This window comes from Diadema antillarum, unplaced genomic scaffold (genome assembly GCF_040938485.1).
Source record: "Diadema antillarum isolate AM-2024a unplaced genomic scaffold, OU_Dant_1.0 seq00002044_RagTag, whole genome shotgun sequence".
Classification (NCBI taxonomy): domain Eukaryota; kingdom Metazoa; phylum Echinodermata; class Echinoidea; order Diadematoida; family Diadematidae; genus Diadema; species Diadema antillarum.
This window is the reverse complement of record NW_027272695.1, coordinates 1-125,786: the sequence shown is the minus strand read 5'-3', so window position 1 is coordinate 125,786 and position 125,786 is coordinate 1. Positions and strand designations below refer to the sequence as shown.

Sequence of the window (125,786 nt, the reverse complement as noted above, 5' to 3'; positions counted from 1 at the left end):
GGAATGGGTTAAACCATGTTTGGGCTTTGAAGGGCAACAGTCCAAGTGTCACAAACTTGAAGGTTCTAACATAAAAACAACTTGATATGCCAGTGGTTCCGAAGTTACTTTGTTGAAAAATTGTCAGCGCTTACTTGCCTAAAGAGGGTTTCTGCCCCTCGACTGGGAATTGGTTATGATAAGTGGGCTTCAAAATGAAGTTTGGCAAGTCTAGGGCCATTACAGGAATCCCTGGTGAAAATTGGATATGACTTGTTTGCTCTTCAAAAGGATAGCCGCCTCCTTCCCCCTCTTTTTTCCTCCTCCATTTTAGGGCTGGAGCATTCTAAATATATCCAGCACAAAATCACACTCTGCAAAGTTGACACAAATAATGTCCCGGGCAAGGCTAAAGTCCCCCATTTGCTCTTTCCGAAAGATATGGGTCAACACTTTATCTACAGTACACTGCTATGTACAATCTGCACATGCTGTGGCATTTCCCTCTTTTCCAGCCCCCCCCCCCCCCAACCACCTCAGATCTTCTACACCCACATTCAGATATCTTGAATGTTTGTTCACAACTTTAATACTACTTTATTCTTGTCCACGACTTCTAACTGCTTTATAAAACACTTTCCATTGGTGATGCACTGGCAGCAGCTCCATGAGGTAATATCCCATATCCTGTTTCCCATGGCAACTCTATTATGACTATGATGTTTGATAGTAATACCACCCAAAGTTTCTGAAGGTAATCCTAAAAGAATAGAATACTTTCCTGATAAATATGCTGAAATTTAGTTGGACAGATACAAACTTGGTGACACACCCTCTACAAAACATGGTAATACCTCAAGAAAGAGAGAAAAGGAATCAATAAAAATGGCATTTAAACTTGTCCTGTTGCCGAAATCACACAATGAAAGACAGCCGTGTCACGCACAGCTCCCTAAATTTAGAGGAACTCTGGGATTTTCGTTCGGCTCAAGTCCAATCTCTGAGACAAGCTTGTAAAAAGTAGGCGTTCCGCTGATTCCCCGCAACGATAAGGCGGCACGCTCGTGTCACGCAGCATCCTGTCGCTGCAACTCATCCCTTGGCTTGGTTACAAGTTTATCATTACGTCAATTCGCTGTCGCTGCCGAATTCATTAAGCCTTCTTCGTACGTAACCAATTAACGCGGGTTGTCAACCACACTAATTGGTCGAAGCCGTTTCTCAATGACAGGCTAAAAAGATCCCAGTGTTACAAATGCTGCATTAATGTTTTCAATTCGGCCTTATAATCAAAATTCTTTATGTGAAACAAAATGATTTTGGACACAAGATTTACATGGGGCCACTTCTACTTCAGAGCTTGCCTAAGAATTCTTGGTACTATTTGCAGTACACTGCAATTATCATATTTGTAGAGACAATCAATGAAGTGATTTGAACATTTTTCAATAATTTGTCAAATGCCTCTTAAACTTGGCTCATCTGAAAGAAAGCAAATTTTGGATAGGCGCCATGAGCTTGAAGGACGACTTCTATCAGAGGTTTGTGAATCCCTCACTGCACACAAAAACATTGCAGATAAAGTAGCTATTAAAGCATAGTGAAAAAAAAATGCACTGAAACCCTATTATGATGTCAGGGAATCAGCTTAAAATCATGAGGAAACACTTCACAGGTGCTTTTATTCTTCTATCGCACATTTGCCTATAACTCATCACCTCAACAAAAAACAAGAGACCCGCGGGTCTAGCGCTCACCTGAGTATCGCAAGTTCACCTTTCACGCAGTCACTAATCTAAATTATTCACAGCTCTACCAAAATTTGACCAGGCATTCTGAAGTAGAAGATGAAAATGTACAATAAGGGCCCAAATTGTTAAAGATTCCTTAATTTGGGGAATTGGGGGCCCCCTGGGGCCCTCTGGGTGGGGCATGGTGCCCATTTTGATAAATTGAGATCCTGACCCCCTAAGGATGCTACCTGCCAAGTTTGACGAAAATCTATCATGAGGTTTTCAGGAAGAAGATGACAAAGTACGATTCAGGCCCCCATTTGGACCTTCCTAACCAACCCCCCCCCCCCCCCTGCCCCCAAGAGGGGCACCCCTGGATCTCCTATGAACAAACTCGAAACTACAGTCATTAATGTACTCACTCATAGTATTATCTTAGCTGTATAACTTCTGATTCTAGAGAAAATTTTTAACGATTCCTTCATTTGGGGGGTTTGGGCCCCCCTGGGGGCCCCCTGGGTGGGACATGGTGCCCATTTTAACAAATTGAGATCCTAACCCCTTAGGGATGCTACCTGCCAAGTTTGGTGAAAATGGGTCATGGGGTTCTAAAAAAGAAGATAAAAATGTACAATTTAGGCCCCATTAGGACCCCTCCTCACCTCCCTCCCCTGGGTCCCAAGGGGGGCACCCCTGATTCTGCCATGAACAAACTTGAAACTGCAGTCATCAATGTACTAACTCATAGTATTAACTTAGCTCCATCACTTCTGGTTCTAGAGAAGAAGATTTTTAAAGATTCCTTAATTTGGGGGGATTTGGGCCCCCTGGGGGTCCCCTGGGGGCCCCCTGGGTGGGGCATGGTGCCCATTTTAACAAATTGAGTTCCTAACCCCCTAGGGATGCTACCTGCCAAGTTTGGTGAAAATGGGTCATGGGGTTCTCAAGAAGAAGATGAAAATGTACAATTTAGGCCCCATTAGAACCCCTCCCCACCCCCCTCCCCTGGGTCCCAAGGGGGGCATCCCTGATTCTGCCATGAACAAACTTGAAACTACAGTCATCAATGAACTAACTCATAGTATTAACTTAGCTCTATCACTTCTGGTTCTAGAGAAGAAGATTTTTAAAGATTCCTTAATTTTGGGGGGTTTGGGCCCCCCTGGGGGCCCCCTGGGTGGGTCATGGTGCCCATTTTAACAAATTGAGTTCCTAACCCCCTAGGGATGCTACCTGCCAAGTTTGATGAAAATCGGTCTTGGGGTTTTCAAGAAGAAGATGAAAATGTAAAAAGTTTACGCACGACGCACGACGGACGACGGACGACGGACGACGGACGACGGACGACGGACGACGGACGACGGACGACGCACGACGCACGACGCACGACGCACGACGCACGACGCACGACGGACGCCGGACGAAGGGCGATCGCAATAGCTCACTTGAGCCTTTGGCTCAGGTGAGCTAAAAAAAAAGGGAAAAGAGAAAGAAAGTACCTGCTAATCACAGGAAAGTAATTAATAGAAGTTGACCCAATCTACTGGCTAAAATTAAAAGGGGATTGCGAAGCCACTTTTCTCATGTGAGTGTATTCGGGCCTCGGGGAAACTTGTATCAAACTTTTTTACATTGTGAGAAGCTAAAAGCTGGATCTGTATGATCCTATCATACAAATTGAAGAAGTTTTGTAGTGCTTGTCTTCTTTTCTATACTCACTCTTGAAGTAAAGTTTAATTTATTAACTCATTCTTCGGTGGTAACTGGCTTGGGCTACTGAGCAAGAGCTTACAGGGATTCTTGAGTTATCTGCAGCATATTAGTGGATCACATTACTATCATCTTGTAAATCGTGTGTCTTATTGGTTCAATAGTTGAACCCCCTTTGAGCCACTGCCTCAAATATGCCCTGGCAACATACATGATCATTATTGCCTTTGGCAGCAACGGGGTTACTTTATTAAAGAGTGCACAGAGGTCCCCCCCCCCCTCTTTTTTTTTCAGGCTCTGGGAGGCAGGAGTAGAGACCAGGGGGGCATTTCATGAAGCATTTTGTGCGACAAAGTTGTCGGACAAATTTGCTCTTAGCCAATCAGATGCAACGATCTTAGTAGCTTGTAACAGTTTGTCAGAAAGATATCCGACCAAAACGCTTCATGAAATGCCCCCTGGTGACCAATCACAGAGGAGTAAGGGGGGGGGGGAGGGGGAAACAATGAGGCACACGGGCCCCCTTCCCTGCGTCCCTGGCCACTTGAAGCTGATTGCCAATTTCCCAGCATCCTTGCAGTCTTCATCATGTGATAGCAGCTTCCTACTGAATAGCATTGTGCAATGAGGTGGGGGGGGGGGGGGGGGGGGGGGGGGGGGTCATCGCACAAGACTTGCGCAAAACTAAATATCAAAATCAAGTCTTGAAGCAAGAGCGTTCTCTATATTGGAAGGGGTCCAGTTTTTTGGTGAGCCTAAAAAACACATGGATATTTTTATAGAGATGTGCTACACCCTTCAAGCCTACATGTACCTTGGGGCTATTGTGCGACTGGCAGTTATAGTACCGTGTCTGTTTAAACACGAACAAGTCTTCAATCATTGGCAATTTTAAGCCCGGCCGCGAATCCCCCAGACATGCAAAAATGTGGACAAACGCCACGCTCGGGGACACACGGGGGTCCCCAAGTGAGGAATTTGAACCCACGCAATGTCTGTTGCCTGTCGGGCGAGCAAACCAACTCAATTCAGTCAAATGAACAACTTTTTTGATACACTTGTGTTACACACGAACATTGGTTTGACAACAATTGGTATCATCTTTGGAAAATTGGTTACAGAGGAAAGTACAACTACAAAGATAATTCCTCAATTTCACTCTTGCTGGTATTGGTACTGGTATTTGCTCCTGTGTCTGCAAAGGAGGAGAAGAAGGAGAATGGAGGAGGAGGAGGAGGAGGAGGAGGAGGAGGAGGAGGAGGAGGAGGAGGAAGAAGGGTTGAGGAAAGGGGTATGTCCTCTTACCTTGAGGTCTAAATGGGCAATGTTCTGCTTGTGAAGGTAGTGTACGCCCTCTATGATCTGGTGCAGCAGTCTGACGACATCACGCTCGCAGAATCCATCTTCCTTATCGGCCACGCAATACTGATGAAGTTCTCCTCCGCTGGCACTAGAGTTAACACGAGGGGAAAATATGCAATTTAGATGTGTGTAAAATGAGATCATCAATAATTTAATGGTTATAGCATTTTGCTACATTTGGACAAATAATGTGCCATCTCACCAAGGGTATTCATGGAATAGACCATACCTGTCATGTATTAAAATTCATAGATGTTTCTTTCCCCTCAGCCTTGCAAAGAACCATTTTATTCACCTACTTGCTCAAATCAAGTTTCTTAGGCAGGAATTCCACTTAGCATCTGTCATTTGTTGCTAGGTCGGGCAAGCCTATGGCAAGGTTTGTGGGTACTATGGCAATATTTAGTGCACAGAATTTGAATATATTAAACAAATGGGTGATTGAGACATAGCTCTGAATGAGGAAATGAAGCAGTTTGCTGGGGGTTATTTTTTTTTGGGGGGGGGTGGGGAGGAAGAGAGGGGTTTAATGAGGTGGTAGAATGAAAAAATAATATAGTATTCAAGATTTGGATCCATATCTTGAGACATTTTTCACAGGTGGTGCGCTTGCATGGCAGCTTAGTAGGCACTACCGCTACTAAAAATACAACTTCACCTAATATGAGCAGCAGAAGTTAAAAAGAAAGTTACAACAACACACAATAATAGCAATGATGACAGCAGTACTTGAGATACATATAGAAATGAAACTACAAGTGTACTTATGACAACATCGTCTCCATTTCTTGAAAACGACTGATACTTTCTCATACTGTGGCTTATACAATGCACAGGCCACATAAAATGGTGGAGCTAATGTTGAAGCTCCATGGTGTAATGAAAAGAAGGGTCTGAATTCTTTAGCTGCCCTTCACTTTTATACATTGCTTCGTGTCTGGACGATAAGCCAGCTTCGCCAGGCATCATTCAAACGTGAACTGCCAGATACGGCACGAGCTTAAGTCAGCATATCCCGACTCGCATCAAAATCAACAAAGCTCGCATTCCATTTTACTGTTGAATGATCTTCATTTGTGATGATACTTCCTCAAACGGTCGACCCCTTTGACAATCGAACAGTGACACACACATGATCCCTTGCTCTGCACAGAGACAAAAACTAACAGAGCAGAACATTCCATCATTCCGCCATGCATGCACCGCCTCCTTTTCATCGCGGGAGTCTGCCATATCACTGCCAAAGTCTTGCAACATATCTCTCGGCAAGAATGACTAACATATTTTGGGGGATTTTTCTTCTTTTTTTTTTCTGCGCTGAGATTACATGGAGAGGAGAGCAGAGCGTATCACTGCAGATGCAGGATTAGGCGACTTGCCTGACGCAAGAATCCAACTGGCATTTTCGTTGCTCCTTGCCACTACTAAATATAGTCAGGCCTTTACCATCTTGGCAGCGCAAGAACTTGAGTGAATGTGAAACAGCAGAGCTTGCAGATTTGGGATCCCATGACACTATATGCTGTTCTTTGCAAATGGCCCCCTCCCCCCCCCCCCCCCCCCCCAAAAAAAAATACACACATAGGACCTATACAAACAAAACACTCATGCTCGGGAACTCTAAGCAAGTACTTGAAATCAAGGTAAATAAATGAAAAAGGTACTTGCAAACATGAAAACGAAAACACCAAAACTAAACTGGTGCACTGAAATCAACACAAAAATCCCTTTGAAAAAAAGTTAGATGATAAAATGAAATATTGCAGGAAAGCATCTGGAACCGGCAGACTAGCCTTAACTGCCATGGCAACAAAAACCTTTCCTTGCATGTCCATGAGAGAAATTCGACTCTGGGGGTCTAAAGTTGCAAGCGCAAGCGTCACCAGGCAATGCTTCTGGCATGCCGAAAGCGGGTGATATCATATCAGCCTCATGTGCTCCACAACCAGAAAAGTTTCACATAGCTCAGATATGATTCACTACATTCATATCCAGGGCAGGGAAAGGTGGAAGAGGAGGGGGGGGGGGGATAGATGAAAAAGATTGGTCTTCAAGAAAATTTACATCCTGTTTGATTAAATTGAAATCAATTATTGTGTGTGTAGTTATTGATCTAGCCATGGATATGATTGCATAAGGTAAATGTGCTTACATTGTATGTATGAAGACACACTAATAAGAAAGAACTTGTCAAAAGTATACAGAATGATTGCATGGTCAGAGTACCTATGATCTATGATATTTCTTGCTTGGAAATACAGTGATAGCGATTTATGCCTCAGGGAGTTTCTGAAGATAGCAATCTCACTGCTAGAATCAGGCATCTAGATTGAAATATTAAAGTAATCCTCTTTCTTTCTTCTTTTTTTTTTCTTTTGCAAATATATGAAATGACATCAACTAGTAGCTACTTAAACTCTACTAACTCCACCAGTACTGTGCATCTGAACTTGACAATTACAGATTACATTGGCCATCTCAAGCTATAATCAACAGGGATGGCATTGATAAGGAGGTGTAGACATCCCTCGTGGCTTCTTGGGAGGTGGCAATATAGGGCTGTGGGTACCAAAACTCATTCCCTTGTTCAAGCCGAACATTTCTGCAGGATTTCAGTTTTGTAATTGCCACGACAAAACTCTTCCTGAATCCCCTCAAACCACTTCTGAAATGCCAACTGTCAGGTGAGGGCGGGGAGCCAGAAGGCGATATTTCCCAAACAAACGTGTCGAATGACCAGGTAAGATCTCTTGCTGCGTTAATTGCTGGTGCCCTGGCCACACCGCCAAATTCACACCTGGGCCTCCCTTCTCTGCGTGGCCACATTCCTGAGCAATTGTGCAATTTTTTCTTTGCTGTTGCTGTTGTCAAGCTCACATAGATGCTTTAGAGTCAACAATATGGTGTCAAATATAATATAGAATGCAGTTCACGGCAGCTCTGAACTTCAGTGGAATGTGAGAATGTGGGCAGCTGGGCAGGGAAAAACGAAACAATCTACTGCGGTAGCTTGCAAAACCATGCATGACGACTGGAGCTCTGGCTTCTGGTTTTCAGAGACTAGATCATTCCCGAAAATCCCTAGAGAGATAGATGAACCATGCCTGAAATAATCCTGAATCTGTTGTTGTTATGAGCAAAATTCTTCAATCAATTTCTTTTCTTCTTCTATTCTAACTTCATTTCTAATTTCTAAGGCAACTTAGTAAAAAAGATAAAAATGATGGGCTCTCAAAAGTCTCCTGTACAACATCATATGCCAACATTATCTGAACAATGACTCTACAGTGTACATAATGTGTACCTACAAACTTTACTTCAATTGCAAAACAACACTCATTAGCCAGTGTCCTATTAACTGTAACCTTGGCAGGCACTTCATCTTGCATTTGGATTTTAAGTCTGAAGCATCTTCAAACGACAACAAGCGTATTATCACCTCCTACCGGGCGATTACACATGGCTGGAGGCTAAGAGGAACCTTGACCTCGGGCTCTCAAGGTAAAAATCCCAAAGATTGTTTTATGCCACCAAGGCAGGTGTCAATTACTCCTATCATATATATTTACATTGATGAGATTGATATCAGGCAAAATACTGATTTCTCTGGATATTCTTACCCCCCCCCCCCCCTTCAAGGTTATAAAAAGGGGGTCAATTTGCTCGACATGGCCACAGTTTTCAAATCAAACTGAACACCACGGAAGACCAGCTAGTGCAGCTGAATATGTGTTATCAAGCCATCTTCTCAAGATGGAAACTGAAACAAACAAAATCCTCTTTTTTTTAACTTGAATTGTCCTCTGCTTCTTCTTCTTACTTATGGCATAATGTGCCTGGTTGATACTATCTTTGCAAACTGTTGCTGGTCACCTGGGGTGAACCACGAGGGGTTGGCATCATTCAATCGATTTTCTAGACTGGGTAGTCCACCGTAGCGGGTTATCACCCTGCGCTTTGCGATGAATAAATGAAGTGGCATCTTTTACCTGCGTGAGCCTTGGCTAACTCACACACGGATCCTCCATTTCACGTCCTATCAAAGGGACAGTGTGTTTTTGCCTCTTACCCTACCAGGGACGGACGGTATGATTACCACCACACAACATTGCTCAGTTACACTCACTGGGAATTGAACCTGAGTCATTTGGATTGCAAGGCAGATGTGCTACCCACTGAACCACCTCACCATCCTGTGATCTAAGTAGAAGGTATTACATACACAATGGACTGTGACCACATAGGAAGTCCCACCTAGCATTGCTCACAATGGCTTGTTCTATTACTCCTACGCAGTGCACATACCTGTGTCTACGAGCTCTGATACGGTTTGTAATGTGTGATTAACACGGCCCCATTTCATTAAACTTGTTATCAGTAACAAGTTACAATAGTTGTTACAAGCTACTGAAATCCATGCATCTGATTGGCTGAGAGCAAATTTGTCATAGAAATGTGACAGTTGTTACTGATAACAAGTTTTATGAAATGGGACCCACATCCTACTCTAGTACACATGACATCATCCACACATACAAAATGTATAGAGCAGCCACACATGATGAAAAAAAGGTACAATTGTATGGCAAATTAAATCAAAATAAAAGAAAAAATGATATGGGATCATCAGGTCAGATCAAACTCTCCTTCAAATGCCTCAGATGATATGAAAAAACAAAAACAAAGCAGCGACACACGAGACCTCTTCTCCTGGAATTGAATACTTCCTTCCCATGCCGTCATCAATTCATTTCATAACTTTATCTCCTTTTAGGTGAATAGAAAGAAGGGGGAGGAAGGGAGCATTGGGGTTAGTGACGTCATTTCTGGTTACCATCCCAGGTCAGTCGCCGTGGTGATGGTGCGTAATGGCTGGTGAAGGTCCTTGCAATCAGCTGACAGAAAGAGACCGCAAAGCCAGCGGCATCTGTTTCTGAGGCAGCCCACAAGGATTTTTTTCCTCTCTTTGATTATTGTCGTCGTTATTGTTCTTTGTAACTTTGACACTTAACCCACTCATACCTGTACTTCTCTTCCACGTGTCTACAGACAATGGGGAAGAGGTGTCAGGTCGGATGCCAATGGTTAAGAGGTTACGACACGGGGTCCCATCTATCAATGTTTTACTTTGTATGAATGGTATGCCACACGAAGATGAGTCATTGATACATGTATGAACATCAGTCATTCAACTCGTAAGCTTTTCTTGCAATGACTTGTGAATTCTACACAGAGTATGAAGTGTTCTGTAGTACGGCATGAATATCTGCTATTGTAAAATTCGTTCACATAGACTGCTTTGTTTCCTAACAGAAAAGGGGTATGCATGACAGCTTTGCCGCTGAAAGGCCTGTGAAAGGTTAAGGTGAAAAGCACACAGGTCTTGAACTCACTTTCACTTGAAACATTTAAGCATCTGACTGATTGATAATTGAGCAAACGGATGGAAATCGAGTAACAAAGCGATTGATTTGAATGTTGATGAGTTTTCGCAAAATCCAGCACAAACATTTAAAGAGCTATTAAAACATATGATGTACCTTATGCCTGTTACATGCATGTGACAATTACTATATTGCTATAAAGAGCAAAACTGCTCAAGAGTGTACGCATTAGACACTTTTTTTTTTCAAGAACAATTTCTCCAGATTTCTGCCAAATGTATATGTATCAACAAGTATTTGTTCTCATTGCCCACGACAAAGAAAGTCTGTCTCCATGTTTTACTTTTATCACGTAAATCAGTCTTCTGTTTGTTTGTGGGAACAAAGCAAAACTAGAAGAGTACTGCATGCAAGAAGTGCACTCTTTACATGTGACTATGACACACTCATAGACTTCTCACAACCTGCCCTTCTGGAGGATTCAATGACATTTAAACATTCTTAACATATTTAGCATTTGTAAGATTTCACCTCAATTTCATTTGACCTTTGGGTCCTTTTGTTAGTTTTTGTTTATGTTTTTGAGGCCCCCATGACAACTTCTTCTTTGGGGAGTGAATTTTATTCTGACCATTTTGGGTCCACTTTCTCAAAATAATCATTGCTTCTGCATGTAACAGTCTTGCATTATGACATCATACGGATTAATGGAGACTGAGCATTTGCCAGCCAACTATAGCACACCCTTGTGATCTACTTGTTGATGAGCCCGCTTACAAAGTCATGATACCCTTCTTTGATGTTTGGTTCATGTGTGTTTGTGTGTGTGTGTGTGTGTGTGTACTGTACATGTGTAAGTGTGTCTTCTAAGCCATTTTTGTCCATTTACGGTGAAAACGAGAACATTTATCTACACATCTTGACAAGAAAGATAATTCTGAATACAGCACCAAAAACAAGAGGAAAGGGAGAATCACCAAAAAAATTTGAATGAAATACTGTCATTGTGTGTGTGTGTGTGCATGGTCATTGGAAGAATCTAAGGATGAAACCTTTGAAAACTAATGCTTTTTACGATTTTTTTTCTATTCTTTATTTCCAGATTTGTTTGTTTGTTTGTTTTTAAGAGCAAAAAAACGGTAATGGATACAGCCCCCTCCCAAGTTCCACACCCCTGACTTGTTCTGAAGATAAAATGTGTCTGTCTCTCTCTATTACTACATGTATCTATCACAGAAATAAAAATCCTACATGCCCCTTCTCAAGATAGATTCAAGGATATAATATCCTTCCTTCTCATGCATTCATCAAGGAAGGGGGCATCAATTCCTCGGCACAAATTAAATAAAAAATCACTCTCTCGTTCTGAGGTGAACAAGTCATGATAAACGACAAACGACGTCGATGAAGACATGGTCACATGACCAAGAAAGATATTCTGAGGCACATACAGGAAGTCACCTAAGATTATTCATTTCCATATGTCCATGATTCAAATGGCCATAATTTCCCTCAATGTCTACTTTTCATATTTATAAAAGAAATCAAGAAGATTTATCAACGTGTATTAAATCGAGAGCAGAGCAGAAAAAAAACCCCTCTCTATCGCACTAGTATGATACATGAAATCAGAATAGTTCTTTGATTTATGCCATGACCCAATTTTTCATTACATTTAATCATCTAAATCATGTGATGATAATTGCAGGCTATTTCATTTCTTGAACTTGACAGGTTTGTGTTTAAAAAATAAGAATTTCTGCATTATCAGAGGCTGCACTGATTACTTTGAGTTGGACATCATTTAATACCAACTGATATTTCCTCACATTTAAACAGAATATGTGGGCCATGCATTTGTTCCATCAAGTCAGTTGTATTGCTAATCTGAAGTGCGTTTCCTTTACCTTCAGTACACATCACTTTTTCTAGTTGTGCTTTTGTGATACAGCCAATGACTGTGTCTCCTTCTGAGAACAAGAATATTAAAGATATCATAAAGGCCACTGTTGTTGAGTCTTTTGAAGAGGGAGAGGGGCAATTTCAAACTGGAGTACCTGTCTACATCTGGACTGACAAGTAGCACCTCCTGATTAGACTAACTGCAAAGGGGTATGACTTCGTCAGCTTCTTGTTAGGCCTATTTGTTTGTTTTCGCCAAGTGTATAGTATATAATATAAATGGACTTTTTTTTGTGCAGATATTACAAATCAAAGACAAAAGATGAATATCTGTTAGATTCTCTGTATATTGAGCTTTGTCTGAATCAACTCTACCATACGAGATTCCATGACCTGGGGGGCGTTTCATCAACGAGTTCGTCGGAGTTTTCACCGACAAATTTGCTATCAGCCAATCAGACCAAGGATTTCATTAGCTTTTAACAGTTGTCAGTGTAAATCCTTGCGTCTGATTGGCTGATAGCAAATTCGTCGGTGAAAGCCTCCGACGAACTCGTTGATGAAACGCCCCCCTGATGAGGAGCTCCGTGAAATCGGATAGTGCTACTTGAGATCCACCTGATGTGTGGGTACCAACCAATGGCTACAACGATGCTGTGACGCTAATTGCTCGGTGATAAATATCTCCTTTCACTGGTATATGGTCTAAGTTTTCAGCCTGTTTCTAGGTCAGCATGAATTTTGTACCATACCAATTTAGAGAATACTTGTATTTGGGGTTTGGGTGGAAACTTACCATCCCATAATAACCTCTCAAGAGGTTCTGCAATGAGTTTGGGAGAAGAAATGCCTAGCCTCTTCCCATGGTTTTGAAGTCGAATGTATAAATGGAAATACAGAGAGAAGCATGAAGTGGGCTCTACATAATTACAGAATCACAGCCGACAGCCTTGAAGTAAGGTTAGCATCGCTTTCATGCGCAATGAGGTAACCCAGCAGTTGCTGGCAGTAACGCACCCTGAATCAAATGGTGATCATCTGGGTTGCTGAAGTATCACTTACTCTGTTAAAAAGATAAGCACTCACAAAAAACAAAAACAAAAACAGAGACAAGATCAGCATGGATTCTTCTCGAACTGGGCACGTGTTACATCGGGTGATACCCAGCTTACAGAGCCCAGTTCATTCACAGACACCAGCTCGAGCACGCTCTTCACTGGAGTGGTGGTGATAAAGTGATTTCCTTTTTCTTCTTGTTGCTGTACCTATACCACCAGCACACTGCTATCATCGTGGTAGTTCCAGTTATCGTCTTTCCCAGTGCCAAAACCTCGGCAGAATTTTTGAACGCACCAGGCACGTGTTGGTGCACATTGAATCACAGTTATTTCCTTAGTTCATTTTTGTTTTTTCTTCCAGACCTAAGGTAGTCACGTTTTTCCCCTCCACAGACACGCAAAAAAGAAACACAAACAAAGCAGATGATACAGATCTTGCTTCATGTTGTTGTCTCTTAATCATCACTAGTTGCTTTTTGCAATTTTGCAATTACAAGAAAAAGAGGACCAAAATCTCCTACAAATTTGTGCACAATTCCCCTCTCAACTGAAAGCACTACCGTCACCCATCCTCCTATCACTTGACACGTGACACAGTGATTTACAGAAATTTATTCAGTAAATAAAGGTCACTTAATGAACAGATAAAAAAAGAACACATAATATCAATTTTCCCCTTTATTCAAACTGGGAAAGAGAATGAATATCTGAGTTATGGCATTTTTTAAAAAGTTCCATTTTATCCCATCTTGAAACAGTTAGTCCCAATGAGTGAGAATGCATTTTTAGAAGTGCAAACATTTCTACATCACTAATTTTGAAATACACATTATCTTTATAACTACAGGATCTCTCAGGTATTTGAAGTATGCATAGGTGTGCTGATGTCAAAACAAGGGCGACTTTGTATGACTGTCTAATAAAACTACCTACAGGGCTCTTGGAAAAGAGGATCAATGGAAGTGCTTGTGAGTAGTCGCGTCACGTGATTTGGAAGAATTGATGCAACTGTCACAGGGCCAGATGCCCTCTTTTGCTCAAAAATCCTGACCCTGTACTCTGTTGCCATAATCATCATAAAATCATTTATAGTGTCTCTTGGTGGCATGCATAATCCCCTTGTCATTTTTTTCCTACCGCAGAAAAGGTGGCAGAGGGCTGAAATCAACCTGTACCACAAGCTCCAACCACATAGAAGAGTATGGCACTGTCAGGCCTAATCTTCACCATCTGCCTGGAAACAAAGGATTCAAAGATAAAAATGGTGACAATACCAGGAATCCAGGTATATGACTCAGCACCGCCCCTCCACTGACCCCCCCCCCCCCCCACACACACACACTCCTACGCTTCCATCTGCCTGAAATGGACAGACCAGACCACGCGATTCCAAATTGGGACAACGGCTGGTCTCAGCCGGCTTGCCCCAATGGACACGTCACTTCACAGAGTGGGTTCTTCCTGGTTTTGCCATCGGATCGCGTCCACGCGAGAAGCGATCCGCAAGGGTTTGCTTCCTCTACTGACAAATAGGGCTTTCCTTTATCAAAACACTGCAAAAAAAATGACAAAACACGGACATCATGAACCCCCCCCCTCATTACCCATCTATCCACTAGTGCCTTTTCAACCTCTGAATAACTAAATGGGAATATTTCATAAAAGAGATGTAGTTACCTCAGACCAACAACGGAGATCCCAATGCAACTGATGATTTTAGCCATGCAGACAATACATTGAGAATCATAAAGTAATTTAGTTCTTTGTTCCATCCATGTGATATTTAACAGAACTTCTAGACCAAATTCAAGAAAATATGGACCAGTCAAATTCCTACTCAGGTACACATGTAAGACAAAGAATGAAGACTGTGGGATTTTCATGTTCCACATGTCCTCACAAGACGCTGATATTGTTACATTGATGAAAAGAGGTGATTGTCGACATGAGAATCTATTATGGCTTACCTGAAGACACTATACTGGTACTTGTTTTATGAGACAGAAATTCTATAGCAAAGGCAACTAAAGGCAGAAGATTCCAAAAGAACACCGTTCAAATCAAAGGGATGACATTTCATATTTCTGTAACTTCTTTCTCTCTTTCTCCTTCCTCTCTTTATTGATTGTCCATTTTCAGGCAGAAGGTCGCAAGTCCAATACACAGCAATGGTCTTTCCCCTGCTCACAGCTGAATGAAAGCACTTTTTTCATAGTCTCGAAGAAGACAAGACAAGACAATCTTACTCAACCGTCACACAGAATAAAACAGCTAGCCAAATTTTTATTTGTGGTGATCGTTTCTTTCGTTTCCTCTTTTGTTTTTTTGTTTTTGTTTTTAAATTTTCCACGACCTCTTCCTTTCACAGCAGGACGTACTTGGTGGCTCATTAAACTCTCCCCATTTCCTGATATCTGACTCGGCCAAAGTTTCGCCATACATAAACACCTGCTCTCAACCAACTCTTGTTTCTCTGCAAGTCTGTCGGAGGAAGACGGGGTACTCCGCCTTCACAAATGTCCCTTTCCCAGCCTTTAATACCTTATGGCTGGCAAGCAACTAGTCAAAATAGCAACTCAGAAGGAAAATTTATGTTGAACTCATTTAGTCCTACTGCGTTCTATTGAATACATGGCCTTTTGCCATATATGTGTTCACCCTTGAAAGGCTCTGGAATAGTTATGGGCCATTCATCAAATGTTTCTCTTTTAAAATGAAAATTTGACTTTCCTCTCCCTATACTGTATATGAAGATGTACATACATAGGGCCTATAGGCCTACTAACTATTCCTAGGTAAACTCTACATCTGTGTTGGTACTCTAAAGCATTCGCTTCATGGTGGTAAGGCAGCATATTGTGACTTCACCCCACTTTTTCTAGCCGGTTCGATTGCCAGTGTCAAAATGTAATCATTCATGTAGAATAGAAATTCAGCCAGTTTCTCATCACACTCAGTGTTGAAGCGCTTTAAAATAATCCTTTACAAACAAAAGCACCAAGCATGCCATACGGAAAGATGTCACACAAACGGCAATTGATTTTGAGAGCAGAGTTCTGTTGCTTGAAGGTTTGCAGGGTGAAGTAAATGAGGGAGAAAGGTTTGCGGTAGCGCCAGCAGAGTTCTACCATGAAATATACATGATTGTATCATGCATGCAAAAAGGTACCATGAAATGCTCCAATATACAATATCAATTGCAGAAACAGTAGTGTACACTGCATGCATAATACAATTTATATGCAGCATACGCATATCGAGTATGTGTGGTTTATGTGTTTGTATTTGGAACTACATGTAGATTTTTGAGGAAACTTCTGTTATCAAAGCAAAACTTTATTTTCCCTTCTGGACTCAAAAGCGTTGAGGGTGATGCGGATCTATGAATTAACATCCCAGACATAAAACTTCAACCATCCAAACATTCCCCACAAACAAATTCCGCAGCCGTTTGAGAGGGTTCACTGAAGTTCAGAGTTTCAACTGACCCCTTCCAAGAAGCAAACATGGAGGAATAATTTCCCCTTACAAGACAAAGTGGAAGGAAAGTGGCCAGAACTTGTAAATTCACAGCCTGTATTCAACATTACTGTCTTCTTTCATCCTCAGACAATCTGTCTGTCTAAACAAGCACACAGGCCATCCATGGTGCAAAATGAGGAAATCCGCAGTCTCGGAAACATGTTAAGACTCCCCGGCATGAGCAAAGGGATATACAATGTATGTATTTCCTTCTTCCTGCGATAGTTCTAGTGAGTCTTTGCAGGCATAATCTCACATAAATCCTGAGCCAGACAACATCACAACTGCATTCTAGAATCAGTGCTTGAATCTGAGCAGAGAGAGGGTAAGCTCTCAGCATTGAAATCGTCAACATGTAGGCCTAAATATACATATGTCATCATGTGATAGTCCCACACCAGGGGTATTCAAACAAAAGTCGGGAAGAGCAATGCAAACATCTGAAAACTGCAACCAAAAATAGATGCTAGCACATCCATAAATGCCTGACAAAGGCTAAGTAATATCTTACAAAAACATCATTGTATATCTAAATGTTTGATTTGTTGAAGATTTGTAATGGTCTGATTTTATGGCAGTATTATTTGGGGCTAATTTTTTGATGGGTCCCATTTTTCCTCTCTTTCTTCTTTTCTTTTCTTTTAATAAAACAAGAACAAGACATCATTGGAACAAGCACCCGTTGCCATAGAAGTATAATTGTCTGTTTGTTTTTTCATTATTTTTACCCTGATACTGTAATAAAAACAAAAATCAGTAATTCATTCTTAACAAGTATGGGTATCATGAATATAGTGGATTATGCGAGTTCATCCACAGGTCAATGTTTACTTGTGCAGGCAGCAATAAAGAAAAATGGTTATTGTCTTTTTAATGTGCTTTAAGAAATTAATGCACTTGCTTTTTCTATGCAAACAGTGGTAAATAAATGAAGTGATATAAAAGAGAAAAGTGTCTGAATGGACACAAAAAACACCAACAAAAAATTACCGTCGGTTGACCAAACAAAACCAACTTTTAAAAAAAAAGTTAACACCACACTTGTAATTCCATGCAGTGCATCATGTAAAATTACATCACATGGCCACTATGGCAAAATGGCTTTCATATCAAATATGGCAGTGTTTTAATAGATTTTACTACGCATCAATTATTCATTTCAGGACACAATTTGTGAGAATCTTGGCGTTCATATTCATTCTTTATTTTCATTAAACTAGAATAAAATATAGAATATTTTGCCATCATATAACTATGATGTCATAGTTACACTTGTATGAGAGCAACAAATAGAATATGGAATGTATTGATTTGAAGCGCTGTACTCTACCACCAATTTGTGCTGGCCTCACAATGAAACAACGTTTACCACCTCCACGACATTCTCACAGTAGAAGGAAATGAGGTCGGATGTCAAGTTTGCGGGCGAGACGAAAATCTGGCGATACGGGGAGATTTTCTGAAATGTGAGCCCCCGCGTCGGCCTAAGATGGAGGCTCACCGTGAAAGAATGCCAGGAGCTCTTGTCAGAATGAACCCTGAACTTGCTGGGTATCAAGAGAGAGGACTAAAAAATCAAGGTTGCTCCGTTGCCTCGAATTTGAATACTATGGCATAAAGGTAAATTGACTCCCCCCCCCCCCCCCCCACCCTCACTGGGAAAAAAAAAGGAAAAGGTAAGGGGGGAAAATATACAGATGTGTCCCAGTTTGGCACTTCTGGTGCAAGAAAATATGGGAACTTTTACTGCGTAACATAGTAACACGAACCACATTTCGATCGAAAGTCAGGCAGTGGGATCAACGGATGTGTTTGGTAGTGAAATTGTAGCCAGTCAATTACCGAATGAATACAGCAAACAGAAGGCAGTTCCATTTTCTTCCCTCTTTTTTTTTTGGGGGGGGGGGGGAGGGAAGGCTTTTGTGACAAATTCAAACAGATTGCATTGCCTGTACAGATCGTACAGCTAAAGAAAATGATTGCTAGCAGGTGTTTAGGAGGAGATGTTGGAAATTTTGAGATGGGATCGCATTGCATCGCTAAAGTAGAGCATCTCTGCAGGAAAGGAATCCAGAGAAGGGAAAAACTTACTATTCTAGGACCAAGATGACTTCCGTGGACGTTTCGTAGACTTCGTGCAGCCCGATGAGGCGCGGATTTAGCGTGGAGCTCTCCAGAATGCGGATCTCTTTCAAGATGTCCTCGCGGCAGTCGCGTCCCATCTTGCGCTTCCGGACAAACTTGGCGGCGAAGTGGCGGCTGGTCTCCTTGTGCTTGCATTTCCGCACGACCGCAAAGCGACCCCTGGCGAGGCAGAATCGGAAAATGAGATAAAAGTTGTCAGCCGAGTAAGACTGTAGATTTCAATTTACTTTTGTCAAAGCAGGAACATTAATATATTGTAAGAGCATGGAGACAGATGCAATGGCTAAAATACAGACAGACTAGTTGTTACGATTCGATTTTAACCCGTTGAGGACGAGTCCCAAGTATACTCAGGCAAGTGTCTACGGGAAATGCGTGTTGTAGCAAAATCAGCCCATCCTCAAGCGATAAATCACAGATATGAATCTCCCAGAGAAATACTCAAAGATGAGTCCTATCTGATTCATGAGAATGACACAATACAAGTTACAACTATCTGTTTGCATTTTTCTAAAGCAAAATGTGATATGATGAAAAATAGCATGTGATATGGGGGGGGGGGGGGGCTCAAGAGGATACTCGTGTAGCAGACACAAGGCAAGAGATATTTGGAATTGTCAACAATGCACTTTTGTATCAACCTGCAACACAGTAATCTCATGAGGATAGCATTGCATTCATACTCCACTTCAGAAGAAATCTTACAAAATCAAGAAAACTGGAGAATCACCATCCAATCAGCAGCCCCCTTGGTACACACACAATGTTGTCATCGTGGTCTGTCACGAGTTGAAGGGGGGGGGGAGGGTGCAGGGGTAGATGCTACACAAATAATTATGTTTTCATACTAATGATTTATGCTGTGATCCTGGGAGGTGGGGTATAATTCATGGAGATGATACACCCCTCTTTCCCTGGCCCCCTGAACACTCTGGTAGGGAACATCTCACCCCCATTTTGAGGCTCAACTGCACCTGACTAATCCTGCTGATTAACCCACAAAATCCCACTTCTACATTCATAAAGGAGGACTTTCATGGTGAAATCTGGATGCTAATCCTCTTGACCTCCCTTAGGTCACACTGAAGCTGGTGACTATGACAAGACCAGTCCAAGCATTATCTTAATGAATCACGCTGACCAGTACAAAGGAGCTAAAGAGGGTCATGGGGGGGGGGGGGAGAGGGGCAAGTAGTAAGGCAGTTCAGTGCTGTCATCACACAATATGCTGCCTTGTATGGTAGTACAACACAATGTAGATCATTCAAGAAAATACAATTAATCAGATTATCTAACATTCATAGGTGGGCTCTTTATTTGTTCATTTCCGTCCTGGCAAGTCATAAAATCAAAATACAAAGCAAGGACAGACATTGCTGTTATATTCATAACATATTTGTTTACAGAAAGGTTTCTCACTGAAGGACTCTTCATCACAAATTGAAGCCTGAAATTTGAACAGCAAATTAATCACGTCGACGCTCTTCTCTAGTCATAAGTCACGTAGCATATTGAAAGGTTTCATCGGGTTCCTTGACATTTGCTCCTGGGACAATTGCTCCCATGAAATATCTGCACGCTAAGCCAAACATGATTTCTACCCACAAACACAACCCCAACCCTAATCTTCATCCTCACCATCAAACTAAACCTAAAACCCTATCACAACCCTATAACCTTAAACCTAAGTCCTTGGAGAAAATAAGACTGGAGCAATTACTGCAGGACCAAATGTCATGTCACTGCTTCAACAACATGATTGACTCATGACCAAATTAAAAGGAAAGCAGTGGTATGATCTCAAATATAACTTTGCTATATTTGAGATCATATGACTGCGATTAAGGTTAGCGTCAGGGGAAGGGTCGGGAGGGGGGGGGGGGGGGGGTAATTGTCCAGGGGGTATTGCCCTAGACCCGTGCATTCATGATATTCTTGCTATCCCTGGACTGGTTTAAGTGTGTCTTCTGTCTACCCACATGGCAAATGATTGAAGACCTGGGACCATTCGTCTCTTGAATCATCACAAAAATTGACGCAGTACAAAGAGTACGACATTGGTAATCATAATGCCTCAGTATCTGGCTGGATTTCTGGAAAGGAGCAACCTTCTCAATATCACAGCAGAGCTGCACAAGTGTGAGACTTCTTCACTACATAACATAATGTAATAAATATCTCTATGATGTGCACTGTAGCTATCATCTTTCTTTTTTTTGGGGGGGGGGGGGGGTTTGTGGGGTAACTGATGAATCACGTACACCCTTGGAAAAAGATTAGGAATTACAGTCTTATAAGCCTGAGCAAAACTCGAGGGCACTTGGGATTTGAAAACATTGATACCTAGCGGTTTCTTATGATATTCAAGCACTGATGCTTTCCTGTCATTCAAACTTTCACCGGCAGAAGATGTACTAGATGATATTTCACATATCAACAAAAAGTAATGAGGAAACAAGTTTGTGGTTTGTGTACAAATTGTAGTCAATGAAGATGGGGTTCATTACAATAATCTGACATCTGGCTACCATATTTTGACCTTTCAAAGTATTTTAAAGGAGAAGTGTATTTAGATTTTTGTTACACTTTTTTTAGTCTTTCTCAGGAAACTGTTTAAATTTTAATTTACCTTACCAAAAGTCATCAGGGTCTATCAATGACTTACATTACCAATGACATGATTCATAACATTTTGTATCAATCTCATTTTCTTGCTTTTCAGGCATACCTTCTTCAACTGCCCTATCAATGTTTCCTTCTTTTTTTCCCCTCTTTTTATCATTATTATTTTTTTTTTTGTGACATCCAGAAAATTGCCACAGGCTGGCATAACATAGAAACGACTGATAAACATACCATCTGGGTTTCAAGTTTCTGAAATGTATTCAGTGTGAACTGGCGAGTTGAAAATACATTCTTTTTCACTCGTCCCCACAGGAAAATATCCTCTTTAATTTGAATTTAAATACACAAGTGAATTAGCCCATCATACATATTGATATTGATCATAACCTGCAGGCTCACCTTGTGTCAGAGGAATTGGCAACTGCGTTATATAAACCTCTGCTATTAAAGAAAAGGGCCCTGTCTCAGCCATGAGAAGTGATTATTTTGCTTTAATTTCCTTGATGGTTCTCCATAAGCTCAAGGCTTTTTCCTGTTAACATGTAATGACAATTTACCGTAGATTTTGGCCTGCAAATACTGAATGACGCTACAAGCACTGACTGATAATGCACACGCTCAATCAATTAAGTTTTTTTTTCCTATTTCTCTGCCTCAGCGAGCCACCAACTTTGTGCATGAACCAATACAATGCTATGAAAAAAAAAATAATGCTACCTTGTTGACCAGTCAATAGTATTTACTTCTTTGGACCTCACTGAATAACTAAGTGGAGGTCAGTAAACAAACTATAGCACTGTAATATCTCACTTGCTACAGTTGGCTAAAGACCAATACTGGACGGGTATACAAAACCGCATTACGACACCTGTCTAAGAACTACAAATGGCACGTTCACACCAGTACTTTATCATCCGTAAGTCACTTTGATGACAGCGAGATCACTCCACTTTACAGCTCATCAACACATAGCTTATCAATGATGGTGCGACTCAGAGTCAGGACTATCAACAAGCACTACTGGATGTAAGTGAGAGTGAAGTGTACGGGATGTGATGCCCCAAGTTCCATGCAACACAAGCGTTCATAAGTGATCCTTGCAAAGTGGACAGTGTAGTAACTACTGATAATGATAATGATTCACAGCGTGTTTATGGCACCATATCATGTATAGCTGCTTATAAAGACAGGCAAAGGCACAGACTCTTCCAAGAGATTTAGTAATTGCCAGCACAAATCATAGAAAGTTGTAGCAGGGCTGTGGCCCGGTGGCCCAGGGCCACATAAAATTGATATCAGGGGGGCGTTTCATCAACGAGTTCGTCGGGGGTTTTCACCGACGAATTTGCTATCAGCCAATCAGACGCAAGGATTTACACTGACAACTGTTAAAAGCTAATGAAATTCTTGGTCTGATTGGCTGATAGCAAATTCGTCGGTGAAAACTCCGACGAACTCGTTGATGAAACGCCCCCCAGGCCACCAAAATTTCAATGAGGATCTTTTGGTGGCCCGACTAGGCAGCTAAGATTAAAAATGAATTTTTATATTTCCTATTACCGGTATTTCGGGCCACTACATTTCTTTTTCAAACTTGCCCCCCCCCCCCCCCCCCCCCCTTAATAGTGGTGGGGGAGGGGATCATTTTTTCATCCCAGGAAAGGTTTAAAGTAGCAGACAATGATACAATGATAAACAATGTTTTCATTGATACAAATCTTCTTCCACAACATTGTTTAAAACAACCTGATTTCACATGAATCTATAAAGACGGCATAACAAATCATGTCTAATAGTTTTCCATGTCTCCGGCGTCCTTCAGAGTCATAGTGCTGGGCAGCATGAAAAGAATTGTTTTCCTCTAGACATTCTAATCCCCGCCACCGTAGAAACATAAAAGGCCTACAATCTTCAGATTTTCTTCTTTTCAGGGCTTTTTTTTTTTTTTGCTGATTTCTGCAAACATTTGTTTGTCATTTGTTACAGGTTGTGGGTTCCGAGGACAAAATGGACAAAAGAATGAATGGTAAACAACATGACAAACTTTCACTAACAAACTGCTCATTTTTACACCTGCAACACATCTGATCAAGAGGGCGAGACATACTTTTTTTCTTTTTCTTCTCTTTTTTTTTTTGCTCGGCATAAAATTTAAAGAATTCATATCTACAGTCAGTGAATTGGTTTTGTTGAAGTCTGTTTGATTTCTTTATGTTGATTGGTGTTGTCACAGGCTAATGCTTCTTATTATCTCCATTAAAAAAAAAAACAAACAAACTTAAACTCACTAAAAGCCAGTTAGGGGTGGGGGGGGGGCAGCAGAAAGACACCAGTTTTCCTTAACTTTTACTTACTTCACAAAGTAAAACCTTCTACTGATAAGCAAAATTTATTTCTATCAATCTTAATAATATCTGATTGCATCCACGGAAAGAATGCAACGACACACTAACCTTCAGAACTATTTTTGGGGAACTAACGCCTGGTCTGGTTGTATTCAAGATATGTTTTTTTCATGTACTTGAACATTATCCAAGTTAACTCAGACAGTACAATAAGACAATCTTTTTAAACTGAGCCACCATGTTGTTAGGAGAAAAAAAAAAATGTCTGTAATTATTACCAACACCATGACTGACCCCAAAAAGCACAGATATTGGGCGAAGGTCTGAAAACACAAAAAAAGTCACCATGGCACCAAGGCCCTAAAATGTCCGCAGAGAGAAAGTAGGACCTTGCCTGTCTAGTGTTATCTGTCCTGTATTCGGAATCTTTTTAACTTGCCGCTGACCTCCACGGTGGCCTTCTCTCTGGCTACCGTCCTCATTCTACGCAACAGTTGTCACTCGAGGTTGGCTCAAATCATGCAGAATTATTCGATATAGGCGCTCATTCACAAGAGAAGCAACTGGTAGTTTTGATAATAATGTTCAGCCGACCACATGCAAGTCAGATCACATAGGATTGACACGTGGTGTTTTCATAAGATGTAGAAAAACAAAGAAGAAAGGAAAAAATTCCTCTCCTTCTAATTAATCTATGGCAAAAGCAGACTATGACAAACAGTCTAAACGCACAATGTGGAAACTGAGCGGAACCGCTGCATAATCAAAACATGTAGGCATCCTGAATATCCCAAAATCGCAGTCATGTCGAGAAAATGGTGTGCGCGACCGACGACCGAACCCACCTAGTCTCACCCCACTGTACAATGTAGGAGGCTTCCTGCGATGGTGGTATCCTGTAAATGATTTCAACCCCCTGTAATAACACGGTCATTTGTCATCACTTTTGTATTTTGTCTCCATAAAGTTACATCTGTGTATAGACAATCACAGCATCTTGAAGTCATAATAGTCCCACGTGATGGCATTGTATGTCTGGTGTCCATGACACACTTTGTAGGAGTCACAATAACTATGTCATCTGCTCTGTGAAGGATACGATGTCCTATTGATGACAAAATGCTGCACAATAGTTGCAGAGTATTGTATTTAGAAAATCATACAAGATGTGTTGAAATGAGAGTTTCTTTAATTTAAGTTTAACCTATTGAAAGCAAAATAAAGCAGGACTCCAAGAGAGCACTACAGCCATAATAAAATTGTAACGTGAGATCACGTATTATGACCAAACTTCTCTCGGACATCTCACTAATTCTTTTTCAATAATTAGCTCTAGATAAAGGCAACACACCTTCAGGTTTCCCAACATTTTTCCTTCTCTCATGTTGCAAGTATTGTCGCAGGTGATTATAAACGAATGATCGTAAAGAGTTTCCCAAACATACTTGGGGCTTTGCATTGGGCTGCACGATATAAGCACCCACCCTGTAACACTGCAATGAACAATTTGGAATGATTGGTATGCAGCTTTCCACAAAGGAGCTTACAAAGAAATTATTGAGCAGCAGGTTTTCCATAGTTTGCGACAAAGTATGGCCACTTTGACCCCTTTGTCCTCCCTTGAAAGCCATTAGACAAAGGAAGAGAATGGTCAGTATTGATGGTCTGGGCTGGACAATTATAGGGGACCCAGGGATGGAACTAATTAGGTTCCACACAGGATGACTGGACATACACATGTATTGATTGGCAAAGTAATCAATGACTTTAAACAATGTACGGCATCGTAATCAAATGTCCATTGCCTGTGGGACTTGCATCGTATGCCCTGCTGGGTACCATATCGCGCGGTGGATTACATGCTCGTTGCATTCCTCACGCTGCACGCATGAATGCTGGCAAGGAATACGGATTGATTTCCACGGCAGACGCGATATGTTTCGGTGCCACCCAAATTGAGGACGACTTGATAATGTGCAGGAATAATGAGTGTATGTAAGTGGTGGGATGATGAAGAATAGAATTGGACCCCGTTTCTACAGGATCAAAAACTATTACTACACACTGGTAACACAACAGGCTGGCTATAGCTTTAAATCAGCTGGGGGTATCTCAGTTACCGGTATTGCTATGACAAATAGAAATTGCTACCCCTCTATCTACTCTCTATTTGGGGAGGGGTCTAGACGAGATCTGTGAACAAAGAATGTCAAATAAATCATCAAAACTGGACCAAGTCAATACATTTATGCTCATGTTGAAGTACCAAACATGTCATTATCAAATTGTAAAGTTGTTTGATTTGAAGAAATTACCAGGATGGCATTTGTTGATGTGAAGAACCTATAGGCTGCCTGCACTTGGTCAAGTTGTAACTTTATTGGTGTCTCAAGCAGTATATGCAAACTATCAGATACACACAGTGTTACATTACATTGTAGTTTGCCCATGGTTGCACACGTGTATACCTAGGTTGCTCTGTGCCATATAAAGTTACGGCTTGCTCAAGTTTCATTCACGGGGGTCCCCTTCACAAAGATTAGCCTATCAGAAAGTTTGGCTACCAAAACATCAAGTTTCATCAATTTGAAGACTGTCTCGTCAACAGTAGCATTGATTGCAGTTATTATCTTAGATGTAGCTGTAGTTTGAAACAGAAATGAAGCAATCATGTTTCATGGATTGACCTCCAAATTGATATTCTGTGGCCGAGCTTTCGGTGACCTTTCAACCACTTCCTCAGAAAAACCATGCTTCTCAAATGCTCACACTACAGTCAGAGAATGCGCAACTTGCCATTCAAGAGTGATTGATAGGAACTAAGAAAGAAGCCAAACCTCCTCTCCTGGCTCTGAAATTCAAATCCCAAAAAATCAGCAAAGCCTTTCATGGTCATGTATACGGAAAATAATTCTAATTGTAATTGTGACATAATTGTACTTCAGCATTGCCATTACATTTCTTGACCTATATGTGAAAATGGCCATGGACTGGTTCACATCTTATCAGGACAGTGGACTGATGATATAATGAAATCCAACACCCTAACAAGTAGACCAATATCTCTTTCTTTCTTTGTTTCTTCATGGTTTTTTTTCTTAGTTCCATTTGTATCATGTTACAAGGAAACATAACATTGTGGTAATAGAACAAAACCTGATATCACTCACTCCCTCCCTATGCAAGCTGCATGGTACCAGCAAAAGTAAGCAATGCTACAGGGGGGGGGGGGAGACTTCTCAACACTGCCACATTAAAATGGCAGCAAGATTTTTTTAATTATTGTTATTATTATTCATGGTAGGGTCTACTTCATGCTCCTGTCTGAGTCCATAAACTGTGTTTGTGCTCAAAAAGTCTGACCGTTGTTGAACTGGCACGGAAGAAGAATAAAAACACTATTTGTTTTAGGCAGACATCAAGCAATGAAAAATTGTATGGCACTGCCTCATACATACTTCCATTCTCCAGCTGCCCCCCCCCCCCCCATAAATCCATGTGTGCAGAACAATGTGAAATTTATGCAAAGGAATGCAAAGTTATTGCTCAATATCTACATGTACCCTTCCTTTGGTAATGGTGTATTATGAAGTCAATTGTAGTTCCCCCGACAGACATTTTTTTCCCCTTCCACCATTATGAGCAGTCCTCATGCGACTATCTTTATGGAGGCAGTATCAAATTATATTCACTCATCTCTTTTATCCTTTCCTGCTTCTGAGAAAACACACACACAGTCCTTAAAGTAATGCCTCTAACCATCTTCTGGCTTTCAAGGTGAAATTCAAGGTAAATTCGCAAGTGAAAGAGAAGAAGGTACATGTAGGGGGAGAGATGTTTCAAAGCTAGACTTGAGCCTAATCTTCTCAAGTCTTGATCTCCCCCTGAACAAGTGGAAAGCTCCCCAAAGAAAAGAAACCACAACAACTAGACCCTAACCTCATGATAAATTACTTCCTATCACTGGAAGAAGCAGATGAAGAAGAAGAAGAAAAAAATCTAATTTACAAAAGCATGGGGGGAAGCGTGCTTCTTCCCCACAGCGGTGTTTTCGCATCCGCCGCTCGAGCGGGGAAAATAAATGGGGAGTAAAACTAATGGATCGAATCTGAAGAGCGAGACATTGTTGCGGTGCGTGTTTGTTTGCGACCGCCTCTCTGCTCACATTGTTCACTAGTTTGGGAGGGAGGGGACGGCCACGGAGGATATTATAGTAAGCTGCACAGAGAACAAGAAGGATGTTTGGCTCATTGGGTATATTGGATTAAAACACAGGACATCCCCACAAGTCACTGCCATGGTCTCAGCAAATCCCATAGTGTTCTTCAGGGGGGAAAAAAAGCTCACCCTTCCAAAACACCACCACCACCACTACCACACTCGCATGGACGGGATTGAACCCTCCACGTGGTCGGTCATATTGCACATCGTGAATGGTGAAGGTTTATCAACATGGTTGTTGCCACGATACTGCGATGGTAGCAGATTTGACTTTTGTGGGGATGAATCACTACTACCAGCAACCATGAGGCAGTTGTTCCATGACTATGATGTCAGCACGACTCAATATCTATTACACAGGTGCACTGTGCAAACCATGTGGTGGAACTCAACACCATGCTGTTTGGAAATATATGTTAATTCCCCCCCCCCCCCAATTATTCCATGCATACCACACAAAAACATAACATTTCATGTGAATGCAACATAATTGCAAGAGTTTTCAGGAAACTTTCAGCCCTTTGATGAACCCATAAGCACTTTCCCCAACCACAAGAAACTTTTTGAGGGCTTTTCGAATGACCCCCTCTCCCAATGCACTCAGTGTCATGCTAATTTCTGTCACCTCCTATTCGACACAGATGCAATCGTCAAATGCGCATTGAAAGTGTGCTATTATCATAAACTCCACTGAGACCACTAGGGACCCTACTGCACATTATATCAATGATATTGTCCTGACAAGGTTAATAGGCCTACTATAGTCTTTAACCTACATATGATTGAACTGCTCAAGAGACAAGAGGGCCCATCATGCAATGATGCTGTTTACTTTGATAATTCTTATCTGCTATATTCCTGGTCATCACAGCTAAAAGAAAAATAAAAATAAAAGTGGAGACGCAATGAATGAGGGAGGGGGGGATAGCATCGGCAATGTACAGAGTAACCTTTATTCAGATAAAATGCGATGCCAAGGTAAACAGATGGTATCATGTCATTGAGTGTACGATTACAAGATATGATCGGATATGATCGAAGCAATATAAACACAGGGGATCGTACAGTGAAGCATTAAAAGCTCTGCTCATTATGAATCCAACACACTTGTCAATTCCAAGTTGTTTTGAGCTGGGATAATTCAACTGAAAAGAAATGAAACATAACCAGCAATGATTCCCTGTTTTCCCATAAGGACAAACTACCAGATACCTCCAAGTAAATTAGGTATAAGGTTTCAAACCAGGTTTGCCATGGTTTCTATAGACAGTTGTATATAAAGTATCATAATGATTTTTGAAAAACTTATCATTGCAACAATGCTTAGTATTCAATGCATGTTTGCACAAACTGACCTTTCATGCGAGAAAATGGGTCACTGGGGAAAATTATTAGTTAAGATTAGATTACCAACTTCGGGGGGGGGGGGGAAGTATATTATATAAGAGCTACAAGGAGAACACGATGCTTCTCAACATCTTACGGAACCATCAGAATTCATTCCTGCAAAATAATTGTGGCTTTTGAGTACCGGTACTCATGAAACATTTACTATTTTCACTGTCTCAATGTGCATGTATGATATATCCATCACACAAGACTGCGATCTACAACTTCCCTAAATGTGTATGTGTGGGGTGCGGGGTGTGGGGGGGGGGGGGGAGGGGCCTACAGCATTTGGTCACTGAAATGTCTGCGTGAGCAAGAGGATGAATCGATTTCCGTCTCACGACATTGATGTCAAACCATCGATAGGACTTGTGGACTTCCCACTATGTCTAATGCCCAGGAGAGCTGGTGGGGATGGAATTTTCATTCCACTCATCCACCACACCTCCTCAGGCGTGTAAAACAAACGATCAGCTATATATATGAAGTGTAAATAGCTTTTGCTTTTGTAGATTGTTGCATTCGTGGTCAAATACCATGAACACAGCATGACATCACACGTGATTTGGGCTGAAGTATCTCTTCACCTTCACTAAAAAAGGCCAATTAGTCATCTACACTATACAAACACTACGTACTGGTAGTCAACGCAACACAGTAGCACTGAAAGCACGTCACTATGGTTCCAACGATTACAAATCCAAACTTTCCCCTTTGTTGTAATTTCTCCTCCATTTTTCTATCATTTCCGTAAATTCTAACATCCTTCTGATTTTACACTGAACAGCAACTGAAAGAAATGATTTCTCACTATGTAATTGGGATTAGTTCATTTCTGTATCTATACATACCTCTGAATTTTAGTTTAACCCCTTTATACAATGTAGCTACATAGGCAAGAGCATCGTGTGTACAATAGATGTAGGCATATGACTTTTAGATAACATTTTTCCAAGAGTCAAGAATGTTGATTCATTTCTGTTTTAGTCAGAGAAGGCAGCTGACAGAGTCACTACCAAACTTAAGAATACATTTCCAGACTGACAATGATATTTCTGGTCTATTTCCAAGAGTACAGCATACCCCATGCCATGTTCTCAAGCCAACCTTTGTAATTGTTTGAAAGAAAAAGAAAAAACAAAGATGATAAATGTAGCGACAGCAGGTGCCGGGAGGTGCCTGCTACATGATCATTGCCATGGTAACAGGAGCCAGAAGTCCCCAAGAGTCTTTTCAGCCCGGGAGCTATAAATAGACTAGACTTTGATTCAGAGCTGCATCTCCTTTTGTGTATGAAACATTACCAACCCTCCACTCAATCAAGGCAATTTAACTGCATCGAAATATGTAATTTATCGACTGCTGTATGCCAGAAAGTTTACTTAGATACAAATCATTTGTTTCGAAGTCATCTTATACCACACCTCCTTTATAAACTTATTAAGGTTCAACTGGTATGAAGTGAGTCTGCCAATTGGATACCCTACATGACTTCTCACTTCATCGTAACAACACACTGGAGTGAACATTGTTGACATTGCAGCCATTTGAAGAGAACTCGACGAAAGCACAACGGAGAGAAAAGCGGTCTTCACAGCACAGACTGCACAAATCATGGTTCACTTCTACTCAAGCCCCAATCACCTACATTGTATGTATACTGTATACCTGCCATACATTTTTAGCATGCCAAACCAGCCTCTGATCCCCTAAGGCTAGAAAAACATGTCACTGGAGTACAATGAAGGTGGTTGGCCTAAACTGTTTTGGATACATTGCGTAATTGGCCACAACATGGACTTGTTTACTAAAATGATAATAAGGAACGAAAAGGAAGAAGTAAGAACTGCAGGCTACAAAGAAGAGCGAACAGCTACTATTTTATAATGAAATCGGCGTGGTGCCTTTGCCGGGCCTTTTGTGGCATTGGTGATACATTCCACACTTTCATTCCTCAGCCTTGTGGGGGATGCTCTATTTTTTTATTTTGATCAACACCATTCTGTGGCAGGGTCCTCTGAAAAACAGGATGCCTTAGGGTGGGGCAAACAAACTTTTCTGAGCAAGCTTATTGGTGGTCAGTGGTGGTCAGTGGTGGTCAAGCAAATATCAGCCCACGGGAGAGAGAGGGAGAGAATTCAAAGACTAGTATCCTTCGCCATACTGGGTGCCAGGCAACCAGCAAAGCTCGGTCAGAGTGCCATAAAGCAGCAACTACAACACACGATAACTACAGTTTTTCAGTAAGCAACTGGGCATCAGCCAAACAACTGTGACTAATTCAGTTGTTTCCATGGTAACTACAATCATTACATAACCCTGCGATAATTGCAAACTTCTTCACATGTACACAGCTCTGATCTCTTTGTTTGTTTGTTTGTTTGTTTGTTTTGTTTTTTTTTTGGGGGGGGGGCAGGAATGAAAAATGAATGCAACCATCAATGATGATATAGGCCTATGTACAATCAGGCCAAACAGTGAGGGAATTGACCAGCTGGAAGACACAGAAACTCCTCAACGGGATTTCAGTCCGTGAGCTGTCAGGTGAAATGTAGTGACTACATAGGGGAATTATAAATTCACAACTACAAAACCATGAAAATGTTTTTTGGTCTTTTGAGGGTGCACAGCAACTGACAGGCCCCTGAGATGTTTTAGTGTGTATGTATGTGCAATTTTATAAATCTCTTTTATTTATTTATTTATTTTTTTTTTTTTTTTTTTGGGGGGGGGGGACACTTATGATAAGGATCTCTCCAAATTGAAAAAAAAAATTTATAAAGGAAAAAGTGCCAAGGATCACCACTCATTCCGCAGCATTGAACCTTGAAATTGAAGCAAAAGGTGGAATGAGGCAGCCAAATGTCTCGCCTCACGCGACCATGCACCCATTAAGCTCCCCCGAAACACGTCACATCTCCACAGCTCCCCTGGCGAAGCCCAGCAGGGTAGGTAGCCAGCCTCCATGCTGCTCTCACTCGCTCGCTCGCTCCGTCAGAGATGTACGTCAGGCAGAAAGATTTGGCGCCTGCCATCCCTTACTACGGTTTCAGAGCTGCGATGAGTCACAGAATTTGAAGATGGGGTGGGGGAATGAAAATTCAATCATCACCCAAGGGGAGGCAGGTTTTACACTCAATCCTCGTGAAAAGCGACAATAATCCCAAAACACCTGCCTCCAAACGTGGGATTAATTTAAAAAATGCTTTTAAAAATCTTCCCCAGAAATAATCTAAAATAAACAAGATCTAACCTGTCATTCATTTGGGATATCTTTCTGACTGTTCTGTTCAACCCGTCGTTTCATTGCATACAATGTACTCCCAAGATTATCAAAGATTTGAGGCCCACCTGCATAGATGACACATTAATGCATTTTTCTTGGGGGGGGGGGGCAGCACAATATGCTTGGAGTAAAATACAAACTGAGTGATCTAATATAAGTCACCAGATTTAAAGGGAAGGCCATCAATTGGCTGGTCAAAATCATGGATTACCAAAATCATGGTCAAGGAAAAACCTAACTCTAATCAAACAAGCCAATAATACCATGGCCAGGCCTGACAGTGACAGATTTCTCCTTTTTTCACTCTTGCTGGACTCAGTTTGTGGCCCCACACATGGGTGAAATAATTTGCAGCCATGTTACTCAAGCTAAAAAGCCTCTTTCATGGACCAAAGAGCTGTAATGATACTTAGTAACAAATCAAATGGGCTTGAGGTTTTCATTTACAGAAAGGAAATAAATTTGCTTTCATATTCCATTCTCTCCTCGACCAAGATGAGACATTTTGGAAAACTCTGTTACTTCTCTTCAAAAGCTCAACTGTGGCTAACTGTGTGTGTTGGGTGACGCCTTCAATGCAAGGCAGCAAAACTCTGTATCTAAAAGTTGTGCCAATATTTGAACATACCATTGTTTCATCTATACAATACTCAACAATACTGACATGTCCACTGATATGTACTCTTCACATCCCCCCCCCCTCTCGAGATCTTGTTTGTCAACAAAGTTGCTATCATGTGATTGGTTGCCTTAATCTTTGAACAATTACACACACAATCGCTATTTTGACAGTCTACTGACCACGCAAAACTAATTGACCATCCAAGAGGAATTTGGGAGAGGCCGGAGCTAAAAGTCACTGACCGCACTGACAATTCTATGGCACCCTCTGTCCGCCCTTTCTGCGTAACTGCAAACCCTTCACCTGGGCCAGAAATTCCTTTGGAAAACAGTGGGATGAAGAAGGGCCCTTGATGCTTTTATAAAGCGCATCACTCATCCTCTCATTACTGCAAAAACAAAATGTTTGAAAGCCTTTTCTTTCTTCCTCAAGCAACAAACCAGTCGTATAAAGTCACTGACCGTAGATGACCGGTCGGGTACTAATGCATGGGGAACAGTTCTGGGATTTTGGCAAAGGATGTTACAAACACACGCATGGTACTGGAATGGCCGGGAACGGGCCCCCTTGTTTTGGTCCTTCACATTCCGCAGAACAACGAACAACCAGACCTTATCAAATTTGATGACTGGTTTTGTCCATCATGGTAAGAATGCTAAAGAGGATTACGAGCAGGATTTGAAGAGGCCCGTTACAAGGAAATACCTATCGATACGACAGAATGTTAGCAGGTGGGACAAAACTTACACGTAACCAGGACTATCTCAAACCTTATACAATCATTACGATAAGATAGGTTTGGGATCATTTCTTGTTTGTCTTTTCTTTGGGGATTTTCTCTATTCAGTTTCTCTTTATTTTCACTGTTTATTTTTGGTCCCGTCAGTCTAAAGTCTATTTTGAGCAATTTTCATGGTTGCAAATCTTCATGGCCCCAGTAGGCAGTACTGATCGCAAGATTATGTAATAGGTAATCGATGTAAACAAGACTTCACTGTTATTTCCTTTAGACATTACATCCATCTACAGAGATTCATTGGAAAATCAATGTGTTTTGTCTCAGGGATGTCAATTTGGCTGCTAATTATGTTTACGTATTGCCACGATACAATCATGTTCACATGTAACCTTTTAGTTAACCCAATTTCCCCAATATGCTTGTTACCAGATCTTTCCTTTTCATTGCCTTTTTAAAGTGCAAGGGGTCTGAAAACGAACAGATACCACAAAGCCTATCTTTAAAAGCCCAAGCAGATACACCGTATCTTTTCCAACCCTACAGTGCTGCTGCACTGTAAAGTTTGATAATCAGCACATATCTCTGTAGCGAGTTGGCTTTATTCTTCATCAATCTGTACTGCACATTACACCCCCTGTCAGTCAATGCATGTTATGGTTTGTGAAGAGAATACTTCCGCGCCTCTGATTCCACACCCACACACACTTAACACACACACAACATGATAAAAAATTTACTTTTATTTTCATTTGCTTCACTGTATAACGGTATGCCTGGGAACCAAATTGCTTCTTTTTTCCATTCTTTTTTTTTTTTTTAAAGTGTATTGGCTTGCCAATCTGTGGGAGTCACAGTTACTAAAAAGACAGAAAAAAATGGTTGCCATGGCTACCAAGCGATGCAGGAACACTTGCTCAAAGGAGGTTGGGAGGAGAGACTGTTTTCTTTGCTCGAACTTCACACCTTTCCTGCACACCTCAGACTTTTATATTCCTTTTTTCTCCAACTCCTGACTTCTCTTCTCTCTTCTACACACACACACACACACACACACACACACACACACACACATATACATTGTAACACACATACACACACACTGTAACACACATACATGCACATATACATGTAACACACAAACATACTCATACAAATGTATGCATACACACAAACACACACACACAAGCCTACATACACACAGACTGTAAGTTTCTTTCTTTTTTTCCCCACACACTGGTGTATTCCAGCTGGTTGCCTAGCCACCAAGCTTCAGGACCCTTGAACAGCTGGACTACCCCCTTGAAAGATCTTCTAGTGCCCTTCCCACTTGACAATGAAATTCCCCCATTCCATTGTGTGTGTGTGTCTGAGTCTGTGGTTTACAGGCAGCCCAGATTATAGAAACCCTGGCTTCTGTTATCAATGATCGCCCACGGGGAATGCAAGGAATTTCAAGCCCCACTTGTCCCCATTCATTGCTGATTCACTTCCCGTGTCTATTTGCTCCCATAAATCCAATTTCATTTAAAAAAAAAATACAAATAAAAAAAATGAATATGTCACAGTACCATTCTCTTTCAATTTGGAGTCACCGTCTATCACACAGATTTCTATGCTAATCTATCATTCAAATACTTCACTGCTTCACATTTCCTCTCCTAATAACGTATGTTCAACCATGCAATGAAATGGCTTTAAGTTTGTAAACACAAACACATCAAAATGGTATAACCACGCAAACATGATCACAGCACAGTATGATGTATATTGTGGATTTTTTGTTGGTGGGGGGGGGGGGGGGGTGGGGGAAAGAAGGGTGGGAGGGTTTGATAAACTCTGCTTTATGGCACATTGCTCAATAACACATCTACACGTACGTATGGGTCACTAAGGTAAAAATGAGACAAATCCGCCATGGAATTAAAAAAAAAAGATCTTGCTCTCAATGCCTTCCTCAGAACTATTAAACAACAGATGGTGCAACCCACCATTGTTCTGACACGAAGCTATGAAATAAGATCAGAAGTGTGAGACCAGTTTCTACATACAACATACATGGTTGTACATACCAAGATCTAGTATAAACAACACAGAATGTGGTGTGACAGGCCTATCTAGCTGTGAATGCTGGCACGTCATTTTGCATTCCTCAATTGTGTAAAATCTACATTTATTCGAGGAAATAACAGTGAGGTGCTCAGTGATTCTGTCCAATCACAAGTTATCGGCTTCTTGCGAGGCTTTCTTTGGCAAGACGCCCATCAAAACAGCTAGCAGAAACAAAGAGGTGTTTCGCAGCTTCGCACCGACAGCGTTTTCTCGAAAAAAGTTGGTACTTGCATGGCTACTTAGAATCACCTTCCTGGTTCCATTGTTTCTATTCTCCGTCGTTTCCTCTGCCTTCGGTCGGTCAGGATGGTCGAAGCCTCCCACCAAGACAGCGCGACGGGACGGCCGAAGGTGTCGGGACAATTGTCGATACACTGGAGCGCACTCTGGCGCTCCAAAGTGGCGACAAAAACCTCCAAATCCACAAACAAGATTCGGGATTATGGATCTCATCTGCTAGGGTCTACTGCATGCATGACAGTAACTTCCTATGTTACGATTCTGTGACTCATCGCTATTTGCAACTGCTTATGGATGAAGCATGCAGGTTTTGTTTTTTTCTCCTAAAAAAGTGTATCATGACTACTGGGATGAAAACGGACAAACAAATGAATAACAACAGCTCATCCCAAATTTTGCAGGAATTACACAAATTCATAAAACACTGTGACTGCACTGACTTTACTGAGTTTATGTATTAGTAACATCGCATCCCACGCACATCTTAAAATAGCTCCCACAAAGGCATAAACACACATGTCCAATGTGAGGTCCTCCTCATTTGTTCTGCATAATATTACAAACAGCAATTTCTCATAAAAGCAAAACATTTTTGATGAGTTTTCCTCCAAGAATAAACATGTCATTAAATGCATCATCTGGTACAAAGGAAGTTAAAGCAAATAGGGCAGACTCAAATAGAATACAGTCATTTCCTTGCTAGCAGTGGTTTAACAAACACCAGCAGTTAATTTTCTACTTCAGTGATTCAATGAACACATCTCGTATGATCCATAGTCCAGTAATATCAAACACAATGGACAAGTAGGCCTACATGTACATGCACAGCCACATGTCAGACGCAAATCTGATTGAACAATGTATTTGTTCCATAATCATACTGTGATGACCAAGGAATTTAATATAGTACTGTACGCCTATGTGTAGGTCTGCACACGTGTTTCTTGCATGCTGCAAGACAGACCACATTTGGAATGGACTTGGGGGGGGGGATGGTGGAAATAATTGATACTACTATACTTTGTATGAGAGTTGAAAGAAGTGATTGGATCAATTGGGGCAGAGAGTCATCTCACAACATGTTTGTTTCAATTCTCTCTACTCACACGACAAATTGGGGATGGGGGGCAGGAGAACAAACATAGTGCGGCTCCATTGAGACCTGTCCATACAACTGTCTTGGCTATGATGCAAAAGAGTGCACAGACAACAATAAGTGGGACTGAGAAGTTCCTGGAAAGACACAAACATGTCAAAAAAGGGGGATAGACAAAGCCTGATCAACACACTGCCTTTATTTGTGTCCTGGCATCATGGGTGTACAAACTGGGGTAAAGTGGGAGGACATCCCACTGGGCTGGCCAAAATGGGGAGGGGGGATGCAGATTCTGGGTGAAAAAAACAGACAGCGGGGTCTGTGAACTATATCGAAGCAGTTCTTCGAACTCAAACCTTATACAGCCTGACCAAAGAGCGGACCAAATACTGTCTGTATTCCACTCTAGCAACCATGTAGGCCTATACCCATTCAGACCCCTGATGAAACCGTTTATAGCAAATGGCAAACAGTCCACTAAGTGTCCACCTTGGGGGGTCAAGCCATACAAGAGCTTTAGCATGGCATAACAGGAGACAACAACTCTGAATGGTTGAATCACGTTGTCTGTGTATGGAGAAATATGCCGACTGAATCAACTCCATCTGGTATCTTCACTAAAGCAGATAATGTCAATAAGTATTTTAAGACAGCATCCCTGATGCACGTAGGAGTTAACAGCTGTATCCATAGAAACAGCGATTGCTAGGCAACAGAGAATGTGTGCGTAGCTACAAAGTAGAGGAAACTGCTTGTGATAAACAAACACACTCAGGGTGTGTTTTGACACTAAACTCAATCAGGACTTGGTATGAATAAATTTTTTTTAGAGCCTCCTTCTTTATGCAAGAATTACACTAAGCAGCTACAATTGTAGTTATTAATATTATAATGTCAGCAGCTTTACAGCAAATAACCGATAAGCTCCTTGCCATTTCAGTTTTACCTGAATCCACTGTGGAAGGACAATCATGCCCCCGTTTTTCTCAATTCTGAGACGAGGCTCCAATCCTCATTTTGGTATGAAGTGTTTGACAGAGGTAGAGGATGTGACTGCTTTTAAAAAATGAAAGAACTGTGTAGAACTTTTGTCAAATCTTCTTGCCCAAGAAAGCAACATTCCGCTTCTTCATGTGAAGAAAAGTACAAGTTGCCGATGAAACATGAATTGAATCTACCCTTGTATAGTGGTTACACAGGGACATGTGACCATAAAAAATCAACTTGCGTGCAATGTTGGAGGATTGGGAAACCCAGAGCAATTCTGGCAAATTAAAAGGCAATTATCGATGTATCTTGGGACAAATAAAGAGGTACATTCACTGATAATGAAAGAACAGATGAATATTTTCACATGTATTACACGTGAATCTCACAGTTATTCAATATTGAGAACAGGCCCATGTGACAAATTCAGCCTGTTCCACACTATCTCCTACCAACACACGTACACAAACAAACAAACAAACACACACACAACTCACACATTACACTCTCTAACTAATAAGCTCTGTATCTTGGTGAATAAGTGAAACCTAAAAAAAACGGTCTGTGGAACCCTGTCCCCAAGACTCAAATACAGCTGATGATCATTACCGACTGATAAAAGCTCAAAATCCCTCCCTCATCTTTTTAGCGCCCTCGCTCACTGAACCCACATACAGTACACTGGGCAACCAATTCCCGCATCCCTTTGTTGAAGCTGTCACCATAGTTTGGAGGCGGATAATGAGGCTGAGAAGAATGCCAACTAGTTAGAGGAGAACGTTTCAACAATAGATGCAGATTACACCATTCAGCTCTACAACTCTTTCGCACACACACTCTCTCTATCTCTCTGATCCATCCCATCTATATTTCTTTGTCTAGCTGTTTACTTCTATCTACTTCACTGCAGTATTGTATGTTCAGCTCTGTTTATCCCTCTTCCAATCCCCACGTAACCATCTATCCATCAATCCATTCACCTAATCATCTCTCTATCTGTCTATCTATGTGTCTGTTTTATGTTTCTATTCTGTATTCATCTATCTATCTTCTTACTTACCGTACCTATTTCTCTCTATATTATACTCTATCATTCTTCTCCTCCTCGATCATGTCAGGCCACCTCAGCTTTCGCACTTGTTGTGCACATTATACCTGCACCAGGTCGCATTTAAGTAGATTGGCAACATAAAGGATGTCTTTGGGGGATAAGTTAGCCTGAAGTGGGAGTTTAATGCTCGAGTACATTAGTATGGGAGTGCTTCACACAGGGGCGATCGAAGAGGAACGGTTTGTAAGAGGGATAAAGGTATCATGGCCCAGAAAAGCTCTCCCATTAGCGTACAGGTGGTGACTGGGACCAACACCCTGGTCTTAACTCTTATTGAATGCAATGCCAGTCCACACTTAAGACTATTTCATCACTGGCTGCATCTTTCCCATGTTTGAAACAAGCTTCAATACCCACTATCAAAATGCGTTTGCAAAGGCCTTTCAGATCACGTTTCTTGAGATATTTAAATATGTTAAACTATCTTGATCTCTAATGTGTGTTGAGAGGGAAAGCCTTGTCACTGCGCAGCTCCATTGTGTAGTACGACCTGAGAAGCAGAGATGTGTACAGTGTACTTGACAGTGGTTGGCGTGGGTACATAGGTATGAGCTATAAAATGCATTTCACAACAAGTTTGCATTTATCATCTCCACAGCAACGCGTTTCTGTCTCAAATGCATTTGCGATCAAACTTTTTTTGGCATTTCAGAAAGGCATTTCTAGCCCAAAAATTAAACAGCTTTGCATTTATCAACTGCCCAAATCTCCCTGAAAGTGTTTTTTAAATTATTATTTTTTAAACCTTTAATAATTCTACGCCAGAAGAGAGCTGATAAACACACCCACACAGTTTTACAAAAAGTGATACAGGTCGTAACCATAGTTACGAATGACATGAGGTACTGATGTCATCACTTAATGGCGGATCATCAGAAATGCGGAACTTTTGATGCTTGCATCAAGGCTACACAAATAAAAGAATACAAAAGGGGTACCGCTATTTTTAGACAAAGACTGTACCATGTCCAAGCTCCTTGTTATGTTCCATCCACTGGTTTCCCTTTCCAAGAGCTACACGGATGCACAATCGTTTTCGCAAGTGTCTTACAAAAGAATGAAAACTACCATGCCAAGAGGGAAAAGCCGTCACGTAAATTTCCTCATCTGGTTTTCATAGAAAATGTAACACGTATGTACACACATTCGAGAGTTGCACTTCTGGCAGGGACCAGTGAATCAATGTCTGTGAAGTGTTCCTCTCTAGATTAAAAACATGCTATACAAAAGAAATACTGCAACATCAAATGACAGTTCCCATATCTTCCTACATACAATGTATACAGTGTATCCCTGTACGTTGTATTGAGTATGATGGCCGAGTTGTAAATCGAGGCATGTCACTCAATTACTGACACGAAAACAGTACATTGACTTGACAATGTGCAGTCCATCTACACTGTTATGCTAGTTTACTTTCAAGGTGCATGTCCTACTACTACACAATAGTGTCACGCTCCCATGCTTTTAAACGTATTTTATTCCATATCTAGGTGATTTTTGGATATGATACACAATTCTGTTGTTATAATATCAAAAGGATACAGCACAGAATAATACAACAAAATAGCAAAAGATAGAGTGTGAAGTAAAGAGGCTCATCTTCTTTTGTCTTTTGGTTTGTTTTTCTGTTTTTTTCATTTGACTTTCTAGTGGGAAGCAAAGACGCTTAACTAATAAGACAGGAAAGTGCGCGCTAATCCTGTACAAAACTAATGGACAGCACGCGGTCCTCAAGCGTATTACGCACATCAACTGAGACGCGCTGCCTTGATACTTGATAAACAGCAGCAGTGGCTTCAGGGACAGCGCGTCTCAGGTGATGGGTGTCTTTGGCTGAGACGTGCTGTCTTTGAAGATGTTGTTGTTGTTTATCAAGTGTCTTTGATTGTGAGATCATGTTGTTGCCAAAGTTTTACCTCCACGAAATAATCCTTATTACTCTAAAATCTCTTTCTTCAAAATAATCCCCTTAATCGATAAAGCTACGACTATAGTGTTGTAGGGAGGCCATTAATAATCAACATGTTCATTACAAGCCCAATGAAACGTTAGCGTGCAGACATGTGCACTCTCAATTTCCACGCCAAGACTAGCCTTGGAGAGAGAACACACGCAACAATGCCAGGAGAATGCCTGGTATAGTTTCGGTTTCGCATTGTTGAATCCACAACACTTGCATGATTGCTAGAATAAATTCTCAGAAAAGTGATTTGCAATTATCCACATTTACCTCCCACACATGACTAAGAACAGTTTGTGTACACTCCGATGCATAAAGCTACTAGCACTTGGCATCATAATCATGAACAACTGCAATGGATTCTAATAACTTCTATACTATTCTTAATACATCTGTACACACAAAGTTGTATCAACAGCTTTACACCACTTTCAGCAACCTCAACAATACAACTTTACAGCCCTACAACATTGTATGCTGCAAGTGCCATAGAATTATCAGGATGTTTGATTTGAAGGTGATATTGTGATGTTACAATGTACATAATGTAATACACCTGTACATGCATCTTGATATACCGAGGTTTCGCCAGATGTGATGACCAAATATTATATACACTGTATCAAAATTATCAAAAGATAACATCTTGATAACTAAGGCAGCAATCCAAGCCAGTCCTGCAATGATACATTACATGTATATTGTAGGCCTACAATACTACATCAAGATCTATTTTTGGTAAGATGTACAATAAAGCATACCGTCATTTCCAAAATTACTTGCAGAGCTTCACGTAGGCTCACATTCTTTCCTCATGATAAGAACTGAACTTTGGTTGCACACTTTAATATTAACTCTGATTGCCAACCATACCAAAATAGCAAGAGAAGCTGAACTGTTGTTGTTGTTTTGTTGTTGGGTTTTTTGTTTTGTTTTTTGTTTTGTTTTTTGTTGTTTTTTTTTTGGAGGGGGGACTTTGCTTGTTATGATAAGCACCTAAAATTGCAACAGACAACTGATATCAATATATAAATCTGGAGTTCCTGCCAGCAGATATTTTGCCTTGTCCTGGTGCATTGGAGAAGTTGAAAGTTGAAGTACATGTACATGTAGCAGTTGGTCTGTCTCTAGGTCTACATGTACAAATCGATTGAGGTGGGCAAAGTACAATGTAGGCCCTACATGTACAATGAATGAACTCATTGTATAATCATTGTCAATCTCAATATCACAAATTCTTCTTTATTCTTTTTTTTTTTTTTTTTGGGGGGGGGGGAGGGGGTTACATTACACAATACTCTTGACTCTACTTGGTCCAAAGATTAAAGATATAATGCACATACATTGTAGGTTTACCCACAGGTACACATGTTTGTAAGTACGGACTAGGTCAGGTGCACCACTATCCTGATGCAAAGTCCGTGTTTGCTGCATAGCTTCCCTTGACAGGCTTTCTCATTTATACCAAGTGATAAACTGCAAATTAAGCTGAAAATGATATTGACAAAGTTGAAGACACAGGTTTAATTGTGAGACAAAAATATCCTGAAAGGTTGTCCCACGATGAAACGATGTACATTGTACTGTACATTGTACGCTCATGTAAAGCACCTGGCTACGAGGGTTTGCTAATTTCAGTGAGTATCTATTTCAATGAAATCAAAGCAGAAACACATTGACAGTAGTACAGTATTTGAGGCAGAGCAAAAGTTGAGTACTTCTAGTGACTTTTAACCCGTCGAGGACGGGCTGATTTTGCTACAACACACATTTCCCATCTACACTTGCTCAAGTACTATACTCGGGACTCGTCCTCAACAGGTTAAGTTGAGCTCTAAAATACTGTTCCACCACCCTACAAATTGTAGATGTCACCTTCCAGTATAATTGAAATGGCAATAGACAGATACACAAATCATCTCAGTACTAGGCTACATACATGTAGTACTTTGCTAATGGCATTGTGACTATATCAGAAGCATACATGTAGAATACTCTCTTTGGCTCAACAGGTCAACAATACTAAGAGAGGTACAATACAGGGGCTCCAAATTTCACAGAAGAAGACTATTGGATTTCTTTGCAGGGATCTTTCTTCTTCCTTCTGATCCTTCCCATTCAGTGGGCCATCTCTTCGCTGTGTTTTTCGCTTTCGTTCTTTCTTCTTTGGATTGGGGGCTGGACGTACCATACACAGAATTAACAGGCATGAGTGCCAATCTTCTGTACCAATTCTAGATTCATTGATTTTTTTCCCCCTACAAACTGAATATCTGCCTCTTTTCTGCAGTAATCTCCCCTGTTACTGTGAATATACACTTGTACAGTATATTGGGTTTACAGGCAATGCACACTGAATGCAGGCAAGTTACTGTGCATCATATATCACATCGTGAAAAGATGGGAGGTCAACTCAGCACACTAGCGCCTCCCACTTCTTTTGTAGTTGGGGGAAAAAAAACAACGTTAAAACTGTTTTCCATTCATTCATTCCAGCAACAGTACTGCACGATTGTTGCTGGTATGATATAATGCAGAGAGGACAAATAGAATGGCTGCCTGAGTAAATATTAAAAAAATAAAACAAAAGTAAGCACAAAAATTATATGGCAACAGGTAGCACTGAGTATGAGTGTTATCTATATGTACAGAGAACTTCTTGCAGACATTACAGGTACACATCTACAAGGGACTAATACATGCGTACTTTGAAGTACACTATTGTGTAACTTTTCATTTCTAATAAAAACATATTGAAGTTCTCGCTTTCAATAAATTACAGCTCTTTAAAGTCACCTACAAAGTAAGTAGGTGAAGTTGGGAAGTTACAATGTATGTCAAACTGTTTTTTCACTATGCCGAACATAATTTCTTGTCACTACACCAATTTACCACAATTTTAGTGTATTTCTCAGCCATTGGCAACCATACAATCATGCCCACTCATGTTCTTCTCTTCTCTTCTGTATTTCCAGAGCTCAAATCTCCATTCTCCGGATACCACTCAACTCCCCCCAGATGGTGTTTGCTAAAGGGCGGTGATGGGGGGAATCTTGTTTGGGAGCTACCACAGAGCACAATCTGGTTCGCAAAATATTTTTGTGCCTTTTTTTGTGCCTTTCTTTTTTCTTCTTTTTTCAAATTTGAAAGGAAACAAAGTTCACGCCAGCACTTGTAAACGGTGGAGCTGAATGTGTGTATCTTGCGATGACTCACTCACACAGAGGGCATCGCTAGGGGAAAGGAAGGCATGTGATTGGCCTGTTTGATAGCAACCATCAGCAATGGGTCCAGGGTACACACTATAGTCTGCTGTCTAGCCCTCACTGGCGGTATTCTGAAACAACCTTAAACGTGTATCTGCTTTTGATTTGATACAGTCATGTTACTCTTCAACCTTCATGTGTTTTCATCTTTGTTTGCAAAGCTACCAGTACCTGCAAGTTTGATCCTGTGTAACCGCTGCTTGCATATCATTATAACATTTATATCTGAAACAGAAACTAAGTCAATCAGTAAATGCTCAACTCCCTGTATTCAGACCACAGACTGTACATGTTTTGATTGTATGTACATTGTAAAGATCTCGACTCAACTATGCCTGTCGGTTACAAGAGCAAATAATAGGTGTTGTTATTTTTTCTTTCTTTCTTTTTTGAATGCACTCCTACAATACAGGAAGAAATTCTTTGTGTGAATAGATGCTAAATCACATGTATGTATACTGTAAAACAGATTCAAAATAGTTGTACCATGTCATCAATTCCTATATTCCTGTTTGTAACAATTCAATCTTCACCGCAATAAAATCAGGATAAAATGCTTTATGTTGTTCTCAGTTGTTTGACATGAAACACATTTATTAATGCGAAAATGATTCATTTCCAGTGGTACACTGCTCTTCATTGCTATGTACTGTAAGTGTATACGTACATTTTGTAGGCCATTCTTTAAACGGAAACAGTAATTGCTGGGGATTAGTTACACACAGCATACATGTCACTTTACAAAACACTGTGTATAGTTGACATTAGGCATAGTTTGTCGACAAATCATGAATATGATGTATCAAAGCAGTAGTAAGAAAATGCAGAGGGGCAAATACACGATGTGCATTGTAAGTTCTGTATAACTTTACGCCCAACTTCAAGGTAGGATGATCAAGGTATGACAGCTCCCATTCCCATTAAAAACGATACAAGTCACAACTATCCCACTGACAAACATGCAATGAAATCAATACAATAGTACCATTGCATGTTTTTTCAATAAAAAGCTCTAAAAATGTTGCACATACATTGTACTGTACACGTGTGTATTTACACGTGACTTACATTTTATTGCTAGCCTATACATTTCCCAGTCAAAGTTGACTGGCAGTAAAATACCTTTTGAGTTTCTCCTTGCTATTCGGAAGCAGAATAAACATTCTTGAGAACCAGCCAAGTACCGGTACCAACGAATTGTAATAGGAGTCTGAATTAAAACCTCACCTTGGAGATTGTGGGGTAGCATGTATTAAAGGGTTTAAAAGTAGAAGGTAACTTTCTCCACATTGCAATTATTATGTATAAAGATACATGCAGGATGCCAGTGAGACCGTGAGACTTGTCTCAGAGGAAGAATGGTTATGTTGCAGATGTGTTCACGGCCGTCTGTTAAAATGTTTCATGGCTTGTGGTGTAAAAATATTTGCAACACCCCCCCCCCCCCCAAAAAAAAAAAAAAAAAAAAAAAACACCAGCAGGAAAATAATTACATCCAAATATTTGGGGAACAAACTGTTCATACACTTTGCTCTTGCAGTTCAAATATCCGCAAAGCCCACTGAAAAGTAGCCTTGCAAAAAAAAGGGGGGGGGGAATGACAAGAATGAAAGAGTTTCCAGTTTGCAATAGCTACTATAGTACCTATATTAATCTGTAAATATTACATTGTCTATTGACCTACAAAAAAAAAATTAGTATGTAGCAAAAGGTCAAAGTCACACATGGTACAGCCCATTCAAAGTTTGACACCCGCATACATGTGCAATGTTAGGTTAGCATACAAACTGCAATAGCCATACAAAATGAAAGCCCATTATTGTATGCTCCACATGTACATGCCTCGCACATGTCACGAGCCAGCTGCTGAAGTCATTTGACTGAACATTGTTGTGGTACAACTGAATCTCTACACAGACTGTCATTCTTCACCTCCCTGATCTGTTGCACAAACTACTGTTGTAAAAATATTGTAGAGGAGAAAGCCATCCTGTTCTCTCTTTTTTTTTTCCCCAGGGTGGGGGGGGGGGGTGAACACAACAAGAAATTAAGGATCATATATGCTCAGGACAGCTCCTGTATAAACTGTCATACTCTCTAGCTATTGTACAGGAGTGCCTCAATTTTTTTAGTCAAAAAAGGCAGAACTCAAATGGTTGGAAAGTGATAGGAAGAAAGTTTCGAATGCAAATGGACAAGAGGACAACAGCCAAAGTCTGTTCCTAGTGGTCGATATGGTACACCAGCACCAAACTGCATGATCATAGAGAGTTGTACTGTATACACAACCTTTCTTTGTCCAAGACTTGCCATCAATGAACCCATTCATCAATAGGAAGGGTGACTTTGGGACTGTCAGAAGGGCATGGATTACAGTACTCTACAGCCTCTCCCCTCTTTTTCTTGTCTTTCTTTCTTCTCTGCCTTAATTTCTTACTTTAGGCCTCCTGACTCAGACACTGTGCTGCTGGGGATTTAAAGACAGCACAGCTGTGGAAAAAAAAAGTGGAGGCATGTTTCTTCTTGTCAACCGAGTGAGCCACCTCGAATGTACTGTATGTGGTATCGTGCGTGTGTGTCATAATCATTTTGGATATCATTCATTATCAACTCGCTTCTTCCGGTTGTGGGCCAGGGCTCGCAAGGTGCACTGTAGAGTCAGTACATACCCACACCTAGCTGAAATCCTCCCGACTACAAGGTTTCTATTAATATGTGTAAAAAGTAATACATACTTTGTACTGACACTTTGTGCAGCTGTGAAAGAGTGATTCACAGTGGTACTGTATGTCTTTCATCCCGAAAGGCTAACCCACAGAATCATCAATTTTGCTCAATGTTATAATCAGATACATTTTAGTTAACATATAAATGTAAAGCACAACACCATTGTAAGTGCATTTTTAAAGTCCACAATTGATACCTCATTACACTATGTAGCAAAAAAAAAAGAAGCGAAGTTGTTCATTTTTACTTCGAGCCAATGTGTCGCTGTTTGCTCTTGAGATGAATAGAAGAAAACAGGAACCTTACAAGTATTGAAGTAAAAACGTACAGTAGAGCATGCAGTTAATTTCTTTCATCTCTTTTAAAAGGCATGATCAGGAGGAAAGTAATTTATCTGATGACATCCATAATACAAAGTCAGAGAAAAGTATTACTTTCACAGTCACAGATATTTGTTTGTAAGGGAAACGTCTTCAAAACTCAATACATTGTAGACCTCTACCTTCATATGGCCCATGGGTATTAAGGGAATTGTTTTTTAAAGATATGCTGAATGCATACAAAGTGTACATTTGTAGATCAACAGATGACACATAGTATTTGTACTGTAGTTTCTAGACACACACATACACACACACACAAACACTAAGCACATTACATTTTCAAAAAATGGGGTGAAAGTTAATGTTGATGTTATGATATTTAAACTCATCATAGCAACAAAAAACAAAGAGAGAAAAATGTCTGTCGCAAGGGAATTTTTTATCACATTTTTACTTTGTAGAGCTCTATATCAGAAGGGGATTTCTTGCAGCCAGACGTACACGGTTGTAGTCTCCACAGAACATATCCCTAATGACAAGATACAGACTGATCTTTCTTAGTCAATGAAAAACAGTACACTGACCAGTGACAGATGCCCATCACAAAAACAGGTGCAGACAGATCATGAGATGACAATATCAAAAAAAAAAAAGGAGAAAATGTCTACAGATCAATCAATGACTGGTTTGTACTCACTACAAAAATCATGGTAAAGTTAATGTTAAACATTTATCAACACTGTCTCAGATCCTCAAACCTACTCAACCTACCTTCCAAGTTCATTGAGGGTTGTATACGAATTGTGAAAGTTCCCATCTCTGTATCGCCTGGTAGTTCCCTCAGGAACTACGCGTGACCTATTCATGATTTGTACTTCTCGTAGCGGCATCAGAATATCAAATACTGGATGAATTGCAGAGCAGGCTAATTAAGTGATAGCAAGCTATACACAGTTCGGTTTTCATGAGAGATTTAACAGAGAGCACGTTATTTTCGCCTAGGGCAAGTCATGCAAGCAAGTTAACACAACTGCTGTTGTCAAGATGTTTCGATGAAGTTCACAATCACAGTTCTTTTTGTTTCAAACAAATGATCATGTCACAGCATTGTAACTCAAAATTCGGGCGCTGAACGGTAAGAACATGCAATCGTTTTCTTCTTCAAGACCGGTAGAGATCTACGAGGAAGAGAAAAAAGGTCAGTCAAGACGTCGGGATCACGTAGTCACAGAAAACTTTATCTCTCTCCCACAGTCTGGCACGCTGAGCTGACGGTGCTATCTTGCAAGCACGGCACGTCGTTATCAACACGACAGAAGGTGGCTTCCACACTGCTGCACACGCCGGTGGCTCTGGCTTGGTTTCTCGGCAGTTCCGTCGCGTCGTGATCGCACGATCCACAAAGTTTCCTTCGGCAAGAAGACAAAAGATGATCCCTAGTGAACCTAGCCGATGCCTCATCCACTGCATGCGGACACCCACTTCTCCAAAACGTTATTTTCCTCTCAATCCTGTTTTCTGCCCTATTTTCGCGAGTATAACCCTGCTCTAGCACAGGCAAAACTTTCTTCAAGAAGTCCTCCTGCGTCCCAACATTCCCGGCCGAGTCTACATGAATTTAGCGTTTGCAATTAATCGAACGAACGTGCGGTACGGACACACTGTGTGTGTGTGTGTGTGTGTGTGTGCGAGTGTGTGTACGTACCAACGTACGTACACACATTCGCCGTTGAATTTCAAAATCGATCCCATTCGCATACACAATACTGCACTTGCTTGGCGTGCGACAAAGCCAGTATTGTACGCACAAATTCGCACAATCGCTCATACTGCCCCCAACGTCATATTATTCGAGAAACTTTCCCCTGCGGCTTCTTTTCTTGTTCTTTATCATCACTAATAATTATCATCGCCATCATATATCATTCTTGTCTTTTCCTCCTCCTTGCTACTCCTTCTCCCATCTTCTGCTTTCTGCACCTTCTTCACTTTCTCAGTTTCTGATTTTCCTCCTTCTCAAATTCTCATCATCTTATCATTCCTCTCTTTTCTTCTCCTCTATCATCTCCGCCTGCTGTTTATGCTCATTTTCCCTTTTCTCAGTTTTCTTTTTCTTTCCCATACCATTCTGCTAAAATTATCATTTTTGTTCCCATCACAGAATTGCTCTTTGATTTCGTGAAATCAAATGGTACACATACACTCTGTAATTTTTCCCTTTTCCCCCTACCCTTCCCCCTCCGTCTATCCCTTATTCTATCCAGAGTAGCTAAGTATAGGGTCTCCATACCGTCAAGCCTCGGCTTATTTTTGAGACCCTTCTGTTTAAGTCCCCTAAGCTGTTTGTATTTTTTTTTTTGTCTTGTAGTAAAAACTATGTGTCGATATACTGTTTGTAATAAATGACTTGTACACAATCATATCTGATGTAACGGAATGAAGCAGAAATAAATCAAATCAAATCAAAATCAAATAATAGTCATGTGACAATTAAGTTTGTCAGTATAGCGTAATGCAGTAATGAAGCAGAACGGGAAAAGCAATATGCAAAACATTCCATTGATAAACGATGATACCAGAAATTATATGGTTTATGCGGTTAAAATTGCTACAAATGCCATCCAATATTGAGGAATGGCAGACGTTCTTGCACGTAGATCAAGAGGGACTGTATATATAACCAATGGTCTTGTTGCAGAGCACTGGTAGACTGAACTGAACACAATCATGCATTACTGCTTCGATGAAGCTATATAGCCCTCAATAATGAGGAGCTCTGAGCAAAATTTGAGGAATTTAGGGGTCCCCCCCCCGCACACACACACGCTTTATCTTGCAAATTCATTGACTGATTCATACGAAACGTGTATTTTTCACACACGAAAGACATTGAATATTATGTATATATGTGGGCTTATTTTTATACAATCATGAACACACAAACACACACAAAAAAACCCCACACATATACATATATTTTTTCCAAATTTTTTAGCCCTCCATGGATTATTCTATAGTCTCCATGTCGACATAGTATAACTCAAAATATTCAACCATAATCTCTTTTTTCTTAACATTTCTCTCGTAAACATTTACACAAACAAATGTTGGAGTGACTGCCACTTTAAACTGAACTTGTTGAGAGTACCCGATACAGAATAAATGAAGAGTTTGTTCCCAAAAACCGATAAGTCCATTTTTGAAGATTTTGAAGTACGGTCGCTGTTATAAAGTACAAAATGATACCTATTGGTCACTACATATAAAGATATATTTGTGAAGTTATGGTCAAAAGAAGCGAAAATTTCCTTATCATTCTCTTTTTTTTTCTTGACCTTTAATCGCAAATATCTCCATTTGGCTAATATGGACTTATCGGTTTTTGCGAACGAACTCTTCAAATATATATCTCTCATCTGCATAACATTCAATAATTTTTTTATTCATAGAAATAAACTTAGGGACTTTGTTTTTTACTGAACTTTTGTACAAACAGTTGTTGCTGAATCACAACACAATTTAAAGCGTCGTTTCTCTTTTCTTTAAAACCAAAAATAACATTTTCCAGACTAAATTTTATCTGTGCTCTAAAACCTTGATTTATCATATATATTATTTTATAAACATATCGTATTTTGGCACTTTTTTCTTTTCTATATGGAGACTTAATTACGGTTCCAGGCAGGACATTTGCTTCTTATTGCTCCCATCAATATCTGCACGCTATAAGCCAAACATAAATTCTAACCACAGACATAACCCTATCTCTAAACCTCACATCAAACAAACCATAAAACCCTAATCCTAAGTTCTTGGAGAAATTATAGGAGCAGATGTCTGAGGAGCAACATCAATGTTGTGTTACGTTTATTTGCACGTGCCACACCGAAAGCCGTTCATGATTGGTTAGAAGTTGGAGTATAGTAGTGACGCTCACATAGATGGCGCTATACTACATCGGCATACTCATAATGTTTACGTACGTCGAAGCCAGCATTATTGCAACATGGTAACACTGTGATAGTTTCTTGCCAATCGGCATGAGCGCTCAGTTCTGCGTACTGTTTGTTTGTATTACAATGTCTCTTTTTTCGCTTTTATCGAGAAAAGCAAATATTTTAACAAAAATGATGCTGTCTTTATGGTTGATGATCAAGCAAAAAACTGCATATCGAAGTGCTGCAACTAGCAAAGGCAGGAGCAGTATGAAAGAACCGAATGTAATTGGGACAACCAGTATCATCGGCTTATTACCAATCAAATTGATATCAATTATAATGTAATTTACTGCCTCACTCTCTCCTTCCGCACGTTCATGCATTTGCAAATTTATATACACCCAGTGATAGTTAGACAATAATGTACACAACACAAAATGATTGAATTTTGATGAGACAAGCAGCTCTACATGTACTTGCGCCGGATCGTTCTGACGATATTTTGCAACGTGTTTTTTCTTGCTAATCAAGACAAGTTAACGATGATTCTATCTTCACTACTTTATATAGTTTTCCTATTTACGCCGTTATGATGGTTTTAGATTTCCATCACACGACGGTGAGATTTTGACAACACCGTTATTTGCGCTAAACTGATTACCTTGCTAAATTTCACCTTGTATTGTGAGAGACCGCCGAAATGGTACATTATGTCCTCGCAAATGTCTTTGATTTCACCATAGTAGGGAATGTACTCGATGTTTTAGATGACTCAATATTGTAATCGTATATACACAAAAATGATTAAAAATACATGGGTAAAGTTAGGTACATCCGGGAAATAGCTAAGAGGAATTGAAACTTGAGTTTCCCATTTCATGCGCTTTCAAGAAACCAGTGAAATCAGGCTCATTCACGTATATTTCATATTCGAACTTATTATTAAGATTTACAGCTCCATTGTTTTGATCCGCACTTTCTCACCAATTCTCTCTTCTATTACCCCTTTTTAATCAATTTGAGAAGGATGATAAAGGCTTCATGCGAAATAGTTGTAGTGTTAAAGGGCTCGTAAAGTTTTGGTTGAGACCTAATTTCAGGTTTCTAACATTGTTTGGAGAGATAATGAGAAACCTCTTATAGATTTTATGAAAGAGCATGTAATTCCATGAGGAATTCAACGTTTATTTGATGAAAATTGGTTTTGAAATGGCTGAGAATATCCAAACCAGAGCGATTCTAATAAAGTGTGGGACCCACATCTTATTACGATCGCTTTGTTTTACTTTGTTTTTGGATGTTTCAGTCATTCCAAACCCGATTTTCATCAAATAAACTTTGAATTCCTCTTAAAATGGTATGCTCTGTACTATTTCATAAGTGTTTCCTTGGTATCTCGCAAAAAGTTAAAAGCCAAATTCTCATCTCCATCACCATCCCTTTAAATTGAATCAGCAACACTTATTTTTGTCATTGCTCATTTTCCATCTGAGAAGATATCATGCAGGATTAAAAGTCAGTTATTCATAACAATACACCTTCAAGGGGTAATACGTCCGGAGAGTCTTCCTGGTGGAAGCGGAGGGTGGGGCGGGTCAGCGTATACAGTTTGCACTTGACCCAACCATGAGCAATATAGGGCGCCTACCCTTGACCCCTCCCCCACACTTTAGAACAGTGGAAAGAAGACAATGTTCACAGTAAACATTTCTGCTCTACCACTACTTCGTGCATGTTCTATAGGTGACGATAACCACCTAACACTTCAGCGGGGGCATCCCATGAGACCGACACCCACGAGTCATACGGTCCATGAGACCGACAGCGATAATAGGTCCATGAGTCATACAGCCCACGAGTTATACGGCTCAGGAGTCATACAGCCCATGAGTTCGACACTACGCACAAAAGGCTCATGAGACCGACACTAAGCAAACATAGCCCACGAGACCGACACTATAAGCAATAAAGGCTCATGAGACCGACACTAAGCAAAGAAAGCCCACGAGACCGACAGTAGACAAAAAAGGCCCACGAGACCGACACTAAGCTAAAAAGGCTCACGAGACCGACACTAAGCAAAGAAAGCCCACGAGACCGACAGTAGGCAAAGAAGGCCCACGAGACCGACAGGATAAACAGCGCCATCTACATGTCAATCACCTGTACAGGGTGTTCCATGAGCGGAAAAATAACATACTGGCGGTTGTAATTTCGTCATGCTATCAATTGAAAGATGGTGACCATCTACATAATTATGAACGACATCAACCATGTATTGTATTTCTACATACTTGGGGGGGGGGGGGGGGGGGGCAAGTGTGTCATGGAGCGACATTGTTATCAAGTAGAAAAATAGAATTGTGTTCTTCATCCCCCCCCCCCAAAAAAAAATATAGAAGAATTAGTATTCTTCATCCCCCCCCCCCAAAAAAAAAAGAGACAAAAAACCCCACAAGTGAATTAAAAAGAGGGCAAGAACGATGTATGGATTAATTTTAGAGCTTTGATAATGCCATCGTGCTATTTTGGTAGGCTTTCCCAGTTTTTAGCTAGAAGATGAACAGGATATAATTTTTACCTCTTCTCTTTCCCGATTCACTAGTTACTTATTCTATTTTAGATATTCTACCCTCCTGCTTGGAAGTTTTTCAGTAAGATCTATTTGTAATTTTCTCTGTAACTATAATGTAATGCTACTGATCAAAACGTTTTATATCGCAGGGATTCACCTCAATTTGTGGCTTGTGTTATTCTCCTCCAAACAGTACATTTTTTTCGTAAAATACAATAGCTGTTTTCATGGATGCATCTAATTTTTTCCGAATCCCTTACGCTTCCTTAATAGACGATTACGTTATTTTTTATTTTTTATTAATACTAATTCAACACCCTCGCAGGTTTACTGTGGAAAGATCTGTCACACACTTTCACTGTACTTTGTTCGTTTTTTTTTTCACAAACAAACACCCATGCAAACACAATTAAAGATCCTGATCATTCACGTGGGGGGGGGGGGGGGGGGCGGGGGGCTACTGATGGGGTTACACCCTGCCGGAGATGGCAACTCTTCTTTTCCATCTCTCATATCTTCCTATGCTATTATCAGGACACCCTATACAATTTATTGGTCTATAGGTGGCGCTGTTCATCCTGTCGGTCTCGTGGGCCTTCTTTGCTTAGTGTCGGTCTCGTGAACCTCTTTTGCGTAATGTCGGTCTCGTGAGCCTTGTATGCGTAGCGTCGGTCTCGTGGACCTTTTAAGTGTAGTGTCGGTCTCGTGGGCTTTGTTTGCTTACTGTCGGTCTCATGAGCCTTTTGTGCGTAGTGTCGGTCTCATGAGCCGTATAACTCCTGGGCTTATTTTACTTGATGTCGAACTCGTGGGCTTTATTTACTTAGTGTCGAACTCGTGGGCTGTATAACTGGTGGGCTGTATGACTTGTGAGCTGTATGACTCGTGGGCTGTATGACTTGTGAGCTGTATAACTTGTGGGCTGTATGACTCGTGGGTGTCGGTCTCGTGACGTGCACACCACTTCAGCTGGGGCCAAAGAGAATGTTTTCCCCAGTGAACACAGGAGAAAAATCTCTTCGGCTGGGGCTGGGGGCTGACACCTCCAGTCATGTGGATATCCGGTACAGCGCCATCAGCGTTGACTGGTGGGGAACATCAAAACAGATACTGTAAAGTCACTGTAATATGCCTATACTCTGATATAACTCTCAGTGGACTGGTCAGGGGCGGATCCAGGAATTCCGTAAAAGGGGGCGCACGCGCCCTAATTTTCTCTTAATTTCTTTTGTTTTCACAAAAATTAAAAGGAGGGGGGGGGGGGGGAGGGAGTTGGCGCCCGGTGCGCCCCCGCCTGGATCCGCCACTACTGCGGGGGAATTGTTTGCCCAACGTATCATAGCGAATTTTGTAGGTTTCGTCAGGGTTCGTAGTAAACATAACAATTGAAATTAAATTCGCAAATAGTTTCCCTTGTCGTATACATTTTCCTTGTCACAAAGGAACTTTGAACAATTTGCCTTTGCACAGATAGTTGATTTTGAACATGTTAAAAACGTTCTTAGCGACAGGAAAAAAGCTGTTTGACGCAATGACAACTGTTTGTGAATAATATGATTGCAACACATTTTTAGATATCATGTTTTCAGTTACATGCGCTCTAAAAATAAGCAACGGTAAATCCAACGTACATCCAATATTCTAAATGTTGTCACCCTTGGAACCTTTTGTAAATGTTAAATTTGCTAAATGTTGAATTGGCATGTCATTTTTTTTCAAGTGTAGCTATTGAACGAGAAAATGCATCCTGATTGCAGCCAGAGGGCCTAAACTGTTTCTTTCCTGAAAACAATATCATTTCCAGATGTTAATGCATAATTTTTGTTAACTGGGAACACAGCTGTTTTAGGTTCTTTTCTTAATAACATGAAGAAAATACACATAATGGTTCTTCAGTTTTGTGCATATAAATCGTCAAAGAGATTTCTCTTTGGATAATCTTTTTGAAGTTTATTGACTTAAAAAGAGAAGAAGATAGTGTACATCTGTGCACTATGGTATAAAATTCTGTCCAGGAGCGAGTATGAAAATCCACTTGCGGTGATTTGATTCAATATTCACATCAAATGCGTATGGGTCATGACTAATAAAAATATGAAAAGTCCAAAGTTTAGTTTTCCCCTATATCTTCCGTACCTGCACTTTGTAAATGAATGAATGAATGAATGAATGAATGAATGAACAAAGTGCTACTGCACTGGCTTCGACGGCTCGCCTCATGCTCTCCCCTGGCCCATTTTTTATCTGATGGATTGTACTTGAAGCGGCCTAAAATTGTGCTAAATTGCCATGAAATTGTGTCACATTGTGGTGCCTCATCAGCTGACAAGAAAAAAGAAAAAAAAAAGAAAAATATTCTCACATGTTTTTTTTCGCTGCGTATCATGGAAAAAATACAAATAGAAATAAATTGTGTTGCAATCGGATTATGGTGCTCAATCGCATTGTGGTGCCAAATCGTCCTCGCATTTTTTTTCTACAAATTGTGGTACCCAATCAGCGCTCAATCGGCAAAACAACAACACCCCCCCCCCCCTATACACAAACAAACAGGGCCGGTGTCACAGGCGATCCGTTCCGGCCAGTCGATAAGTTCCGCCGGAACTTATCGGCGGACTGTGGCCGGTATATAAGATCCCCCAGATCCAATCGGCGGGATTTTTGCCTCACCGCCGATAAGATCCCCCACCGCCGATTCGTTCCGGGTCTCTACCGTACAATGTATACAAAGTGGTAATGGGGAAACACCCCTTCAGTAAAATGTACTCTTCCAGTCTCCCTCTACAGCCAATGAACTTCTCCAAATCTCTCTGACCAGCCAACCGAACAAAGTTGCCAATTTGAAACCCGGACTACAAAGCGATTCCTTTTTTCCCCTCCCTTATCTCTTTCGTCGTCATGGTGGCCATGGTACAGTCACAGAACTCTGCTCTGTAGAGTTCTGCACGATGTGACGTTGGACATGCCAACCTCTCTCTGATTTGAATCATTTTGAACAGAATAACCGAATGAGTAACTGTAATTGGGATGTTCGGCATGCTTTATGTTAACTACTGTAATACAAGGACCTTCATATTAAACATACTATGAGCTCAAATAGTCCACCTTCATTTTAATGTCTATTTTCAGGGCACAGAGTCTAATCATTTTAGTGCGATATAACGACCAATATGATCGTCAACGTCATACATGCATGTTCGTTTGGTTCATTATTTTTTCAGTTGTAACAACTAAAAATGACGCGATGAATTTTGTTTTTGTGTGTTAAGTTGTCTTTATTATATGTTGTGTCCGTGTGTATGTGCATATGAATGTGTGCGTGTGTGTTTTTCTCTCTCTCTATTGGGGAGGCGGTCTATCTATACACACAGATTACTTCAAACAGGAAAGGTATTCTAAAGAGATACAGTATAGTTTTGGTTGAGTGGGCGATTGAAAATTTAACGTTTTGCAAGACTTGTAATTAGAAAGCACATTTGAAATAGAGAGCGTACGATTCTAAGAGAAATTGAAAGTACATTATACAAAATCGGTTTGGACTGAAAAAAAGACGTGTAGTGGGCAGATAAGGTGGGTCCATCCTTTAATTAGGGTCTCTTTGTTTATACAATGCGAATAAAAAAAAAACGCAACAAGATTTGATTTCAAATTTGTGAAGATTGTGTTAACTTTACACCAAAGTGAGTAGCAACATCTTAAAACCATATATGATACTCCTCTTCAAAATGATAATTATTTATGCATACACGGTCATGGATGGCTAAGTAATCATTCTTTTTAGACAATGGGTAAATTAGACTTGGGACCAAGTTTAGACCCTGCAAGAATCAATGCACCTTATCAGAAATTAACTTAACAAATTAATGGAATAATGAAATTAATAACCACAACTTACCATTGTTTTTTTCGGATATCTCTTTTTAACATTACATCCCATGCCCCTCAACATGGCCACCATTCCTTCCCACACAGAGATTAGCTCTTTTCTACATCTCACGCACAATTCTGCGAATCATTGTGGCTTGATGGCGTTCAACATGGCCACCATTCCTTCCCACACAGAGATTAGCTCTTTTCTACATCTCACGCAAGAGCTTCAAATTCAGTGATTCTTTGTCTCAGAGTTGCAATATCAGGTTGAAGGGTAATGAACACTTTGCTCTTGAGATAACCCCAAAGGGGGAAAAATTGCAAGAAGTCAGATCCAGAGATTCTGGTGGCCAATGGCTGCACACCATGATACAGGGCAATCACCCGATTTCCAAATACCTCAGCCAATCTGTTTCTTACTGCAACTAGTCGATGGGCTGGTGCGCTATCCTGTGCCCACCATAGGCGTCTGAACACACCTCTTTGTTGCACAGGAAAATCTTCCATTAATTCAGGAATCACATGTTAATTTAAAATTTGTAAGCATCCATTTTCGTTGCGGTTGTTTTCAAAGAAGAAGGGCCCTAGGTATGTCTCACCAGTCTGAACATTAAAAAAAAGTGAATTAAAAAGGATTTATGCTGGTCTCACTAACTGAAACTCAGCCATCCGTGACCGTGTAAGAATAAATAAGATGTCATTGGAAAGAGGAGATTATATGGCTTTATGATGTTGCTACTTACTTTGGAGTAAAGTAAACACCATCTTCACAAATTCGAAATTGAATCTTGTTGCTTTTTTTGTACGCACTGTAGCTACATATATCTCAGCAATTTGAAGCTAATTTGTGTAAAATGAACTCTGAATTCCTAAAAGAATTGAATGCTGTTTAGTATTGCAGGTTTCTCATTATTTGTTTGTTCTGAACACCACCTTATAGTCAATACTGTACCATCCGTTCAATCTTGAATGTCTTCCCTTTCCATGATAGGGACTGAGGCCCCAAAAAATATCTTCTGTTAAAAGGGGATGGCTTGTAACTGATCATCGGGAATCAGTGGGAATGCTGGGGGATGATTGTTCCAATCCTTGGGGGATTCATTTAAGAGTGCATTTTTTGTTCTGTGAAAATTATTTGCTTCAGAATGGTCTCATATTCAAGCAATGTGCAGTGTAATGTTTCCGGGTTAGCATGCCTGTACAGTCACGGGGAATTAAACAACACAGTTATACTTGAATATGAGACCGTTCTGAAGCAAATAATTTTCATACAACAATAGATATATTAATGTACTCTTTAATGAATCCTACTAGAATGGGAACAATCTTCCCCGAGCATTCCCACTGATACCCATTGATCAGTTACTAGCCCTCCCCTTGAAAGAAATTAGAGTGCATGCAAAATATGGGGTCATATATCACAAACTCACGTAAATTTTCTGACTTCTAGTGATACCCTATAACTTGAATATCCAAACAGTGCACCTATGTCCGAAATCTGGTGTTCCATAAAAAAAGTTACATTTTCTCTTCGTAAACATTAAGTTTCATTTATATATGTACATACATTTTTAATGGAAACACATATTATATGCACATGTAAAAGGTGTGAAGCCAATAGTGGCGATGGGATAGACAGAAATTGAAAGAGATAAGAAAATGAAAAACAGCTATCATAAACTACATGTAACATGAATCGACAGGAAACAGACAGAAATATGGCTTAATGTACCCCAAAATGGCATCTTTTAGATAAAAAGTAAAAAGGGTAAAAGCGGTAGGCTAACAAAGAGAGAAAAAAACAACACAGAATTAAAAATAAAGAATAAAGAAGAGATTTAGAGTGCGAAGGAGAAAAATAAGGAGAAAAGTAAACAAAGGAAAATTTTATTCATCTCGAGTTATAATAGCTCTACATCAACAGCTTAAAATAAAGAAATTTTAATCCATGTATCCATAAATGAATAAATTCAATTCAATTCAATTCAATTCGTATACAGCTGTATATCAATAGTTTTTGTATACATGTAGTTGTAAATGTCGGGTTAATGTATTGTTATTATGGTGCATACGTTAATGTATGTTAATGTGAGTGAGTTTCATTTTTTACTCTATGACATGTCTGATTGTGGTGTACCTGTGATGTATTGAATGTAAATTTTGTTGCGATATCCAATGTATAAAGAATTTCCAGAGTGGACAATTTAAGTAATCAGTTGATAAATCTCCTCTTCCGTTTATCCTGTTCAGCGTGTAGGCATTCTCTCTCTCCTTCCTTTAATTTTGTTTTTGCTCTAATCCTTTCATTCGTATATTCCCCTCAGTTTAGTCATGTCACGTTGTTGTGTCTCTGTTGTTTCTTTCATTTTGTCTTATTTTTTGCATTATGCATAATTACGCACTTGTAATTATAATAAGTATTTTTGAAGATATTTTAGAGTGGTCTAAAATCTACAACCAACGCTTTTTAGTGGACCTCTTAGTTCTCATTTTTACCCTGCAAACATAACTTTGTAATACCAGTATGTGTGCATATCTTTATTAGTTTGTTAATTACCATTGAATGTCATACTTTGTAATGTATACTTGCTTATGTTTGCATTTTTGATTTACTTTGTGTTATGTTTTTTTGAAAGAAAAATGAGAATAAAATAGATAAATGAAATGAAATCCAAATGCATAGCTCCATTTTAGTCCCCTGCATACACGGCATACACATTAACAATTTGTTTGCAGACCATTAGACCAACATTCTTTTTTTTCTTTTGAAGTACAGCTGAACAATAATTTTCTTATCAGAACAAAGCTCACCGAAAAAAAAACCATGTTTATCCTTGCTGTACCCTACCAGCAAAACCTCCCTCTCTCTTCCTTCCCACTTCAAGCAGTCTCTTATAAATGTAGGACCTATAACTATAGTATTATCATGCTCTTTCGTTGAACTGTTCTTTGAAGTTTTGTCTATAAATAAAGGCTAATCGTACACTGTCTGCGCAACGGCTCCAGATGATCGACTCGTACGTATTTGTGCATGCTATTTAGCTAATACATTGTAGGCCCTACAGTAATTCATTTCTTCGCGCTACTTGTACGAGGTTATAATATGATTCATTTAAAGGGAAATTATCAGAACGTAAAAATAGGTTTGTCCTTAATATCATTTAAAAAATGAAGAAATAGCTTTCTTAGATTTTTTTGGTTTGGTATCAGCATCCACAATACACAGATATTATTTTGTTTTTAATGAGGCCTACTCGCACAACCCGGATAGGATCGGCGGTTGCGGAACGTTTCTGCGTACGGCCTATTGTGCGGTATATTCGTTCTGCGGAACTAATCGACTGGATTCGACCAGTATATCGGTTCCCCCGGAACCCGGAACGGATCGACTGTGACACCGGCGGAGCGTTTTCAAAAGTGGGGGCCCAGCACTTCCGGGTTTCAGGAGCTAACAAGCAAAAAAAAAAAAAAAAAAAAAAAAAGAAATAAAAAGGTCTTCAGCTCATTTTTCCCATTACACTTTCAGGTATCTGCACCTGACAAGAAAAACAAAACACCGGTCTTGACAAAAACAGGGCTTCACAACCTTTTAGTGACAATTTCGTCGACAAATCCATCGCCGGCGCCACGTTTTCAAAAGTGGGGGCACTTCCGGGTTTCATGAGCTAACAAGCAAAAAAAAGAAAAAAAAAAGAAAAAGCCTTTTTCTCTTCCACTTCCGGGTTTCTTCAGCTGACAAGCAAAAACAAAAAACAAAAAACAAAACAAAGATCTTCAAGGTTTCTATCTGTTTCTTACTAGTGCCACTTAGGGACTTCCGGGGTAAAAAAAAAAAAAAAAAAAGTTGGGGGGGGGGGGAGGGCCAAAGTGGTGACACCCATAGAGATGTATGGTGACACCTTATGTATTCCTTCGTATATGGTGCAAAAAAAGTGGGGGGGGGGGGCGAGTCCTCCCTCCCCCCCCCCCCCCCCCCCCCACCCCGATTCCGCCGGCACTGAAATCAGTCGACAAACTAACAAACAAACCAAAATAAGTACCGTAATTGACACCTAGAGATTTCCTTTCTGTAGCAATTATGCTGGAATCATGCCTAGCATAGTGCTAGATTCTCAAGAGTCTAAAATCAAAGCCAGGTAAAGCCTAATCATGGCAACTTGGGACTTGGATAGAGATTCCCCCCGTCCCTTGTCCCCTCAACTTTTCATTTTCAAAATCATCGCCAAAATCTTCGCACTTGCCGCGGACGGACACCTGCGATCTGAATGCGTGCGTGCGTGGTCTCAGCACTCACATCGACTCATATGCATGCGTTGCATGAGTACACGAGTAGAGAGGTCAAATGTTGGATCATTCGATCAGCTGAGAAAAGCGTGGTGGCAGCGCACAGCCCGTCCCGATCCCTCGAACTCCGCCTACGCTACGTACACGACGACGCGACGACATATGTGCACAACGTGCAGCTAGCTAGCTAGGAGGCTTGCGCTGTGATCCTGAGTGACGTGCAAACGTACGTCTTTGCTGTCCAACTAGGCTGCTAAAAACGTAATCATACCGTGAAAGGAGTAAACCTTATCGATCATCCGTCCAAATGTAAGTGTTAAATACCCCCTCTTCACAAGCAAGTATTTTATTCTACGTAGCGTGCTATGATATCGCTGGAATAGTGAGCAGTTTATTTCTCTCTTTGCTGCGGTGTGGTGGGTATTGGTCCTTCCTACTTCCCTAAGCCGCCAGCCCAGGGTTTGGGCATGGCCATGGCATGGGCACCCACTTCGGAGCTCGTGTTGTCTGCTAGCGAGCGAGTGAACTAGATCTAGGTCTTAAAGTGCACTCAACTCACTTTTGCTCACTGATCAAATCTACTAGGACCTAGACTAATCGTTTTGCTTTCATCGCATGGCGGGGACGCCCGAAAACGTTATCAGATGTCATGTCTGTCTGTCCTTTCTTTTTCTGCTGGTGTCTTTTTAATAATGTTTGTCTGCACAGACAGAGTGTTTACAATATTCTTCATTCTCTGGTGTCTTGGTTAGCCTGACCAGACCGCTGTTGGCCTTGCCTTGACTGGCAGTCAAATCAGTCCAGTAGCAATAGGCCTACATCATAGAACTGTTCTAGACAGAAACATTAATCTGTCTGGGGGAGTTTTATTTTATTTTTACGGTTCTCTTCTGGGGATTCCATGAAGTCAGACTTAGAAAGTTAGATCTGGCTAACAAAAAACAGTTAGATCTATCCCTTGCTTGCTGAGCTCTGAGGCCTTGGCGATGGCCCTGGCAATAGATAGAGTCTAACGTTACGACTGATCTTTTGGTCAATCCAGATCCAGGACAGTGAGTGATGACAGTGCAATGGTGACTTGTATCTGACCTGAGCCTCGTCGAGGCACTGTGTGTTGTTCTGTCACTTTTAAATCCAGCATAGCCAAGATGTCTATTTACATACTGTAGAAATAGAATGTTAGCTTAGGCTATGGTATACTCCTAACCAGATTGAAAAACGATAACAAAACAGCAGTTTCAATGTGGATTTAATCTTATGGGATGGGGAAGGAGAGGAGGATGTGACCAGTTAACCCAACTACATGGTGTCTGACAAGTACCCATAGGTGCTACGCTTTCATTGGAACACCCCTGACACAGCTACAAAACGGTTTAATTTTTCTACATTCTACACAAATGTTACGTTATATCCACATGGAATAGAATGCATGAACTAGAGTGTGACGTGTGGAATATTAATCCTTAGTGAGTCCTCACGCTACACTGTATGTCCATTGAGAAAATTTTGTAACCGCAAAGCCTGACCATCGCCGCACAATTCAAAATACTAACTTTGAATGATGCAAGTTTTGCTTATGTGCATGTATGACCGAAAGTGCTGCGTGGCTGTGCAGTGATTGTTTTCGTGGGCTAAAAGGATCAAGATTAGATTTAAGTAGGTCTGAGTTACTGATGTAACATACATTGTAATTAATTTGAAATCTGTGACATCGCGCTAAGTAGGCAGGTGTTTCGACTGCGAGTGGTACAGGCCACAGCCCTGTCACAACTTGCTGTACAGCGACAGGGCTGTAGTGACTAATGAGTAAATACTTAGATCTTTGATGTCATTTTGATCTCGGCTCACTTATTGTCTTCTGCCGGTAGTCTAACGTGATACTGATACTATAGTCTGATGATATGACCTGATGTCTATGCCAATGCAGTAGGATTATTGCTCGATATATAACAGAACCAGCCTCATTTTAATGAAAAGCTTAGACAAGAGTTTGAGGTCATTAGCAGGGGGTTTGTTTCTTAATTATTTTATCTTTTCCTTCCATAATTATGTAACATTGTGTACCTGCCACACGTGCGCAAGCATGCTGCAGAACAAGGCTGAGATCTCTTGTTGACATAATCCAGGATGGCTTAACTTAAACATAAGTACGTAGGATGACAAAATAGCCCAAGGTCTCTCTTTCCCTTTGGGAATTACAGAACTTATGCATTCTCTCGTGATTTAATGTTATTTTTGTGGTATGCAAACGATGTGTGATTTGTGTGTGTGTGTGTGTGTGTGTGTGTGACTTTGTGATTGATTCTACAGTTGTATGTAGGCCTTTTAACAGAAACCTGTGTCATTCAATTTTGTATAGTGTCCCCACGTGGAATTTGTGTTGTATGTGAATGTTTTGTGTCCAAAATTAATTGAATTGAATTAATTGAATTCAATTGATTATTCTTGCATATGATTAAAAAAAGATTGTTGAGCAGTATGAACACCTACAGCTGTATGTACACTTGTAATACAAGGGGTAGGGAGTTGTGGTTTTTATATTCATTCACATTTGTTATTAATGGTACTCTTGACATGGGAATATGTATGTTTTGCATCTATTGCATAGTTTTGTAAATTGAGTGAAATGTTTAATAAGTGGAATGGAAATGAGCCCCCCCCCCCCCCCCCCCCCCCCGAGAAAAAAGAAAAAAAAAAAGAAGAAAAATACCAGTACTGGAAGAAGTAACATTTGAAACAAAACAAAAACAAATTGATGATGCAATGTATACAAAGACTTGTTGACGACCGTTCAACAGGTCTGATCCTACAAATGTACATTGTAGCTTTGAAAGTTTATATGTGCCCATATCATGCCCATCACTGTTGTTTGTTGTTGTTTTTTCATTGTTGGTTAAGGGATAATTTACCATTTGCAGATAATCAAAACCCAGCATTAGTGCTTCAAAATACACATAGTTCTAAAATGTGAGTTAGGATAGAAACAACCAATGTAAACACTGAATCTGTATAATATATAATCGATGTTAAGCATTGTTAAATATAATACAAAATGTGAACAATAGTTACAATAAAAATGTTTCCCGACTAAACCGTCTACAGTTATGGTTTATTGAAAAAAAATAGTGATATCTCCCAGCAAGGCGAGGTCCTTGAATGAATGGAATCCATTGGATGTGATCTGTCAGACAGAAGGTTTGAATTCCAGCCTGTGTCATGATCCCTTTACGTGTATGTGAAAATGTGGCAGAGTATAGACCCGCACACATATCATTTAATTTTCAATTTTTTAATCATTGGAATGGAAGCCTGTCCCAACATACATTAACCCACCACATGGGCAATTACTGCGAATCTATTCAAATGTGCTGTCTTACTCTCACTTGATATTGTATTGCATGACATAATTGAATATAAGAACAACCCAAGTCCATTAGAGAAAATTTGGGAAAAATATAAATGAATACATAACTTCCCACTGCTTTTAGTGTTTTCTGTTATTGGGATGTTATTCATACAAATTTGAATATAAAACAGTCACTTGAATGATGATTATTTGTATTTGCATGAATTTTTAAATGGTTTTCAAAGACAATAGCCAAATTTGGATTTGGGTCGTTCTTATATTCAGGTAATCAATTGCATGACACATGTGGCCCAACCACTGGAGTGTACGTGTTGTACACCCACCCCCCACCCCTCCTAACATTAACCAGCTCTACAGTAAACATTAAAGGGACTGTACAGTACTGGTTGAGGTGGGATTCATGTTTATAACATTCCTAAGTGAGATAATGAGAAACTTCTTATGAAATATGAAAGAGCATGTAATTCTAAGAAGGATTCAACGTTTATTTGATGAAAATTGGTTTTCAAATGGCTGAGATATCAAAAAAAGTGATAATAATAAAAGGCGACAGGCCACGCCTTTTGTTAGGATCTCTTCGTTTCACCTTGTTTTTGGATATCTCAGCCATTTCAAAACCGATTTTCATCAAATAAACTTTTGATACCCCTTAGAATTGCATGCTCTTTGACATCTCATAGAGTGGTGTCTTAATATCTCGCAAAATGTTAAAAGCTAAATCCTCACCTCAACCAGAACTGTACACACCCTTTAAACCTTAATATTATCAGGACTTCATAAATATACTTTAAAAAAAAATCTCACTACTTTCCTCACCAATGTACATTGTACACCGTGGTTGAAAAAAAATATATGTTCAGGTTCCCTGTATGATATTCTAAATTCTAATTTTGTGTGTGTTTGTGTGTGTGTGTGTGGGGGGGGGGGGGGGGCAAGGGGTACTTACAAAAGAAACTCCTACCCTTATCTGGACTACCAGCTTAACTAAGAGTCTATATCAGCATTTGTCTTTGTATCTTCACAAGAATTTACAGATGCCAGGACATCAATCCTTTTAATACTTCCTTTGCAAACTGTGTACCCACACATACTGTATTTGTTAGGCTACTTGCCATTATAGATTATTTGTCCCCAGAAAAGGGTTTGAGGTTCTTTTCTTCTCAGAAGTTGTCTGAAATGAAAACATTTTTGTCTTGGAGGTTCATGCATTACTTGATAAGTTCTGTTCTTGCCCGGTGCTCATGAGTCATCCTTAAAATCCGTCTCCATTTTCCAGGTAAATAGACTGATCTTCAAAATTTTCTGTTTTGGAAATTTTCTAGTATTATACACAAGAGCCTTTAAAGAAGTGTTTCTTTGTAGTATACGTAATGTTTAAACTAAGATAAGTTACTTGGGAGATATTTGACCAGTATTTCAATTTGTGCAACAAACAAGAACGATTTGACATTATTGCTGTGTACAGCTTTTCTGTTGATGGTGGTACATTTTATTACATGCTATTTTTGTCAGTTCTTGCAACCTACACTGTATTTATCTTTTTCTTTTTTTTTTACATTTGTGTGTATGCTTTTGTCATTCACAGGATATTTCACGAGTTTGTGTCAGTGTCAATGAATATCAAGCTACAGTGTACCACTACCAGTAGACAAACTCTTTGTTATAAACAGGTTTCATGGTTTTCATCAAGATTTGCTCTTGTTTGTAGTCTTTGTGTAAATTGCTAAAGAGAAGTGAAACCGTAATTCATTTTGTAAATTTGTCCCATCTGTGATCCAGATGGGAGAATCTGCAGCTCAAGAGAATCGGAGTCTCTGAGCAGTTGGGTATCTAATGACAAAAATCAAGTAAATTGAATTTAATCATCCCAAAGACTGCAGTCCTTACGATGTCATAGGGAAATGTATCATGTGATACTACATGTACCTTGCCACATGGATATTTATGCAGAATCTATTAAAAACACAGGATAAACACAACTTTGTCTGCAGGGTAATGTTTCAAGTCTGCTTACCCAGGAATAATCATTTTCTGGATGGTAGCAGCTATAATGCTGAGTGTAATTCTCTTGGTAGGGATGGTGTCATAGTGTTATGATTGTCATCTTGTGTTTTTGTGTAAAACCACAAGGTACTTGAATCATTTTTTTTTTTCAAAACCAAGTATTTGTATAAGCTACAGGTACATGTACATGTATACAGAAGAGGCAATTACATTGTACCTTCCATTTAAAGACCCCCACCCCTCACACTCTGGAAATGAGAGTCAATACATGCATACATGTAAGTAGAACTACTAATGATTTAAAGAAGCCTGTGTTTTTAAATCAAACACTTTTTTCTCCATCTTGAAACTTGTTTCTTCTTATTTTCTACCATTCTTGTTGTTCTTCACCATTTTCAGCTCTTGACACAAGACACCCCCAAAGGAATAACACCCCGTCCAGGATGTCTGCCAAAGCGATCCGTGAGGCAGGAGGGAAGGCACTCCTCAGCAAGCATCTCAAGTCTTCGTCAGTGGCAGCGTTCCGTGGCGCCACGGTAACGGAAGACATCAAGTGGGACGAGCTGACGACTGCCCATCCGTGGCTTCTAACCGAGGTTTGTCGAGAAGGTTGCAAATTATTTGGTAGGATAGGACACTGACTGTTGGGTGCTATCCCACTGGCAGCATTTACATTAATGTGATGACTACATGGTAGCAAACACACTCAGAAACTGTCCTCCTGTTTGATTTGATTACAATGTATAGAGAAAATACAGCTTGAAATTTTTGCTGTTACCTACAGACTGCGATTGCATACATTTGGGCATTTTCACAGTAATGGGGTCCATTTCAAAGACACTAGGTAATCTTATGTTTCCAATGTGAATAACCCACCAAACACTTTAGCACTGTATAAAGCTCACCTAGGAGAGATAACTTTGTCCAGATTTTGCTCCAAGCAGGCTATCTATAAAAATTTATTTTAAAAAACATAAAAATAGTGAACGTATGTAACAGGTGGACAGACATTTGTGTACTAATGCATGACAGTCAAATTAAATACCTTCTATGGTAAATGAGCTTTCCTTTACTAAAACAACTGATATGGATAAGAAGATACAATATCACCCCCAAAATTTAAATTAACTGTGCACTATAGTACACTTGTAGAAAAAACGAACGTATGTAACATGTGGACAGACGTGGACGTTACATTTTTGTCCGTCCATGTTACATACGTTCAGCCTAAACTCTAGAAATGTACCTTAATGCACAGGTAATTTGATTTCTTTGGATGATGTTATCTCTTATCATCCATATCAGTTCATTTAGTAAAGAAAGGATCATTTTCCATGGAAGATACTTAATTTGACCGTCATACATTAGTACACCAATGTCTGTCCACCTGTTACATACGTTCACATGAAATTTTCATCTTCAATTTGCAGAAATAAGAAAATATATAAGTGACTCATTTAAAGATAAAAATATTATTCAGGAATCACTTAAAGCCATTGTATTTCATTTAGAATGTAAAGCACTGTGGATATGTCCGAAACACCAAATGTAACGTTGGGGGGTCCCATTACCTTGAAAATGCCCATTTCAAAATGTATGCAGAGTAGATATTAATGCATTGTACTCATCATGATGATTTTCCATCGATAGTGGTCATAAGAAGTTGGAAATCCAGCCAGCCCTTGGCCTTCCCTAGTACGTATGTGTCAAAAACTTGAAACATTGAGTTTGTCCAGTCTGTTTTCCACAGGTCATCATGTTTGCATCCTGTTGTTTTGTGTGAAATCCTGCTACTTTCTCCATCTTGTCAACTTTCACCATCTTGTCAACTTTCAAGGATACGAATGCATCAAATTGATTGTAAATGGGAAAAGTTCTGTTCAAGACTTGTATACAAGCAGGCTCCTTGTCTATTGATGCATTCAATACTTGTCAGGATTCTTGTTATTGTCATGCCGTGATTACTGGTAAAATTCTATATTAAGCTGATTTATGTCTCGTCAAATGACAGGGTGTCATTCTTGTCTGTTGAAAAGACAAACTTCTAGTCATGTTGCCTGAAAGGTTGCTGCATGGAGATAGAAAAATGAAGCAGCGGGTCCGTGCACAGTTTCAGGAAATTGCAGTTATTTGTGTACACAGCTGCAGGTGTGCACTCACTGATGTACAGGACACAATGTTTATTATTAAATGCATGGCATTAGAAGTATGGGGCATGGTGCTATGAAGACTTCACCAATCCTTGATGCAATACACTTAGATTTAAACTTATCTGCTAAGTGATCATTGCAATTGCAATCTTTTGCAGCAAGCATATGTTGTACACACATTATAAATACATTTGCACATTAGTCCTGAAACGAGAGTTCAACACAATATGAACTCTATGAGAAAATTGTCTCAACCAGTGTACATGAGCAATTAATGTCAAAGCTTTTTACAGGATCATTTAGACTTGGAAATGTAAATGCAGTTTACACAAGTTGTTATTACTTTAGTGTGCATACTGTCATGCAATAGAAATGCAAGATTTGTGTGCTGAATCCAAACAAATGGTGGAGATAAGATGCATAATCATCTTCTCTTTGTTTTACGGTCCTCCTTGAGGAGATCTATTTATAGTTTGAGAGCCAGCTAACTCCATACCAGGGCAGATGCATTCCTGTCATCCATCTCCCTGTACTTCCTGCCGAAAAAGGTGATCGTAAAAGATGCCTTCCTCCCACCTTCCCATCGCTCCTCCTAACTTGATTAAATTTGAGAGAGGTTGCTCAAAGGAGGAGAAAGAGGAAGCAGGCAGTACAGCAAGTTTGATATCCATCATCAGCTGAAATGCCAGGTGCTTAAAGGACAAGTTCACCTTCATAGACATGTGGGTTGAGTGAATGCAGCAATATTAGTAGAACACATCAGTGAGAGTTTGAGCAAAATCGGACAATCCGTAAAAAAGTTATGAATTTTTGAAGTTTCTGCTCAGTCACGGCTGGATGAAAAGACTACTATAGCTTGTGATGTCACATGAGTACAACGATATAAAGAAAGAATAAAGAAAATTCAACATATTTCCATTTTTCTCGCATAACAAAAGAACACTCGACTTCTCTCTTTCAGAAGGCAGGGGGAATAATATTACCCTTAACATACGTCAGTAGCAAGTCGAAGAAATGTGCACTTTATTCAAAAAGTAAAGTTTTGTTAAATTCTCTTTTTATTTTCCTTATATAGTTGTACGCATGTGACATCATACACTGTAGTAGTCTTCTCTTCCAGCAGTGACTGCGCAGATACTTAAAATATTCGTAACTTTTGAACGGATTGTCCAATTTTCCTCAAACTTTCACTGATGTGTTCTACTAATATTGCTGCATTCTCTCAATCCTTATGTATATGAAGGTGGACTTGTCCTTTAACTAAGATGCAACATGGTCATGAAGACATGATCATATAATTAGAACAAAGTTTGTATTCTTATAAAGCACATAATATTATCTCATCAGTCGGACAGGGTTTACATGGGAATGTTATGTGTATGTGTATGTTATTACAGTATTAAAATGATGTATACTGTACATTTACAGTAAGTACAAGGTGAATTTCACATACTGTGTTTAAGCTATTATTTTCGCAAATTTCGTGAATCACAGTTGCACTGCGATTTTAACAATATGCAAGAATGTCACTATAACCATGCGCTAGGGTAATAGTGCATTATCAATAGCCTCAGTGTCAATTTGCGAAAACAACATCTTGCGAAAATGTCTGTCACCTCCTCATTTTTGAAAATAACAGCTTAAATACAAAAGCACATATAGTGTAAATTGTAGCATGACTGATGAAATTATGATTTTGTAAAATACTATCTGAAGCAAATATTAGCATTGTAGATAAAAAAAAAAGATAAGTTTCTCAAATTTGGTTTTACGTATGATGGCAGTGTGTACACTGTATATATCGGAAGCTCATTCCGGAGTTGAGGGCCCGTGTGAAAGGAAGCGTACAATGGTTCCCTTGTCTTTATTAAAGTGTGTCTTGATTTGAGGTGGCTGTAAGGTCTGCTAGTGTGTGAGAAACGTAGATAGGATGGATGATGATGGAGAGGACCCTGTGGGACCGGGATAAATCCCAGGCGACATCGTCGTCCGACAGTCAAGGTGCGGGATTTAATTAGGGAGGATGAGCTGCCGATGCTTCAGGAGGCAACCAAGTCAGGGTGATGAGCACTCGACGCTTTCTCTGATCTCTTCTTCTCTCCGTCCATCTTGCCTTCCATTTCACTCCTCCCCTCATCTTTCTTTTCTCTCTCCTCCCCCCTTCTCTATTACCTTCTCTCTCTTCCTTTCTTCTCTTTCTTGGTTTATTTTCATTCATTCTTTTCTTTCCGTCTCCTCTCTTTCTCCCTCCCTCTATCACATTTTCTCATTCCCTTCTCTCTTTTATGTCATATTTTTCCTCTCTCTTTTTTTGCCCCTCCTTCCCTTTATCCTCTTCCCCGTCCTCGTCGCTCTCCTTTAGTTTCTCATATTTTTTTCCTACACATCTCCTTGTCACCCTTTCTTTCTTCCTTTTTACCGTTTTCTTTCTTTTTGTTTTCTATTTCCTTTTCCTCCTCTCTCATTTCCTACCCCTCTACCCACTGTCACTTTCTCTCTTACTCTTCCATTTAATTTTCTCTCTTCTCCTTTCTCCCTCTCTCGTGGGGGGGGGGGGGGGGGGGTAGGGTGTGTATGTTTGCATCTCAACCTTGTGATAAACATACTGACTTTTATACACAGCACTTGGCTTATCATGTTCACCATAAAATATGAGCTCCCCCGTCATTTACATGAAAGAAATTTGTATTTTTCTTATCTTTATAGCATTCTACAATATCTTTTGGCCACTTATGAACCAATTTTCTTCAGACAAACATCACCTGTGTTTGAAATGCATAATTTCTCATCAATATGCCTAGCTATTTTGATTCCAGGTGACAAAGTAGTTAAATATCCAAAACGCTACCTCCCCCACTTCTGTGCATCACCCGCTTTTAATGCTGTATGACACTATCATAGTTCATTGCTAATCTGTATGCACACACACCTGAGTGCATACATGTAACATGCACATAATACAGCAATGCAAGCATTCTGTCAATGTTTTCACAGGCAGCGTTGTCAACTCAATTGCAGTCATCTGAATTGAACTGAGCAGGTGTGCATAAATTGCATGTTCGATGTAAACGGTCCACTGCGACATGGCTGTATGCCATCAGAAGTCCGTTTAATAGTGGATCACTCGCGTGTTTGGAGAACATCATATTGCCATGGAAGAGCAAATTTTGTCGAGCTGTACCTTTCTTCCGTCTCATCCTTACAAAATGCAAATACTGCCCTGGATATTCCCACTGGATGCAGCACTATTTGCCAACAGTGTTTGTTCCGGCGGATAGTGTTTCACATGCTGCTCTCTAAACCATTCTTGCCTCAGGATGTAAATTTATAGTCTCCTGTGTAGAAGTTAGTTCTATTAAACTCAGTATCCAAGACTTGAATACTGATAAGGGTGCATGCTTGTGCAGTTTGCTTGTTATATATTCAAATGCCAAAGTTTATCCTGAGGCAGCACAGTTTTTACTGGTGGGGAGATGGGAAGCGGAATTTGTCTAATGTTATATTAAGTCTGGTATCTTGTAAGAACAGACAGAGTGAATGTGATCATGCTTCAAAATTCTAACAAAGAGATGCCAGGGCCCTGTTTTATCAAAAGATAAAATTGATTTTAAATTTCCATGACACACAGGTTGCCGTAGACTTATCATAGAAATCAACTTTATAGTCAATTTTAACTCCTCATAAAACAGGGCCCAGATATTATGGCTTAAAAGTAAAGGTGAAATTATGAGAAGGCAGATTTTTTGCTTTAAAGTGATGTACATTTGTCTATCTCAACCGAATTTGAGGTTTCTAATCTACAAAAGTAAATGATGAAAAAAAAAATCAACTAAATTGGTAGGAATAAAGGATGAGGGTCTTGGAAGGTTATTTACCTTCTAGTTTTTCTTTATTGTGTGTGTGGAAAAGAGAGAGGGGAGGACTTAAAACTCAAATAACTACTGTGAAAAGATTTCTGAATTAAGCTAGAGCATTGTTAATATACTATGAACAAAGTTTTATGAAGTATAAAATGGGGGAAAACCAGCATAAGACAGAAAAAGTATGCATTTATAGATTGACATAATGCGACATGATACTTTTTATCATGCCATAAAACTTCTAATGCATCTTAGAGAAAAAGTACCTTATTCCAGAACCTATCCCCCACCCCCACCCCCCAAAACAGAAAAATCACATAAAGCAACCAAGACAAAAACCTTGATCAGCCAAGTTGACCCAAAATGCACATTCTGTAGGCTTATTGGAAATAAGTCTCGTGCAACTTTTTTGTGGCTTTTGTGAAGTAGGGCCACATATGTAGGTTTGCAGAGTGCGTAAGGAGCAGATTTGAGGAAACCAAGTGAATGTGAAATGCATTTTTTAAAAACAGTTCTAAGAAGAAAGGAGGGGAGAAGACAATGCAAAAATGTGAGTCAGAAAATTTAATAATCTGCTTTCGGACTACTCTTGCAGGGCTGCAGAATGTCAAAGGATGTTGTGTGCCATTCATTTTGGCAGGAGCACCCACTTTATTTGAGGAGCACTGAGTTAGTAATGATCACGGGCAAGGTTCCTAGATTCAGAGTAACAAATGAGATAGTGACGAGTGGCAATGCAACGAGTGCGTGCATGGGTATGCGGGAGCAAGATTTCGGGTTCCCTAACGGGTATTGATAAATTCAATTCCCTGGGAGGTTGCAGCATGCACCGCGGCGGCGCTGGAGTGTCGTGGCGGTCGTGGCAATCTCGTTTGCAGAAAACCTAATTGATTCTGCCGAGCACCATCTGACATTTTGGGATGTTTACAGAGCGCGCATGATACGAGGGCGACGTTGGTACACCGTATAGGATGTCACCCAGCTATGAAAAGCTGAGTGCTCACTCTTCAGAATTTAAGTGGCTGGCAGGTTGCAGAGTGAATATTATTAACAAGAACTCTAATTTCGCATACCTGCATTTATCTCAGCAGGGAGCGAGCAGAATTTTAATGTAATGTACAGCTATATACTCAACTCCTCAAAGAACAAGTGTGCAACTTACAGTGTATCATGGCAGTTGAATGCACTGAATAAAAGTAGAAAATTCCCATAGATTCATATTGCATACACAGAGTACAGGAATGGGTAGTGTGTGCCTGAATGCCTAAATTACCGGGTACCTTAAATATGAAATTGATTTTGCTATTATTTTTGTGTATTGATGAAAGCACTGTGAAACTATGAAAAATATTAAGAGCACAATACAACAGGTGGCATTTACATTTTGTCATATAACACCTACATTGTACACGTACAAGTATGTGATGTATTTGAAAAGTCATTATAAATTGACAATTACATAGCAGGTAAAAAAAGAAAAGATATCTTGTATGATTGACAACAGTTCACATTCATCTTGTATTCAGTGACAGGTTTCACTATAAACAAATTTTGATGCCAAGACGTTGAAGTTATCATTTACCTTGATGTCAATGAAAACCATTTTGCTTTGACATTATCAAATCTGGGTTGGTAAGTGAAGACATTTCATGCAAAGAATTCAAACTAGAAAATCTTTAAATACCACGAGTCATTGTGATAAGTTCTGTACAAGTTTGTTTCAATCAGACAAAGTAGACACTCCCCGAGTACACTGAATTCTGCGGAAATCAGACTGTTCTGTGGATGATACTGTATACACAGGGTACCCGATTCACGTATTATTGGGGTAGAACGATACCAGTATGACCATGTGTACCAGTATCTTACATCAGTCTCGTAGTTACGGGATGAAAAGAGACACACGTGCTGGTAAAAATTGTACCCACAGTTCAGCATACACTTCCTGTCATTTCTGAAAAGCTGAATGAACCGCCGGATTTCTGCTGGCACTCTGCTTTCCCTCTTACCAAAACTAGGCAATGAAGGTAGAGGGTATGTACTGAGTTGAAGAAAAGGCCTGGTACTGCTACAATGTTGATATGAGGTCACAAGATGACTTTCACATTTCTATAAGGAAAAAGAAATCTACAGGTACAGTATTCTTAATCTACCATGTGTTGGCACATAATTTTTCTCTCATGGCAGCTTGACTTAAGGAAATGCTGAAAAACTTTCCACCGTATCTTTATAAAGAGCACCTTTTCCTAGGAGTGTAATTCTGACATCTGTTGGGATTTTCACCCACTCTGCACCCTTGCTTCCTACCCCTTGCAGACACCTGTGAATGCAGATGATGTAATTTGAGTGCCTTTAGTCTGGCATCTGGATTAAGATTATCCGCATTTCTGTTGCGTGCCGTACTATTATCCAGATGACAAGCCAAAGAATGATAAAGCCTTCTTTTGTACAAATGCTTTCCAAGACACATTTGGATGAGTCCAGTCAAAAGAACGCTTGATTTCCCTCATGTATACTGTGTACACACTAAGAGTATTGATGAAAATATGAGGGTCATTTTAAAATGGGTGCTTATAAAAGAAGTGCAGATTTTGTATGAAAGACTATTGTGGATGTAATAATCCCTTAGTCTTATGCATTAATTTGGATGCTGATAAATGAACCTGAGATACCTGGTTGAAAGATATAGGAGATAAATTGAAAAAAGAAAATGACTGTTTGCTGTATGTATACTGACAAAACCAGTAACTGACACACCAAGTGTGTTTTTTTTTTTGGCCTCCTTATCTGCATTATTCATGCATGCTATTGAAAGCACTACCCAGGTATTATTGCACTGTTTTTACTTAAAATTTGAATTTCAAGATTTGACCAATGATATTTGTGAAATTCATAGCCCGTGAACATATATAGCCCCCAACACTGATGTGTTGTATTGATCATAACCAAATTGAGAAATCACTTTTTTTTTCTCTTGAAAAGTAATGATTTCTATCAATGTGGTTCAGGATTGCGAATTTGATCAGTCACAAAAATTGCCTTTCAGTGTTTGTTGTCTCAATTTAATATGTGAAATATGCTCATAATGACAGACACTGCCCACACAGTGCATTATGAGTGGAAATAGACAACTGCCATTTACAAGGAAAGAACTCAGTCCAATTTGAAAGCGGATTGTACTTGTACTCTTTAATAATCTTGTCATGTGTACAAGACTGTAAAACTTACAAAAGTGTAGGCCTGTGTTTCCTCTTAAATGTCAGAAAGTGAAAATGAAGCAAGCCAGTTGACCACTTCCATGTTCAACCGTTCTTTCAACTTCAAAAAAAAAAAAAAAAGAAATAAAAAAAGCCAAAGAAAAAAAAGTACTCAGGGTATTCCCAGAGTCTAGTGTTCAGAGGAAATTACCAGCCTGCTATACAAGTTTGAATCATGGTTTAATTTTTAAGAAAAACTTGCCAGAAATTATGTTATTCAAAATGGGCGACTTCTGCAGCAGTTCTTGTGTACAAGTTGTTGACTGTGTGGGAGAGAATTGTAAGCTGAAGCATAGTGACTCTTGATAAAATCTCACTGAAAACTCTGTGTGCTTAGCTTAACTTTACTACCTTCAATATTGTTTTGTGGGACTTGATTACTTTTCATTCAAAAACTACACGGTATAAAATAGATTCCATAATTAGAATATCTTTAAGCAGCTGAACTGGGTCAAGTTATTAAATCAATGTCTAGTTTGATTACTGCAGTAGGGAAGAGCTTAGTTTTACCATCATCACCAGATCAACATTTACACACACTGTTCAATATGTGACTTCAAGTACTAGGGTATACAAAGCAATATATTCATGGTGTCACAAATGTACACACTAGTAGTTATGTACACGTACATGTATGATGTACTGTATGCCTGGCTGTTTTAATGTGTATGTACACAGGTGGACCAGATTAATGGAGAACATTCTATGTGGTATAGATATAGTACATGTTGTATACAGGCTGACCAGATCAGTGGAGAATTTTCTAGGTGGTATACAATGTAGCTATACAGTACATGCATGTAGCAGGAAATACATCATAGCTCACTCAATCTAGATTGGTTTCACCCATTCCAGAAAGTTCTGGGAAGTGCTTACATGTTTGGCTGAGTGAGGCACTGTCCCTGTAGCCCAATGTGATTGGTAGTTATTTTTGGTAATGATGTTTTGTACATAGTTAGGCAGTGAGTCATCCAGGTTTCCTGGAACTTGGACTGGCTAGTAGGTTGGAGAGAGTTATAGAATGTGCTAGAAGGGGGTGAATGGATAGTATATAAGCCAGAGGAATTCTGCAGTAGGCAGAGTACCCAACACCTCTGCTCTGAGAGTTACGTCACTTCTGGCTCTGAAGCGACTTGTTATAGTCAGTCCTGTGTTACCTGCTGACCTGTTATGTTTGTGGAGATAAGGCCTGGGAGATATTTTGCCTGCAGATAATTAATTTGCCTACATTGGAGAGAGACTCAATGTTTGTGTCAACGGACATTGCTACGGCAAAGCTGTGACGGGCTGGATTCCTAGCTGGACAATATAAAGTGAATCATCATTCAACGCATCGACTGGACGTGGTCGTTGGATTCTGCACATTTTGCTGGGAACATTATATCGTGGATTTTACCCCGGATCTATACCGTGGACTATCGTAACCTGTACCTCTGGAGTTACGTCAGAGGAATCATTCATCGGTGCATCGCGGATCATTCGTTTGTGCATCGAGCATCGTATTTGGACATTTCCAGGGATATTGCGTGTAATGCGTACGTAAGTGATTCCATTACTGACTATATTTGTTTCTATTGATCATTATTGTACTGATGTGAAACCGATTACCAGTCTATACCCACAATATCACTGTTAATAAACCGCCTGAACATCAGTTGATTGTTTCTTTTGTGCGATCATTCTCAGAGTGATTTTGGTCGTAACAAAATTGGGGGCTTGTCCGGGAAGTGAATTTAAAGCCAAAAGTTAGAATTTGAAACGTTCCGGAATCCAGAACATTGGTACAGACAAAATACGAGTTGAGTTGGTTGTTCAATTGTATATTGTGTGTAATACATTGTGACAATGTCAATCAGTACAATGGATGTTCAGGCATTTGTTCAGAGGACAGATTTGTCCCTCAAAGATTTGCAAAGGTTACGCAAATGTGATTTGACTGCCATTGCTCAGCATGTAAATGTACATGTTCCACAAGGTGCAAGAAAGGCAGAGATTCTTGACTTAGTGGCTGGTCACATGGAGCTCAAAGAAGAAATTGACACTCAAGATCGAGCTCAAATTTCAGATCAAACACGGCTTGAGCTTGCGAAATTGGAAATGGAGAAAGAGAGGATGAGATTAGAAATTGAAAGAGAAATTGAAATGAAGAAACTGGAGCAGCAACTGAAATTGCGTGAGATGGAATTGACTCATGCACAAACTGTTGGAAATCGTGAAAGGGCTCCCTCTGAATTTGATTTGGCCAAGAACATTCGATTGGTGCCAAAGTTTGAAGAAAACAGAGTTGATGCATACTTTGTGTCATTTGAGAAGGTGGCTAACAGTTTGAACTGGCCACAGGAATTTTGGCCCTTGCTCCTGCAAAGTGTGTTTGTCGGCAAAGCAGCCGATGTGTACTCATCTCTCTCTGAAGAGCAATCACGTGACTATGCTACAGTCAAGAAAGCAGTGTTGAATGCTTATGAGTTGGTGCCAGAGGCGTACAGACACAAGTTCAGAAATTCGTACCGCAGACCAGGCCAGACACATGTTGAGTTTGCTCGTGAAAAAGAAATGATGTTTGATAGGTGGTACAGGTCCCTGAAAGTGGATCAGGATTTTGATAACCTACGTGAGGTTGTTCTCTTGGAAGAATTCAAAAAGAGTGTTGCTTTCAGTGTGAGGTCACATTTGGATGATCACAAAGTGACAAGTTTGCATAAAGCAGCCTTGATGGCTGATGAGTATGAGCTGACCCACAGAAATGACAACAGACCACCTTTCAGGAATTTCTCTGGAAACAAGAGAGACAAAATTCAGTCGAGCAATCCAAAGAATGCTGGTCCTGAAAAAGGCACGAGTTCTGACACTTCATCGGCACCAAAGCCTCAATCTGACAAAGGGTCCAGTACAAGTGCAAATGTCATCAAATGTTTTCACTGTAACAAGACAGGGCATGTAAAGTCACAGTGTTGGAAGTTGCAAAACAAAACAAAGAAGGACTTGGGATTTGTCATGTCAAAAAGTGTCCTACCAGAAAACAGTGTCCCGTTCAGTGAAACACAGGCCATTGAAAGTCAATCTCCCAAATTCAAAGATAGGCTGAAGCAGGTGGATGAGAGCTATCGTAGCTTTTTGTTTGATGGTGAGGTGACCCCATGTACTTCTGGTGAGGCAGGTAAGCCAGTAGTCATCCTGCGGGATACGGGGGCCTCTCAGTCGTTGATGGTGGATGGTGGTATGACTTTTCCACCAGATAGTGCAGTAAATGCAAAAGTCTTGATTCAGACTGTTGATGGCAGTTATATGTCAGTGCCACTGTATAGAGTGGATTTGAAGTGTGACCTAGTTTCTGGTCCTGTTACTGTTGGAGTTGTTCCTGAGTTGCCCATGGTAGGCATTGATTTCCTGTTGGGGAATGACTTGGCTGGGGACAAGGTGGTTGCGTCTCCAGTTGTTTCGGATAAACCAGTGGTGGTTGCTGAAACTGAGCAGTTGCAGGAGGAGTTTCCTGGGATTTTCCCAGATTGTGTTGTGACTAGGTCTCAGGCTCGTAGAGCTGTTCAAGATGATGCGGATTCTGTTGATGTGGAGGAGAATTCCGGTGTTTGGTTGGCAGAAACCTTTTTCAAGGATTTGAATGATGGGGTTGCTGTATTAGGCTCCGAGGCTAACAGTGATGGGCTGTTTAGCAAGTCTTCCTTGGTTGAAGCACAGCAGGCAGACTCTGAGTTGAAAGGCTTGTCTCAGACGGCGTGTTCTGAGGCTGAGGCTGAAAAGGTCCCTGAGTGCTATTATGTCAAAGATGGCATTTTGATGAGGAAGTGGAGACCTCCCCATAGGCCAGCTGATGAGGATTGGACGGTGGTCCGTCAAGTTGTTGTCCCTCCTAGTTACCGCGGTGAGATCTTGAGGATTGCTCATGAGTTACCTGTTGGCGGCCATTTAGGCGTCAGAAAGACAAAGGATCGGATCATGAGGCATTTCTATTGGCCAGGGTTGAATGTGGATGTGGCTGAGTTTTGCAAGACTTGTCACACATGTCAGGTGGCTGGTAAACCACAGCATTCGGTGAAGCCGGCGCCATTGATTCCGATACCTGCGTTTGAAGAACCATTCAGTCGGGTTCTAGTTGACTGTGTTGGACCTTTGCCTAGGACTAGGTCGGGTCATAAGTACCTCTTGACAATCATGGATATGTCTACACGGTTTCCAGAGGCTATCCCATTGCGAAATATCACTGCTAAGACTGTGGTAGATGCTCTAGTGCAGTTTTTCACTAGGTATGGGTTGCCCAAGGAAGTGCAGTCTGACCAAGGGTCAAATTTCATGTCAGGCATATTTCAAGAGGTGATGTATCGTTTGGGTGTGAAGCAGCTGAAGTCGTCAGCTTATCATCCCCAATCCCAAGGTGCGTTGGAGCGCTACCACCAGACCCTAAAGACAATGATTAGGGCATTTTGTGAGGAGTATCCCGAGGATTGGGATAAGGGCATCCCTTTCCTGCTCTTCGCAACGAGGGACTCCCCAAACGAGTCAACGGGTTTCAGCCCATTTGAGTTGGTGTACGGTCATGAAGTCAGGGGCCCACTGAAGCTCATCAAAGAGAAATTCATGACGGAGGATGATGAGGTCCACCTACTTGACTACGTGTCAAAGTTTCGTGAAAGGCTTTCAAAGGCTTGTGAGGTAGCTAGGGAACACTTGAAAGTGTCACAAGACTCTATGAAGAGAAAGGCAGACAAAAATGCCAAAGCCCGAACTTTCAACCCAGGTGACAAAGTTCTTGTACTGCTGCCCATACAAGGTGAACCACTGAAAGCCAAGTTCAGTGGCCCGTACTATGTCAAAAAGAAACTCAATGATGTGAACTATGTGATCAGTACGCCAGACAGACGCAAAGATCAGAGGGTGTGTCACGTAAACATGCTGAAAGTGTGCTATGACAGAAAGTCAGTTGGTGTGACATAGGTAGTGAATAGCACAGTAGAAGTTAAGGGTGAAAGGTTTTCACCTCAAATCATACATAGTGTTCAGTTTATCCATTACTGATGTATGCAATTTGAGTTTGATATGATTGTATAAGCTCCGAGAATCCAAGCAATATTGTAAATAGTATCCATGAAAAGAGAACATGGAATTAATACAGCTATCCAAAAGGCATGTGATAGTATGTGATTATTGTTGCTTGACTTGGATTTTACCTCACATTTATTGTAAATAATAATGAGAAATTGTGAAGGTAAAAGAAACCCTTGCTACGGCAAGGCTTTCTTTTTCCCATGGGGGATGGTGTCACAAATGTACACACTAGTAGTTATGTACACGTACATGTATGATGTACTGTATGCCTGGCTGTTTTAATGTGTATGTACACAGGTGGACCAGATTAATGGAGAACATTCTATGTGGTATAGATATAGTACATGTTGTATACAGGCTGACCAGATCAGTGGAGAATTTTCTAGGTGGTATACAATGTAGCTATACAGTACATGCATGTAGCAGGAAATACATCATAGCTCACTCAATCTAGATTGGTTTCACCCATTCCAGAAAGTTCTGGGAAGTGCTTACATGTTTGGCTGAGTGAGGCACTGTCCCTGTAGCCCAATGTGATTGGTAGTTATTTTTGGTAATGATGTTTTGTACATAGTTAGGCAGTGAGTCATCCAGGTTTCCTGGAACTTGGACTGGCTAGTAGGTTGGAGAGAGTTATAGAATGTGCTAGAAGGGGGTGAATGGATAGTATATAAGCCAGAGGAATTCTGCAGTAGGCAGAGTACCCAACACCTCTGCTCTGAGAGTTACGTCACTTCTGGCTCTGAAGCGACTTGTTATAGTCAGTCCTGTGTTACCTGCTGACCTGTTATGTTTGTGGAGATAAGGCCTGGGAGATATTTTGCCTGCAGATAATTAATTTGCCTACATTGGAGAGAGACTCAATGTTTGTGTCAACGGACATTGCTACGGCAAAGCTGTGACGGGCTGGATTCCTAGCTGGACAATATAAAGTGAATCATCATTCAACGCATCGACTGGACGTGGTCGTTGGATTCTGCACATTTTGCTGGGAACATTATATCGTGGATTTTACCCCGGATCTATACCGTGGACTATCGTAACCTGTACCTCTGGAGTTACGTCAGAGGAATCATTCATCGGTGCATCGCGGATCATTCGTTTGTGCATCGAGCATCGTATTTGGACATTTCCAGGGATATTGCGTGTAATGCGTACGTAAGTGATTCCATTACTGACTATATTTGTTTCTATTGATCATTATTGTACTGATGTGAAACCGATTACCAGTCTATACCCACAATATCACTGTTAATAAACCGCCTGAACATCAGTTGATTGTTTCTTTTGTGCGATCATTCTCAGAGTGATTTTGGTCGTAACAATGGCATGACATTTTCATGAATTGCCACTGGTATTCAATGCATATTGAAGACTTGAAACTTTTGTGTGCATTTTAATTTTGCGAATCTTGGCTGTCATGAAATTTGTGAAATTGAAATGCACATGAACATTCTTGTTTTACAGTAGTGCATATGGCCATTTTTACAATCAGTGGTGTAAAACACAGTTTTGGCACTAATTGGTGTATAACTTTCTTATACACTGACAGATATGCATTATTTTTTCTCATAAACTTACCACCCACAGTGTCTACCTTGGGTACCTTAACGAACTTTCCTCTCTTTTTCTTTCAGATGTGGCATGCACTTACATGCTTGAAATCCAACACTTTTGGTGTATGCACTCTGACATGGTTTTTTTGTCAGACCTAGCATATTAAATTGTTTATTCCTTTTCATTATTTTTGTTGTCGTGGTGATAGACAGGTATCCAACATTAAGAACTATTATGTTTACCGGGTTCTGCTTTGTCTTCTTTAAAGACTGCAATTGTCCAAACTTTATGTTTCGGAGGTGACATTTTCCGTTAACAATTAACCCCTCTTTTGAGTTAGCTCTTGCACACAATTATAAAATTCAACTTTGCTAATTTCCATCAAAACAGAATAGTAATCAATCTGACTTAACTTCGATCCAAAGATTATTTGATTCAAATAGCTTATTATTTTTTGGTGAGTGTTTATAAATTTATGCAACTTTTCCGTTAACTTTTCTGTCACCTCCGAGACAACAGATTTATGTATTTGATTTTTTTATTCTTGACATCAGTTATACATTACATTTACAAAAATGTAACATATCCCCTCACATTATCTCTGAAGGAAGGTAGTAGAAATATAGCCTGTTGTTTTCATTTCGGAGCAATTTACAATTTTCCGTTAACACTTGTCACCTCCGAAACAATTGTCACCTCCGAAACAACAAGCGTATTATATTTGATAATTTCTCGAAGACAAAGCAATTTTGTTTGATTCTGTCCAATTGACAGGAATCTCTTTTGGATGAAAATAGTAATATGGCAACAGGAAGTGAGAATTTTCTAGAGATTAATAAAAGATCTAATAAAAACTAAGAATTACTGTTTCGGAGGTGACAAAACACTGTTAACAAGAGTTTTTGCTCATTTCTATTGAAGAGAAACCATATAATGTACACCAATGGTTTCATCTATTTTAGTAACATAAGTCTCAAAGTGGAGAAATCAACTAACACACTCTCACTCTTATTTTTATTACTATACTGTACGTTTTAGGGCAAATTTACATTTTTTTCACTTTTTTAACAAAGAGAATGCACAAAATACACCCATCTGTTGTATTATAATATTGTAATCAAGATCAATTTTCCTGCTTTAGATAAGTAAACATATAGATGCTCTCATCTTAGAAGCTTGATTTCCAATTTAAGCAATTTAGTTGTGAAGATTTACCAATCACAGCCTTCCATGTAGGTTGCTTTTTCTTGTGTTTCGGAGGTGACATTGTTTGTTAACACCATATTGTTATGTGATAGTGAAAGGCAAGACTTAAGTTCCTTTTCACTATCTATTAACATTTTCAAATACATTTAATATCTACAAAATCATCACAATAGAAGTGACTTTTGTAGATATACCTAGCTCACCAGAATTCCCTTGATACCAAAGTGATACATGTGGCAGTTCATGCATGCCCTAGTCCACGATCTTAAAAAAATCATAAAATAATCGAACTCCACAAAAAGGCCACATGCCTATAGCTGGTGCACACCTTGTTCTTGAATTCTTAGTTGTTGTTTTTCCATGTACAACGTGGTAATCATAAACAAAATTATGTGATTTTTTTTTAATATGACAATAATTATTACATTTTCCAAGTTGAACCAACTGTTTGTGACATTGTATTTTTTAAGATTATTGAAGTTATCTGACAACTAAAGTGAACAGAGGAACAAGTCCCCAGGACTGGAAAGGGAAAGATCCAAAAAAAAAAGATTTGTAGTTCTATCTCAATATAATTTTGATGACGTGTTTACCTTGTTTTGTTATTATGTTTTATCTTAGAATTTGGCTTTAAGTACTGGAATTTCAAGGAAAAGAAAATGGTTTGTTAAAGGACAAGTCCACCTTCATATACATGTGGATTGAGTGAATGCAACAACATTAGTAGAACACATCATTGAAAGTTTGGGAAATTGGACAGTCCATTCAAAAGTTATGGTTTTTTTTTTAAGTATCTATGCAATCACTGCTGGATGAGACGACTACGACAGTGTATGATGTCACATGCATACAACGATATAAAGAAAATATAAGTGAATTTCACAAAACTTTACTTTTTGAAAAAAGTGCACATTTATTCAACTTGCTGCTGATGTATGTTAGGGCAATATTATTCACCCTGCCTTCCAAAAGAGAGAAGTCAAGTGTTCTTTTGTTATGCAAGAAAAGTGAAAATATGTTGAATTTTCTTGATACTTTCTCTATATCCTTGTACACGTGTGACATCACAAGCTATACAAGTCTTCGCATTCAGCTTTGACTGAGCAGAAACTTCAAAAATTCATCACTCTGGAACAGATTGCCTTATTTTCCTCAAACTCTCACTGATGTGTTTTACTAATATTGCTGTATTTACTCAACCCTCGTGTCTATTGAGGTGAACTTGTCCTTTTTCGGTCCCTTATAGGGTTATTTGAGACCAGTTTGTGTCCGGGACCTTCTGAGAAGTTGATGGGTAAAATTACTTAACAAAAAAAAAAAATTCCCCATAAGTTCACACAAAAGCATTATGCTGCTCTCTTAAGCTGGGAAACACAAACTGTTGTCTTAACCAAACTGTAAAAACTTGCTAAAGATTGGTATGAATTACAATCTAAAACAAAATATGAGCTGGTATCCACTATCATGAAAGAGAATAACTAAACAAAATAACAAGTAAGAACTGAAAGAAAGAGCTTATATTTGAAAATTAAAGCCATGAGGAAAGACATGAATGTTCACAATATATTAGTTAACACCTGAGAAGTTGGGTTGTCTCTGTGTTGTGTCACCTCCAAAACAATAAAATGATTTTTTCTTATCTTATACTTTTCACTCTCAAAAGTGACTAATATATATGATTTGCTGGTAATTTTCAAGCAATTCAGAAAGATACATAAGATACATTTTAGTAATGGCAATAGTTTAAATGCATCTGGTATTATAGAAAATTTATCCCAGATGAACCAAACACCTTTCACCAGTATTATAACATTTGTATGGTGGCTATCAAGAATGATGAAGAATTCATGAACATCCTTGAATTAATCTATTTATAATACTATGTGCAAACAAAAACATAATACAAGTCAAATAAGAATTTTTGCTGTTGGCATTCATAACCTATGTCCCCACCAAAAAATTACAATGGTACCCTCTGCAACGATAACTTTAAAGATAGTGAATCAATCTAAAATACAATTTGAGGGATTGAAAATATAACTCATTGCCCACACCTTACAGAAAACCCCATTCAATTTGCTTCAGAGGGCAAAGAGAAATGAGAATTTTTGTAGAGCATGTCAGGAATCCCTTCCCTCCAAGTTCTGTATATTATGTGTACACATTAATATGCAGTTCCAAGAGCATCCAAGTGCTAAACTTGGAAGAATCAGACTCCTGACATCCTTTATAACAATCCACATTTCTTTGAGACCACTTAACCAAATTGACTGGGGCTTTCTGCAAAATAGAGCTAAGATGTTATAATTTAAGACCCCAAAGTAGATTTTAGCTGATTTAATCATGTTGGGTGCTATCAATGCCAAAGTCTAATAGTAAATTTGGGGGGGTGGGGGGGACATACACTATATGAATACTTGAACACAATGTTAACATTGAATGTCACCTCCGAAACAAAGTTATTCTTCCCTGGTGTTGTGGAATAAAATGTTCTGAGAGCAAAGAAACATTACTAAAATGATCTTACACCCTCATTTCAATTTAAGGTAGAAAATGGAATGCCATGTTTCTTCAGGTTACAATATCTAGCTTATGTCCGTCATATTCTTACTGTAAATGAATATTTCAATACAATGTTAACATTGAATGTCACCTCCGAAATGAAGTGATTCTTCCCTGGTGTTGTGGAATAAAACGTTCTGAGAGCAAAGAAACATTACTAAAATGATCTCACACCCTCATCTCAATTTAAGGTAGAAAATGGAATGCCATGTTTCTTCAGATTACAATATTTAGCTTAAAACCTTCGTCCAAATGGAAGGCAAACTACCGGTACCCATGCTAATTAATGAAGTGCAAAAAAACACTTGTTCTGTGTGGTTTATCTGCTTGAAACAGGAGTTAATTTCTTGTTCTCGAGTTATAATTATTAAAAACATTGATAAAAAGAAGAAGTTTTGTGTTATTGTCACTTATTCTAAAAAAAATTGAGTGTTAATATTAATGTCACCTCCGAAACATTCTATTATGTTAACTGTCACCTCCGAAACATCCATGTGTGAAAAATCCAAGATTTAAAGAAATGTTTGGAATTTCATTTAACCTACATAGGAAGGTAGCCCTTCTTAAAGACTTGTTATAGTATAGAGTTTGACCTGGCTTGCCCTCCAATAAATAGTTAAAATCTTAAAAATTGCATGTCAATTGGTATTTTTACCAAAAATTTATAAATCTCGTGTATTTTTTTTTAAATCACTTTATATTCAACCCCCAAATAGTTTTGATTCACAAACTATATATTGTTGTTAACCATATAAACTTTGCATGGTGAAGTTTGACTACAGAGTTTTGTCAGTATGGTGCAATTCATGAAAACAAAATTTTGCTTAAATTTACTTCAGGTGCCAGGGTTTTCCTTAAATTACACCAATAACTCTTCAGCTTTAAGGTCTGAAACGTTATTTTTTCAAAAATTTGAATACTTTCCAACAGGAATCAAACAGAATAATGAAAAAATATTTTGTTTGAAATTTTGACCCTCTGAGTACAAAAGTTACACCACTGATCGTAAAAAAGGCCATATAATTTGTGTTTGCTGTAAAACATTTTTTTTTGCAATGTTTTTAATTAACAAATTATCAATGTCAATATAACGCAACAAATTAGGTATGGCTATAGGTAGACACGAACAAGGACAGGAATGTTGATAGTATAGACAGTTTGAATACTAAAGGCATCTAAAGAATCGGCATCATTACTTCTGGTTGGAAAGCATAGAAAACAAAGTAAAGCGTGATACTTGTAGTTTAAAGGGACTGTACAGCACTGGTTGAGGTGGGGATTCATGGTTTTTACATTCCTAAGTGAGATAATGAGAAACCTCTTATGAAATATGAAAGAGCATGTAATTTTAAGAAAGATTCAACGTTTATTTGATGAAAATTGGTTTTCAAATGGCTGAGATATCCCAAAAAGTGATAATAATAAAAGACTACATGCCCCAACTTTATTAGGATCTCTTTGTTTCACCTTGTTTTTGGATATCTCGGCCACTTCAAAACCGATTTTCATCAAATAAACTTTTGATACCCCTTAGAATTGCATGCTCTTTGACATCTCATAGAGTGGTTTCTGAATATCTCGCAAAATGTTAAAAGCTAAATCCTCACCTCTACCAGAACTGTACACACCCTTTAACACGATCATGGGAATGATTACAGTGGCTGAAAGCAAATTAAAATTGGATCTAGCTGAAGTGCTAGTAATAGAAAGGGAATGGTGGCTAGATACTGCCTAACGAGGGAAGTTAAGCCGCCCTACTCGCACATAAATTAAGCTAAAAAATCAATCAATTCATTGGGAATACAGACCCAGACGGCAGCAGTGTGTGTAATTACAGTGATAATCCATGTAGCCTATAGGAGTATGTTAGTCCAGACTGTGATGTATGCATTGTGCACTAATGCATTGAGCTGATTATGTGCATTCTGCTCTGCTCGTACCATGTACAGCGTCAAAGTGGAATGATTATTGCGTTAGATTTCATAAAGCCCTCGTCTGTTCATTCTGATTGACCTGTCGGGATGATTTTATCCATTTTGTGTGGAGCCACCATGTACCATAGCTGACACACATGAAATATGCTGCACGTATAATTGTCTGCTAGATCCTGGCACAGATGCAAATGTCAAGATAATATATATTCCATGTTTATGTTTTTGTTACTGAATTCTTAATCTCCAGTAATTTAATTTGAATCCAGTAACCATATCTGAATATTAACTTGTTTCTTGATTTGCCTTTTAATTCTTTTTTTTCTCTTTTGTTCTTTTTTCTCCAGAATATACTGTGTGCATATTATTGATAAGGTTCTTAGTTAGGGGCCCATTGTATGCTTATTATTAAGTGTCAATTATCTTCAGTCAGAATTGAGTAAAACATTGAAAAAATAGAAAATAATATGCCAGGTTTTTCTTAGGTGTGAAAAGTGTTACTACTTCTATACAAATTTTGTTTGTTCTCTATCATGTTTGATTTGTTTGTCATATTGCTTGATCTGGGCTCTGTTTTATCAAAAGATATATTTATAATCGATTTTAAATTTCCTTAACTCACAGGCTGCCATAGACTTAGGATAGAAATGAACTATATAATCAATTATAACTCTTCATAAAACAGGGCCCAGATCTTAGTATCCCCTAGGGGTGAATTATTTTTCAGTAGAGCCCCTTGTATTTATTTTTCAACAACAAAAACAACACTCACAACAACAACAAATTTTGTCAAAGTAGTAATTTTGAATTGAACTGAAAATAGTAAACCTCTGTCGTCGTTGGTTTTATATTTCGTCTCCACCAGCGTCTCGTCGTGAAACCCGACCAGCTCATCAAGCGAAGAGGCAAACTTGGCCTGATTAAGGTCAACGCAGATCTCGCCGGGGTCAAAGAGTGGCTCTCAACACGACTCGGACATGACATCGAGGTGAGATGCTTGATGAAAAGTCGCTCTTCAAAATTTACTTTTTAATTTTGTAGAGCAGAAATTGTCCGTGGTACAGATACAAAAAAAAAGTCATCCTTTCCTCACTCTTCCTTCCTCTCTTCCTTTGTCTTTCTCTCCATCTCTCTATCTTCCTCTCTTTCTCTCCCCCTCTGTCTTGCTCTATTTTTTTTTTAGGGGGGGTGGGGAGGGAGAGGTAAGTGTTTGAGCAAAAGGGAAGTACTGTGTGTGTGTGTGTGTGTGTATGTGTGTGTGAGTGTTAGCAAAAGACTTCTCAGCTCTGCAATGGTTGGTAGCTTGACACAAAAAGCTATGCGGATTCAGCTAATGAGATAAAAGATTTGACTGGTATGAACTGTCCAAACTAATCTCGCATTTGGAAAATCTCCATGAAATCTTGCTCCCTTCTTTTATCCCCCCTTAACAAAGTAAGATGTCTGCATATACTAGCGTGGGTAACTCAAATGTCAGAAGCACATTAACCTGTAATGAAGATGTCATTTCCGTTCGACTGTATAATACATATTAAATGATTTTTGGGATTTGAAAAAAAAGGAAGATATTTGATGCTTGGCTGCAATGTAGGATTAATATTGTGCATTCTTTCGTGATACAGAATTTCTTGTGCAAGGAGCCTAAAGAAAAAATCACCTTTTGGCTTTAGAGTAGCGTAGTGTTTGTAATCATTCTCATTGTATTGAATTAGAGTGCATATTGCTAAACCTTGAACTGTATTTATACCATATGCTCCTAATATATTCGGCTTCATCCCATACCAGCATATAATGATATTAAAGGGGATGGCTAGTAACTGATCAGTGGGAATCAGTGGGAATGCTGAGGGATGATTGTTCCAATCCTTGTGGGATTCATTTAAGAGTACATTATATATCTACTGTTGTGTGAAAATTATTTGCTTCAGAACGGTCTCATATTCAAGTAATGTGCAGATTAATGCCCCGTCACTGACCAGGGACGCTTACCTGGAAACATTAAACTGCACATTACTTGAATATGAGACCATTCTGAAGCAAATAATTTTCACACAAGAATAGATATATAATGTACTCTTAAATGAGTCCCACAAGGATTGGAACAATCATCCCTCAGCATTCCCACTGATTCCCACTGATCAGTTACTAGCCATCCCCTTTAAAGCTCACTGATAAACAGCTTTCATGCAGTCCTGCCAATATGTAGCACACACTGTTGATATTGAATTTGATGGTGAATGTCAAACCAATTATTCTTTTCAACTGAATCAAAGTCAAAACGGTACCATGGCAGTCACAGTGCAGTTCAGTGCTAATAATGGTGAGGCACATCTGCTTTAAGAGTAAACAACAAAATGGCACTACCTTATTAATATGTAAACATTTGTAACTGTTTTTTATACACACAGGCAAGTCCTCCATGGGGTGGGGGGGGGGGAGGTGGTAATTGTCCTCTGGGGGTAATTGCCCTGATACGCGTATTTGCTTCAGAGTGGTAGTGATGAACTTTACTTAAAGGGAATGCAAACCCAAAGAGCAATGTGGATTGAGTGAAAGCAGTAACCATTAGTAGAACACATCAGTGAAAGTTTGAAGAAAATCGGACAATCGATGCAAAAGTTATGAATTTTTAAAGTTTTGGTGTTAGAACCGCTGGATGAGGAGACTACTAGAGGTTACGACGTATGAGTGGACAACAATATAAAGAAAATATAAAGAAAATTCCACAGAAATTTATTTTTCATGAAAATTACAAATTCCATCAACTTGATACTGACATATGTTAAGGGTATTAATTATTCCCCCTACTTTCTGAAAGCGGTAGGTCAAGTACTCTTTCATAATGCTAGAAAGGTGAATTTTTGTTGATTTTCCTTTATATTTTCTTTGTATTGTTGTCCACTCATACGTCATAACCTCTAGTAGTCTCCTCATCCAGCGGTTCCAACACCAAAACTTTAACAAAAATTCATAACTTTTGCATCGATTGTCCGATTTTCCCCAAACCTTCACTGATGTGTTCTTCTAATGTTGCTGCTTTCACTCAATCCACATTGCTCTTCAGGTTTACGTTCCCTTTAAAATGTGAGTCCTAGCCCATGTCATTTCCACCCTTCATGTTTCTTATCCTGCGTACTTTCTCATATATTGAATATTGCCACATATCCTTTGTATTGTCATATATGTCTGTTTTTTATCATTGGCCAAGTCAGTAATGACATTAGGTTATTGAAATTGGAAAGGTGTATGTATGGAAGGGCAATAACCTTTAAAACACAATACAGTCTTTTTCTCAGAAGGTTGATCATTCATTTCTGTACCACCAGGTTGGAGCAGCCACCGGCAAGCTAAAGAACTTCCTCATCGAGCCGTTTGTAGCACACAAGCCTGAAGATGAGTTCTACGTCTGCATCTACTGCCAGCGAGCCAACGATGTCATTCTCTTTCACCACGAGGGCGGTGTTGACATCGGAGATGTCGACGCTAAGGTACAGAACATGTCGCATATTGTCACACTTTATCCATAAGAGCAACGGAAAAGGAATATTAATGCATTTGTCATCATGCACCAACAGAAAAATTCACGATGTGAAGGAGTTATACTATGTTGTGTAATAATGAGGGCACATTGCTTGTAAGGACATAATAGTTTAGAATAGAGGTGTAGATTTCAGGAAATTATGAATCACAGCGATAAAGTGTCCTTTCCAAATTTATGCTGATTTGGAAGAATGGTCCATCATAAAGTCATAACCCTTGTTCGTAATATCTATGCATTTCAATCGAGAGTTTGCTATTAAAGAAATCTCATTGATTGATAAAGTATGAAAGACCACCAAGATTGTTTGAACTATAGGGGCAGGGCACATTGTTTTTTATGCCAGTTTGTTAAAATTTAAGGAAACTATTGATCATTATGCCCTTGTGCACCTTACCTTTGCTCTCACCAAACAAGAGTTATGATTGTACTTTGCTCAGCGAAGTATGAATGTGTTCCCATATGTGTGCTTACACTGGATGATGTATGAGACAAATCTTTGCTCACCAAACAAGAGTAATATCTAATGTACACACATCAATTGATAAACCCTCACTGTAACAAACAATCATCACATGCACGCGTTATCGGGCCACGTTCTGTGGCAACATCCTGATCCTTGTTCAAGAGTGCGTGATAGCATCATAATTCAATACTAAGAAGAGCTTAAATGAATGTAATTTTCTTCCCAAGCCATGACCAGCTCCGTAGCATCTTTCATTCCTTGCAGTCCCTTTCATGTGGGAATGACATCTTCTTAAAATGTTTATTTATAAATATATTAAATTAATATTCTCCATTGCATTTATTTCAAGTATTGGCATTTAAGGTAGTAGCTTCATAAAAATGTAATTTGATGACTGCCTTTAATTCAGTTAGTGTGTGTGTGTGTGTGTGTGTGTGTGTGTGTGTGTAGGTAGCTTATTGTTGACATTGCATGTGATGTCTGTACAAAAATTGCATTCTTAGGTCTATTCTCTGTGTGATTTGTGAATGGAAAAAACTACAAGCAAATCAAAGACTAGTCCTGAGTATACTCTGGCAGCTGCCTATGGGAAATGTGTATTATAATCAGCACATTCTCAATGGGTTAATGTAATGGTGTATCGTCAATCCCCAGGCCGTCAAGATGGAGATTGGTCTCCAGGAGGAGGTTACCATTGACGGCATCAAGGCTGCCCTCTTGTCCAAGGTTTCAGATGCCAAGAAGCAGTAAGTTGCCAATTTTTAGTGTGAATTTTAATTAAACAGAATGGATTAATTTTTACACATTATTTTATTTTCATTTTTATTTTTTTTGCTGATACATACTATGTCAATCATGGGTGATATGCACACCTGTAGATACTGATATGCTTCCTAACTTAAATATTCCCTGCTTCAAGCCATTATGTATCATTTTCACATTAAAAAAAAAACAGCTTTAGTGCTTCAAAGTAGTTCTGAAATGTGAGTTAGGGATGAAAACACCCAATGTAAAGATGTATATGAAGAAATTTTTATTTTTTTAAAAAATAGTTTCTGGAATGAACCGTCTACAAGTATGGTTTATTGAGAAAATTACTGATAATATGTTTGTGGCTTTGCTGCGAAATTGTTATATGGTAGGATGTTTTATGATACAACTAAGCTATACATAAAATGCATCAAATGTGATAATTCAAGCATTTTTTGATTCACTGTTCCCAGTGGTGAACAGTGACTTTAAAGATGTTGATCCCATGGTCGTTTGCTGACAAGCATTTACTACTTCCGTAGTACCATATTTGAAAACACACCATCATTCCAACTATGGGCCTATAGATCTGTATAAGAGCAATTGTCCTCAGATGGCCGTTGGACGGAACAACCTTTGACCTCGTCTGTGTGCCTGCTATAGTCACGCCATGGGGCTGGACATATGACTTTGTACATGTACCTGGGGTGGCTCTTCACTTTAGACTGTAAACAATGCAAACTCCCTGAGTAAATTTGCTTTTTTTAAGGATCGTGATATATGTGAAATAACTGTAAAGAGCACAAAACATGCTTACATGGCAGACTGAGTGGCCACAAGGTATAATTTATTGTTTTCTTTATTGACTGAAATGATGTGGCAACTGGTATTTTTAAATTCATTTGAGCAACTTCAACTTGAGCAACTTTGAGCAAGTTGTCATGACAGAAAGGCTATGGATAATGTGTGCTCAGTTTGAAATGTCAAATTCTGATCTTTTTCAAAATTTTAATTGGATGTTCGTGTGAATCCATTCTGGTTTTTCCTGTGAAATTTCAACTGATTATGACCGAGAGACTGTTGATATTGTGATCCCTAGTTTTAAAACACAAAATCTGTATGACGAACCCCCTATGTGCATTGGGTAGTATGTACTGTACGGTATGTGACAATGTTGTGTGCATTGGGATGAATGTGTGGATGTGAGTGTGCTAATGTAATGGCAAAATGTGTTGAGTCTATACAGCGTAGAGCTACATTGGATGACACGGTTCACCCAACAGCATGGCAAGTGCCAGAGAGAGAGGGCATACTTCATTGTCATAGTCATATTGACTCAGCCTATAATTGGCCACTTACCACGCAGGTGTGCATTAGTGTGGTCCATATGTGAGCATATAATGTCTGTTCAGAACCCCCCCCCCCCCCCCCCCCCATATATGATAGATGCTAAATTAATCATACTACTGTGGCTGTGACTATGTCAAAAGAAAAGCCAGAAGTCTTACTGTAGTTGAAAATGCACTTACATGTAATTGTTTCTTTCATTTTCATTTGACGATGATAATGCATGGACACTGTATGTCATTCATTGCTGAAAGTAGAAGCCTATAGTCAATGATGATAAACACATTGTACAGTCAGAATTTATGGTACATTCTATATGGTGTCGGTCTATGACATGTTGAAAAATAAACTGAGCTTTTGAAAAAGGCATTGTTACAAACTGACATGTATGATATCTAAAAAAGATATCCAAAGATACAAAGGTTGCACTATCATGTGTAAAAATAATTGAATGCCTTCTAGATTGCCCATGCCAATTTTGAACAATATGTGACTTACAGTCGGAGCTTCACATAAAAGAGTAAAAGCCATCATTCAATCTACTGCAAGAGAAGAAAAAATCAATCTACATGATATTGTCAAGTTAAGAATTGGGCTTCATGTCTCATTTGATTCATAATATTCTTCAAACAAAAACCTTATCACTGTACAGTAACAACTGTATAAAAATCACAAGTACAGTTATTGTATAAGGTCCCATCAGATTTACTGAAAGCACAAACATTTATTCAAAAAGATATTAGAAGATATATGTCTATCAAGGAATACAGCAGACCTCCCAACCATTCTGAATTTGGAGGAAAGAATCTGAATTTCGACCATCCCCATCTCTTGTTCCAATAGGAGATTCCTATTTATCTTGATAATGTTACTACACACTCCTATGGGAGCTGCTCTTTCTTTCCTATTTTTGAGTCAATTCATCCCTATTTTTCAGTCAGAAAGGTTGGGAGGTCTGAATACAGTCAAACTAAATAGATAAGGGCTGAAATTTGAGATGCTTTGCCAGTACACATGGCCATCTTGGGATAAAATTCAACAGAGTTAGGGCAGGTCCATTTCATTTCTGTTATCCTGAATAACTGTCCATAAAAGTCATGCCCCATTCCCATTCATCTTTTCTGTTCCATGCGGACGTGCCCATTGAGGGCTGGGGACTCAAAGCAAATATGAAAATCAAATATTGACACGGTCTCTGTTCTCTTGCGTGTGTCTCTCTTCGATCACGGACAGCACTGCTGAGTGTGCAGAAATTATCGAGACATCCAACGTTCAGTTTGTTCGTGTTGGATCGTCACAATGTTATCATGTTATAAGCTTTGAAATGTTCCTATTGTTAGTTAATCTGTGTGCAAACACTGACAGGGTGCAGTGTATCCTCAGTCATGAACCTTCAGTCAATTCGTTTGTATTTAAATCTTTACTTCATATCATTCATATTATTCTAAGATGTTGATTTAAAGAAAGATTGTTTTCATCTATAGATAACTTTGTCACCTGTATGTGGGGAGGTGGAAAGCATCTATCTCACTATTTGTTATTATTATTATTATTATTTTTTAGGAGTGGAAGCAATCACTAGATTTATTGTATTAGTCTCAAAACTTCCTTCATTAACAGAACTTTATTTATGTTCATCTTGTATTCAAATCCTGAGTGGGCTGTATTAGTTAATTGTTGCCCTCATGGGAAGAGTATGCTGAACATTAACTGCATTGTAGAGACACACAACTTATATTACATACATCTACAGTAGAAGGACAGAGGTGCCGTGCAGGCAAAATGTTCTTTTTGGTGACAGAAGATTTATGGCTCTTTGGCAGTGTGTGCAAACACTGTTCATTGAAATACAATGTACCCATGAATGTAATTTTGTCATACAGGATGGTTGCTGAGTTCATCAAGGACCTGTATCAACAGTTCTGTGACCTCTACTTCACATACCTAGAGATTAATCCACTGGGTGAGTTGTGCCCTAATCATCTCGCATTTGGACTCAAGTAGACATGTGCCATATGTACCACATTCCCATCAAACTTTAAAATCCAAAGTTCTGAAAATTTTCAGTCAAAATATGAAGAGTTTGATTGCAAAAGAAGTTAACTCCATTCCTGTTAATAAGATATGTTTGCTATTAAGGCTAAAAAGGATTGAAGAGAGTAATAAGAAAATATGATATATATATTTAGTTATAACTCCAAGAACATTCCTTGTTATGTTATACATTGGAAGTTAAGTATCACAGGAAAGGTTTTGTTAGGTCCACCTGATGATAGTCTTTAAAATATTTGAAAAGGGAGCTTAAAGGAGACCTCGAGATGATTTTCAGACTTTTAAATATGAACAACTGTAAATTGGTTACACTGGGTGCAGAGTTTCAGAATTTGTAGTGATTGGGAGGAGGAATAGGAGTGTTTTCAAAATTTATAACAAATCACAATGAACAAGGATGATGACATGGCAGCCTCACGACAAAAATGTGTGAGATGGGGCTCAAGGAAGCAGAACAAAAGAAGAAGGCATGCATAAATTCTGCACAGGTGAATTTGTTGGGCATGCAGTATTGTAATGGAATTATACATTGCTATATTTATGAAATATTTGAGGCTCCTATGTCATCATCTTTGTTCAGTGCAATTTGTTTTGGGTTTTCAGAGTATTAATTTCTCTGCTCAAGGACCACAATTAATTCCACAAATCTGTAAATGGAGCTGTTGATTTAATATGTACTACAGGATATGAAATTATGAAAATCGTCTGGAATGCCCCTTTAACCCATTGTGCAAACTCTTCATTTACTGTTCTGTCACAAACATAACACTGATAGTCTAGTTAAGCATTTGTAGGATTCTTAGAATCAACTTCTGTCATGACCTGAAATTATATCAATGCCATTGTCATTGTTAAGTGCCTTTTTTTAAGGGGGGGGGGGAGTAGGGAAGGGGTAAGAATACCAAAGGGGATGACTGCAAATTATATAAAGTTTTGTGAGTTTGTGCCCTGCATCACTTTTGTCTAACTTCTCACGCTGCTAGTAGTATACCAAGTGTGTACCAAAACTATTTGACTCCTTGTAGAAATCTCACAGACTGTTCGAAAGTGGCTCACAAAAAAGATTATCTCCCTTATGTCCATCTATGTATCTGTGTCTACCCCGCAGTTGTGACAGACAAGGTTTATGTGCTGGATTTGGCCGCCAAGATCGATGCAACAGCGGAGTACCTGTGCAAAGTGCAGTGGGGTGACCTGGAGTTCCCGCCTCCGTTTGGGCGTGAGGCTTTCCCGGAGGTAACATGGAAAGACTTCACTGGGCAGAATTTAAAGGGAACCTCCAATCTATGTTTTTAGAGTTGATTGTAGCATGAAGAATAAATTCAGACAAATAGAATAGTTATGGTTTTATTAAAATCGGGAAGAAAATAGACACTCAATGGCATTTTGAATTTAAACAGATTGACAAAAAAGAAAGAAATGATATCTTACACTTAAAGTGATATAAGAATGGAAGACCATGGAAGAAAGCTGTCTTGTAAAAATTGTTTTTCCTTGGACAAAGAATATTCAATGAAATACATGTACTAATTTGTTGGCAAATGTAAACTTTTAGAGTGAATACTTTCTGTTTGGTGAGTTTGACTATTTCTATTTCTTGAAGCTTTTTATTAGTCAAGTCTTGAACCGTGAATCTTGAACCTCCTTTTGTTGGGAGATCAAATCACTGAAATCAACATATCCTTTTCAGTTAAATACTGAGATTACTGATAACTTTCTTAAGTCATGTCGTGGCTGTATGTAGTCATCTGAAAAAAATGGTGTGTTTAAGACTGAAATCTGGCATATGTCTAAATTGACCGTTGTCACTGACCCACAGGAAGCATACATAGCTGACCTGGATGCAAAGAGTGGGGCGTCTCTCAAACTGACCATCCTGAACCCCAAGGGTCGAATCTGGACCATGGTGGCCGGAGGTGGAGCTTCAGTCATTTACAGGTGAGAGAAAGAAAAGGCAAAGACAGACAGACAGACAGACAGACAGACTGACAGACAGACTAAGAGCAAGAGACAAAATATCTCTTTTAATTTCTTCACCCAGGCTTGTTTGTGATAGCGATAACGATGTTCACACAAATGACATTTAAGAATACAAGCAAAGTGTCCAACAATGCCAGTACAATATGTAATGAGCAATATCTTCCATGAATAAGAATAGTATTATTTATTTAAGTGAGTCTATTTCCACATACTGCATGAAGAGCTATTGCATGCTCATTGGAAGAGTTCTATGTGACACATATTACAGTGAGTGGGACTGAAGTGGCATAGTGTGTTCGTTAGTGATTGCTTTTTGACCACCAAAATATCTTCCTGGAGGCTAATGAATTATAGATAAGACCAGCAGAGAATGAAAAGGAGGTGAGGTATTGGGCATTTGTTCCAACTTCATCTCATCACTCCCCTGAACTTGCTTGAACAGCTTAAAGGCGTAATTTACCATTTGCAGATGAAACAAAAACCCAGCATTAGTGCTTCAAAATAGTTCTAAAATGTGAGTTAGGGATAGAAACAACCAATGTAAAAATTTGAACCAGTATTATCGATGTTAAGTATTATTAAATATACAAAATGTGAACAATAGTCATAATAAGAATGTTTCCAGGCTAAACTGTCTACAGTTATGGTTTAATGAGAAAAATAGTGATATCTCCTTATGTTTTAAGCTTTATTGCAGAAATTTTATATGGTAGGATGTTTTGTGATCCAGCTGACCTACACATACAATGTATGCATCAAAAGTGATATCTTGAACATTTTTTCTGCTTCCAAAGGTAAACAGGACCTTTAAGTGGTAGTGCTGCTACCTGGTAGCAGTGTAAAGGTGACGGGATCAAATCCAAGGCCGCTTCTGTCTTTTCACTAGGTCTATCATGATACAGATTACGCGTGCATTATTGCTTTTTGAAATGGAGATTCTCTGCAGCTTAAAAAGGACATCCAGGGCCCCCATTTCATAAAAAGTTGATATGATAGCAAATATTGCTGGAACAGCAATTGTCATAATAATGACAAGAATCCAGATTCCTGATTGGCTGTTGCTACAGGAAGTTACCGTTCCAGCAAGATTTGCTATCCTAACATCTTTTATGAAATGGGACCCTAATTAAAAATTTCTTGTAGATACAAACACATGCTGAACATGGATGTGAACATACACTATTGATGTTAGAGTGAAGGAGCTCACTAAGAAGGAGCTCACTAACTCAGTCATACCCCTATCCCTTCTTTTCACTTTTATTTTCTCCCTCCCCTTTCCCCCTTTCTCCACCCCCATCTCCCCCAAACCCCAGTGATACCATCTGTGACCTGGGTGGAGCCTCTGAGCTGGCCAACTACGGTGAATACTCCGGTGCCCCCAGCGAGGGTCAGACGTACGAGTATGCCAAGACAGTCCTGAGCCTTATGACCAGGGAGCAGCATCCGGAGGGCAAGGTTCTCATCATCGGCGGCGGCATCGCCAACTTCACCAACGTCGCTGCCACCTTCAAGGTGAGTTCCTGGAAGGTCAAAGTTCATTGGGGGGCGGGGGAAAAGGGAATGCTTTCTGTGATGTTACAACATTGGCCCCTAAACAATACAAGATATATCAAGAGGGAATATAATGGACACCAGTAGAATAAGACAGACTGTCAATCAGAGATCCTCAGTTCAAGTCCCCTGGCTGTTGCAGTTGTGCCTCTAAGCAAGGCATGTTGTCATCATTGCATACTAGTAGTCCTTCAGAGGGAACTTCAAGCCACATTGTATTTGTCCTTTGGTCACTTGCTTAATACAAGCTTTCATTGTTTTACTCAGCAGCTACGTAAAGCAAATCATGATACTCATGAAATCATCATACAAGTCCTCGCATGTGAAATGTCCAGTATATACTGTATAAGATGTTCTTTTCGCGAGAGCTTAATTTTCACAAATTTCGCCAATCACTGTTGGACCACAAATTTAAAAACATGCAAAAATATCTCGAACTGACAAGCATCAGTGCACCTATGATAGCGTTGGTGTCAAAATCGTGAAAACCTCTCATGAAAATGTCCATGATCTCATGCGCAAATATATCTGTACGCCAAAATAACAGCATATGGATACAGTACAGCACCTGTAAATCGCTGCAAATATATCGTAAGAAGATTATGCAATATTGTATTTGTCAATTTGCATTTCAGGGAATAGTGCGAGCCCTGAAGCAGTTCAAGGAGAAGCTGATTGAATACAAAGTGTCCATCTACGTCAGACGAGGGGGACCCAACTATCAGGAGGGGCTGCGGGTCATGAGGGAGCTTGGTGGGTATAGAGATCATGGATTCCTCCCTTAGGGGATCAACCAATACACACCAACAACTTTTAGCTTGCCACTGCAGTCACTTTTGTCGATTATATCAATGTCTTTCTTGAAGGACTCCCTCGTCTCTCTCCTCTTCCTCTTCTCTTTGTTTTCCCTATATATCTATCTTTTTGTCTTTCTAGCTCTCTATCTTATCTGTCTATCTCTCCCATTGTTTTCTTCTTCTTCCCCCTCTGTCTAATATGTTTGTCTATCTATTTTATCTATCTGTCTGTCTAATCACCTATTTATGTATCCATCCATCTATTCTGTCTATTTGTTAGTCTATTTATTTATTTATCTATCTATCTATCTGTCTATCTATCTATCTATCAATCTGTCTATCTGTCTATCTATCTATCTATCTATCTGTCTAAAAGGGAAATGGTTGCAGCTTACTAACTTGTCATCTGCAAGATATGATTTTAATGACATTTTTGTGCACAAATAAAGAGGACAGATATGAGTTGATGACATCACCACCTCAGCTGATTGTCATGTTTCGTTGTAACCGATGGCACTGTTTGGCGAAAACATGCGCAAACCCTCAAAATTCTGTAATTCTTTCATATGACTGAACTTTGTTTTCATTTGGATTAACTCCATTGTGGTGCAGCATTGCACCGTAAGAAAAGTGGAATTCTTTAACTCTTCTCTGTCTGCTGCCCTCGTTCTCGTCCTGTTGTCCATGCAGGCGGCAACCTTGGCGTGCCCATGTACGTGTTCGGCACGGAGACCCACATGACGGCCATCGTCGGCATGGCGCTGGGCAAGAGGAACATCCCCGAGACTCCGCCCACCGACTCCACCACTGCCAGCTTCCTGCTGTCGGGGAGTGCGGTAAGATTAACCTTAGCAAGTACATTATGCCCCTGCCCCAACATCTCTTGATGAATTTGATTTGAATGTTACATCAAAGTGTGTCTCGCCAAAAAGAATGCTGTGTGGCTGATGCAGGAAGATAATGTTCCCAGACAGGTTTTCACCTCATCCTTGTACATTTATTATTCTCTACCCTGTTAATTGTCTTGGTCTATAAAGCTTGAATGCCTTCTCGGTGTGCAACCGTGCGGTGTCGAACCATGCAGTGCCTAAGACTTTACATTAGAGTGATGCATTAGGAAATGGGAGATTTGAGAATGGTACTGGCAGGAAAAAAAATGCATGTTGCTGCACTTAAATTAAAAGAAAAAGGAGGAAAACAATAACAACACCCACACACACACATGCACATTTATTTGTTGAGAAGTATTAAAGGTGACAATTCTTCCTGCTGTTGTCAGGGCACTTCAGTATTTGTTTCATTCCATCTGTCAAAAAATAAACTGCCTCTGCCGGCTATGGTTTGCATATGACTGCATGCTATTTCACAAATGGAAAAAAGAGAACTAAGCGTTGTTGAATCCTTGGATTATCCACAAACTGGGCGTGCTTCTGCACTGCACTTTGCAATACTCACTGTTTGTTGTGTGTGCTGAAATTAAGTGCATTATAATCATGATTTTAAAAAAAAATGAAATATACAAATGTGGTTATAAGCCTTCTTACCACTACTTGTGTCCCACTTAAAGAAAAAAAAAAGGGTTAAAGGAAAATTGGAAAAAAAAAAATGTGGATAATGCTGCAATTTATTATGAATCACAATGCCCTAGTGGAGTGTATAAGAAGTGAATGAGGATCGGAGTGAATGATGTGAAGCATTGTGAGGGTGCTGTCCACTCATCCGTGCCTTCAAGAAGACTCTCTGGACTTTGAGCAATTTGTATGAATCTACTGTGTACGCTATTTATTTCGCGTGGGTTTTATTTTCGCGAATTTCGCGAGTCGGGAGCTATTCGCGAAATTAACAACACGCGAAAATATTACCTTCCAAAATGAATCCCTTGCCTTGATGATACGAACATTTCAGTACTAGTATACCATGTCACGGCTTACCGAACAGACCATACTGGTTAAGCTTGTTTACGCACGTCCACGTCTACTTACGAATACTGTAGAGAGCCAATCCATTATCGCAAGGGGACCACTCGTCAGAAATCTAGCGCGATGGACTTAACCACTTCAAAAATGTTGAATTCTAACTTACTAGTTCGCAGAGTTTGGTAAGTTTTTTTCATGCAGTGTGTAACTAGTATCATTCTTATTTGCTAGTAAGTTGAAAATTCACACTTTCTTTGCCACTTCATATTTTCTCTGGTCCCCCAATCGCAAATTTAACCGTTCGCGAAAATGTGCGACAGCGGCAATTCGCGAAAATTTATGTACGCGAAAATTATAGCGTATACAGTATTCTGTAGAGGTGATGGGGTGATCATCTTCACACCAACAAGCTGATCCGATTGCCAAATTGCCATTGATCACATTCACTGTGATGTGTCATATCAATGTAAAGCTTACTGAAAGAGTGACAAGCTTTAGAATTATGTACTGCATTGTAATGAGAATTTATAAGTTGTGAGCTTTTTGTGCTGCAATTGATGGGGCCCAAATATATATTTGTATGTCCTCATTCTGAAATATTTGACGTGTGTGCACAAAAAACAAACAATCAAACCCAGATACTTGTAAGTTTGTCATGCATTATGAAACAATTTCATAGCACTGCAAAACATACAGTGTGGCATCTGCACCATGCACTTGCATTTCATGTTTGGTTTGATGCGTAAACATGAAGTTGTGCACAATCACAATGCATTGACAATAAATGTACCTTTGGACTAACTATGAAATTGATAACACTGTAAAGTCTATTAGTTCAATTCCAAGGATATCAGCATTAATATTGATCACTTCCTTTTGAAATGAAACTATATCATACGCAGGTACTTCCAGAGGTAAGATTAAATGATAATGTCAGATTCAACCCACAGTTTTTTCCACCACCAGTGTCCTCATATTCATATCTAAGCACATTCTATATTTGATAATGTTTACACCAACACCTGTATAAAATTGTAAACACATTATTTTGTACATTCTACATTACACATGACGACAGAACGTAGTCTACAGTACTGTAAAAGTAGAAATTTTCGCGGTGTTTAAATTTTCGCGCATTTCGCGCAATCAGAAACTAGCGCGAAAATAAAAGCCCGCAAATATTTTTGCGTGCCATATGTTCTCTTAGTTAATGTTTTGATTCCGCGGAATTAAAAACACGCGAAACTCTTCCTACCCGGCCAAGCGCGAAAAATTAGTCACGCGAAAATATCCACTTTTACAGTATTACACAGCATGAGGGTACAAGGGACATGATGCACCTGGTTTTCTCAAAAGTGGACTATCAAACCAAAGTATGTTACAAAGTAAACACTGACTGAAGCTAGTTAGATGGTGCAGATATTCCATACAAAGCCATGTCTTTATCAAGGTTTAGAAACTTACTGTGCCCTGTTGCCCAAAAGTTGAAATCCTTAAGCTATTGAAGACATAATAGCAAACATGAGTCTCTGAGTACTTATTTCTGGCTGATACCGGGCTTACATGTACACATTTGATTTTCTGACTGATGTTTGATTGTGTCTCTTAAAATGCAACAGAACCGTGGTCTAATATTGCAAAATTTTCAGATTCAGTGGCAGTGATTCTTGATACACCAAGGCTTGCTTGAGACTTGCTTGATGTATAGCTTCAGCTAACACATACAAAGTTGATTCCAAGTGCTGAGATATTCTGTGGCTGAAGTATGTGAATCAAAACAGTCGATACAAGCTTTTTTTGGATTCTTCTGTGAATTTTAATCATTGAGGAAATCAGTTGAATAGCTAGTTGTAAGGTTCTCCTGAAAAGATGTTTATCATATACCATTTATCATAGCTGTGAATGATATTCGTAAAATAGCCTACAATTGGAGCAAGCTGCTCAAATTTGTGAATTAAGGGGGGGGGGTGTTTTTAAACAAAAATTATAAACTCCTTTTGTGTGGTTGTAAATGTGGCTGGGCACTGATGAACTGCACTCCTAAACCCTGAGTGCCCAGAAACTGAAAAGGGGGTGTAGTATCCCCCCCCCCCCCCCCCCAAAAAAAAAAGAAGAAGAAAAAGTTGTAGGAAAATGTAGAATATACATACGTGTATTGTAGTACTTATCTCTGTGCAGTTTAATACTCTGAATAGATGTATATTAGTCAAATATGATATAGTCCACTTTCCAGATTACCAGCCTGTGGTTTCATTTGCATCCAGTATTTTCCACAGTGCCCGACATGTGATGATATTGATATGTTCACACATTATTCATGTTGATACACACTGTATTTTATGAAGTTACAGGCTTATGTGGAGAATGATAATGTTAGTGTCTGTTTTTCACTCATTTTTCTCTCCTGTTTTGCCACCTTTAAGTATGGACACATATCCCTCCCCCACACCTTCTTGTAACCTCAAGCAGTTTAACTGGTAGTGATGTATTTGTACATCACAACATCAGGTGGGGCTGTAATAATTTGATATAGGGATGTAGAGAAGAGGAATTTTATTCTCCAATTTCTCTCATTTGGCAACAATTGTTGTCTTGAGTAGAGAAATATGCTTTAATGGAAACATTACCTGAATCATGGTAAACATACAGCATGCGACTTGTGACCATAAATATTGAGAGCTGGTATATCAATAAGTTTTCTTCACCATCTTTATTCTAACGCTAACTGGGTGATGCCCCAGGGTTTCGGGAAATTTGAGTAGATGTTCTAATGATGCTACTCTAATTTCTCCTCAGATTTCTCTATAGATTAATGAAAGACTATTGTGCTTGCTGTATATTCCAATGCTTGCAAATTCTTTTTAGCTTAATGCTACCATAGATTAAGATGAAATCTGTGAGCACCTCTTTCAATGTCTATGCTACATATTATCTATCACCTGGTATAATATGTATATTGATGTAACACTTGAAATTCCCATACTATTTGTTATCTTTTCTGTTTTGGAACCGAGGCAACTTTTGTAAATTGAAATACCGGCAATTCCAGCCTCACCAAAGAGGAAGAATCATACCAGCACCGAAAAAGTTGAAATTTTGAGAAATTGTTTGTTTGAGAATTTGTTGTCGTGTCTTTAAGGGAATCCATCAGAATTTGATTTCAGCTGGCTATTCATGCTTTCAGGGATAGTAAACCAGGATAAGTAAGGTGGTTTTAACGCAAGCATTGAGAGAAAAATTACACAATGTTGTAAACGTATAAGGAACAATAGCGGCAGGATGAAATCATGTTTGTCAAAAAAACAACAACAAACAAACAAACAAAAAAACCACCTGTCTGAGCATTATTTGGGTACAATATAAAAACCATGATCCTGGAATGGTAGCCCATCTGATACAAAACAAAGTTCTAAGTCTGGTATTGTACAAGTTTGTCTGATCTTGCTAGTCCACTTGCATGACTTCTTCACCCCCCCCCCCCCCTCCCCTACTCTGCTATTATTAAAGAACAATGTACCTGCCTCACAGAAGTACATACTGATGAACTGGAAATTTGTGTGTGTGTGTGCTGAAAACGTTTTCAGAGTAATGATGATCAAACATTGGTATCCCCATTCAAAGTCTATTGTCTCCCCTCCCCTCCCCTCGACAGTTTTTACCCAAACCTGGAGACACTCAAGGTGTAAGTACTGCACACACTTAGTGGTGATGAGCCTACTGACTCTACTTCCATTACTTTCTCTTCAAATAAAACAACACTTCAAAATGGAACCCTCTGTCTGTCGCTCTTGAGATTTCTCCACCATCTACAAATAGCTTGAAAAGTTTCTACTAGTCTCACACCCTCTTTTGATCTTCAGTAGATAGTATGAGGCGGCTGTAGAACGTCAAATATTTCAGGATGGTCTTATAATTGTATACAATTTTTTTTTTTTTTATTGCAAGTTTAATCTATGGTGTTTGCAAAAAAAAAAAAAAAAAATTACTGGCATGTAACACAAAAATATTACCTCTGTGTATAACATCAGGGCTCGACACTCACTTTTTCTTTTTGTGGTCCAACAATGAAATATGATGGCCACCAAAACATATCTTTTTTCAGAAGGTGGTGGCGCCTGCACGCCACCCGGCCACTGCTAATGTTGAGCCCTTTATATATAAATGCAATACATATTGTTTTCAAGGTGCGATGTCACGAATTTTGCACATTGAGAACAGATACTGCTTACTTTTCATTCCTTCAGTGTGAGATCGTAAGTCAAGGCACTCAGTAAATTGTGTTACAAGCCCTAATTTTGTGAAATTTTATTCTGAAGTCCTGAAATATATGGCGTTTACAGTATCTTTCTAGAAAATGGCATGGCTCTGGAAAAAAACAGAAGCAAATATAAATCAAGGATGAACTTCTTTGCACCAGCACCACCAAAAAAAAAAAAATAAATGAATAAAAAAAGTAAAGACTCAGTATTTATCACAAAAACGTTGAAATTTCTCAGAAGAAAGGAAGAAAACACATTCTCTTGTAAAATCACATTTATTTCATAAAACATTCATGTTACATCAGAATTTTCTAAATGACTGTAATTGGAGATTGAGTGTACATCTTCTTGTGATTTCTTTAATTAATGTAATTTAGGGAGTTGTACACATAGTGGCCTTTATCAGGCATTAAATTTTCTAAGGATGTCATTTCAGACATCCTGGCTGGGTAACTTTCTGACTCTAGGCACAATCTACCCTTATCACCAACTTGTACCTCCAGTTTGTGTTCTTCTTGGACAAAAGCAGGGATAATGCCTCTGTAGTGTCCCAGTTTTTTTTGCAGTTCCCGAAAGTGTAACGGAGGAGGGTTGAATTCAGAGCCATGTCATATGCATAGCGATACCCTATCCCACCTACTACATTTCCTATCTCTTGACTCTGTATATAGAAGTAGCACGCTAGTTGTAGACACTTGTGTCACTTTGCCGTGTCTTAACGTTCTCTCCCTCTCTTTCCTTTTAAGATACACATTGTATCTCTTTGTGTGTTTACTAGTCTTGTACTTCAGCCTTTTGAGACATGTCTGTGGGTTGCTTGCCTGTATCGCCATCCTTTGCTGCAACATGTCGTTACACTGCTTTCTGTCTGTCCGAGTGCCGTTGAAGCATCTCAAAATACACTAAAATCACTAAAATGTTTTTGCAAGCGCTTAATTTTGCATCGTGTGCAATGTATAGCATGTATGATGCAAACACAAGTTCTATATACCACCAAATAACTTTTTAACACTTGATTAAAGACAGTCATATATACACCTTCCATTTTGTATTCACATACACATACACTTACATCAGTCCTGATGATCACATGACCGTTTGTAGTGATAGTGTACCCATCATGCACCTTGGTTTCTGTGTTAGTTGGAACTATGCCATGACAGTAAGTTTGGAATACAGTTGAACCTCTCTTATCCGGCCTCCCTTTATCTGGATCTCTCTATTATACGGACGCAATCTCGCCGTGATTTTTTTTTAAACAATTACGGGAGGAAAGGGGGATTCCCAACTCCTTGAGAACTCCTACACAAACACACATGAATTTCATATTAATTCCAACATGATTAACATCCACTGAGTGTAACAATGAAAAGGTTGCAGTATACACATTACTACATGTGGTACTACAATGGGCTACATCAGTACATGTGTATGTATATGATGTACATGTATAAAGCATTGAGTCTCCCGTATCCGGCCAAATCCCTTATCCGGATGAGCCCCGGTCCCGACTTGTCCGGATACGAGAGGTTCAACTGTAGTTTGAAACACAGAAAGTGAAGTTCAAACTGACTTGGACTTGATCCATACTTACAGAGGAGTGGCTGTTGTTGACTAGCACTGGACCGAAATGTGCATTATTTGTTTTATCACTTGACCTCCTCATTTCAAGAAAGAAGAAAAGCTAATATCCTCAGACAGCAAATCACACATTGGAATACAAGTTGAAGTATATCACAATCACTATCAGCACCATGCTTACTATGTACAATCGTATACATACATACCACTTCTGTGCAAATCATTATCAATTGTTGTGAGGGCAGTATACTTTCACAACTGTTATCACCAATTTTGCTGCCTTCTGCATTATTTATCATTACTTTTTTATCATTATATTTCATATTACTGTTTCTATTATTACTATGTCATCATATATAAAACATAAAATACATATTTATGATTATATATAGTTACTTTTTTAAACCAATCACTATGCACACGTCCTTTTCACCTGCTCCTTGATTCTGCATCCATTGCAATACTTAATGAATTCATACTCATCATTCTATGTTTGTGTATGTATTATGATATGGTAAATGGAGCAAAATGCCGCACCATTTATTTATTCATTTTTTTCACTGGTATGCTTTTGCCATTTGTCACATCCTACTGTGCAAAACTGTCACTCTTGTGTGGCGACAAATTGTGCTGGTATGCAGACACTTGTGAAAGATGAAATGTCTGTCGTATTGCACGCCAGACCAGCATCTTGCTAATATTCTTTTATCAGTTGTGGAGACAGACGTTTCTATTATGTTATGAGAACTTGTGACAACATTCAACTGGAAACACTGTCGTGCGCCTTAAGTTGAACATATCATTTTGAAGCTATGTCTTATATGTATTTCATAAGTGTATTTGCAATATGATTTTTATTTAAAAATATGTCCCACATTGGAGCATATACATTTTATTGTTGCTTTTGTATAGTTTTACCACCATAAAATGAAATTTTATCTCTGCAGCTCTACATGTCTGTTCTGCACTTTAAATAAAGGGGGAAATTTGAGCAAAGGAGCTACTGCATTTGAGGAAGAACATGGAAAGCAGTCTTTATTAAATTAATACATAGATTTGCAGTTGTCATAATTGTTATAAAATCAAAAATAGAATGGCTGCTATCGTTATCATTTTTGTAACTATAAGTGTCATAATGAAGACGATGAGGATGATGATGAGTGTGATAATCAATTTTGTCATTTTTATCAGTAATATTACTATTATCGGCATTGCATGAAGGGATGAAGAGGGAACTGTTAGGTCATATTTTATTCTGAGTAGGAAACTGTTAAACAGGAAAGAAATAAAAAGAACCTTTTTATGCATTTAGTGAATGGAAAATCTGTGACACTCTTATAAGTTCTGAACAGAAAAAAAAAATGAATCAAACTAGTAAAATAGCAAGTATTGAGTAACATTTGTAAGTATGGTGCTAAATCACACCAGTAAAGAGAGTCTGGAGGATAGTAATTCTGAAGGTAATGCAGGGGCGGATCCAGGAATTCTGTATAAAAGGGGGGGCGTGAGTAATATTTCAAGTGCCACTTCCGGGTTTCATTTCATTGTTTTTCTTTTTATTTCTTTTGTTTTTTACGAAAATTAAAGGGGGGGGCGTGCGCCGGTTGCGCCCCCCTCTGGATCCGCCACTGCAATGTCTTCTTCTTTTTTCTGACTAGACAGTAAACATTACCCTTCCAATAATTTTGCCTATATTTTTGCAAGGATGCTTCCACAAATGTGTCGTTTTATCTGTGTATCATGAATTTGCTATAAATGCAATTAATATTTCATGTATTCAGTTCTTACCAATCATTTGATTGCATATGTGTGCATTCATTTATAGCAGTCAACAGTCACTTGCTTGGAGCACGACCAGAAAGCAAAACACAAAAAAGAAAAATTATCAGTTGATGTACAGCGTGCATATATAACAGTGAGATTGTCAAACAGCTGAAGATGCTAGACTACCGCATCCAGCAGTTTTGACAAGCCTACCATGCTGGAGAAGTCTTTTACTTATTTCCACTTTTCTTACAACTTTTTGTGACTGTATGTGGGAGACATGATATTTCTATCTTGTTTTCACCTACATGTTTGTCTGTTCTACTGTTTCTGTAGTCTTAATGTTCTTGTTTCTTAGTCAGTCTTGTTCAGTCTAGACATCTTTAAAGGGGAAGGCGAGTAACTGATCAGTGGGAATCAGTGGGAATAGTGGAGGGTGATTGTTCCAATCCTTGTGGGATTCATTTAAGAGTACATAATATATCTATTGTTGTGTGAAAATTATTTGCTTCAGAACGGTCTCATATTCAAGTAATGTGCAGTTTAATGTTTCCAGGTTAGCGTGCCTGGTCAGTGACGGGGCATTAATCTGCACATAACTTGAATATGAGACCGTTCTGAAGCAAATAATTTTCACACAACAGTAGATATGTAATGTACTCTTAAATGAATCCCACAAGGATTGGAGCAATCATCCCTCAGTATTCTCACTGATTCCCACTGATCGGTTACTAGTCCTCCCCTTTAAAGGGATGGTATAGTTTTGGTTGAGATGAGGCTTTAGGTTTCCAACTTTTGTTTATGAGATAATGAGAAACCTCTTATGACCTAAGAAAAAACATACAATTTTAATAGGAATTCAAAGTCTATTTGATGAAAATTGGTTTAGAAATGACTGAGATATATCCAAAAACAAAGAGGTCCTTAAAAAAAAAAGATGGGACCCACCTTTTATCAGGACTGCTATGTTTTTCTTTGTTTTTGGATATCTCGGCCATTTCAAAATCAATTTTTATCAAATAAACTTTGAATTCCTTATTAGAAGTACACACTCTTTAATATTTTATAGGAGGTTTCTCTTTTTCATGTAAAAAGTTAAAAACTAAATCCCCTATGTCAACCAAAACTATATGATCCATTTCAGCTGTCTCTCCTTTGAATACATGTATACATCTGTCTTCTTTATATCTTCCTGTCTACCTACCTGCCTATCTATCTATCTCACTATATTTCCACTAATTTTAATACATGGAGACCTGACATGTATATGGTGGGCGATACCATAAAAGTATGCCATCATTATCTTATCACAGGCTGCTCCCACTGCCAGCAAAAGTGCTCCAGCGTTGGCAACACCCTCAAAAGTTTGTATTTTTTTGCTTTATCGAGAATGAAAAAGTGTCCTCCCTCCGCCCTTAAGAGAAAAAAAAAATGAATGTCTGTTCTGCAAATTTGTGCATTATGTTTGCATATTTGTTTTGTACAGATTTGTGCATTGACTGTTCAAAATGCATCTTGACTGCACGTATTCATTTTGTTTTCTAGAGGCAGTTTCTGTTATCCCACCTGGCATCATTTTATCGTATCTTAAACTGCCAAAACTTTCAGGCAATTATTTACAAATATCTGGACAAAACTATCTTAATCATTTTCCTTTTTTTCCCCTTCTATTCTGAAGTTTATCAGCTGTACTTCCAAAATGTCTCCCCCCCCCCCACCCCCAGAAATGTAAGCCATTTATTTTCCTTTCTACCCTATCAGTAGTTTAATGCCATAGATTGTTATGCTGTCAATGCCTGAGCTGCACCCTTTGATGGAAGTGTCTGTTCTTTTCCCCTTTGGTCTCACAGAATGCTACTGGCATAGCTGTCTCTGCAAGAGTTCTCAAGATCACAAATTTGTTAAGACCACTAAAAAGCAATAATCATAAGCAGAAATTCTGAACAGAGCCTTCTTTCTGCAGGGAAGAACTACATGCTGGGGGGGGGGGGGGGGCAGGTGGAGAATTAAAAAAAAAATTGTAGAGTACTGGTACCAGCATTTTAAGATGCTGTTATATAAGCCACATTCTGAGCTGTGAAATCATAGTCTAATTGCCTGAAATTCTCCAAACTGTAAGTTTATGAACATTCATCAAAGAAGAAGAAGAAAGCAACAAACCTGTATGCAGAAAAACAGCTGCTTTCCAGTTCACTGGTCTTAAAGAACTGACTTTAAATCTATGATGTGGTTAGTCAGTAGTTAGGAATTTGAACCATGGAATGAAGAAGGCATAATCCCCCCCCCCCCCCCATCGATATTATTAGGATTTCTAAACAAGGAGAATGTTGACAGTCTTAAAATCAAAATGATGCTCATACATGTACTTTCACAGGAAATGAGCTGACCATGTCATGATCATTTTTTTTCATTTTTCTCTTACCTTTAGTGATTCCACTTTTTCTTAAGACATCCCCTAAAATATGTGACATTAAAAAATGTCATTAAAAAATGCCCATAAAAAAAATAATAAGTTTGATTTTAAACTCACTTTTATTGTGTGACTTTGTCCTGTGTATTTTTTAATGCTGTATACAGGTGCACATTTAGCAATATTACAGTAGTATTGTATAGTGTTGCTGTATGTGTATGCTGTATATTATGTTATATTTCTTGTTACATACAAGTTGTATCTTTCCCTCTTCCAGTTTTGTTTTAATGGCGGATTCTAATATTTGTCTGATTTGTTGTTGTTGTTGTTGCTTTTGTTAATATTTCCTTCAGACTTACCCAACAAGTATACTTGTGTTTTTAACACTTACTGACATTCAATGTACTACTGTGATGTTATAAATCCTGTGTGGTGTGTTTGCATTCTACTTTATAGTCTTCAACTAATCTATTTCCCTGCCCTTATTTCTATTATTTTCTTCTTCTTCTTCTTCTTTTTTCTTCTTCTTTTTTATTGTTTATAGCCGATAGTCAACAGCATCTTGTAGCGCACCTTCTAATATCTTCAATCTTTAGTATGCACATGATAAACCTCGCATCACTTGATGATATTATTGTCAGTTCATGCTACTCTTCTGACTCTTATGGTGTATTTTCACATTTCTTTGCATTATCCAGTGTATGTCACATCATTTTTTTGGAAAAAACATGCCATAATATGGTTGACTGTCAACTCTCACAGCCATGCCAGCTATTCTGGTTTGCAGGTGTAGTAGAAATGATTTTGCAAAACTTGGAAGGACTTCAGTGATGCCTTTAAATGTTGCCATGTTTCACAAAGAGTATTTGAACAAATGGGCTGCTGAAATGCTTAAGAGGTCATAGAGAATATTTGAAAATGAGGTTTAGTATTAAACATTGAGATCAAAGAAATCCTAGCAGATTAAAGTAACATCTGGCAGAAGTCATTCAGAATTTATGACTGAAAGCTCGACAAGAGTGAACCCTACATTTTGGATCGAAATAGTTCGTTATTTTTGAACGCTTGTAAGTCGCTTTTCCAGCATTACATTATGGTGGTAAATGAGCAAACAAACAATAATCTTGGCATGAATCTGTATTGATCCTATTGACCAATCAGGGTTGAGCATGGTGCATTGCTATCTTCTTAAAAATCATTTGCCCATTTTTGCACCAATTTTTCCCTTGCCTCTGGTCATCGATCATGACTAATATGATATCTTCCTCGACATACCTGTACACCCTTCTCCAAATATGCAAAGCAGAGAGTTTCACAAATTTATCAGTTAACCGAGGTGCTCATGGGCATCATGAACATTAATATTCCAAAGCCTTTTGCAGAGTGACTTTCCATTTGTTTCACCAACTTTTTCCACTTTTATTCGTTCTGCTGAACTTCAAGCTGCACACTATGTCACATCATGCCAGGTGGAGCAGACATTTGGGCATTAGTAACTTTTGGGTAGCAAGAAGAGCCAGGAAAATATATTCCAATACATTGGCCTTCTCCATTAGGCACACAGAACCATTAGGAGACAGCCGATATCACCTTTGGTAGTAAAACGTGTACTTTCATCCTAGTTAAGTGTGAATATGCTCGTTACCGTTTATTCCATGTAAAGCATGAAAGTAGTAAAAAAAACAACCCAAAACCCAGCCTTTGATCGTGTCAGCTGAGATTCTTCCGAGACCAAATTTAAACTGTTTCCTTGCTATGTGTCTGTATCTGTTGTTCATTTTATTCCTATTTCTTTGTGCATACATCATGTACATTGTACTTTAGGCTATCGGTGAGTGGATAAGAGGTGTATGATTTCAGATGTTAGATCTCTACCAGAACTATTTGTCTAACAAATTAAATGAGATTGACCATAAACCCACATCAGTGCTTCAAGATTAAAACTTTAACAAAGTCTCTTCATTGTGCTATCTGTTGAAACATTTTTTTTTTTACTTGTAGTATTCATGATTCCTTCATTTGTTCACTTATTTTCAGATTTTTTTAAATTCAATCAGTTTAAAGGGACTGTTCAATACTGGTTGAGGTGGGAATTCATGTTTTGAACATTCCTAAGTGAGATAATGAGAAACCTCTTATGAAATATAAAAGAGTCTGTAATTTTAAGAAAGATTCAACGTTTATTTTGATGAAAATTGGTTTTCAAATGGCTGAGATATCCAAAAACTGATAATAATAAAAGGCGACCGGCCATGCCTTTTATTAGGATCTCTTTGTTTCACCTTGTTTTTGGATATCTCGGCCATTTCGAAACCGATTTTCATCAAATAAACTTTTGATACCCCTTAGAATTGCGTGCTCTTAGACATCTCAAAGAGTGGTTTCTGAATATCTCACAAAACGTTGAAAGCTAAATCCTCACCTCAAGCAGAACTGTACACACCCTTTAATCACTTTTTATTGTGTTAGAGTTTTTCTTGCTTTCTTTTCTGTTGACTTATGTATTCATTTTTTCATCTCTTTACTCATTTTTTTTTTGGAATTATGCTTGTCTTGTAATTGATAGAATTTATTATTTTATTATCTTCGTAACAACAAATTCTCTCACCTTTTTGAGCAGGCATCACCAGCTCCGGCTCGCAAGGCCCCACCAGCGACAACAGTCGATGGTGCAAGCTCGCAGTCACAGGCACAGGGCGGAGTCAATGGGTCCGGGGCTGCCCCAGTCAAACCCCTCTTCTCTAATACCACCAAGGTACTGCATTACCATTGGGACAGTGTTTATGATACTTCTGGTGGTGATGAGGCTGGTGGTGATGGTGGTGGTGGTGGTGATGATGATGATGATGATGATAATGATGATGGTGGATGTGATGGTGGTGGTGGTGGTGATGATGGTGGTGGTAATGGTGATATTTGAAAATTAAAGAATCATTAATCAGGGTGATGATGATGATGATGATGATGATGACGATGACGATGATGATGATGACGATGATGACGATGATGACAATGATGATGGTGATGACGATGATGAGGATGATGATGATGGTAATGGTGATGGTAATGCTAACAATATTAAGATAAGGATGGTGATAAGGTTAATGATGATGATGGTTGTGGTCCTGCTGTTAGTACTAGTAACCCCACTGATGATGATATGATAAAGAAATAAGGATGGGGATGATGATAGTGAGGTTAGTGACCATACTGCTAATGCTCATTGTATTGTGGAGATGATTATTATGATCAAAGTGATTACTGTCTACAGCTGATGATGATGATAGTTAAAAATGGGACTACAATTCTAACTGATAGTGACAATTGCAATTATCAATATGGGATTGTTTTAATATCACATCTGGTAACTATGGCAACATCTTCTTCCTCCCATGTCTCTGCATCCATCAGTCATTCATCTTCGGCATGCAGCCGAGAGCTGTCCAGGGCATGCTTGACTTCGACCATTCATGTCGTCGGGATGAGCCGTCCGTTGTTGGCATGATCTACCCGTTTAGGTGAGTGCTTCACGATTATATTGTGTGGCGGACTGAACCAACAATGCATATTCCATTTATTCCAGGTCCAGGCCGCAAATGCATCACATTTGAATGTGCAAGAATTGTGTGCAGTGTCACAGGCATGTCTTATTGAATGCTTTAGTGGTGAACCCACAAACTATTGCCAGTAGATATGTCTTGAAAGTTTTTATGTACTGTATCTTGCTGATACAAGTGTGAAGAGTTTTTTAACTTATGTATGTATGCAAATGCCCTTTGCTAAAACTTGATGCAGGTATTTAGGGCACCCACTCATTTGTAAAGAAAAAACAAAATGCAGCAAGCTAAGACTGCTTAACAGGGCTTGAGAAAAATATACTAACCACTCATTGACAGTACGTTTTGGATCATGATCATCTGTGTCAACAGATGAAGAAAGCAAAGCCAGTGATTGTGGTACAGTTTTTCTCATTAATTTTGTGGTTCCTGTAATTGTCATACATATCATTGGTTAATGTCAAGCATGCTTCTATGGTGGTGGTAGACTTGGTAGTTGGTGGTAGACTTGCAGTCAATATAAAGAGGAGTGAAGTAAGAATTGGAAGATGATTCAAATTTTCATCCTTGGATTTGGGTCTTATTGATGAATGCCCCAGTGGGGACCACAAACAGAAGTTCTACTGGGGCCACAAGGAGATCCTGGTCCCGGTCTACAAGTCCATGGAGAAGGCCATGAAGTCCCACCCAGAGGTCGACGTCGTCATCAACTTCGCCTCCCTGCGGTCGGCCTACGACAGTACCGTGGAGGTCCTTAGCTTCCCACAGGTGGGTCTGTTCACATCTGTCACAAATACTGTGTGAGCTGAAATTTTTGCAAATTGCTACTCGTGTGACACTTTCGTGCATTGTTACCACAAAGTCTGGCATATTTTCTACACCAGCATATTAGCGCTTAATTTGGGGACAAAAATCAAATGGAAGAAGAAAGAATTAATGTAACTGTAGTAACAGAGTGGCATCCTGCTTTCAAAGCTGCATTTACCTTAACTTGCATTGTGGAGAAATGTGTACAAAATTGTTTCTCCACCTGATTGTTGATACTTAGTGTCTGGTTACATCACAATTATCCTATACATCCCCCCCGGAGGGCAGTCCCCTGCATGTATATATGTGTAAGGTTTACCTGTGATTCATGAGTTTTAAACACTGATCTCTGTAGGAGCTCCTCCTATGGTTTAAATCGCTCTACTTTCACTATTTCCAGGTATTGGCCACAGCCAGATTCTGCCGTTTCATTTCTTGAAAAACCCTGTGGCCTATACGCTGAAATTGACAGTAATTTGGCAGTTGCAACGGTCTGGTAATCATCACTTTACCTTTCACAAAGTAAATGAATGTATAACAACCAACAATAAAAGTACTGAAAAGTCTTCCTCAGTCATTTCATAATGTACGTAAACAAGTACTGTAAATGTGGAAATTTTCGCGTATTTTACACAACCAGAAATTAGCGCGAAAATAAAAGCCCGCGAATATTTGTGCTTGCCATATGTTCCTGTGCGTGACGTCTTGATTCCGCGGAATTAAAAACATGCGAAACTCTTCTGACCCGGCCAAGCGCGAAAAATTAGTCACGCGAAAATATCCACTTTTACAGTAGTGAGTTCTGCATTAGAAGATACACTCAGTATAAAAAGTAATCAAAAAGTGTGTTCCAACTTCTGTGGACTGTGCACGCCATCTATGATTATCTTTGTTGATTTGGTCCCCAGATCCGAGTCATTGCCATCATTGCGGAGGGAATCCCGGAGAACAAGACGAGAACTCTGATTGACATGGCTAACAAGAAGAATGTGGCCATCATTGGACCCGCCACGGTAAGAGTGAAGAAATCAGAGTTGATAACATAATTATGGTTGAAGGGGGAGGGGTAAAAGAGATTCGAGAAAAGCTAAGCATGTATCTCACACATGCTTTTCATGTAGAAAAGAATTGTTTTTCTGTACTTATTGTAGGTGATTCTGTAATTCCCCTTAAAAAAAAAAAAACACTGTCTGTAACTTTTGAACTTATGTCACCTGAGAACCAGAAGGGTGCTATCGTGCTCTGAGATTTATGTGTAAATAAAAATGAAACGATTAATTTTCACGAAAGGAAAAACTTTATTTAATCAAAAGTTGGTAGATTTATAAGCATTGTTCCAAATGTCTGGTAAAACAGTGCTCTTGTGGTTTAAAATGTCAACATTTTACCAAAAATGAAAATAATTCAAATTGACACCATAATGTAGAAGACACAAAGCTTTACAACGCGATACCAAGAACTCAATAACACCCAAAGTTTATAATAGTGCCTTTCTGGTTCTCAGCTGACAATATTATCATCATGGGCATGACTTCAAAGGCATAATTTACCATTAGTACTGTAAAATAGTTCTAAAATGTGAGTTAAGGGATAGAAACAACCATTGTAATGATTTGAATCAGTATTATCAAAATGTTAAGTGTTTTTATATAATATACAAAATGTGAACAATAGTTATAATAAACATTTTTTCCAGACTAAACCATCTGCAGTTATGGTTTATTGAGAAAATACTGATATCTCCTTATATTCTAGACTTCATTGCGAAAATTTTATATGGTTGCATGTTTTGTGATACAACAGACCTACACATATGCATCAAATGAGATATCTTGAACATTTTCGAAATCACTGCTCCCAGAAGTAAACAGGACCTATATCTATTAATGTCCAAGACTTTTGTGGTAATAAAAATCAGAGATACAAAACAAAGCTACTGATATTTTTAAACAGACAATGCCAGTTCTGGTCAATTGACCAGATATAATTTGATTTCATACTAATTCGGATGACCAGGTTGGAGGAATTAAACCCGGCTGCTTCAAAATTGGCAACACTGGTGGGATGCTGGATAACATCCTGTCCTCCAAGCTCTACCGTCCCGGCAGCGTGTCCTACGTCTCGCGGTCTGGAGGGATGTCCAACGAACTCAACAACATCATCTCCAGGAACGCTGACGGTGTCTACGAGGGTGTGGCAATTGGGGGTGACAGGTAAAATGACAGAAATTTGTACTCGCAATTTTCATGGTTAATACAATGTATTATACCGTATGTTAAAAAAAAAAAAAATTACAACGGGACCCTCCACAATGGTAACTTTAGAAATAGTGAATCAATCCAAATGCAATTTCAGGGTGTGAAACTATAACTTATTACCCACATCTTACTGAAAACCCCATCCGATTTGCTTCAGTGGTCAAAGAGAAATGAGGATTTTTATAGAGCATGACAAGAATCCCTTCCCTCCAAGTTCTGTCCATTGTGTTCACACATGCAATTCCAAGAGCATTCAAGTATTAAATTTGGAAGAATCAGACTCATGACATGCTTTACAAAGATCCACATTTCTATGTGACCACTTAGCCAAATTGAATGGGGTTTTCTGCAAAATATAGCTAAGGTGTTATATTTTAAGACCCTGAAGTAGCATTCAGACAGTTTAATCATACTGGAAGTTTTCAGTGTGAAAATCAGGTTGTAATTTTTTTTTTTGACGTACTGTATAGAATAGATCAAGCAATTGTAAAAGCAGTTGTTTGATGAATATTTTGATTACAGAAAGAAATAAAAAAAAATCATGGAATTGTAAGTTTTAAATGTATTCATAAGATGTCACATCTGTCCAATTGCAGTTTTCAGCGAGATAAAAATTTCAATTCATATATCTTTTCTCCCATATGTATCTCTCTCATTCATATGTCTATCTATCTTGCTTTCACACATGCACACATATCCTTGTAGATATCCAGGCACAACATTCATTGATCACATCCTGCGTTACCATGACGATCCATCCGTCAAGATGCTTGTAATGCTTGGAGAGGTGAATATGACTCTTGTTATCTTGATATTATTGTCCAACCATAAAACAAGAAGATGCTATCTCAGACTGTATCAGCTGAGAGTATTCAAAAGATGTTTACATTGGTGCAGTTATATTGCATTAAACTAGTCTTTTACATCCTGTAATCATTAGATTCTGCTCATATGTGGTTTTAAAAGTTCTTTACTTTTGTGGATTTATTATTTGACATAGGTGGCCATTTGAGATTCAGTAATAAGTCCTCCTTTCTGTTACTCTGGAAATTGATCATTCATAAAGGTAGTTTTTTTTTTTCTCAATTGTTCACACAACAGTATGAACAAATTACCATATTTATTCTTTATTTGCTGCATTTGTTATGCATTTGCCTTTCAAAGAGTTTCCTTCAGATGATGGTAAAGAAATTTATTTTTCCTTTTCATGTCGCAGTCTTAGAAATTTGATAGTGAATAATGTGATACATGAAGACATCATGCCTTCCTCACGAGAAAATAGTCACAGTTTTCTGACAAAAACTGTTCATACTGGTTAGTAATGTGTATGTTCATTAATTACAGTAGCGATCATTTGGTAAGCAATAAATAGGTGAGGGAGGATATGCCTGAAATACTAAAAAAAAAAAGAAAGAAATGTTTTAAATGCAATCTATAACCAATCACAGCAGTTATTTCCTTCATATCAGTAGTCTAATTTGCTCAAATTTCTGCTGATCTGCAGCCTTTATGTGAATGTTTTTATTCTTGAAGGTATATTCTACTTTGATAGTAAAGGAAATGGTAAATGAAGTTAATGCATCTACCTTGGCATTACAGCAGAATTTATCTTTAAACTGTGAACCTTTACTTCCAGGTTGGAGGTACGGAGGAGTATGAGGTGTGTGCAGCCATTGAGTCAGGGCGTATCACCAAACCCCTGGTAGCCTGGTGCATCGGTACCTGTGCCACTATGTTCTCTTCAGAGGTAAGACCACAAGAATTTATTTATCTGTGTGTACTGTAAAACCAGAAATGTTTGTGTGCATTTTAATTTCGTGAATTTTACGAGAGCCAGGAATTCAGGAAATTAAAATGCATATGAAAGTTCTTGTCTACACTATTAGCATTAAATGCTAGTGGCAATTCATGAAAATTTCATGTCGCAAAAATGGTTGTTGGCTCCAATTTTTGAAAATTTCATGTCGCAAAAATAATTGTTGGCTCCAATTTTTGAAAATTTCATGCAATGAATATTTCTTGCTTGTGTCTGTGAGAGAGAAACAAGAATATATCATCAACAGTTTTATGGAGAATATCATTAATTTGGCAAATTTGTGGGTATTGTTGCATCATGATAGACATTTTTAGCATGTGGATTGAAATAGAAATCCATTTCTTTCTTTTTTTCTTTTTTTGGTACTGCATGCTTGAATAAAGTTGGTTTTCTGGTCAGGCAATCGAAATATCTCATTTGCTCATTTCAGGGATGCGACAGGGCAATCTGGGTGACCACTCATTTGAGATGTGTTATGAAGACAACTTTTCTCATTGTTTAAAGTCATAAAAGAGAGTTTAGAAAAAGAAGTATTACAGCTGTAATGATTTCTGTGACTGAAAAAAGTGGCCAGAAGACGAGATGTCTTCCAGCTATCAGTCTTGTATGTCAGTCCCATGTCTGTATGTCTGTCTCATGGTCAATCCCTCAGGTCCAGTTTGGTCACGCCGGGGCTTGTGCCAATGCTGAGAGGGAGACGTCCAGTGCGAAGAACCAGGCCCTGAGGGTGGCTGGGGCCTACGTACCAAACAGCTTTGACGACCTTGGAGACAAGATTGGGTTAGTATGACTTAATGGGCTTGTGAGTCAAGTCATGGGTTTTGTCAGGTTATGCATTGACAGTGAAGTGAGCTGGACTGTAAGAATGTCAATATTAGTAGTGATAGTCTGCGTGCCAAATTCATATTTTGGGCCTAACCTTGTTTTACCATCTGCCCAATGTTTTTTGATGGTTCTATCCTATTTTGAAGGTGTGAATCCAAATCTGGATGATGCAAGTCTTACATCTTTGAGGGTTTTGAGATTTCAAGATGGCTGCCAATATGACTGCCAAAATCTGAAATTCCTGTATATTTCCTTATAAATGGTTCAAAAATTGAAAAGAAAAAAAATATGGTTTTAACCTATTTCGAGGGTGCTAAATCCGAATCTGGACGAAGCAACTCTTGCATCCTTAGAGATTTTAGAATATTCAAGGTACTTTAACCACTGTGCCTTTCACACTACAGGGTCACCTTGGAGTACCCAGGAGCACTAGGGAGTTTAACAGGTTGATTCGAGGGTTGAAATTCTGAAAGGTCACCCAGGATTACAAGCACAAGACCTTTCATACTACATGTACAAGATGTCTCAGGTTCTAAACTTATACCCCTTTGCTTGGTGTGAAGGGGGGTATAAGACACACAAACAAGTGTGGAGACGGTGAATGATTCATGATACTTTCTCCCTCCGTTGTGTCCATCTCCCACCCAGTGAGGTCTACCAGCGCCTGGTGGCAGAAGGTGTCATCACCCTGAAGGAGGAGCAGCCTCCTCCGACGGTCCCCATGGACTACAACTGGGCACGGGTGAGTCACAGCTACCTCTTCATTAGCCTGCCAGATTGGATGAACTCTTTACCACCACAATTCAATCGTCTCCAAAAGCTTCAAAACAAGGCTGCCCATATCGTTTTATTGTCACCTATAAGAGGAAAAGACAACACCTTTGCAAATTGTCATGTCCCCCTTGTAAGCAGTAATGATAAAGATCAGTGGGGATAAAATTTTTTATTTTACTTTACTACAAGCATGGCTCAACACTAACTTCTCGCTCTAAATGTGTAAATATGATATGTTGGTGGCCCAAAAAAGCTATGTGGTGCCCCCAAACAAAACAATCTATTTTAAATCTTAGTTGCCCAATTGGGCCACCACAAGATAACCTTTTTGAATATTTGGTGGCCCTACATCAATTTTTAGTGGCCCCAGACCATCGGGCCACTGTTAATGCCAAGCCCTGCTGTAAGGAACTTTACTTGGAACAGTTTGGTGGAAAATAACTTTCATACGTATTGTCCAATCTTGACCATGTCTCTCCTCTGCGTCCCCCAACATATAGGAGCTCGGTCTGATCCGAAAGCCAGCCTCATTCATGACCAGCATCGTTGACGAGAGAGGGCAGGAGCTCATCTACGCTGGGATGCCCATCTCGGAAATCTTTGAGCAGAACATCGGCATCGGTGGTGTGCTCTCCCTCCTCTGGTTCCAAAGGAGGTAAGTCTCTCATTTGTTTGTTTCTTTTTATTCAAAGAAAAAGAGTAGATTACATGTATCTACTCTCCAACAGTTACTTTACTTTAAAGAGGAACTATACAGCAACTCAAACACGAGTCTATAAAGAAGATTCCATTCTCCATCTCCAAATCCCAAATTTGCTTCTTTCATGGTCCTCCTGTTTGCACTATTTAAAGACGTTCAGACTTTTGCTCTTCTACTGAATAATGCTTTCCTGTGTGTTATTTTGTATGCACACAGCTTGTTCATAGCAAATGCAGATTAAGACAGACCTTGTGATTCACATAGAGTGTATTCTTGTTTTTTTGTTTTTTTGTTTTACATGTTGCATTCTTCTTCTTCTTTTAAAAAAAAAAGCGATTTACTGTACTTCGTGGTGATTGTTTACTTATGTAGTTATCCCCATGGTAGTGGAAATGGCCGTGAATTTCACAAAATGGATGATGCATTGCTAATTCTTGATTATCATTTACAACGGTGAATCCCTGAGTATCATGGCGAAGGTGCCTTCGATGTAGTAAACGAAATTTTTACAAAGTAATGTTGAAAATGATTTGAGATGATCATGGTGCCATGGACTCATTTTGTACTCTGAATGTCATACAACAAATGATACAACTTATACCAGATGGTAACTTGTGATTAACGGGAGGGATCAATGTGTAAGATGCTGTTTGGGCATGATTTTTCCTGTGCCATGTGATTAAATGCGTGCCCCCTGTGTACAATTCTATCACATAGAGGGAAACCTTGAGCCTCTTCTGACCACTGAAATTTCCCTTGTTAGTACTGAGTATGTCATCATATTAGGGATGAAAACAAAAGACTAAAAAAGGAGTGGAGCCTGCAAAAATTAACCGGTTATATCATGTATATCGATATTTGATATTTGATTTTATTTATTTCTGCAATTTCATGACAAATGTAATATACAAATACATTTTTGTTTTGTACAATTCATGGGATTTTTGAAGAAGGATTAATAAACTTGATGATATACATGTATCTATCCTCATTATTATGAGGTTCTGCTGTTTATCACCCTGCATTATTCATCCTTTTATTTTCTCACAGATTGCCACCGTACGCCACCAAGTTCATTGAGATGTGTTTGATAGTGACTGCTGACCACGGTCCGGCCGTATCAGGTGCCCACAACACCATCGTCACTGCACGGGCTGGCAAAGATCTCATCT

At 39.2% G+C, this 125,786-nt stretch overlaps 2 protein-coding genes across 2 annotated transcripts; one reads left to right on the top strand and one right to left on the bottom strand.

Annotated features, from left to right (window-relative positions):
- Positions 1-4,727: 4,727 nt before the first annotated feature.
- LOC139713735 (serine/threonine-protein kinase 17B-like) lies at positions 4,728-49,012 on the bottom strand (the record flags this gene model as incomplete). Its single annotated transcript, XM_071625440.1, has 3 exons — positions 48,616-49,012; positions 18,742-18,954; positions 4,728-4,872 (listed from the first exon to the last, which is right to left on the bottom strand). Coding segments are annotated over exons 1-3 (477 nt in total), but the record flags the coding sequence as incomplete, so codon positions are not given.
- A 13,684-nt stretch (positions 49,013-62,696) lies between these two features.
- On the top strand, positions 62,697-125,782 carry LOC139713734 (ATP-citrate synthase-like; the record flags this gene model as incomplete). The annotated part of the gene is made up of 23 exons (XM_071625439.1): positions 62,697-62,820; positions 68,282-68,478; positions 90,332-90,454; positions 92,793-92,954; positions 94,125-94,216; positions 97,451-97,530; positions 98,728-98,855; positions 99,439-99,557; positions 100,913-101,111; positions 101,786-101,903; positions 102,638-102,783; positions 107,516-107,545; positions 116,498-116,632; positions 117,289-117,395; positions 118,034-118,202; positions 119,150-119,254; positions 120,258-120,454; positions 121,205-121,286; positions 122,136-122,246; positions 122,968-123,095; positions 123,789-123,882; positions 124,415-124,569; positions 125,665-125,782. Coding segments are annotated over exons 2-23 (2,751 nt in total), but the record flags the coding sequence as incomplete, so codon positions are not given.
- Positions 125,783-125,786: the final 4 nt, after the last annotated feature.